Source organism: Rutidosis leptorrhynchoides, chromosome 3 (genome assembly GCF_046630445.1).
Source record: "Rutidosis leptorrhynchoides isolate AG116_Rl617_1_P2 chromosome 3, CSIRO_AGI_Rlap_v1, whole genome shotgun sequence".
NCBI lineage: Eukaryota > Viridiplantae > Streptophyta > Magnoliopsida > Asterales > Asteraceae > Rutidosis > Rutidosis leptorrhynchoides.
In genome coordinates, this window is record NC_092335.1 from 272,118,257 (window position 1) to 272,262,435 (window position 144,179).

Below are 144,179 nucleotides of genomic sequence, written 5' to 3' on the forward strand. Positions count from 1 at the left end.
AAAGATGTAACAAGTTACATGTATCACCTTTTATATCTATATATGTATTAAAGATAATAATATTACTAATACTGATATTAATATTAATAATAGTAATAACAATTATAGATTAACTTGTAATTTAATACATTAATATTACATATTACTAATTATGTAATATCACATAATAAATATAGTGTTTATATCTTTCATATATATATATATATATATATATATATATATTTACAAACATTAGTTCGTGAATTGTCGGTAATGGTCGAGTGATAATTGAATATATGAACATAGTTTCAAAGTTTTCGAGACTCAACATTACAGACTTTGCTTATCGTGTCGAATCATATAAAGATTAAGTTTAAATTTAGTCGAAAATTCCCGGGTCATCACAGATTTAATATCTTTGACACGATAAGCAAAGTCTGTAAAGTTGAGTCTCAAAATTTTTGAACTGTTTCATATATTCAAATGACCTGCGACCATTCTCGACGATTCACGAACTATTATTTGTAAAGAAATGTGTATACATATAAAAATAAATATAAATATATGTATAGAGTATATTAAATATAATTATTTAATGGTTGTAATACTCGTTGGCCATTTCGATTATTATTTAGAGAAGTTTAATTCGAACTTATATGATTTTAAAATAAATGGTGATCCGAAAATGAGTTCTATAAATTTTAGGCTTACTAAAAAAAAGTATTTAGGATCTAGTTATTTAATTTTAACACTTTTTAGATTTTACTCAGAATTGAGAGGGACAGTTGATGTAATTTTTATTTAATAATTAATGACCAATTTTTATACCATAATGACTAAAATAAATAAATATAATTACGGTAAAAATTTGGGAATTTTTTTTAAGACTTTTATTCGCCATTGAGTAAACAACGGGCACGAAATCCAATCCGTGATTGAAATAGTAGATGGCGGCTAACCTATTCCACGTTTCTATTTCCTTAATATTAAAATTATTATTATATATTTTTTTCTGTTGAACTTACACCCGTGAATCAAGTTATGATATTATTGAGTGTGTTGTTTTCCTCACAAATTGACATATATATATATATATATATATATATATATATATATATATATATATATATATATATATATATATATATATATATATATATATATATATATATATATATATATATATATATATATATATATATATATATATATATATATATATATATATATATATATATATATATATATATATATAACATACGTACAACCATCAACACACTCACTAACCACTGCATCTATTTTTCTGTTTCATTCCACTATTAATATCAATATATTTATTCATATCCTTGATCACTACTTTTGACTTCTAATAAATCTAAAACTCTAGATACATATATATTACACGTACTACATGGATATATATCACCCAACACCTTTTTAACTCATAACCCACCACATCCTTTTTCTGTTTTAATTTTGTTTACCAACATAAACATATGAGAATACATTCATCTCCTTCACCTTAATGATCTTCAAACACCACCACTGTCTAATTACCACCTTTCATCACCATACCATCCATCAATATATTTTTTTTTTGTTTCTTCTTCTTTCGTGATTTTTCACACACCCTCACTCCCATCACCTCATCAACAACACCAACTTGAACGACTGTCTGTTTTACTGCATATATACTTCCTGGGTTTCGATCGGATTCAAGATTAACAATCACCATGGTGCTACGTTTTGTTGTTTCTGTTTCTATAAGCCACAACCGCCATCCTTGCAAACACCAACTCCATCGAACCACCATATCATTTCAGGTTTCTATTTTTGATCATCACCACTCGAAACCATACTAAACCCACATGAATTATTCTTTTTTCTGTTAACCAAAGATCACAAAAAATAATTACTATAACCTACTGCTACTCGCTGTTTCTTTTCTGTTTCTTGCTATCTCAACTCGAAACCAACCAAAACCTGCAACTATCTCTCTCTTATTCTCTCTCTCTCTTTCTTCTTCTTTCTTCTTCCGTACGCTACCAACACCATGTCTTGCTGCTATACCTCATTTCTGTTTAAACTGCCAACACTAAAACATGGCTGCCATCCGCCTGTTAACGGTTCATGTCTGCTGTAAGCTTACGTTTCTATTATAATTCAATTCGTAAACAAGCCACACATATCCTTTTGTGCTACTGTTACGCTGCTTGTATTTTTTTCCTGTTAAACTCAATCGATGAAGATGATTGATTAATATTGAAGATGATGTAGTTATGTGATGATTTCGGGTTAATGACGATGATGATGATAAATAAGATGAATGATGATGAACGATGTTAATGATAATCAATAACCTGTTGCTTTTCGGTTACCATCTCCTGTTTTCCTAAAAACCTGTCGATAGGAAAACCCTAGTAACCAGGCTCTAATCGATTAAGTTTTGTAAACGAGGAGAAGAAATGGAAACAGAAAATAGAGGGGTTAAGTATATTAGATTTCGTATAATCTCAGAAAAACAGAATTGGTCGAACGGTTTGGGGTGTTGTCGAGAACGAGAGGTCAAGAGTTTGAAACTAGGCGACTGCATATTCATATATATATATATATATATATATATATATATATATATATATATATATATATATATATATATATATATATATATATATATATATATATATATATATATATATATATATTATTTTTAGAAGATGTCTTGAGCTGTTGGGCTTGGGCCGAGAGGTTCCTAGCATTTTGTGATGGTTGGGCCGAGATCCATTTCCTATGTACTGTTGGGCTGATTGATAAAAGAGTAATGCTTATATAGATATAGGTTCGTAATATTTCAGAAAAATATAAATAGCTCGATGGTTAAGTGAGGTTGCGGTTGAACGAGAGGTCATGGGTTCGCGTCTTGTCTGGTGCAATTCTTTTTAGAAAAACATTTTTGAAAGGGTATACACTTCTACTTTCATTTCCATTATTATTATTATTATTATTATTATTATTATTATTATTATTATTATTATTATTATTATTATTATTATTATTATTATTATTATTATTATTATTATTATTATTATTATTATTATTATTATTATAACTTTTATGACACTAATCATTATTATTATTATCATTATTGATATTATAATTGTTATCATTAATTGATAAAGATATTTTTATTAGTAAAAGTATCATTATTATTATAAATATCAATATTATTATCATTAGGAATGAGATTATTAATATTAAAATTATTATTATCATTATTATTAATAAAATTATTATTATTATTAAAATTATTTTTTTAAAAATATTTTTTTATTCAACATTATCAGTATTATCATTATTTTTATCATTAACATGATTTTTATTATTATTATTATTAACATTAATTATATAAATATTACATATAACAAATTATTGATCTTTGATTTAAAACCAATTATATATATATATATATATATATATATATATATATATATATATATATATATATATATATATATATATATATATATATATATATATATATATATATATATATATATATATATAAAACTATATGTATGAATATTAATCATTTTATCAAATAACTATATATAAAACATAACTGAAGATATAAAATATAAAAAAAGTATATATATTTATATAACTACAACATTTAATATATATAGATATATAAATATTACATAGAAGGAATTATGTGATTATATGTGTTAATTTATATGCTTGAATATAGGTTCGTGAATCCAAGGCCAACCTTGCATTGTTCAGTTCCGTCGTATGAATAGTTTTACTACAAAATATTGGATTGTGAGTTCATTTGCTCCCTTTTTACTCATTACATTTTTGGGCTGAGAATATATGCAAATACTTTATTAAATGTTTTATAATATTTATATGCGTGAGTTCATTTGATTCCCTTTTACTCTTTACATTTTTGGGACTGAGAATACATGCGCTACTTTTACATCTGCTTTATTAAATGCTTTTGAAATACATTTTGAACTGCGAATACATGAAATGCTTTTATAAATGTTTGACGAGATAGACACAAGCAAAACATTCCTCGAATGAATTATTATGTAGACAGAAGTTCTGTGAATTATTATTGAATTATGTGGACGTTATAATTGCCACTAATTATTGTGAATATTTTCCCCTGATTATTATTGCTTGGTAACCAAAGAATTAGAATCGGGTATGGCCCTAATTCACGCGAATCCTAAAGGTAGCTACCGGGTTAAACACCCCACCCAGAATGTTCACTAGACGGAATGGCTAGTAGGCGTGGTGTTTAGTACTTCGAAGTTTATATGATTATTATACAGACGAGATGTTCTGTTTTGGGGATATTGATGTTTTAGCAGAGTAGTATATAAAATAGCTTATATTTTTACAGGAAAAAACTATTAAATACGATACATTTTTACACAAGATATTTATTTATTTATAGAATGGATATACTTAAACCTTGCTACAACACTTATAGGCAGTGTACCTAATCGTACAGTAGTGTAGTTTTTAGTAAGTCTGGTTCGTTCCACAGGGAAATCTTTAAACAAAGCTTAACGCTATATTAGTTTACTTTTATAAAAATACAAATATATATATAAGTAATATTATTATTATAAAGGGGGGTTTTTACCGTTTAATGACCGGTTTGTCGATTTTAAAACTTTAGTCGCAGTTAAAACCAAATGTAAAATATTAAAAATAAATACAAGACTTAAATTAAAGCGTAAAGTAAATAACGATAATGAAATTGCGATTAATAAAAATGCGATAAAATAAACTTGCGATAATTAAAAAGTACGATAATTAAAAGTGCAATTAAATACAATAACAATAAAAATGCGATAATTAGAAGTGCAATTAAATATAAAATAAAGGAAATTAAATATGAAATAAAAGAATTATGCTTATTTAAACTTCCATAATCATGATGTTTGACGTGTTGATTTTAGTTTTATGCACATGGGTTAATTGTCTTTTGTCCTGGATTATTTAATATGTCCATACGGATTTGTCCATAATAGTCCATCAGTCATAAATATAAAGAGCGAAAGCCTTCGTCAAATTATTCTTATTCCCGAAGTCAAATATTCCAACTAATTGGGGATTCGAATTGTAACATGGTTTTAATACTTTGTTTAATGAATACACCAGGTTATCGACTGCGTGTAAACCAAGGTTTTACTACTTTGTTAACAATTACACCAATTACCCTTGAATGTAATTCACCCCTGTTTCAACAAGTCTATTAACTATTAATCCAGTTCCGTGTCTGGTAAAATGAATAATTATTGGTATTTATAGATATCCCGCCCACCGTACCCAGTCAAGCGTATGTGGTTATATATAAATACGTCGAATTATAAGTTTGTATATTAAATTAAAAAGGTATTGTTTAGTTAATTTAAAACCCATTAATAGCCCATAGTCTAATTTCCACAAGTGTCGTTCTTTTATCCAAACCCCAATTATGGTACAAAGCACAATTACCCAATTTTAGTAATTAGCCCAACATCATGATTACTTTGGATTAAATAAGCATAATAATAACTTAGCTACGAGACATTAATATAAAAAGGTTGAACATAACTTACAATGATTAAAAATAGCGTAGCGTTACACGGACAGAATTTCGACTTACACCCTTACAACATTCGCTAACATACCCTTATTATTAGGATTAAAATTAAAATTAAAATTAAAATATAAATATAAATATATACGATATAGATAGAGAGATGAATATATATGTTATATAAAATGATCAGAATTCGGTTGGCTTTATAGGGACTTTCAAAACTTGGGGCTCCGCGACTCGCGGCCAATTTTGCCTTCAAACTCCGCGAGTCGCGGAGTTTGTAAATACAGCTCACACAACTTGGAGTCTTTCTTGCCGACGGTTTTTATTTATTTATATAATATATAAATAATTATAAGAATTATTTAAATATTATATTATATTTATGTGCATAGTTGACTTGTAATTTTTAGTCCGTTGCATCGAGCGCTGAGAGTTGACTCTGGTCCCGGTTCCGGATTTTCGAACGTCCTTGCGTACAATTTAATATCTTGTACTTTGCATTTTGAATCTTGTACTCTTGAAATTTCGAGACTTTTCTTATCAATAATTGGAACCTCTTTGATTGTATTTTGTACTTTTGAGCTTTTTGGTCGTTTGCGTCTTCAATTCGTCGAATCTGTCTTTTGTCTTCACCTTTTATTATTTAAACGAATATCACTTGTAAATAGAACAATTGCAACTAAAAGCTTGTCTTTCTTGAGGAATAATGCTATGAAATATATGTTCGTTTTTAGCATTATCAAATATTCCCACACTTGAGCGTTGCTTGTCCTCAAGCAATATCGTCTTGAAATACTAGAATCACTTCTTTATTCTTCACACTTTGTACATCAGTGATTTCTATACGGCGGTATAAACAATGGTAGTAACGATATGGTTTACAGTCCCACATGACTATAAAAATTTAGATCCATTAAGGTAATTGGATCTTTATGAAAACATTTGATCTTTTGAAAATTAAATCTAGTTCTTACCTTAGATAAGTTTTCCGGAATAACCCTTTACCGGTGTTTGCAAAATATTTTTGTGGGTTTGGTGGGTTTCAGATTTGAAAATTTTAGCTCAAAACTTGCAGTTTTGTGTCACCCACTTGCTAACCTTATATTTGGAAAGCAACACGTCCAGTTTACTTGTCCCGTATATTACCTTTCGGTAAACTACCGTCCGGTTGTAAAGGAAAGCGTTGAACAAGCAACTGTTAAGGCAATGTCCCTTGACATGCTTTTAATTATGGTCTATAACGTGTCGGACGCAATTACTATCCTTGGTAGGAGCAATAGTAAAGCTCACCCTTATGATTTTTCGGTCTGGCACAAGGTCCTGTCTTTGACCACTATGCAACCACCGTTCTTACGGTTGACACCCGATTTGGTTCAGGTGACCTAATGAATTCCAGATGAATTCCTAGGATTTTACGTTCAATGGTAATGAACGCATTGAAAAATAGGGTTTTCAGAAAACAAATCGGTTTGTAATTTTGATCAAAATATTTTCTCGTTCAAGCTCGAGTTTAGATATCATTGAATTCCATGAATTTGTAATTCTCAATCTTTAAGGTCAATCTCAAGGATTGAGTAATATCAGGCTTAAAAGCTGATTTTTAATCTTTAAGGAGATTATCCTTTCTGGGAATCTGATTCATTAGTCTTATCCAGCTAATTTGCACGGTGCCCCCCCATTGTACGAGATAAATCCTTCTCATGGTTAGGATAAATCTGACCACTTGGCGACCCTGTTTTATGCTGAGGTCCGTGGATTTCCTGCTGATTTTAGTGATGACTTTTCTAGATTTTTCGTCAACCTACAGCTGGTCTGGACGACAACTTCTTGACCTAAATCAAGAAGCTCGTTTCTTTTTCGGAAGACTTTACTTCCTTTTAATGATGGAATTGATTCATCGTGTAGATCCATCTCTTATTTTCTTTCATCGGGTAAAACAGTTTAGTTTAGTCCAAAGCAAAAGTATTTTCAGTTATTTGTTACAGATATATGTGACATATGTTTAAGATAACTTGGTAAATTTTCCCACACTTGGCTTTTATTTTCCTTTTTATCGTCCTCTATTCCATTTTAAATGAATTTTAACATTTTAGTTTGTTTCTCAATTTATGTCCTTTCCGAGGTTACAATAATTTCGGTGTTAAAACCTAGTTTTATCGTTCATAAATATGTATAAACATGATTTTGAGTTCATTTAATTAAAATTTTTGAAAATTTTTACTAGAATTGGGTTGTCAGTATATAAGACTAGGGCTGTTCTTTATTATCAGAGAGCACTAGATTCTAATACAACTACTGCTTTTCTAGTATTTTTAATGGAAACCAAGTGTTTAAGATAGAAATTATAAAATCCGAAAGAATTTAACCCCTTCCCACACTTAAGATCTTGCAATGCCCTCATTTGCAAGAAATCAGTAACAATTTAAATTATTGAGGGTGATTTGTGTGAAAATGATTAAATTTTTACCAAAGTTTCCAAATATATTGGCGTTTATTTGCTGAATGATAAATAGTGCACATCATTTGTTCATTCCGTCTTGTTGTTATTTCACATATATTTTGCATCTTATCGTCAAAATTAGTTGCTTTTGCTGAACTTAATGCCAGTCTTTGAAAATGCGTTGTTTTACCCTGTTGTGTACATAAGATAAACTGCAAACATATATACATATTTTTGAAGTTTGGTATATTACCCCACATTCAAAAATTATTAAAATCTAAGAATAAAAGTTAGAAAATTATAAAAACTATTACAATATTAACATAAGTATTAAACGTATCAACATTACAAATTACAAAATAAATAAAACTAAGTAGACTAGGGATGATACTGATACCAATAGGGGTTCCAAGCATAACCATAGGTGCTATAGAATGCTTCGGCAGGGTTATACGTAGGATACGGTGGTTGCATCTCTATAGACCAGGGAGGGAATATGGGTTTTGGTGTAGGAATATAGTTTCTACCTATATGTTGGCAATGAGCTATGATTTGGTTTTGATGAACTTTCCAATCTTCAAATGCTCTCTGTCTAGCATTTTCGTACTCCTGTGAAGCTATAAACCTTTGCATTTCTTGCATTTCATTTCCCCCTCCTACATTACCTTGCTGTTGGTTTCTCTCAACCTATGGATGTCTACCATTGTATTGTACTGCGGCGTTATTTCGCCTCTTCAAAACTTTCGCACCATGGTATACATTTAAACCTATAGTATCGCGGGGTTCTGGTTCTTCGACTAATAATCCCCCCCGACTTATATCCACACCGAGATATTCAGCAATCAAAGTAATAAAAATACCACCTCCTATTATGCTATGCGGTCTCATCCCCCTAACCATAGCTGATAATTAATAACACACACAATAAGGTATACTTACAGCGCTTTGTAGGTCTCGAATACACATATGGTAAAACAAATCCTGTTCATTTACCTTTTCCTTGTTCTTACCTCTTTGTGTAATCGAATTAGCTAAAAACCTATGAATTACTCTTAATTCAGCTCTATCTATATCCAAATAAGAGTAATTTCCCCCTTTGAATCGGTGATGGCTTGTCATTTGACTCCACACACCGTGTGTATCAAAATTTTCATCTATCTTTCTACCATTTAGTATTAACCCTCTACAATCGGCAGATGCTAACTCCTCAGGCGTATATATACGTAAAGCCTGAGCCATGTCTAGTAAAGACATGTGGCGCATCGAACCTCCTAACAAAAATCTAATAAAAGATCGATCGGTTAAACTAGCTACCTGATCATTTAATTCTATACTACAAAACAATTCTTCACACCATACTTTATATACAGGTCTACGCATGGTGAATAAACATACCCAGTCATTAAAAGTAGAATTACCATACCTCTGTACAAGTAATTCCCTAATTGGCCCGACCAATTCTACAGCTTCTAATGGTCCCCATTCTATGACCCTAGGTACCTCAACAACCTTAGAATGAAGAGTATGCAAACCCCTTTGATACTTTGGATAATCTATCCAAAGTCTGTCAAATCTCAGGTTCGGATGCAAATCTTCCAAGTGCATATCAGAAAATGTCATGACTGGATGAGGTATATCTTGCTTGTAGTAGTTATCCACCTCCTGTTGTTCTGCATTCTCAGCAGGAGCATTGCGAGCTTGGGATGAAGATTCACCCCTTTCAGTCTGCAAAACACATCAAACATAATTTTTTTGCATCCAAATATGCATTAGTGTCAGCAAAATCATCAATCAAAATAATTACAATGACATGATCAATTTATATCAAACTTAAGCTTATTTTCACATTTTTATAAAATATACACTATTTCAAATAAGCATATACGAAAATGTTCGCCAAGTTCATAAGCATTCAACTCAAATAACATGTCAAAATAATCATTACTAGCAATTAAACAAGTTTCAAATGGCATTATCTCTCAAAAATCAAGTTCATGAATTTTTAGACTCGAAAAAGTCCACTTTAATTCTCAAAATCATGTTTAGGCTCAAAGTTTGGATCATTTAACTACCTAAACATGTTACACTACTTAATTTAGCTGCAATTCATGACAAAAATCGGCCATAACCTGTTTATATCAAAAAGCCCCAAATTTGCTCAAGAATACAAACCCTAGATTACTCTAAATTTGAAGTTTAAGGCTTCTAATCATGTTAAATAGCATCAATCTAGGTTATACAAGCATAATACATAAACAATTTAAGCATAATTACACTAACAAGCATCAAAAACAAATTGGGGAAAAAATTGCTCAAGAACACTAATTTTCGGATTAAATGGTGTTTAGGTGTAGAAATTTACCGTTTTTCTTGAGTAATTCCTTGATAACATCCTTCTCAACATGATTTTAGTAAAAGATTTGATGATTAACGGTTAAAAATTGTGATTTTAGGGGTGTATTTTTGAGTTTTTTCGGAGTGTTTTCGCAGTGTTTTCTGTTTTTGTGGGTTGGGACTGAGCTGTTCGATCAGTATATTTTTTTCTGGTTTTTTCATCCTCCGCGAGTCGCGGGGTTTAAGGCTTCAAACTCCGCGAGTCGCGGAGTTTTTTTTTTTTTTTTTTATATCTTATACTAATTAAAACAATTATGTAATTAATTTTAAAATTTTGTTTCCCTTGTTATTTAGGACGAGGTCATTTCGGATCGATGTCCTAGTCCGTCCCTCGACAAAATTTTAAAATTTGTCTTTTTTGTAGCGATTGTTTTAAAGGCTAAGATTTTTGGTTTTTTTTAATGTTTTTTTGGAATACTTTAATTCAATAAGATTAAAAATAATAATAATAAAAATTCTCATCCCTCCCTTGGGTAAAGCAATTTCGGTTCAAAGACCTAGTCTTCAACTTACGACGAATTTTAAAAATCATATTTTTAACTTAATGAGATAAAGTAAATTTTTGTTTTTAAATTCACACAATTTAAATATAAAATTCAAAATTAATATTAAAAATTCACACCAAACTTAAAATTTGAAATGCATAAAATAAAATTCATATTTTAAAAATTCAAAATTCACACCAAACTTAATTTAAAAATTCATATTATAAATTCACACCAAACTTATATTAATTTTTCAAATATTTACAATTTTAAATATATTGTTTTTACAAAGTTTACAATATTAATTTAAGATTTATATATTAATTTTAAAAACATGGTAAAAATAAAATTAAAAATCTTTTTTCGCTTTTTATCCCACTTTAATCAATCAAATATTATCAAAAATATGCGCCCCTCTTTTCGGTAAAGTAATTTCGGTTCCAAGACCTAATTTAACTCATGACGAATTTTTGAAATATTTTGGGTTGATTGATTAAAGATATTTATACCTTAAGAATAAACGTTAAATTTCGCAGTGATGTAATAAATTTTTTTGAATGATATCAATAATTTCGGTCGCCAAACCTAATTTTATTCAATACCAATTTAATACTTTATAGCGAACAAATTAGCATTTGTTATCAAAAGGTTAAAAATAATAAAAAAAATTAAAATAAAAACTGTACAAACATACCTATGAAATAGATTTCTTAGTTATATGATCTATCCCATTCATAAGATAGTCGGTTTAATTGGTTTTCCATGGCTATATAGGCGTAACCTCGAGCATTCAGTGTCTTTTCTTCTAAACATATGAACGGTCCGTCTCTGCATAAAGTAACAAATTCGGTGTTTGAATAGGTTTGATTATTTGAACATTTACCTCCATGTGACCATTTTCCGCATTTGTGACATCTTTCTAGGTGTCGTGCTCTTCTTTTCGCTGCGGATTTTGATTTTCCTTTACCAAATTGTAACTTATTATCTTCGCATCTGGATTCTTTTCTAACTCCGTCCATTCTTTCTCTGATTACTGATACTATTTCACTCGGTAGTGTGTCATTATTATGTTTAGTGATCAAAGCGTGTAGCATTAGACCATGGTTTAGTTCACAGGCAGTCTTCATTTTGTAAAAACCTAAAAAAATTAAAATTCAGAATGTGGGGAGAAGACTAGTTCTTTAGGGTCTGCTAGGGAAAGACCATTCGGGTTCCATTTTCGAGAACTACAAGAAAACAGACAATCTAACTCTAACAGAAATACATAAACCCCCTATACTTAGTTGAAATTGTGATTAACATTATTTTCAATTGAATCTTCAACAACTTGTATATCTTTGACTTTTTCTTCAATCCATTTGTTGATTTCCTCCGTAACTTTCACAAATTCAACTAACATTGCCTTTTCTTTTGACGATAAATTGGATATTAATCGGTTATATAACATAAGGTTTCCTTTAATCTTAGCATCGTGAATCCGTTTATAAAGTTTCTTCGTTGAACTGTTAAAAATGGGTTCATCTAATTTCGTATCATCAGCGGCATTCTTTGTGATTGGATCATCATTTAGTGTTTCTTCATCTTCCCCACACTTATGCATTTTTATTGGTCTAACAGTTTTGGTTTGTGGAGATCTAAACTTTCGGTTCACAAAGGTGATCGATGTATCACCATCCCTAAGTGTCATTCTACCTTCTCTTACATCAATGAATGCCTCGGTGGTTGCTAAAAATGGGCGACCTAGAATTAGAGGAATATCAAGGTTTTCCTCCATATTAATCACTATGAAGTTTGCAACAAAGGTCAAACTTCCCACGTTAACAAGTAAATTATTTGCTATTCCAACCGGGTGTTTAATGGTTTGGTCAAATGATTGAACACCTATTTTGGTTGGTTTTAATTTACCCATGCCTAATCTTTTGTATAAGGAAAGAGGCATAATATTTGCACTTGCTCCTAAATCTGCGAGTCCATTATATACATCACCATTATTAAGTAAGCAAGAAATGATAAATTCACCCGGGTCTCCTGCTTTAGTAAGTCGAGTTGGTTTGTAAACTTTTTTCGGGTGTTCTTTCCTTGATTCTTTCATTTCTATTTGAATTTCTTGTTCACATTTTTCTTCGTTTCTTGGAATGGGAGGTTTGTATAGGAATTCTTCTTCATCACTCAAATTTGAATCCTCCCTATATTCCAATTTTGATTTTTCATATGTTGTTGATAACATATTTATGTTTTCATTTTGAAGGTTTCCTTGGGTGGTGAAATTATGATTAACTTCATTGTCAACTTCCATCGGACCATGTATGTAATGTTTAACTCTGTGACCATTAACTTTAAATTCAATCCCATTTGAATTTATCAATTCTACTGTTCCGTATGGGAAAACTCTTTTGACTATGAATGGTCCAGACCATCTTGATTTCAATTTTCCAGGAAATAGCTTGAATCGTGAATTGAAAAGAAGAACTCTGTCTCCTTCTTTAAATTCTTTTAAACTTCTGATTCTTTTATCATGCCATTTCTTCGTTCTTTCCTTATAGATTAATGAATTATCGTATGCTTCATGTCTTAATTCTTCTAATTCGTTTAGTTGACTTAATCGTAGACGTCCAGCTTCATGTAAATCAAGATTACATGTCTTCAAAGCCCAAAATGCTTTGTGTTCAATTTCTACTGGAAGATGACATGCTTTTCTATAAACAAGTCTAAAAAGTGTGGTTCCAATTGGAGTTTTGTAGGCTGTTCTAAAAGCCCAGAGTGCATCCTCCAATTTAATGGACCATTCCTTCGGATTTGATCCTACGGTTTTCTCTAGAATACGTTTTAAAGCTCGGTTGGTATTTTCAGCTTGTCCACTTGTTTGTGGATGATATGCGGTGGAGATTTTATGAGTTACTCCATATCTTTTAAGAACTTTCTCAAGTTGATTATTACAGAAATGAGTACCCCGATCACTTATTAAAGCTTTCGGTGTTCCAAACCTTGCAAAAAGACTTTTTAAAAAGTTGACTACAACTCGTGCATCGTTAGTTGGGAGAGCTTGTGCTTCCGCCCATTTAGATACATAATCAATGGCTACGAGTATATATAGATTATTATGAGATTTTGGAAATGGACCCATAAAGTCAATACCCCAAATGTCAAATACTTCACATACTTGGATGACATTTTGTGGCATTTCATCACGTTGACTTATTTTTCCGGCCCTTTGACAAGCATCACAGGATTTGCAAAGAAGGTGTGCGTCTTTGTAAATTGTAGGCCAATAGAATCCAGCATCATAAACTTTTCTTGCTGTTAGTTGAGGCCCATAATGCCCTCCTGTTGGTCCTGTGTGACAATGGTTTAAAATTTTACTAGCTTCATCTCCAAATACACATCGGCATATTATTCCATCGGGACAACTTTTAAACAAATGTGAATCTTCCCAAAATAGTGTTTTATATCACTGAAGAATTTCTTTCATCTTTGGTACGATAATCCTTTTTCATGGAATCCACATACTAAGTAGTTTGCATAGTCTGCAAACCATGGAATTTCTTTATAATCTATCTTCAATAGATATTCATCAGGAAAGTTGTCTTGTATGGCCGATTCATTTAGAACTTCTAATTCAGGATTTTCAAGACGAGAAAGATGATCAGCGGCGAGATTTTCTGCTCCTCTTTTATCTCGGATTTCAATATCAAACTCTTGTAAGAGTAAGATCCAACGGATTAATCTTGGTTTAGCATCTTGTTTTGAAAATAGGTATCTAAGAGCAGAATGGTCGGTATAGACCACCGTTTTTGCTAGAACGAGATATGATCGAAATTTGTCAAAAGCAAAGACAATAGCAAGGAGTTCTTTTTCAGTAGTTATATAGTTCGTTTGTGCTCCTTGTAACGTCTTACTAGCATAATATATAGGTTGAAATCGTTTTTCAATCCTTTGTCCTAAAACGGCTCCCATTGCAAAATCACTTGCATCGCACATTAGTTCAAATGGTAGATTCCAATTTGGTGTTATCATGATCGGCGCATTAGTTAGTTTCTCTTTAAGAATGTTAAAAGATTTGATACACTCATCTGAAAAGATGAATGGAGCATCCTTTTCTAGGAGTTTATTCATAGGAGTGGCAATTTTAGAAAAATCTTTTATGAAACGTCGGTAAAAACTGGCATGCCCTAGAAAATTCCTAACTCCTCTAACATTGGTGGGATGTGGAAGTTTAGCAATTACATCTACTTTAGCTCTATCCACTTCAATTCCTTCTTTTGAAATTTTATGTCCAAGAATGATGCCTTCTTTAACCATGAAATGGCATTTCTCCCAATTAAGTACTAGATTTGATTGTTCGCATCTAATAAGCATTCATTCCAGATTAACTAGACATGATTCAAATGTATCACCGAAGACTGAAAAGTCATCCATGAAAACTTCCATGCATTCTTCTATCATGTCGTGAAAAATCGCCATCATACACCTTTGAAAGGTTGCAGGGGCGTTGCAAAGTCCAAATGGCATGCGTTTGTAAGAAAAAGTACCATAAGGGCACGTGAATGTGGTTTTCTCTTGATCTTCGGGTGCTATTGGAATTTGAAAATATCCGGAAAATCCATCTAGAAAACAATAATAACTGTTTCCGGCTAATCTTTCCAACATTTGATCTATGAAAGGTAAGGGAAAGTGATCTTTTCTGGTGGCGTAATTTAATTTTCTATAATCAATACACACACGCCATCCTGTTACAGTCCTAGTAGGAATAAGCTCATTTTTCTCATTTGTAATGACAGTCATGCCACCCTTCTTAGGCACGCATTGAACTGGGCTAACCCATGGACTATCAGAGATTGGATAAATTAAACCTGCATCTAGCAGTTTAATAATCTCTTTCTTAACTACATCTTGCATATTAGGATTTAGTCTTCGTTGGCGTTGCACATATGTTTTATGACCTTCTTCCATAAGGATTTTATGTGTGCAATAAGAAGGACTTATTCCTTTAATATCATGAATCTTCCATGCAATGGCTGGTTTATGAGCTTTCAACACAGAAATGAGTTGTGATTTCTCATTTTCAGTAAGAGAAGACGATATTATTACAGGTAATTCAGATTCACCATGTAAATAAGCGTATTCCAAATGGTTTGGAAGTGGCTTTAAATCTAATTTCGGAGGTTCTTCTATCGATGATTTGTATCGATATCTGTCTTCTTCTTTTAGCATTTGAATTTCTTCTGTTGTTGGTTCATATCCATTAGCTATAAGTGTAGCTAACATTTCAGCTTCATCAATTGGTTCATTACCTTCTCCTAAAGAACATTCTCCTGTTCCTTGTAATTCTGGAAATTCTTCTAATAATTATGCATGTGCATCTATGGTTTGAATATAATAACATGTATCATCTGCAGATTGTGGTTGTTGCATTGCTCTATCAACTGAAAAGGTAACACTCTCATCCTCTATACTTAGGGTCAATTTCTTACCGAACACGTCTATCATTGCTTTAGCCGTGTTTAAGAATGGTCTTCCTAATATGAGAGGAACTTGAGAATCTTCTTCCATGTCCAGAACAACAAAATCTACTGGGAATACTAAAGTACCAACTTTAACTAGCATGTTTTCCATTATCCCTCTAGGATATTTTATTGATCTATCGACTAGTTGTATGCTTATTCTGGTTGGTTTCAATTCTCCAAGGTCTAGTTTAGCGTATAGTGAATACGGCATTAAATTTATACTAGCACCTAAGTCTGCCAATGCTTCTATTGAACTAAGACTACCCAGAAAACATGGAATTGTGAAACTTCCTAGATCAGATAGTTTTTCTGGTATCTTATTCAACAGCACTGCTGAACAATTAGGATTCATGGTAACAGCCGAGAGTTCTTCCATTTTCTTTCTATTTGAGATTAGATCTTTCAAGAATTTAGCATATCTAGGCATTCCTGAAATCACATCAACGAAAGGAAGATTTACATTTATCTGTTTAAACATATTCAAGAATTTGGATTTCTCGGCTTCAAGTTTCTCTTTCTTCATTTTACTCGGGTAAGGAAGTGGTGGTTGGTATGGTTTAACATAAGGTTTATCCTTAGCTGTGTTATCTTCATTAACCTTTTCAACTGCTGGTTCTTTTTCCTTATCTTGATCAGGTTGTGGTTCTTGTGGAGTAGGAATAGCTTTATCAGAAGTTACAGGTATTTCAGGTGGTTTAAGTGTTGTACCACTTCTTGTGGTAATGACTTTAGCTGTTTCATTCCGGGGGTTAGCATTTGTATCACTAGGTAAACTTCCCGGTTTTCTTTCACCTATTAACCTTGCTAGGTTACTTACTTCTTGTTCCAGATTTTGAATAGAAGCTTGTTGATTTCTAAATGCTTGAGCATTTTGTTCATTGGTTTGTTTCTGAGATGTGAAAAACTGCGTTTGAGTTTCAACTAGCTTCGTCATCATATCTTCTAAATTCGGCTTTTTATCATCGGTTTGTTGTGGTGGTTTGTTTTAAAAATTAGGTCTTTGCTAATTGTAAGTATTATTGGATACTTGTTGATTGCTAGGACCTTGTTGGTTGTTGTATGGAATATTTCGGTTATAATTCTGGTTTTGATTGTAAATTGGTCTTGGCGGTTGATAATTATTCTGATAATTATTTCCAGGCCTTTGGTTTATGTATGAAATATTCTCTCTTTGTTCCATTGTTAATTCAATACTGAGACAATCTTTTGTCAAATGTGGTCCTCCACACTGCTCACAACTAATTCGTATTGAGTGAATATCTTTAGTCATCTTTTTCGTTCGTCTCTCCACAGCATCTATCTTTGCGAAAATGGAATCTAAGTCATGGCTAGAATCGGCTCTAGCTGCTTTAGATGATCTAACGATATCTTTTTCTTGGTGCCACTCATGTGAGTGGGAAGCAGTGTTATCAATAATTTTGTAAGCATCAGTTTCGGTTTTCTTCATAATAGAACCACCAGCTGCTATATCTATGTCTTTCCTTGTAGTGATGTCGCATCCTTGGTAGAATATTTGTACTATTTGACAGGTGTCTAAACCATGTTGCGGACATCCTCTTAATAACTTTCCAAATCTTGTCCACGCCTCATATAGAGTTTCATTCGGCTTCTGTGTAAACGTAACAATTTCTGCTTGAAGTCTTACGGCTTTAGATGCCGGAAAAAATTGTTTAAGAAATTTGTCAACTAAAACATCCCATGTATCAATCGCCCCTTCAGGTAACGATTCCAACCAATCTTTGGCTTCTCCCTTTAAAGTCCAGGGAAATAACATGAGATATATCTGTTCATCCTCCACTTCTCGGATTTTAAATAGTGTGCAGATCCTATTAAAGGTACGTAGATGTTCATTTGGATCTTCCTTCGGCGCACCACTAAATTGGCATTGATTAGTCACCATGTGTAGAATTTGTCCTTTGATTTCATAATCTGGCGCATTAATGTCTGGATGAGTAATTGCGTGACCTTGGCCAGTGCGTTTAGCTCTCATTCGGTCTTCCATACTTAAAGGTTCCAGATTCTCCATAATTGAATTTGTTGAATCGGAATCACTAGAGGATTCTGATTTAATGGTTCGTTCCTTAACAATCTCTGTTTGAATGACTGGTGGTTCCGGAGGAAAATTTAGTGGTTCAAGATCTACGAACCGTTCCTGAATATTCTCCGGATTCTCAATTGTGAGGTCGGGTTCAAAAAATGGATTATCGGAAATTTGAACTGGAGTACTTGGTCGACTGGATGATGATTCTAAAGAAAAATCAACGGCGGTAATATTTGCTAAATGTCTTGATCTAGTTACAGGTGGTGAACGTACAAAAGGTGGTGAACGTCTTGCTCGGTGCATTCACTGAATATCCTATTAGTTTTAAAAAGGAAAGAAAAATTATAATAAGTTATCCAATCAATAGACTTTTCTGATTTTGCCCACGTTTCGAATAGCCAAAAGATGCAGCAGAGAGGCAGGATTCGTTTGGTCTCAATATAATTGAGGACTGTTTGGCTCCAATAACCCGGTCCACGTACAAATCCAACTATTACTACGAACCAGAAAATTTTGATGTCTATCAATTTAACCACTTAAAATAAATTTTCGTAATTTTAAGAAATTTAGATAAGAAGTAGAATAAAAATCTATGTCCTAAAAACTAGAATGGCGAGAAATAAGAAAGAAAAAGAAGTTCGTCGAAAAAGGTCGAAAAAGAAAAAATGGTTGAAAAATAAAAGGTTGACGGAAAAATAAAAGAAACTTATAAAACTTAAAAACACTTGACTAACCTAACCTTATTACTACAACTAACTTAAAATTATAATCGCAAATTGAGATTACTAATTGGAATGATAATTGATACATTGGTAAAAGTCGTATAAAAATATTAAAGATTACAGGAAAAACTAAATCCCAAATGGAAATAACTTAAAAAGAAACTAAAACTTAAAAAAGCGTCGCAAAATTCTAAAGTACTTAAATTTTAGTCTAAAGAAAAAGCACTTAAGGGATTTTACGGCAAAGCCTAAAAATCTAGAAGTAAAAATAACTATGGCAAAAACTAAGTTTTCAAAAACTAAATATGGGCTAAAAATACAAATATTACGCTAAAACGATTAAAAAGGGATAAAATATAAAAATATACAAAAAGTTGTAAAAAGTATAATTTTTATAAAAATATTATTTTTATATTATTTATTTAATAAAACTACTAATTTTACAAATTAATTAAACTAATTAAACTAAATACATAAATTAATTAAAACTTAAATTAAATACTAAATTAATTAAATATTTAACCCTAATTACAAATTAATTAATAATAATTAATAATACTCCGTATTTAATGCAGATTAGGGTTCTGTGTGGCCCGTGACAGACGGCTCCGCGACTTGCGGTATTCAAAGCATCAAACCCCGTGACTCGCGGGGTTCCAGAATTCAACTGACAGGTTATTTAATATTCGACGCGTTTTTTTTTTGTTTTATATTTTTCTGTTTTAAAATCTAAATATTTATATAATAAAAACTTATATTTAAAAACTAAAATAAAAATAGAACTACTTTATAATTTTAAAAATAAAAATCTTAAAGCTAGATTTATATATATATATATATTTTTTTTTTCGGTTTTATATTTATAAAATATATTTATAAAATAAATTAAATAAAACTTATATTTTTACAAACTAAAGAAACTTTATAAAACTTAAATATTTACCAAAATCTTAAAAATACTTATATTTTTGTTTTTCTTTTTATATTTTCGAATATTTAAAACGTATTTTTATAAAAACGAATTTTAATAAAAGTAAACTAAAAATCTTTTTTTTTTCTTATGTTAGCGTTACGCTTCCGGCTTTTAATTTTTTCCCCGGCAGCGGCGCCAAAAATACTTGATGTTTTAGCAGAGTAGTATATAAAATAGCTTATATTTTTATAGGAAAAAACTATTAAATACGATACATTTTTACACAAGATATTTATTTATTTATAGAATGGATATACTTAAACCTTGCTACAACACTTATAGGTAGTGTACCTAATCGTACAGTAGTGTAGTTTTTAGTAAGTCCGGTTCGTTCCACAGGGAAATCTTTAAACAAAGCTTAATGCTATATTAGTTTACTTTTATAAAAATACAAATATATATATAAGTAATATTATTATTATAAAGGGGGGTTTTTACAGTTTAATGACCGGTTTGTCGATTTTAAAACTTTAGTCGCAGTTAAAACCAAATGTAAAATATTAAAAATAAATACAAGACTTAAATTAAAGCGTAAAGTAAATAACGATAATGAAATTGCGATTAATAAAAATGCGATAAAATAAACTTGCGATAATTAAAAAGTACGATAATTAAAAGTGCAATTAAATACAATAACAATAAAAATGCGATAATTAGAAGTGCAATTAAATATAAAATAAAGGAAATTAAATATGAAATAAAAGAATTATGCTTATTTAAACTTCCGTAATCATGATGTTTGACGTGTTGATTTTAGTTTTATGCCCATGGGTTAATTGTCTTTTGTCCTGGATTATTTAATATGTCCATACGGATTTGTCCATAATAGTCCATCAGTCATAAATATAAAGAGCGAAAGCCTTCGTCAAATTATTCTTATTCCCGAAGTCAAATATTCCAACTAATTGGGGATTCGAATTGTAACAAGGTTTTAATACTTTGTTTAATGAATACACCAGGTTATCGACTGCGTGTAAACCAAGGTTTTACTACTTTGTTAACAATTACACCAATTACCCTTGAATGTAATTCACCCCTGTTTCAACAAGTCTATTAACTATTAATCTAATTCCGTGTCTGGTAAAATGAATAATTATTGGTATTTATAGATATCCCGCCCACCGTACCCAGTCAAGCGTATGTGGTTATATATAAATACGTCGAATTATAAGTTTGTATATTAAATTAACAAGGTATTGTTTAGTTAATATAAAACCCATTAATAGCCCATAGTCTAATTTCCACAAGTGTCGTTCTTTTATCCAAATCCCAATTATGGTACAAAGCCCAATTACCCAATTTTAGTCATTAGCCCAACATCATAATTACTTTGGATTAAATAAGCATAATAATAACTTAGCTACGAGACATTAATATAAAAAGGTTGAACATAACTTACAATGATTAAAAATAGCGTAGCGTTACACGGACAGAATTTCGACTTACACCCTTACAACATTCGCTAACATACCCTTATTATTAGGATTAAAATTAAAATTAAAATTAAAATTAAAATATAAATATAAATATATACGATATAGATAGAGAGATGGATATATATGTTATATAAAATGATCAGAATTCGGTTGGCTTTATAGGGACTTTCAAAACTTGGGGCTCCGCGACTCGCGGCCAATTTTGCCTTCAAACTCCACGAGTCGCGGAGTTTGTAAATACAGCTCACACAACTTGGAGTCTTTCTTGCCGACGGTTTTTATTTATTTATATAATATATAAATAATTATAAGAATTATTTAAATATTATATTATATTTATGTGCATAGTTGACTTGTAATTTTTAGTCCGTTGCGTCGAGCGTTGAGAGTTGACTCTGGTCCCGATTCCGGATTTTCGAACGTCCTTGCGTACAATTTAATATCTTGTACTTTGCGTTTTGAATCTTGTACTCTTGAAATTTTGAGACGTTTCTTATCAATAATTGGAACCTCTTTGATTGTATTTTGTACTTTTGAGCTTTTTGGTCATTTGCGTCTTCAATTCGTCGAATCTGTCTTTTGTCTTCACCTTTTATTATTTAAACGAATATCACTTGTAAATAGAACAATTGCAACTAAAAGCTTGTCTTTCTTGAGGAATAATGCTATGAAATATATGTTCGTTTTTAGCATTATCAGATATTATTATGCACATTATATGTTAAGGTCGGTTACCAAGTCAAGCTATGAAAGCAATGAAAAGTGAAGGTTATGTATCGAGAGAATGATTTTATACATAGATTATGTGTATGTTATTTTTGTGCACAAGATATGTGTACGGTTACTAAGAATTATGAAAAAGGATTTCGTACACGAGAAATGTGTACTGTATTTAAAAGATATCGCATGTACATTACAGGTGAGTATAGGATTCGGGCCCATTTGTACCACGCAGCATTTAAATCTTGTGATCTATCAAAAAGATAAATTTTTTATTGTTTATGATAAACTTATGAACCCACCAACCTTTTGGTTGACACTTTAAAGCATGTTTATTCTCAGGTATTAAAGAAATCTTTCGCTGTACATTAGCTCATTTTAAATACATTATTTGGAGTCGATCATCGCAATGGGACCAGATGTTGGTGACTTCGTCCAAATGGATTAGGATGGGGTATGACAAGATTAGCTGTAATAATATTTGTTAACTATATGTAATCCCTTACTAATGTAAATCGAGTGTAAAGACAGAAAAATCAAATTAAAACTATCTATTTCTTTCTTTCTCGCATCATAAATTGAGTCTTCTTCTTGACTACACTTTCAAACCGCCACCCTACAAATCACCACCACTAAACCACCACCATCGAATTATTACTACTCGATTGTTACACTTGCTCGACTCATCATTGGAACACCATCAATTACATCATCATCATCTTAACCGAACATGCTTCTGTTAACAAGTAAGATCACCAACAAACTCACTTTGAACACTCCCTTGTTAATAATACTGTTTCGATTTTCATGTTTAGTTACAAACCAAATCCAAATCATTCCTTGTCGGGATAATGAAGTCCTAGAACACTAAAGAACCCTCTTAAATACCAGCTGCTGCATTCATGCAATCGTGACACGCCATCACCACTTTCATCATCTTCTGCTTATTCTCGAATCAACTCGATAAACCAACCAACACCTATACTTTTTCTTCTATTTCTGCAGGTGCAAACACATGCACATCATCATGAATTCATGAATATCGTAGCCCTTGCTATAAAATTTGTTCTGTCATATATCGAGTATTATAACGAGATGAAGTGGGTGAACTTTATTAAAGTTGTCAAGTGGATACATAGAATATTAATATGCAAAACCTTTTAAATTACATGAGGAATAAAGTGGGGGATCATTGACCGACAATTTTAATGAATTAGTTGGGATAATCACACATGTATCTACTTTAATGATATCCATTTTCCTTTTTAGAAACCTACTCAAGAAAGCGGGTATTAGATTACAGAGTATTGCTGTAGTTGAGCCCTAACCCTTCTGATGGGCCGTAAATTATGTTTCTGATTGGAATGTGATCCGGCTATCTCCTTTCTTTCTTTTCTGTTGAACTAAATCGATGGCAAGAGAATGATATGAGATACTTGAGGTTAAGATGATCTTAAAGATGATTATAATGATCATATGATGTTTGGTAATTGTTACATGAAATAGTAAACATTAATAATAAATATTGATATTGATAAACGTAATTAAGATGGTGATAATGAGAGACGATAATGGTATTGATGATATGATGAAGAAGTTACGAGATGAAATAATAAAGATAGATGATGAGGTTATGCTTGATAATTATATGATGATCGTGAGGATTGATGATGTAAAATGATGGTGATAATAAAAACTAAGAAGAAGATGAAAAAGAAAACAGGATAAATAAATTATGGTGAATACCAAAGCAGATAAAACTGAAACAGAAGAATGGTAGGGGTTATGTCGGGTTACCGAGAGGTCGCAGGTTCGAGTCCGGTCTGTGTCTTGTTCTTTTTGGAAAAAGCTTTTAAAGGTAGAACACTTATTATTTTTACTACTATTACTATTGTTATTGTTATTTTTATTGATATTGTTATTGTTATTATTATTATTATTAGGTTACAACTATTATTATTATTATTATTATTATTATTATTATTATTATTATTATTATTATTATTTTTTTATTTTTATTAGTACTATTATCAGTAAAAGTATTATTATTATTATTAATGTCATTAACATCTTTATTATTACAAATATTATCATTAATATTAACATATAACATTTTTATTTTTAATATTATCATTATTATTAACAATAAGAATATTTTCATTTTATTAACATTATTATTATTATTAGATTTATCATGACTTTAGTATTATTTTTATCATCATTATTATTAGTATTATTAAGACACCAAGTAAAGATTTTTCTATATAAAAATATATTTATGACATAAAACATGACTATATTAATATTTAGTAATAAATATTAATTACCTAGTTATAGCATATAAAATTAAATATACCTAATGAGATTATTAATGAAACATTTAAATAATAACTATATCACTAATAATATGTAAATTTGTTAGATTGCCATTATATGTGTTAATATTTATATAAATGATATAGGTTCGTGAATCCAAGGCCAACCCTGCATTGTTCAGTTGTTCAATATCGTCATATGTATTTTTACTACAAAATACAGTATTATGAGTTTTATTACTCCCTTTTTAAATGCGTTTGCAATATAAATTTTTGGGACTGAGAATACATGCGCTTTTATAAATGTTTTATGAAATAGACACAAGTAATCGAAACTACATTATATGGTTGAATGATCGAAGCCAAATATGCCCCTTTTACTTGGTAGCCTAAGAATTAGTAAACCGATCTACTAATTGACACGAATCCTAAAGATAGATCTATTGGGCCTAACTAACCCCATCCAAAGTACCGGATGCTTTAGTACTTCGATATTGTTTTATATCATGTCAGAAGGATTTCACGGAATGATAGGGGATATTCTTATATGCATCTTGTTAATGTCGGTTACCAGGTGTTCAATCCATATGAATGATATTTTTGTCTCTATGCATGAGACGTTTATTTATGAGAACTGAAAATGAAAATCTTGTGGTCTATTAAAATGATGGAAATGATTATTTATGTTAAACTAATGAACTCACCAACCTTTTGGTTGACACTTTAAAGCATGTTTATTCTCAGGTATGAAAGAAATCTTCCGCTGTACATTTTCTCATTTTAAAGATATTACTTGAAGTCATTCATGACATATTTCAAAGGACGTTGCATTCGAATCGTTGAGTTCATCAAGATTATTATTAAGTCAATTATAGTTGGATATATTATGAAATGGTATGCATGCCGTCAACGTTCGATGTAAATGAAAATTTGTCTTTTAAAACGAATGAAATGTTTGTAAAATGTATCATATAGAGGTCAAGTACCTCGCGATGTAACCAAATGTAATGTATTCGTCCAGATGGATTAGGACGGGTCCCTTCACTTACATGTTTGATCTGTTTTATGTCATTTTCTCGTGAACTGAATTATGTGTAAAGAATACTGTTTTTGGTTTCATCTCATCGACATCAGCTCATATTATATATTTATATATACATATTTTTGCATAAGTGATCACCACCTACCATCACTACTACTTCTATTTAATTTCCTTTTACTTTCTGCAAATCTTGAATGACCAACCCACCATTTCATTTACAAGAACCCAACACCCATAACCATCTTCATGCTCGATCACCACTTCATCTGAGAACAAACACCACAACCTCAAGTCACTATCACCACCCATAATCACCATAACCGTCACCCTAAAACCACCACAACTCCAACTCGATCACCATTAAACTGTCACTAATTGTGACGACTTGGAAATTTTTGACTAAATTTAAACTTTATCTTTATATTATTCTGACACGATAAGCAATGTTTGTTAAGTTAAATCTCAAGGATTTTAAACTATGTTTATACATTCATTTAAACCTCGACCAAATTCCAATGATTCACGAACCATTAAATGAACATATATGAATATGTATGTATATGTGTATATATTATAAATTGAAAATGTCAACAAAGTATTTAAACGTATAATGCTTTATATGAACGTATTTGTTTCAATATGATTATCGACGAAATTAAAAAAAATATATTAAATGATTGAATTATCAGAAACATTGAATTATGATTACATGTCTCTGTTGAGAGGTCCACTATGATTTGAGAAAATCTATTCCTCTTAACGATATTCGGAATAATTTGTAAATCTATTTATAAATAAAAACAAAAAGTGTCATTTACGAAAGTTAGACAAAAGTTAGTGGAGAATCGGTTTCCATATTATTCTATTAATCTATTTTCAAACGTACAAAGACGTTTTCAGTTTAAAAAGAACTTTATTATTAAAACGTATATAACTTTTATAAATATCTAGAATCACTTTTGACAACTCATTACTTAACCAGTATAATAAATATAACGATATTTATATTTTATTTCATTAAATATATATAACGATTTAAATTAATATTATATATATTTATATGCGTATTATACATACATAGTTTTATACTTTTACTAAACTTTAACTTTACCTTTACTTTACTTTTACTTTACTTTAACTTTAATAATTCATTTTAATAATTCATACTTTAATAATTCACTTTAATAATTCATACTTTAATAATTCATACTTTAATAATTCACTTTAATAATTCATACATTAATAATTCACTTTAATAATTCATACTTTAATAATTCACTTTAATAATTCATACTTTAATAATTCACTTTAATAATTCAAAAATCTATTATAAATAGAATTCAATAGGTTTCATTATTTCATAGAAACTTGAAAATTTATTTCTCTAAAACTCTCTCAATATATATATATATATATATATATATATATATATATATATATATATATATATATATATATATATATATATATATATATATATATATATATATATATGCTCTGTATTATTTCAAGATATTATTAGTATACATAAAATATTACGACGGAGTGATGTCCGAGTGATTTCAAAATAGTTTTTTTTAAATGAGTCGAAGCTAAGGAAATTATGGGTTATAGCTATGGAGGTGATGGGTATGGTTTATGGGTATGCTCGTGAGGTCAATCTAGTGTTTATCATCTCCGTTGCGTCTACGTACTTTCCTGCAATATTGAATCTCAATATTGATACGTGAGCACTCATAACTTAACTTTTATATATCAATAGTGTATCCCTGACTAGTGCTCGAGTATATAGGATTATGCATGCTTGTACATTCGATATTGTCCTTAGATAAGTTTGTTGAATCCTGAATTAGATACATATGCTTCTGAGATAGGGTATATGATATGCATGTCATTGGAAAGCTAGCGAAAAATTAAGAACTTTTAATTTAGATATCGAATGGTTTCGATGAACGGATTAGAAGTTATAGTCAACTGAATTTTAGTATTATTGTTAAAATGATTATTATTACTATCGTCGTTATTATTTTAATAGAAATATCATTGTTATTATAAAATATCATTATTACTATTATGTTAGTATTATCATTTTATCATAATACCATTTTTAGTAAATATAAATATTGTTATTTTTTTTATAGAATAATAATAATTATTATTACAAAATAATACAACTTTTACTTATTATTATTATGATCAATATTATTTTATCAAATAAATAGGGGATACAAAGATATTTTTCACCACGCGTAATATAATTACATTAATAATACTTACCACTATAGTTTACGATATTAAGTGAACTTTATAAATTTTACTACTTAAGATATATAAAAGTATATTTTATCATATATAAACGTTAATATAAATTTTTATTAATAAATGACTTTTATTATTATAAAATCTAATAAATATATTTAAATATATAAAACGACTATAGTTAAGTTATATAATAAACACGTATAAATTTTAGAAGTCATTTTGGGTCAAGTTGACTTTTGTTGACTATTGCATATTAGTCTCGAGCATTAGGATTGTGGTACACTATGACTTGATCAAAAATTGTTAGACAAATATTGACCAACATATAAATATATATAATTAATATAGGTTCGTGAATCCGAGGCCAACCTTGCACTTGTTAAATGACGTTATATGTATTTTTACTACGAAATACAGTATGGTGAGTTTCATTTGCTCCCTTTTTATTTGCTTTTGCAATAAATTTTTGGGCTGAGAATACATGCGCTGTTTTATAAATGTTTTACGAAATAGGCACAAGTACTAAAACTAATTCTACGTGGGTTTAAACCAGAAATATACCCTTAGCTTGGTAACATTAAACTACTTGTCTATGTACGGTAGGCGCGAATCCTAAAGATAGGTCTATTGGGCCTGACAAACCCCATCCTGACTATGGGATGCTTTAGTACTTCGAGGTTATTTTAAACACACCTGATCTGGTGTAGTTTAGAGGGTAAAACATGAACGTTATGGCTTGTTACCGGGTGCCTACAACTTATAGAATACTTTTGTACACTTGCGAGTGTACATATATTTATAAATGGAAATCTTGTGGTCTATTAATATATTGAAATGATTGTTATGATAAACCTATGAACTCACCAACCTTTTGGTTGATACTTTAAAGCATGTTTATTCTCAGGTATTAAAGAAATATTCCGCTGTGCATTAGCTCATTTTAAGGATATTACTTGAAGTCATTCATGGCATATTTTGAAAGACGTTGCATTCGAGTCATTGAGTTCAACAAGATTATTATTATGTCAATTATAGTTGGATGTATTATCAAATGGTGTGCATGCCGTCAACTTTCGTTGTAAAGAAAGTTTGTCTTTTTAAAACGAATGCAATGTTTGTAAAATATATCATATAGAGGTTAAATACCTCGCGATGTAATCAACTATTGTGAATCGTTTATAATGTATATGAACGGGTCCTTTCAGTTGGTATCAGAGCGGTGGTCTTAGCGAACCAGGTCTGCATTAGTGTGTCTAACTGATAGTTGTTAGGATGCATTAGTGAGCCTGGACTTCGACCGTGTCTGCATGTCAAAAGTTTTGCTTATAATTTTTGTCATAAATTGCCTGCTTATCATTCTTAGTCTAGACACGTCTTACTGCATTGATTTCATGAATAGTGTATAGACAAAATTCATATCTTAGCGTATCTGCTAATCCATATCTTAGCGTATCTGTTACTGTAAACTTTGCCTGACATATCCCGTAAATTCCTCCGTAATCTACGAAATCTTTTGCGCTATATATATAGATATTCTATGTAATTAGAATACCACCCGATAGCTAAAAAATCATTTCATATCGAAAAATCCTTTATTCACTCGAACGAAATGGAATTCGTCATTAGTTCAAGTCCCTCGAATTCTGATATAGAATCCCACTCAAGCTCCGAAAGCAGTGTGACCGGAATGGATCAACCAATTAGCCATCATCTATTCTGGATGAATTGGGGATAGGTTCGTAGCCTCTTCAAGAATTGGAGACAAGAAGAAGGTGATCCCTTCCATCCACCACATTGCCCTCTTGGCGATGAACCTGAAGCACTTACCAGCGAATCGGTCCGAAACACCATTTTTTCTCTCATTTACAGAGTATCTCGTCACGATTATATACTACATCAAATTCTAGATTTTATTTATCTGCTCGTTCGAATCGACAATCACCCCGGTGTAATAGAAGAAGTCAACGCGCTTCGTGTTCGAGTAGTGGCTTTAGAGAATATGGTGCAAGGGTTACAAACACCAACAAATAACGAAGTATTAATTCATAATTTCAATTTTATTGAATAAATACTCCGTAAAAGTTATGTAATTTCTAAAGTCTTTAGGGATTATTCAGTTCTAGTTTCAATCGTAAATCAAATGAGTTTAATTTAATATTAACTCATTAAATCTATGTTACATCTGAAGAAAATATGCACATATATATTTTCATAAAGACTGTAATAAAATTCTGTTGTACAAAATATTAATTGTGAAATTTTTTTTAACGGCTAGGTAATACCCGAGAGATATATAAATTCACAATTAATATGTTACATTTTTCGAATCTGATTAAGCAAATCATCAACTATACTCCCAAAATCTCACAACAATATACATTCTTGTATAGTAATCAAAACAACCATTCTCACCCAAATTTGATTACGCATTCTGATTTTAACAAATCAAAATCCAAGTCATGATTTAACAGAAGACATCACTCTTAGATTTCTACATCTTTCAAAGCTATACTTTGACTTCAAAACTGTGTAACATCATATGTATATTAACGATTACAAACTGTGTTCAAACTCTCCGAAGTTTTCGAAGACACTTCAAACAATGAACAATCGAGATGATGATCCAACCACATATTACCCACATTTATGTACCTACAAAGCTCTCGAAGCCAAAGTCATATTTCGACGCGTATCTGTGTCAAACCCTTTGGCATTTATTAGCTAAAATGACTTTTCAATTCCTTTTCAAAGTAGACAGTTTTGTCACAGCTCCAGCAAGTCAACTTTGACTTTTCAGTTGGATTAGTCTTATTATAACCTCGATAGATACGTTGCCCTTTCGTCATTGTTACTGGGGACCTTTCATATCTCGCCACCTTAGCAATAAACTTACCAACAACTTCAATTATCTTTGACTTTTCGAAAAATCATTATATTTATTGAAATCACATCATTTACTCATTCGCATCTTGTAACGAGAATTGTCATACGAATCATCGGAAAACAGTAACCAGTATTTTGAAATCTCGCAGCATGTCTACGCCAACAGTTATATGTGTACGTAAAACGTCTATCTCCTGGACTTACATACTTTGAATGTGAAGTTCTGAAAAATATTTTGAACTGCAAACTAGTTCTTGAAATGCTGACGAAGCATCAAAAACTGTAAACGATCTTTACACTAAAAAGTTTGATGACAAAGAATAGTAAGGTGATAAAGCTGAGAAAAAGAGAAGGTTTGGAACTGAAAAATGGATTGAACAAACTATGAAGGAGGCTGTGGACAAATCACAAAGAATAAATCTGCCTTCAAAGAATCCAAATGATTCAGTGCCTGATAAAGTCATTAACGAATATCTTACTCTTTATTCTAAACCTTTATAGAAAAATCTTCATCATCATCCATCAATATTAAAAATTCTAAGATATTATCATATCTTTCATTATAAATATCCGCGATATTTCTGAAGATATTTTCACAACTAATCTTATCTGAAGTCATTTATCTCTTTGCGCTATCAGTGTTACATCATATAAGAAACTATTAGTTTCTATATTCTATAAACTTTCGAGTTTAAATTATGAATGTTTTGAAGTAGTGTTGGGAACTGAAGCATGAGTTAGTATAACATATTTACACTTGATCAACGTGATTATATTACAGTAAGTCATACTGAGTTTCTAATGGGACATGACGATTCACAGACCATGCCGTCATCATGTTCCATGTTACACGACTCTTGTATTCTATTTAATCTCTAAAAATATCAAGAATATATTTTCTTGATGATTCAGTCTTTTCAGGGAATTCTGTTAAATTAACAAATCAAGATCGTGCCATTACCATTTCCTTCTTAGAACATTAACTATGTTCATTATGAAATTCATATCTGCGAATACTGGACCATTACAAACGTTACTTAATCGCAAGAAGAAGAAACGAAAGGACAAAACTCTAAAATAGAAATTGGAGTATAAATCGCAGCAAATAGAAGGGAGCATTAACTGTGGATGTCAATGATTATAGAAGACAAAAGCAGGGGCTTTGAAATATAAGGGAAAATATAAAACCCAACAACCACCCAAAAATTATAAACCGTATATATCGATGCATATAGCAATATAAAGAAACTGAAGAACTAAAAACACTATAAAACCGAGAGTATAGTAGAAGTAAATAGATTCTTCCGGAGGTAGATGAAAAAGAAGAACGACAGATATGAAAGTGAGGAGTATATCGAGAATCAGTACTGGATGAAGCATATTGACAAATACTTTAAAATATGAGTTGAGGGAGAAAGAATAGAAGGTGTGAGTTGTAAGGAAACGAAGGAGGTGGATTTATAGTGAAATACCCGACAGAGAAATCAAGATGGAATATCTTATTAATTCGAAGAGAATCATAATCTCCTTAATCACCGAAGCATCAAATCCAACATAGATTACCAAGATTTTCTTTAAATTCGGAGATCAATTGTGATGATGTCAAAAGATATGACGAATCACTATAATCTTATTTCCTTCATTTACGATAACTTCCCTCATATGCTTATAGTAATCGAATTATTTTATCCATACTTCTTAGACATGATAAAACTTCATAATCGTTACGTCATAATAACATTCTCATTGTTAGCCATAACCACCTCTATCAAATTTCGGGGACGAAATTTCTTTAACGGGTAGGTACTGTGACGACTCGGAAATTTTCGACTAAATTTAAACTTTATCTTTATATTATTCTGACACGATAAGCAATGTTTGTTAAGTTAAATCTCAAGGATTTTAAACTATGTTTATACATTCATTTAAACCTCGACCAAATTCCAATGATTCACGAACCATTAAATGAACATATATGAATATGTATGTATATGTGTATATATTATAAATTGAAAATGTCAACAAAGTATTTAAATGTATAATGCTTTATATGAAAGTATTTGTTTCAATATGATTATCGACGAAATTAAAAAAAATATATTAAATGATTGAATTATCAGAAATATTGAATTATGATTACAAGTCTCTGTTGAGAGGTCCACTACGATTTGAGAAAATCTATTCCTCTTAACGATATTCGGAATAATTTGTAAAGCTATTTATAAATAAAAACAAAAAGTGTCATTTACAAAAGTTAGACAAAAGTTAGTGGAGAATCGGTTTCCATATTATTCTATTAATCTATTTTCAAACGTACAAAGACGTTTTCAGTTTAAAAAGAACTTTATTATTAAAACGTATATAACTTTTATAAATATCTAGAATCACTTTTGACAACTCATTACTTAACCAGTATAATAAATATAACGATATTTATATTTTATTTCATTAAATATATATAACGATTTAAATTAATATTATATATATTTATATGCGTATTATACATACATAGTTTTATACTTTTACTATACTTTAACTTTACCTTTACTTTACTTTTACTTTACTTTAACTTTAATAATTCATTTTAATAATTCATACTTTAATAATTCAATTTAATAATTCATACTTTAATAATTCACTTTAATAATTCATACTTTAATAATTTACTTTAATAATTCATACTTTAATAATTCATTTTAATAATTCATACTTTAATAATTCACTTTAATAATTCAAAAATCTATTATAAATAGAATTCAATAGGTTTCATTATTTCATAGAAACTTGAAAATATATTTCTCTAAAACTCTCTCAATATATATATATATATATATATATATATATATATATATATATTATTTCAAGATATTATTAGTATACATAAAATATTACGACGGAGTGATGTCCGAGTGATTTCAAAATAGTTTTTGTTAATTGAGTCGAAGCTAAGGAAATTATGGGTTATAGCTATGGAGGTAATGGGTATGGTTTATGGGTATGCTCGTGAGGTCAATCTAGTGTTTATCATCTCCGTTGCGTCTACGTACTTTCCTGCAATATTGAATCTCAATATTGATACGTGAGCATTCATAACTTAACTTTTATATATCAATAGTGTATCCCTGACTAGTGCTCGAGTATATAGGATTATGCATGCTTGTACATTCGATATTGTCCTTAGATAGGTTTGTTGAATCCTGAATTAGATACATATGCTACTGAGATAGGGTATATGATATGCATGTCATTGGAAAGCTAGCGAAAAATTAAGAACTTTTCATTTAGATATCGAATGGTTTCGATGAACGGATTAGAAGTTATAGTCAACTGAATTTTAGTATTATTGTTAAAATGATTATTATTACTATCGTCGTTATTATTTTAATAAAAATATCATTGTTATTATAAAATATCATTATTACTATTATGTTAGTATTATCATTTTATCATAATACCATTTTTAGTAAATATAAATATTGTTATTTTTTTTATAGAATAATAATAATTATTATTACAAAATAATACAACTTTTACTTATTATTATTATGATCAATATTATTTTATCAAATAAATAGGGGATACAAAGATATTTTTCACCACGCGTATTATAATTATATTAATAATACTTAGCACTATAGTTTTACGATATTAAGTGAACTTTATAAATTTTACTACTTAAGATATATAAAAGTATATTTTATCATATATAAACGTTAATATAAATTTTTATTAATAAATGACTTTTATTATTATAAAATCTAATAAATATATTTAAATATATAAAACGACTATAGTTAAGTTATATAATAAACACGTATAAATTTTAGAAGTCATTTTGGGTCAAGTTGACTTTTGTTGACTCTTGCATATTAGTCTCGAGCATTAGGATCGTGGTACACTATGACTTGACCAAAAATTGTTAGACAAATATTGACCAACATATAAATATATATAATTTATATAGGTTCGTGAATCCGAGGCCAACCTTGCACTTGTTAAATGACGTTATATGTATTTTTACTACGAAATATAGTATGGTGAGTTTCATTTGCTCACTTTTTATTTGCTTTTGCAATAAATTTTTGGGCTGAGAATACATGCGCTGTTTTATAAATATTTTACGAAATAGGCACAAGTACTAAAACTAATTCTACGTGGGTTTAAACCACAAATATACCCTTAGCTTGGTAACATTAAACTACTTGTCTATGTACGGTAGGCGCGAATCCTAAAGATAGGTCTATTGGGCCTGACATACCCCATCCTGACTATGGGATGCTTTAGTACTTCGAGGTTATTTTAAACACACCTGATCTGGTGTAGTTTAGAGGGTAAAACATGAACGTTAAGGCTTGTTACCGGGTGCCTACAACTTATAGAATACTTTTATACACTTGCGAGTGTACATATATTTATAAACGGAAATCTTGAGGTCTATTAATATATTGAAATGATTGTTATGATAAACCTGTGAACTCACCAACCTTTTGGTTGATACTTTAAAGCATGTTTATTCTCAGGTATTAAAGAAATCTTCCGCTGTGCATTAGCTCATTTTAAGGATATTACTTGGAGTCATTCATGGCATATTTTGAAAGATGTTGCATTCGAGTCATTGAGTTCATCAAGATTATTATTATGTCAATTATAGTTGGATGTATTATCAAATGGTGTACATGCCGTCAACTTTCGTTGTAAAGAAAGTTTGTCTTTTAAAAACGAATGCAATATTTGTAAAATGTATCATATAGAGGTCAAATACCTCGCGATGTAATCAACTATTGTGAATCGTTTATAATGTATATGAACGGGTCCTTTCACTAATTATTTTTGACAAACTGCTATTTGATCACTCAAGACTTGTGTATTGCTAATCATTCTTTACCTGGAAACAATCGTAAAGTTGCATTGAGATACAGCGGGTTCAGTTTCAGTCTGATACTATACTATGGGTAATCTATCTATCTACCTATTTGTATTTTTTTTTCTCACATTATGATCTAGTTCATCTCATAAACAAACCCATAAATCCAGCCAATCATCCACAAGGCTATCGATACATCTGCTTCAGTTTACTCCTGTCTTCTATTCGACCGACACCCAAGCAACCATCATCGATATACTGTTGTTACTTGTTACAGTTTCAGCTGCAACAAACCCCCTTCTCCGGCCACCATATCCTTTCTCTCTCTACAGATTCGTTTAACCACCATCACTATAATCATCATCGTTGTCTTCTCTTTTAACCTTCGACATACACCACCACGTTATCACCATCACAACAACCAATTTTTCTCTCTCCCTCTCTATCTTTCTGATTACCACCGAAACCCTTCACTAAACCACCATCACGTTATTTTTTTTCTTTGCTGTTGTAATCATGAACCCAACCCACCACCAACCATTTCTCCTGTTCGCTACTTTTCTTTTCTTTCTTTTTAATCTGACCAGCTGCAAAACCATCATCAATTATTATATATTGCCAACTTAATATAATAATATAGCATATAGAACTCAAAGAACCTTAATGGCCGACAAATGAAGAATTTTAAAAATGAAGTGGGGATAGAAATATGTAACACAATACATGGGACAAGGATGTTTAACCACTGCATTTTTTTATATGAATCGGGCTTTAGTTGGGCCGTATTCCATTTGTTTTTGATATGGGGCTTATGGATCAAACTAAACACATACATGGACTGATTTTGTATTGGGTTTCTTTAATGTATATGGGTTAGCAATTTGGGCTATGATAATAGACTAGTAACAAATCATTATGTGATTAACTTGGTTGGTGATTTTATGATGATAATATCGGTTAATTATCGATGATTATGTTAAGAAGATTTAGATAGAAAGATGATAATATGATGATACCGTAAATGTGATACATACGATGACGATGGTAGTATTTATGGAGTGATGATGATAATAAGAAAACTTGATGATGAGGTTAGAAATGATTAGATAATAATGAGTGATGTTAGATGATTATTTGATAACGTTGAGATAGAATGATGATGATTCGTAATTATGAGGATGAGGATGATAAACGATGCATGATGATGAATCAGATGGTATAATTTTTATTTACATTATTATTATTATTATTATTATTATTATTATTATTATTATTATTATTATTATTATTATTATTATTATTATTATTATTATTATTATTATTATTATTATTATTATTATTATTATTATTATTATTATTATTATTATTATCATTAAAATAATTATAAAGATTATTATTGCTATTATTATTATAGTTATTATTATTTGTATTATCACTTAAGTTATTATTAGTAGTATCATTATGATTAAAACCTTTATCATTGGTATTAAAAATTATTATTATAATTATTATTATCAGTAATGTTAGTATTATTATCATTGTCACGATTTTATATAAACATTATTATATTATCATTATTACTACAAATAAAGTGACAAATGTTATTATCCGAAACTATTATTTTCAACATCATTATTAAATCTGATTATTTATTAGCATTATTTTGGTATTATCAGTAACTTAACAAGTAAATGATATTTATAAAAAAAATATATTGAATACACAAAACTTAACTATATTAATAGTTTTATTTAGTAAAAATATATATAAGGGATATAAATAATGAAACGTATAAGTTATTAATATAAAAATGAAATAACTAATAAATTTATATATATATATATATATATATATATATATATATATAAATTTGTTCGATTTCAATTATGTGTGTTAATATATATATAAATGATATAGGTTCGTGAATCCGAGGCCAACCCTGCATTGTTCAGTTCTGTCGTATGCATATTTTTACTACAAAAAATCGTATCGTGAGTTTCATTTTCTCCCTTTTTAAATGCTTTTACAATATATATTTTTGGGACTGAGAATACATGCGCTGCTTTTATAACTCTTTTACGAAAAAGACACAAGTACTTGAAACTACATTCTATGGTTGAATTATTATACCGGATATCACCCTTTTTAGCTTGGTAGCCTAAGAATTTGGGAAGAGACCCCCAAATTGACGTGAATCTTAAAGATAGATCTATCGGGCCTAACAAACCCCATCCAGGTTATGGATGCTTTAGTACTTCAATTTCATATACAGATGAGTGTACCTATATATTTGGGGATATTCTAGATGCATTTGTTAATGTCGGTTACCAGGTGTTCACCATATGAATGATTTTTAATTCGCAGGTTATGCGTACCATTTTGTACTCGGGTTACGTGTACAATTAAATATCTAAAATCTTGTGGTCTATTAAAATATTGAAATGATTGTTATGATAAAACTATGAACTCACCAACCTTTTGGTTGACACTTTAAAGCATGTTTATTCTCAGTTATGAAAGAAATCTTTTGCTGTGCATTCGCTCATTTTAAAGATATTACATGGAGTCGTTCATGGCATATTTAGGACAGTACCTCGCAATGGGACCAAATGTTGATGATTTCGTCCAGATGGATTAGGATGGGTCTCTACAGTTTTTCCGAACCCGAACTCGTTATCCCTCTTGAGGAGCTTACTATCGATGACAAACTACATTTCGTGGAAGAATCGGTTGAAATTGTGGACCACTCCGTCAAGACGGTAAAACAAAGCAAGATCCCGATAGTCAAAGTTCGTTGGAATGCTAAAAGGGGACCCGAGTTTACTTGGGAAAGACAAGATCAAATGCAAAGGAAGTATCCCCACTTATTCGTAGATTTGGAAACGCAAGATCTCGAGGAGAAAACAACAACTACTACGCCTACTTAAATTTCGGGACGAAATTTCTTTTAAGGAGTAGGTAATGTAACATCCCGTCTTTTTCCGTTTACTTTCCGTTAATCTATTTTAAGTCCGTTATTTAATTATAACATCTTCTGTTTACTCTACGTATTGAAGGTAATCTGTTCGGTTAATTCCTGCACCCGATTACAAACTGGAAGGACTAATCATGTCCCTTGGCCAAACTTGGCCAACAAGTCACCACCTCCCACCACCCAATCTTCATTTAATTTCTTTTTCCATTTTCTCTCAACCAAAAACCCCCAACTTAAACTCATCTTCATCTTCTCCACAAATTCGTCATCTACTCAAGATCTAGCAAGCCTCAACTCAAACAAATTGTACTTTTGGAATCCTCTCATCATCTTCTACATTTTGATACTAACTTCATCTCTTTTTCCTAAAAACTCTAGATTTCATATTCTTGATGTTCTTGACTTAAAAGTGTGTTAATTAGTGTCTATGGCTCAAGTTTAACACGAATATGTGTTTGGTTTGTTCGATTTTGTTGTTTTGAGTAACTAGCTTGAATATGAAAAATGGGTTAGTTAACTCTTTAATTTTGAATGATGAAATGTGTTTAGATGTCAATGTTTGTGTGTTCAAAGTGTTAGTTACTTCATTAGCTTCGTTTTGGTATGTTGGATGACATGAAAACCTTACATTAATATGATTACTGATTTTGTGATTCTTGGTTAGGGTTTGATAGATTTTAAAACGAACATTTGATGTATGGAATGCTACGAGATTTTATTTGTGAGTGTTTAGTTGTATTGAATGTATAAATACCTTCGTAACGGCATATCGTATGTGTACATTGAATTCCCGAATCATGAAATGCATTTTATGAACTTGAAACTTTAATGATGAATATTTAACGATCATTCGACGAGGATTTAGTTATTGTAAATGATGAATTTGATTGATGAAATGTGTTTAGTTGTATTCCTCGTTAAAATACCTTTTCAACGATATATGATATGCTTTTTGAGTGTTTATGGTTCATAAATTGTGGTTGAAAGAGTTTTGGTTCGTGCACTTGAAAATTTCAGCACTTCAGGTTACACAAGTGTGCAAGAAATTGCGCATTTGTGCATATTAGTACATGTCGTGCTCAACTAAAACAAGGGGGTTTCTGATTCCAGATTACCCTTATTTGCACAAGTGTGCAAGAAATTGCGCATTTTTGCAGATTAGTGCATTTCGTGCTCAGTATTTTTTTTATTTAACTTTTGTCACACCGTTTAATTCCCGCTATGCTATAGATGTCCAATTAACATGAAACTTGTTTTAACATACTTATATATGATTATAAAGCGTAGAAAAATTGTTCGTTGCTTGACCCGGACCCATCGACTTTTGAGTTGACTTTGACCAAGTTTGACTTTTAGTCAAACTTAACCAAATATTTATGCAAGCGTTCTAACCTTCTTTTTTTCTTGATTCTTGCATGAAGCTTGACAACTTGATTCACATGCGATATTAATCGAGTCGTACCGAGCTATAGGACTAATTGAACAACTTTGACCAACCGTGTTTACTTTTATTGATACGACCTACTTGTTTAGGTCAAGACTAGCATTCGTTCTTGCACACGTTTACCTTGTGAAGTACCTTATTTACTCGTGCACTCAAGGTGAGATCATAGTCCCACTTTTACTCTTTTATACTTACATTTGGGATGAGAAAACATAAACATTTCGTTTTACAAAGTGAACACAAATACGAAAACAAACATTCTACGTACGAGTTAGAACAAAAATGCCTCAATTTGATTATCATTAGTTACACTTGCCGGGTGTAAGCGAGAACTTATGTTGTATGGCCATATGGGTTTGACAAACCCTCATTCGGACGGTTCGCTACCATTATGCAGATGAAATATATTTTCGAGAATAAGTGTAGGTTCTAACACTATGTGTATGGGGTAACGTTAGTTAAGCCTTGATAATTGGGTGCTCGTGATAACAAATTTTAGAATGGTTTACTATTATTTCAACGTTATAAATCTTGTGGTTCAACTTACATACTCACTTACTAAACCTATGATTTCACCAATGTTTTCATTGACAGATTTTCTATGTTCTTCTCATGACCTTGAACGCTAAGTGATACATGCTTCCGCACTCTATTTTGATACTTGCTTGGATGTCGAGTATTGATGTTATGCGAGGTGTATACGAAATAGTTATATTTTTACTACAAAATACTATTAAATACGGTACAATTTTACACAAGTTATTTATTTATTTATAGAGTGGATATACCTAAACCTTGCTACAACACTTATAGGCAGTGTACCTAATCGTAAAGTAGTGTAGTTTTTAGTAAGTCTGGTTCGTTCCGCAGGGAGCTAGCCAAGTTTAACGCTATATTTTTGAACTATACTATATATATATATATATATATATATATATATATATATATATATATATATATATATATATATATATATATAAGTAGTATTATTATTATTATTATAAAAGGGGGGTTTTACCGTTTAATGACCGGTTTGTCGATTTTAAAACTTAAGTCGCAATTAAAACCTAATGTAAAATATTAAAAATAAATATAACTTAATTTAAAGCGTAAAGTAAATTACGATAATTAAAGTGCGATAAATTAAAGTGCGATAAATAAAATGACAGTAAATAAAAGTTGCGATAATTAAAAAGTACGATAATTTAAAGTGCAATAAGATATAAAATAAAGGAATTATGCTTATTTAAACTTCCGTAATCATGATATTCGACGTGTTGAATTTAGTTTGTTACCATGGGTTAATTGTCCTTTGTCCTGGATTATTCAATATGTCCATCTGGTTTTTGTCCATAACAGTCCATCAGTCATAAATATAAAGTGCGAGTATCCTCGTCAAATTCTCCTTATATCCGAAGTCAAATATTCCAACTAATTGGTGACTTAAACTGTACTAAGGTTTAATACATTGTTTAATGATTACACCAGGTTATCGACTGTATGCAATCCAAGGTTTTAATACTTTATTATCAATTACACCAAGTGTCCTTGTATGTAATCCACCCCTGTTTTAATGAGTCCATTGACTATTAATCCATTCCCGTGTCCGGTTAAATGAACGATTATTAGTACTTATAAATATACCGCCCATCGTGTCCGATCGAGTGTATATGGTTATTTATAGATACGTCAAATTGTAAATCTCTATATTAAATTAACGAACTATCATTCAGTTAAACAAACATAAAGTCCATTAATAGTCCATAGTCCAATTTCTACAAGTGTCGGTCTTTTGTTTAAACCCCAATTATGGTACAAAGCCCAATAACCCCGTCTTTAATATTTAGTCCAACATCATGATTACTTCGATTTAAATAAGCATAATAATAACTTCGCTACGAGACATTAATTTAAAAAGGTTGAACATAACTTACAATGAGTATTAATAGCGTAGCGTTACACGGACATAATTTCGACTAACAAACTATAAACATTCGCTAACATAACCTTATTATTATTAATCTTAAATTAAAATTAAAATTATAAATATAAATATATATATATTTGTGAGAGAGAGATTAGAAAAAGATGTGCATCATTCGTCTGAAAAACGCTTCAATTTATAGATGTGGCCATGTACAGTCTTCCATGCAATCGCATGGATATAAAGCATCCAGGCCATGCGATCGCATGGCCTCCTTTTCCTGGTCACATATGATTCCAAAATGTGGGCTGCGCGTATTTATTTAATATATAATATAATATATATAATTTTATATAATTAATTATATATTATATTATATTCTTGTACTCCGTTGACTTGTAATTTTAGCTCCGTTGCGTCGTGCGTTGATAGTTGGTTCATGTCCCGGTTCCAGATTTTCGAACGTCCTTGCGTACAATTTAATATATTGTACTTTGCATTTTGTGGCTCGTACTCTTGTAATTTTTAGACGTTTCTTATCAATAAATTAAACCACTTGAATTGTACTTTGTACTTTTTAGCGTTTTGGTCGTTTGCGTCTTCAAATCATCGAATCTGTCTTTTGTCTTTATCTTTTAATATTTAAACGAATATCACTTGTAAATAGAACAATTGCAACTAAAAGCTTGTCTTTGTTGAGGGATAATGCTATGAAATATATGTTTGTTTTTAGCATTATCAAATATTCCCACACTTGAGCGTTGCTTGTCCTCAAGCAATATAGAACTTGAATATAACTTTACAAGAATCACTTCTTTATTCTTCACACTTTGTACATCAGTGATTTTAATACGACGGTATGAACAATGGTAGTAACGATGTGGTTTACAGTCCCACATGACTATAAAAATTTAGATCCTTTTAGGAAATTGGATCTTTATGAAAACATTTGATCTTTTGAAAATTAAATCTAGCTTTTACCCTAGATAAGTTTTTCGGATTAACCCTTCATCGGTGTTTGCAAAATGTTTTTGTGGGTTTCAGATTTGAAAATTTTAGCTTAACTTATGGTTTTGTGTCACCCACTTACTAACCTTGTATTGGGAAAGCAACACGTCCAGTTTACTTGCTACGTATATTACCTTTCGGTAAACTACCGTCCGGTTGTAAAGGAAAGCATTGAACAAACAACTGTTAAGGCAATGTCCCGTGACATGCTTTTGATTATGGTCTATATCGTGTCGGATGCAATTACTATCCTTTGTAGGAGCAATAGCAAAGATCACCCTATAGTTTTTTGGTCTGGCACAAGGTCCTGTCTTCGACCATGCTATGCAACCACCGTTCTTACGTTTGACACCCGATTTGGTTCAGGTGACCTAATAAATTCTGGTGAATTCTTAGGATTTTACGTTCAATGGTAATGAACGCATTGAAAATAGGTTTTCAGAAAACAAATTGGTTTGTAATTTTGATCAAAATATTTTCTCGTTCAAGCTCGAGTTTAGATATCATCGAATTCCATGAGTTTGTAATTCTCAATCTTTAAAGTCAATCTCAATGATTGAGTAATATCAGTCTTAAAAGCTTATTTTTTGATCTTTAAGGAGATTATCCTTTCTGGGGATCTGATTCATTAGTCTTATAAGCTAATTAGCACGGTGCCCCCCATTGTACGAGATAGATCCTCTCATGGTTAGGATAAGTCTGACCACTTGGTGACCCTGTTTGATTATGAGGTCCGCGGATTTCCAGCTGATTTTAGAGATGACTTTTCTAGATTTTTTGTCAACCTACAGCTGGTCTGGATGACAACTTCCTGACCTAAATCAAGAAGCGCGTGTCTTTTTCTCGGAAGACTTTACTTCCTTTTAAATCAAGTGGCACATTTCTTTAAAATATATTATAAGAAATCGGGTAAAACTGATAAAATTGTCCAAAACAAAAGTATCTTCAATTATTTGTACACAAATATGTGATATATGTTCTAAATAACTTGGTAAATTTTTCCCACACTTGGCTTTTATTTTCCTTTCTTTGCCTTTTAATTTTCCTCTATTCCATTTTAAATGAATTCAAGCATTTTGGGTTGTTTCTCAATTTATGTCCTTTCCGAGGTAACAATAATTTCGGTGTTAACACCTAGTTTTATCGTTCATAAATATGTATAAACATGATTTTGAGTTCATTTATTTGATAATTTTGAAAAATTTTACTAGAATTGGGTAGTCAGTATATAAGACTAGGGTTGTTCATTATTATCAGAGAGCACTAGATTCTAATACAACTATTGCGTTACTAGTATTTTTAATGGTAACCAAGTGTATAAGTAAAAAAAATTTAAAACTGAAAGAATTTAATCCCTTCACACACTTAAGATCTTGCAATGCCCTCATTTGCAAGAAATCAGTAATAATTTAAATTATTGAAGGTGATTAGCGTAGAAAAATGATTAAATTTTACCAAAGTTTCCAATCATATTGTTGTTTATGTTGAATGATAAATGGTGCTCATCATTTGTTCATTCCTGCAGTTGTTATTTCACATATATTTTGCATCTTATCATCAAAATTAGTTGCTTTTGCTGAACTTAATGCCAGTCTTTTGAAAATGCGCTGTTTTACCCTGTTGTGTACATGAGATAAAATACATACAATACAAATATAAACATGCAAGGTAATTTGAAATGGGACTTTTTATCCCACTTTCAAATTACAAAAATGAAATATTAGTATACAATAATAAAAATATTAAACATTACATCAAAGTATCAAAATGTTAAAATAGATAAAAATAATAAAAGAGAAGACATCACCAATGGAACACTATTGATTTGGATAGGGATTCCAATTCATATCGTCGTTCGGGTTCCATGGTTGGTGATAGGTGTTTTGGTATGCTTGATTTGGGTCGTACAGGTCAAAGGGTGGTCGCATATCGGGCTGATGCGGTGGATAGTAAGCAGGCCGAGTCAGGATGTAGTTATTTGGTACCTGATATGATAGATGGCTCATGATTTGGTGCTGATGAACTTGCCAGCTATCGTGTTGGCGTCTCCTACAAGTCTCATACTCATTTGCGGCTTGCCACTGCTCATACCGACGATGCCTTTCCTCATTAGTCATTTCTACCTCATCTATACGCTGGAAAACGTCAGTAAAACTATCCCTAATGACATCCCTAATGTCATCCGCTTCCTCCATCTCCTCATCCGAACCCCTCTCTTCCTGTGGATGACGGCCCTGATATGAAAATGCCTAATTGTGTCTCCTAGTCAATACCTTTGCACCTTGATAGACTTACAAACCTAAAGTCTCGTCTTGTTCCCTACATACCATCATCAGACCCCCTTGATCCCTATCTACACCCAAATACTCTCCAATGAGAGTAACAAAAATACCTCTTCCTAAAATTCCCTCGTCTTGTATTCCTTCCACTATCTTAGACAAATAAAAACCAACACAGTAGGGGATATTAACAAAGCTTCTAGTGTTTCGAATGCACTTAAGGTAAAATAAATCGTGTAGAGTCATTTTCTCCTTGTTGTTACCTCTTTGTGTAATCGAGTTTGCTAAGAATCTATGTATTATACGAAGCTCAGCTTTGTTAATATCTTAATAGGAGTGTCTTCCACTCCGCGTAAACACATTAAAATTTGACATACGCCTCCAGACGGCGTCAGCGTCAAAATTTCTATCTACCCTCTCACCATGATAAATCAAATTTGTACTATCAGGTAGTAGTAATTCAGCGGGAGTGTAAATCTATAAAGCCCTGGCCATGTCCAGCATGGACATTCTGTACATCCTACGGCCAAGTAAAAATCTAAGAAAACTCTTATCGTCTAACCTATCTACATCCATAAGCTCAACACACCACTCTTTATATACAGGCCTACGAGTGGTAAATAAACATTCCCAATCGGGAAAAGAAGAGCTGCCATACCTTTGGATTAGATGATGCCTAACTGGGTTAGCTAGGTGGACCCTTTCCAAAGGCTCCCAATCGATTACCCTTGGTACTTCTACATTTTTTTCCAAAGCTTAAATTTGTTACTTTGGTACGTCGGGTAATCTCTACAACTTCTATCAATCCTTAAATTGGGATGCAACTGTTCTTCATGAATTGTTGGGTATTCTACTATATGGTGAGCGGGAAATACTATGTAGGCAATAAAAAATTGTGTGTCTGGCTCATAGTATGGCACATGTTGATTAGGTTGTTGTTGTTGTTCCTGTTGTTGCTCCGGTTCAGTTTCTGGTTCATATTGCATTTCTGGCTGTGGTTCGTTTTTAGGTTGTCTGGATGATGATGCACCGTCCGTATCGGTATTTCTCTGCAAAACACATTTAACACAAAATTTGTGCATCCAAATATGCATTAGTGTTAGCAAAATAATAAATTAAAACAATTACAATAACATATTTTATCCATATTAAATTTATACTCATTTTCATATTTTTATCAATTCTACACTTTTTCAAATAAGCATATATGAAAATGTTTACAAATTTCATAAGCATTTAACTCAAATAACATGTTAAAATAACCATTACTAGCAATTAAATAAGTTTCAAATGGCATTTACATCAATTTAATCAAGTTCATGAATTTTAGACTTAAAAAGTCCACTTTAATACTCAAAAATCATGTTTAGGATCAAAGTTTGGATCATTTAGCTACCTAAACAAATTACACTACTTAATTTAGCAATAATTCATGACAAAAATTGGCCATAACCTGTTTATATCAAAAAGTCCCAAATTGCTCAAGAACACAAACCCTAGATTTCTAAATTTTTTGAAGTTTTTGACTTCAAATCATGTTAAATAGCATCAATCTAGGTTATACATGCATAATATACTAACAATTTAACTCTAATTACACTAAAAATTAACAAAATTAAATTAGGTAAAATTTAGCTCAAGAACACTAAAATTCAAATTTTAAGAGTTTTTGGGGTGAAATCTTTACCTTTTTGCTTCCCCATCTGAAGAAAGGCATGATTATAGCGGATTATTGTGAGAAATTTGGTTGATTTTGGTTGAAAAATGAAGATTTTTGGGTGATTTTTGGGAGAGTTTCGTGTATGTATGAGTTTTGTTTGTGAGAAGGCAGAAGCAGGTCGACTGCCTTTATGTTTCTGTCCAGGATTTTAGCTCCATGCGATCGCATAGATCCTCCTTTCAAATCCCATGCGATCGAATGAGGGCGTTTCGGTATGTCGACCTAGTTCGTCCCTCGGCAAAATTTTAAAAATTTGTCTTTTTAAAGCGTTGTTTTAAATGCTAAGATTTTTGGATTTTTTTATGTTTTTGGCATACTTTAGATCAATATAATTAAAAATAATGATAAAAAAATTTCTAGTCCCGCCCTCGGGTAAAGCAATTTCGGTTCAACGACCTAGTCTTCAACTCACGACGAATTTTAGGTATAAAATTTTTAACTTAATGAAATAAAGTACATTTTTGTTTTTAAATTCACACCAAACTTAAATTTAAAATGCATAAAATTAAAAATTTATATTAATATTATTAATATTTTTATACATTAATTTTACAAACTTATATTGAAAATATTAATTTTTAAAATATTTAAAAACTTAAATATATTGATTATAAAAATTTACGATATTAATTTAATATTAATATAAAAACAAGGTAAAAATTAAAATTAAAAATCTTTTTGGTCTTTTATCCCACTTTAATCAATCAAATATTATCAAAACTATACGCCCCTTTTTTGGGTAAAGTAATTTCGGCTATATTACCTAGTTTTACTCCTGACGAATTTTTGAAATATTTTGGATTGATTGAATAAAGATATTTATACCTTAAGATTAAACAGTAAATTTCACAGTGATGTAATAAATTTTTGTATGATATCAATAATTTCGGTTTCGCATACCTAATTTTATTAAATATCAATTTAATACTTTATAGTGAACGATTCAGCGTTTATTATAAAAATGTAAAAAGCAATAAAATAAAATAAAAACTGTACATACTTACCTGTGAGAAAGAATTCTCAGAGACCTGCTTTACCCAACTCATAGGAGAGTCGTGCGATATTGTTTTCCATAGCTACATAGGCGTAACCTCGATTCTTCAATAACTTTTCTTCTAAGCATATGAACGGTCCTTCTCTGCATAGAGTAACAAATTCGGTATTTGAATATGTTTGATTGTTCGAACATTTACCATCGTGTGACCATTTTCCACATTTATGACATCTTTCAAGGTGTCGTGCTCTTATTTTTGTTGCGGATTTTGATTTTTCTTTACCAAAATGTCGCTTATGATGATCTTTCCTGAGTTCTTTCCTTACTTCGTCCATTTTTCCTCTTGTGAATGATACCAGTTCACTCGGAAAAGTGTTATTATTACGTTGAGTAATCAAAGCGTGTAGTAGTAGACTATGGTTCAGATCAAAGGAATTCTTCATCTCGTAAAACCTAAAAAAATAAAAATTCAGAATGGAGGGAGAAGACTAGTTCTTTAGGGTCTGCTAGGGAAAGACCATTCAGATTCCATTCTCGGAAACTACACGAAAACATAATATTTAACTCTAACAGAAATACATATTACCCTTAAAAAATTCAAATCTTCCCACACTTAGTTAGCTGCGGTGTCGAAATTGTGATTAACTTCATCTTCAACTTCCATTGGATTATCTTTGTAATGTTTAACTCTGTGACCATTAACCTTAAATTCAATCCCATTTGAATTTATTAATTCTACTGTTCCGTACAGGAAAACTCTTTTAACTATGAATGGTCCAGACCATCTTGATTTCAATTTTCCAGGAAATAGCTTGAATCGTGAAGTGAAAAGAAGAACTCTGTCTCCTTCCTTAAATTCTTTTGAACTTCTGATTCTTTTATCATGCCATTTCTTCGTTCTTTCCGTATAGATTAACGAATTTTCATATGCTTCATGTCTTAATTCTTCTAATTCGTTTAATTGACTTAACCGTAAACGTCCAGCTTCATGCAAATCAAGATTACATGTCTTCAAAGCCCAAAATACTTTGTGCTCAATTTCTACTGGAAGGTGACATGCTTTTCCGTAAACGAGTCTAAAAGGTGTGGTACCAATTGGGGTTTTGTAGGCTGTTCTAAAAGCCCAGAGTGCATCCTCTAATTTTATGGACCATTCCTTCGGATTTGATCCTACGGTATTCTCTAGAATACGTTTTAATGCTCGGTTGGTATTTTAAACTTGTCCACTTGTTTGTGGATGATAAGCGGTTGAGATTTTATGAGTTACTCCATATCTTTTAAGAACTTTCTCAAGTTGATTATTACAAAAATGAGTACCCCGATCACTTATTAAAGCTTTCGTTTTTCGAACCTTGGAAAAAGATGTTTTAAGAAGTTGACTACAACTCGTGCATCGTTAGTTGGGAGAGCTTGTGCTTCCGCCCATTTAGATACATAATCAATGGCAACGAGAATGTAGAGATTATTATGATATTTTGGAAATGGACCCATAAAGTCAATACCCCAAACGTCAAATACTTCACATACTTGAATGACATTTTGTGGCATTTCATCACGTTGACTTATTTTTCTGGCCCTTTGACATGCATCACAGGATTTACAAAGAAGGTGCGAGTCTTTGAAAATTGAAGGCCAATAGAATCCAGCGTCGTAAACTTTTCTTGTTGTGAGTTGAGGCCCATAATACCCTCCTGTTGGTCCTGTGTGATAATGGTTTAAGATTTGACTAGCTTCATCTCCGAATACACATCGGCGTATTATTCCATCGGGACAACTTTTAAACAAATGTGGATCTTCCCAGAAATAGTGTTTTATATCACTAAAGAATTTCTTTCGTTTTTGGTACGGCAACCCTTTTTTAAGGAATCCACATACTAAGTAGTTTGCATAGTCTGCAAACCATGGAATTTCATTATAATTGATCTTCAATAGATATTCATCAGGAAAGTTTCTTGTATGGCTGATTCATTTAGAACTTCTAATTCAGGATTTTCAAGACGAGAAATATGATCAGCGGCGAGATTTTCTGCTCCCTTTTTGTCTCGGATTTCAATATCAAACTCTTGTAAGAGTAAGAATCAACGGATTAATCGTGGTTTAGCATCTTGTTTTGAAAATAGGTGTGAAGACCCGTCCTAATCCATCCGGACGAAGTCCATATCGATTATAAACGATTCACAACAGTTGATTACATCGTGAGGTACTTGACCTCTATATGATACATTTTATAAACATTACATTCGTTTTGAAAAGACAATCTTTCATTACATCTAAAGTTGTCGACATGCATACCATTTAATAACATATCTTACTATAATTGATTTAATAATAATCTTGATGAACTCAACGACTCGAATGAATGACTCCCAGTAATATCTCAAATACGAGCAAATGCACAGCGAAAGATTTCTTTCATACCTGAGAATAAACATGCTTTGAAGTGTCAATAAAAAGGTTGGTGAGTTCATTAGTTTAACATAAATAATCATTTCATAATTTTAATAGACCACAAGATTTCATATATCCGTTTCTCATAAACATACGTCCCATGCATAGAGACAAAAATATCATTCATATGGATTGAACACCTGGTAACCGACATTCATAATATGCATATAAGAATATCCCCATCATTCCGGGATCCTCCTTCGGACATGATATAAATTTCAAAGTACTAAAGCATCTGGTACTTTGGATGGGGCTTGTTGGGCCCGATAGATCTATCTTTAGAGTTCGCGTCAATTAGGGTGTCTGTTCCCTAATTCTTAGATTACCAGACTTAATAAAAAGGGGCATATTCGATTTCGATCATTCACCCATAGAGTGTAGTTTCAATTACTTGTGTCTATTTCGTAAAACAGTTATAAAAGTTGCGCATGTATTCTCAGCCCAAAAATATATATAAAAAGGGAGTAATGAAACTCACGCATATAAATATTGTAAAACAGTTAATTAAGCATTTGCATGTATTCTCAGCCCAAAAACGTAAAGAGTAAAAAGGGCAAATGAAACTCACGCATATAAATATTGTAAAACATTTAATAAAGCATTTGCATGTATTCTCAGCCTAAAATGGTAAAGAGTAAAAAGGGCAAATGAAACTCACCTAATGTATTTTGTAGTAAAAATACATATTACGACATTGAACAATGCAGGGTTGACCTCGGATTCACGAACCTATATCATTTGTATATATATATTAAAACATAATCGTAATCGAACAAGTTTATATATATATATATATATGTATATATATATGTATATATATATATATGTATATATATATGTATATATATATATATATATATATATATATATATATATTTTGTTATATATTTAGATTATTATTTATATAAAATTAAATTAATACTTGTAATATATTATATTACTTATTTGATACATATAAATCAATTAACGTTATATCAATAATAATGATATTATTTTAGTCAAACACAATCTTAAGTAATATTAGTATACTTATGTAATAATTATATTTTTGTACAAATTTCTTTTGTTTGCATTTTAATAGTTTCTAAATTAAGAATAATAATAATAGTTATAATACTAATATTAATGATGATGGTAATAATAATATCTTTAATAAAAATGATAAAATTGATAAGATAAAAATGATAATTTTTATTGAAATACTATTTTTTGACAATAACAATAATTTTAATGATAATAGTTTTAATAGTAATTTTAGTAATCATACTAATACCTATTTTAAATAAAAGTGACATATTTCATATATTGACATCTTTAATACTGATAATACTAATTATACAAATAACACTAATAATAATAATTATAATTTGTGTAATAATAATAATAACTAATAATGACAATCATAACAATAATTCTAAGGTTCACCATACCTATAATAATAATACTAGCAAGTATTAATTATAATACCAAATAATAACAATAACAAAAATAATATTAACAATTAGTAATAATAGTAAATTTTAAAATGAAGAACTACCTCAAAATCTCATTTTAAAAAGAAATCGCCCTGATCCGGGATTGAACCCACGACCCCTCGTTCACACACATCACTCCTTACCATCCTGCCAAGCTTGTTATACTGATTTTTAATATGTTCTAATTATTATAACCTATTTCAAACTCCTATCATCTTCTTCTTCTCACAATACCATTCGATCCAGGGATCAAACCCTTTCAATCACATGTAACTACACTAATTGTTGTATTAAATGTTTAACATAGAAATAAGTATCAGTGATTAATTGTAAAAAAAAATATAAACAAAATCAGACAGGGAACCTGCTGTGTCATCGACGGTTTCAAAATAAAAAAAAATTGATTTTGATTTTTAGACAGTTTTAGACAATTGTTACAACACGAATTATGTTCAAAATCATCTATATAATATACGAAAATCATCAGTTTAATTCAAAGTACCAAAACGAATTCGAATTTAATGATGAATAAATTCTTTGACTTTTTGTAAAAATACTTTGACTTCGAAATTAATCATCAATTTGATGAATTGAGTCTTGAAATTTTTCAGAGTGTTTAAATGAACGAATTATAACATCATTACATTATTAGATTTTGAAAACTTACTCAAACACGAATCATGGTTTAATACCAGACAGAACAGAAGAACATATATATTCTTGGTGTTTTATTTTAAATAAAACTGATAACAGAAAGTGATTAAAATCAATAAAGATAATTGAAAATCGAAGGGATCCTTTTCTTATCAATACAGGAGCTGATCGATTTGTATGTATGGAGGATTGTCGACACAAGGTCACGAGCAAAACAGATATAAGAAAAAATAATAATAATAGAACTGATGTTGATATTGTACTGACCACACTTATTATCTGCTATTTGATATCATGACTCGCGTAATATATTTGTATTTATATTTATAATTTATAATTAGTCCTAATATTTGTATATAACATTATTTACCTGTATTTATATGTACTTATGAATTATATATATTTATATAAAATAACTAAACTTATTAATTAATACATATAACAATAGTAATAATATTCTTAATATCATAACTATTAATAATAAAATTTATGATAATATAATGGTAATAATAATAATATTATTATTAATAATAATGATAAACATAACTATAGAATTTATAACAATAATATTATTTATAATAATACTAATATTATTTAGTATTATTAATGATAATAATAATATTAGTAATAATAATACTATGATAATTTATACAACAGATTTCATATCTATATGTTATGTTTTGAAAATAGTAATATTAATATTACTTATTTTAATATTAATATTAGTATTGATAATACTTAAGAAGGTAATAATAATATCCTTAGTATAACCACCATGTTTTTAGTTTGTAATTAACTTTAATATGTTAACATTTTGTAATATTTAATGAGTATATATATAATAACTTATTTTGAGTATTGAATTTTCATACATTTTAATATATACAACATTATACCTATAGTAGTAATCATGTATAGAAATTGTATACATATACATATATATTTATATACAGATTCTTTTTAATAACAACCTTTTTATCTTGACTATATGTTGTTACATATTTAATTCTGATGATTAAATTCGTATTCAATTGTTATATAATTTATATATATATATATATATATATATATATATATATATATATATATATATATATATATATATATATATATATATATATATATATATATATATATATATATATATATATATATATATATATATATATATAATCATTTACAACACTTGTTCGCGAATCGTCGGAAGTGGTTGAAGGTCAAATGAATTCATCCAAACAGTTCAAAACTTTTTGAGATTCAAATTTACAGACTTTGCTTATCGTGTCGGGAACATATAAAGATTAAAGTTTAAATTTGGTCAGAAATTCCCGGGTCATCACAATAGGTACCTAAGAGCAGAATGGTTGGTATAGACCACCGTTTTAGCTAGAACGAGCAAAAGCAAAGACAATGGCAAGGAATTCTTTTTCAGTAGTTGTGTAATTTGTTTATGCTCCTTGTAATGTCTTACTAGCGTAATAAATAGGTTGAAATCGTTTTTCAATCCTTTGTCCTAAAACGGTTCCCATTGCAAAATCACTTGCATCGCACATAAGTTTAAATGGTAGATTCCAATTTGGAGTTATCATGATCGGCGCATTAGTGAGTTTTTCTTTAAGAATATTAAAAAATTTGATGCATTCATCCGAAAAGATGAATGGAGCACCCTTTTCAAGGAGTTTATTCATAGGAGTGGCAATTTTAGAAAAATCTTTTATGAAACGTCGGTAAAAACCGGCATGCCATAGAAAACTTCAAACTCCTCTAACATTGGTAGGATGTGAAAGTTTAGCAATTACATATACTTTAGCTGTATCCACTTCAATTCCTTCTTTTGAATTTTATGACCAAGAACGATGCCTTCTCTAACCATGAAATGGCATTTCTCCCAACTAAGTACTAGATTTGATTGTTCGCATCTAATAAGCATTCGTTCAAGATTAACTAGATATGATTCAAAAGTATCACCGAAGACTGAAAAGTCATCCATGAAAACTTCCATGCATTCTTCTATCATGTCTTGAAAAATCGCCATCATACACCTTTGAAAGGTTGCAGGGGCGTTGCAAAGTCCAAATGGCATGCGTTTGTAAGCAAAAGTACCATAAGGGCACGTGAACGTGGTTTTCTCTTGGTCCTCGGGTGCGATTGGAATTTGAAAATATCCAGAAAAACCGTCAAGAAAACAATAGTAACTATTCTCGGCTAATCTTTCCAACATTTGATCAATGAAAGGTAAGGGAAAGTGATCTTTTCTGGTGGCGTCATTTAATTTTCTATAATCAATACAAACACACCATCCTGTTACAGTCCTAGTAGGAATAAGCTCATTTTTTTCATTTGTGATGACATTCATGCCTCCCTTCTTAGGTACGCATTGAATTGAGCTTACCCATGGACTATCAGAGATTGGATAAATTAAACCTGCATCTTGCAGTTTAATAATTTGTTTTTTAATAACATCTTGCATATTAGGATTTAGTCTTCGTTGGCGTTGCACATAGGTTTTATGACCTTCTTCCATAAGGATTTTATGTGTGCAATACGAAGGACTTATGCCTTTAATGTCATGAATCTTCCATGCAATAGCTGGTTTATGAGCTTTTAGCACAGAAATGAGTTGAGATTTTACATTTTCCGTAAGAGAAGACGATATTATTACAGGTAATTCAGATTCACCATGTAAATAAGCGTATTCCAAATGGTTTGGAAGTGGCTTTAACTCTAATATCGGTGGTTCTTCTATCGATGATTTGTATCGATATCTGTCTTCCTCTTTTAGCATTTGAAGTTCTTATGTTGTTGGTTCGTATTCAATAGCCATAAGTGTAGCTAACATTTCAGCTTCATCAATTAGTTCAATTCCTTCTCCTAAAGAACATTCTCCTATTCCTTGTAATTCTGGAAATTCTTGTAACAATTCTGCATGTGAATCTATAGTTTGAATGTAATAACATGTATCATCTGCAGATTGCGGTTGTTGCATAGCTCTATCAACAGAAAAGGTAACACTCTCGTCCTCTATACTTAGGGTCAATTTCTTACCAAATACGTCTATTATTGCTTTAGCCGTGTTTAAGAATGGTCTTCCTAATATGAGAAGAACTCGAGAATCTTCTTCCATGTCTAGAATAACAAAATCTACTGGAAATACTAAAGTACCAACTTTAACTAGTATGTTTTTCATTATCCCTCTAGGATATTTTACTGATCGATCTGCTAGTTGTATACTTATTCGTGTTGGTTTCGATTCTCCAAGGTCTAGTTTAGCGTATAGTGAATACGGCATTAAATTTATACTAGCACCTAAGTCTGCCAATGCTTCTATTGAACTAAGACTACACAGAAAACATGGAATTGTGAAACTTCCTGGATCTGAGAGTGTGACGACCCGGAAATTTTCGACCAAATTTAAACTTAACCTTTATATGTTTCCGACACGATAAGCAGAATTTGTAATGTTGAATCTCAAAAAGTTTGGACTACATTCATGTAATCAATTACCCTTTGACCATGTTCGACGATTCACGAACAATTATGAGTATATAGATATGTATATATAATATATAATATTAACTGAAAACATTAATAAAGTATTAGATATATGATACTTTACATGAATGTATTTGTTTCGATATATTTATCGACAGAATTAAGAGATAATATCAAATAATTGAATTATCAGATACATTATGATATGATTACAGACCTATGTTATGAGGTCCACTGTGATTTAAGAAATCTATTCTTTTTGACAACATTCGGAAAATGGTAAAGTGATTTATAAATAAGAACAAATGTGTCAATTAACGGGAACTAGACAAGGGTTAGTGGAAATTCCTGTTTAATTTCCAAGGCATGTTTTATAATATTTTCCTCGTGACCTTGATAAGATAACTATGTTAACTTTCATTTTATTTAATATGAAAATAAGAACGTGGAGTGTAAATAACTTAGATGTTGGATATCGACAAGTTAAGTAACTCGACATTTTTCATTAAGATGATTTCATACGTTTATTTAACCTTTGGAATTTATTCCATGCTTCACCAACAGACTGTAATTTAAAAACTTGAAACCTATTATGAATATATATAATTCTATTTTTCTAAAATGTTTTATGAAATAATGATTTCCATTATTTTAACCTCTTAACAAAATGATTCTTAAATATATTTAGTTTTGGAAAACAAAATTATCATATTTATTTGATTTAGTTTCAAAAGTACAAAAAAACGTTTTCAGTTTAAAAAGAACTTTATTATTAAAACGTATATATCTTTTATAAATATCTAGAACCACTTTTGACAACTCATTACTTAACCAGTATGATAAAGATAACGATATTTATATTTTATTTTATTAAATATATATAACGATTTAAATTAATATTATATATATTTATACATGTATTATACGTATATAGTTTTATACTTTTACTATACTTTAACTTTACCTTTACTTTACTTTTACTTTACTTTAATTTTAATAATTCATACTTTAATAATTTACTTTAATAATTCATACTTTAATAATTCACTTTAATAATTCATACTTTAATAATTCACTTTAATAATTCACTTTAATAATTTATACTTTAATAATTTACTTTAATAATTCACTTTAATAATTCATACTTTAATAATTAACTTTAATAATTCACTTTAATAATTCATACTTTAATAATTCACTTTAATAATTCATACTTTAATAATTCACTTTAATAATTCAAAAATCTATTATAAATAGAATTGAATAGGTTTCACTATTTCATAGAAACTTGAAAATATATTTCTCTAAACTCTCTCAATCCGATTTTCGGATATCCGAATTTTCGGATATCCGATTTTTCGGATATTTTCGGATTCGGATTTCGGATAATTCGGATTCGGATTTCGGATTCGGATATTTTGAACACCCCTAACTGTTGGACCCTTTTTAATGTCATGTGCAATTGCATATTTTACACGTCTTAAAATCTGTCTACGTGTTATAACTTCTTTATGGGTTATATGGCTAAGTAGTGTTGTGTTTAATTCTCTCATATCAAGAAGAATGAATTTTTATTTGTTCCATTAGGCTTATTGGTTAGTTGTCATTTTTCGGATAGGCTTTATGTGCCGGTAGTCTTTTTTTCTTTGATTGTAATCCTAGGTTTTTCATCTTTTTGATGAATTATCCTTTTATTTATAATATATGCTCACTTTTCGCCGAAAAAAATTACTTGGCTTTGGCTTAATAGAAGGTAAAATCTATTAACTGTTACTTGAAATTTTCAGTTTTTAAAGTCTTTGTAATTTTTCTTTTTTAGTTTTTTGTTAATACGTATTTTAATATATATTTATATTTTAATGCTAAAATTATTACATCAAATTAAATATTAAAAATAAATTTAGTGATCTATTATTAAAATTTAGACAAAATTACGCTCGTCGTCCCTGAACTTGTATCCAGCCTTCTCAGGTCATCCTTAAACTTTTTTTTTTGCTGGCGTCGTCCCTGAACTTGTACTTTGTTACTCGGGTCGTCCCTCCGTCTATATTCCATCCAATTTTTCTGTTATCTCATCTCATGTGCTTTGCACATGAGGGTATTTTAGTCTTTATATTAAATTTGTCTAGTTTAGTCAGGGATGACAAGTGTAATTTTATCTAATTTTAATTTTGTTCTTACCTTTTTCATTACTTCTTTTAATTTTGTTTAATTTTAATCTTTGTTATTTTCTTTTCCATTTCCAATGTTCATTGACGTGCAATGTTTGGATCAAAATCGAACTTCATGAATATTTTGCAGAATTAATCACTAAGATTGAACACTAATCCATACGCAGCAATTAAACCTTCTATGAATGATTCAAGATCCAGATCATCATCAATTATTAGAATCAAGTAGGAACATCATCGACCTTGTTCATCTTCTTCATTGAGACCAGTATTTCAGATTTCACAAGTGACAACATTAAGGCTTAAAATCAATTTTACTATAAATATATTTGTATTTATAACTATATATATATGTATTATTTCAAGATATTATTAGTATACATAAAATACTATGATGGAGTTATACTCAGACGATTTCAAAATAAGTTTTCAAACGGGATAGAGCTAAGGAAATTATGGGTTATAGCTATGGAGGTTATGGGTATTGATCGAGGGTATTGCTCGTGAGGTCAACCTAACGTTTATCATTTTTGTTGCGTCTACATACTTTCCTGCAATATTGAATCACAATATTGATACGTTCGTGAATTCGAGACAAACCCTGCACTTGTTCAGTGCTGTTATATACATAATTGCTACGAAATACAGTATTGTGAGTTTCATTTGCTCCCTGTTTAATTGCTTTTGCAATATATATTTTTGGGCTGAGAATACATGCGCTGTTTTATAAATGTTTTACGAAGTAGGCACAAGTACTAAAACTAATTCTATGTGGGTTTAAACCAGAAATATACCCTTAGCTTGGTAACATTAAACTACTTGTCTATGTACGGTAGGCGCGAATCCTAAAGATAGATCTATTGGGCCTGACAAACCCCATCCTGACTATGGGATGCTTTAGTACTCCGAGGTTATTTTAAACACACCTGATCTGGTGTACTTCAGAGGGTAAAACATGAATGTTAAGGCCTGTTACCCGGTGCCTACAACTTATAGAATACTTTTAAACACTTGCGAGTGTACGGATATTTATGGAAACTGAAATCTTGTGGTCTATTACTATTACGGAAATGATAGATTATGATAAACTAATGAACTCACCAACCTTTTGGTTGACACTTTAAAGCATGTTTATTCTCAGGTATTAAAGAAATCTTCCGATGTGCATTAGCTCATTTTAAGGATATTACCTGGAATCATTCATGACATACTTTGAAAGATGTTGCATTCGAGTCGTTGAGTTCATCAAGATTAATATTAAGTCAATTATAGTTGGATGTAATATGAAATGGTATGCATGCCGTCAATTTTTGATGTAAAGAAAGTTTGTCTTTTAAAAACGAATGCAATGTTTGTAAAATGTATCATATAGAGGTCAAATACCTCGCGATGTAATCAACTATTGTGAATCGTTTATAATGTATATGAACGGGTCCTTTCAATTGGTATCAGAGCGGTGGTCTTAGCGAACCAGGTCTTGCATTAGTGTGTCTAACTGATAATTGTTAAGATGCATTAGTGAGTCTGGACTTCGACCGTGTCTGCATGTCAAAAGTTTTGTTTATCATTTTTAGTCGGAAATCATCTTCTTACCATCCTTAGGAAATTACCTGCTTATGATTCTTAGTCTAGACACGTCTTGCTGCATTGATTGCATGAATAGTGTATAGACAAAATTCATATCTTAGCGTATCTGCTAAATCATATCTTATCGTATCTATTACCGTAAACTTTGCCTGACATATTCCGTAAATTCCTCCGTAATCTATGAAATATTTTGATCTATATATATAGATATTGTATGTAGTTAGAATACCACCCGATAGCCAGAAAATTATTTCGTATCGAAAAATCCTTTATCAAATCGTACGAAATGGAATTCGTCATCAGTTCTAGTTCCTCGGATTCCAAAATGGAATCCCACTCAAGCTCCGAAAGCAGTGTGACTGTAATGGATCAACCAATCAGCCATCATCTATTCTGGATGAATTGGGGATGGGTTCGTAGCCTCCTTAATCATTGGAGACAAGAAGAAGGCGATCCTTTCCATCCACCACATTGCCCTCTTGGCAATGAACCTGAAGCACTTACCGGCGAACCTGTCCGAAACACCATTTTCTCTCTCATTTATAGAGTATCTCGTCATGATTATATACTACACCAAATTCTAGATCTTATTTATCCGCTCGTCCGAACCGACAATCACCCCGGTGTAATAGAAGAAGTCAACGAGCTTCGCGCTCGGGTAGTGGCTTTGGAGAATATGGTGCAAAGGTTACAAACACCAGCAGCAGCACCAGCAACATAACCAGTACCACCATCAACAACATCAACAGTACCATTACCACTACCAACAACAACCGCATCACAAACCTCAACTTCACAATCTGTCCCATGAGCATCGACGTCATACACCCTGTAGATGCTAAGGAATACCACAACGATGAAATATTGATTCATAACTTCATTGGGAAAACATTCTACGACGATTATGTAATTTCTAAAGTTTAGAAATTATCTATCCTAGCCTTAACCATAAATCAAGTGAGTTTAATTTAATATTAACTCATTAATTCTATATTAAATCTGAAGAAATATACACATATATTTCCATAAAGACTATAATAAATTTTTTTTGTACAAAATATTAATTGTGACATTTTTTTTAACGGGTAGGTAATGAAATGTCCCGTTCTTAGTGATTAAAAACGTTCCATATTAATTGATTTCGTTGCGAGGTTTTGACCTCTATATGAGACGTTTTTCAAAGACTGCATTCATTTTAAAACAAACCATAACCTTTATTTCATCAATAAAGGTTTAAAAAGCTTTACTTAGATTATCAAATAATGATAATCTAAAATATCCTGTTTACACACGACCATTACATAATGGTTTACAATACAAATATGTTACAACAAAATAAGTTTCTTGAATGCAGTTTTTACACAATATCATACAAGCATGGACTCCAAATCTCGTCCTTATTTAAGTATATGCGACAGCGGAAGCTCTTAATAATCACCTGAGAATAAACATGCTTAAAACGTCAACAAAAATGTTGGTGAGTTATAGGTTTAACCTATATATATCAAATCATAATAATAGACCACAAGATTTCATATTTCAATACACATCCCATACATAGAGATAAAAATCATTCATATAGTGAACACCTGGTAACCGACATTAACAAGATGCATATATAAGAATATCCCCATCATTCCGGGACACCCTTCGGATATGATATAAATTTCGAAGTACTAAAGCATCCGGTACTTTGGATGGGGTTTGTTAGGCCCAATAGATCTATCTTTAGGATTCGCGTCAATTAGGGTGTCTGTTCCCTAATTCTTAGATTACCAGACTTTATAAAAGGGGCATATTCGATTTCGATAATTCAACCATAGAATGTAGTTTCACGTACTTGTGTCTATTTTGTAAATCATTTATAAAACCTGCATGTATTCTCATCCCAAAAATATTAGATTTTAAAAGTGGGACTATAACTCACTTTCACAGATTTTTTACTTCGTCGGGAAGTAAGACTTGGCCACTGGTTGATTCACGAACCTATAACAATATATACATATATATCAAAGTATGTTCAAAATATATTTACAACACTTTTAATATATTTTGATGTTTTAAGTTTATTAAGTCAGCTGTCCTCGTTAGTAACCTACAACTAGTTGTCCACAGTTAGATGTACAGAAATAAATCGATAAATATTATCTTGAATCAATCCACGACCCAGTGTATACGTATCTCAGTATTGATCAGAACTCAAACTATATATATTTTGGAATCAACCTCAACCCTGTATAGCTAACTCCAACATTCACATATAGAGTGTCTATGGTTGTTCCGAAATATATATAGATGTGTCGACATGATAGGTCGAAACATTGTATACGTGTCTATGGTATCTCAAGATTACATAATATACAATACAAGTTGATTAAGTTATGGTTGGAATAGATTTGTTACCAATTTTCACGTAGCTAAAATGAGAAAAATTATCCAATCTTGTTTTACCCATAACTTCTTCATTTTAAATCCGTTTTGAGTGAATCAAATTGCTATGGTTTTATATTGAACTCTATTTTATGAATCTAAACAGAAAAGTATAGGTTTATAGTCGGAAAAATAAGTTACAAGTCATTTTTGTAAAGGTAGTCATTTCAGTCGAAAAAACGGCGTCTAGATGACCATTTTAGAAAACATACTTCCACTTTGAGTTTAACCATAATTTTTGGATATAGTTTCATGTTCATAATAAAAATCATTTTCTCAGAGTAACAACTTTTAAATCAAAGTTTATCATAGTTTTTAATTAACTAACCCAAAACAGCCCGCGGTGTTACTACGACGGCGTAAATCCGGTTTTACGGTGTTTTTCGTGTTTCCAGGTTTTATATCATTAAGTTAGCATATCATATAGATATATAACATGTGTTTAGTTGATTTTAAAAGTCAAGTTAGAAGGATTAACTTTTGTTTGCGAACAAGTTTAGAATTAACTAAACTATGTTCTAGTGATTACAAGTTTAAACCTTCAAATAAGATAGCTTTATATGTATGAATCGAATGATGTTATGAACATCATTACTACCTTAAGTTCCTTGGATAAACCTACTGGAAAAGATAAAAATGGATCTAGCTTCAACGGATCCTTGGATGGCTCGAAGTTCTTGAAGCAGAATCATGACACGAAAACAAGTTCAAGTAAGATCATCACTTGAAATAAGATTGTTATAGTTATAGAAATTGAACCAAAGTTTGAATATGATTATTACCTTGCACTAGAATGATAACCTACTGTAAGAAACAAAGATTTCTTAAGGTTGGATGATCACCTTACAAGATTGGAAGTGAGCTAGCAAACTTGAAAGTATTCTTGATTTTATGTAACTAGAACTTGTAGAATTTATGAAGAACACTTAGAACTTGAAGATAGAACTTGAGAGAGATCAATTAGATGAAGAAAATTGAAGAATGAAAGTGTTTGTAGGTGTTTTTGGTCGTTGGTGTATGGATTAGATATAAAGGATATGTAATTTTGTTTTCATGTAAATAAGTCATGAATGATTACTCATATTTTTGTAATTTTATGAGATATTTCATGCTAGTTGCCAAATGATGGTTCCCACATGTGTTAGGTGACTCACATGGGCTGCTAAGAGCTGATCATTGGAGTGTATATACCAATAGTACATACATCTAAAAGCTGTGTATTGTACGAGTACGAATACGGGTGCATACGAGTAGAATTGTTGATGAAACTGAACGAGGATGTAATTGTAAGCATTTTTGTTAAGTAGAAGTATTTTGATAAGTGTATTGAAGTCTTTCAAAAGTGTATAAATACATATTAAAACACTACATGTATATACATTTTAACTGAGTCGTTAAGTCATCGTTAGTCGTTACATGTAAGTGTTGTTTTGAAACCTTTAGGTTAACGATCTTGTTAAATGTTGTTAACCCAATGTTTATAATATCAAATGAGATTTTAAATTATTATATTATCATGATATTATCATGTATGAATATCTCTTAATATGATATATATACATTAAATGTCTTTACAACGATAATCGTTACATATATGTCTCGTTTAAAAATCATTAAGTTAGTAGTCTTGTTTTTACATATGTAGTTCATTGTTAATATACTTAATGATATGTTTACTTATCATAGTATCATGTTAACTATATATATATCCATATATATGTCATCATATAGTTTTTACAAGTTTTAACGTTCGTGAATCACCGGTCAACTTGGGTGGTCAATTGTCTATATGAAACATATTTCAATTAATCAAGTCTTAACAAGTTTGATTGCTTAACATGTTGGAAACATTTAATCATGTAAATATCAATCTCAATTAATATATATAAACATGGAAAAGTTCGGGTTACTACAGTACCTACCCGTTAAATAAATTTCGTCCCGAAATTTTAAGCTGTTGAAGGTGTTGACGAATCTTCTGGAAATAGATGCGGGTATTTCTTCTTCATCTGATCTTCATGCTCCCAGGTGAACTCGGGTCCTCTACGAGCATTCCATCGAACCTTAACAATTGGTATCTTGTTTTGCTTAAGTCTTTTAACCTCACGATCCATTATTTCGACGGGTTCTTCGATGAATTGAAGTTTTTCGTTGATTTGGATTTCATCTAACGAAATAGTGAGATCTTCTTTAGCAAAACATTTCTTCAAATTCGAGACGTGGAAAGTGTTATGTACAGCCGCGAGTTGTTGAGGTAACTCAAGTCGGTAAGCTACTGGTCCGACACGATCAATAATTTTGAATGGTCCAATATACCTTGGATTTAATTTCCCTCGTTTACCAAATCGAACAACGCCTTTCCAAGGTGCAACTTTAAGCATGACCATCTCTCCAATTTCAAATTCTATATCTTTTCTTTTAATGTCAGCGAAGCTCTTTTGTCGACTTTGGGCGGTTTTCAACCGTTGTTGAATTTGGATGATCTTCTCGGTAGTTTCTTGTATAATCTCCGGACCCGTAATCTGTCTATCCCCCACTTCACTCTAACAAATCGGAGACCTGCACTTTCTACCATAAAGTGCTTTAAACGGCGCCATTTCAATGCTTGAATGGTAGCTGTTGTTGTAGGAAAATTCTACTAACGGTAGATGTCGATCCCAACTGTTTCCGAAATCAATAACACATGCTCGTAGCATGTCTTCAAGCAATTGTATCGTCCTTTCGCTCTGCCCATCAGTTTGTGGATGATATGCAGTACTCATGTCCAGACGAGTTCCTAATGCTTGCTGTAATGTCTGACAGAATCTTGAAATAAATCTGCCATCCCTATCAGAGATAATAGAGATTGGTATTCCATGTCTGGAGACGACTTCCTTCAAATACAGTCGTGCTAACTTCTCCATCTTGTCATCTTCTCTTATTGGCAGGAAATGTGCTGACTTGGTGAGACGATCAACTATTACCCAAATAGTATCATAACCACTTGCAGTCCTTGGCAATTTAGTAATGAAATCCATGGTAATGTTTTCCCATTTCCATTCCGGGATTTCAGGTTGTTGTAGTAGACCTGATGGTTTCTGATGTTCAGCTTTGACCTTAGAACACGTCAAACATTCTCCTACGTATTTAGCAACATTGGCTTTCATACCCGGCCACCAAAAATGTTTCTTGAGATCCTTGTACATCTTCCCCGTTCCAGGATGTATTGAGTATCTGGTTTTATGAGCTTCTCTAAGTACCATTTCTCTCATATCTCCAAATTTTGGTACCCAAATTCTTTCAGCCCTATACCGGGTTCCGTCTTCCCGAATATTAAGATGTTTCTCCGATCCTTTGGGTATTTCATCCTTTAAATTTCCCTCTTTTAAAACTCCTTGTTGCGCCTCCTTTATTTGAGTAGTAAGGTTATTATGAATCATTATATTCATAGATTTTACTCGAATGGGTTCTCTGTCCTTCCTGCTCAAGGCATCGGCTACCACATTTGCCTTCCCCGGGTGGTAACGAATCTCAAAGTCGTAATCATTCAATAATTCAATCCACCTACGCTGCCTCATATTCAGTTGTTTCTGATTAAATATGTGTTGAAGACTTTTGTGGTCGGTATATATAATACTTTTGACCCCATATAAGTAGTGCCTCCAAGTCTTTAATGCAAAAACAACCGCGCCTAATTCCAAATCATGCGTCGTATAATTTTGTTCGTGAATCTTCAATTGTCTAGACGCATAAGCAATCACCTTCGTTCGTTGCATTAATACACAACCAAGACCTTGCTTTGATGCGTCACAATAAATCACAAAATCATCATTCCCTTCAGGCAATGACAATATAGGTGCCGTAGTTAGCTTTTTCTTCAATAACTGAAACGCTTTCTCTTGTTCATCATTCCATTCAAATTTCTTCCCTTTATGGGTTAATGCAGTTAAGGGTTTTGCTATTCTGGAAAAGTCTTGGATGAACCTTCTATAGTAACCAGCTAGTCCTAAAAACTGGCGTATGTGTTTTGGAGTTTTCGGGGTTTCCCACTTTTCAACAGTTTCTATCTTTGCCGGATCCACCTTAATACCTTCTTTGTTCACTATGTGACCGAGGAATTGAACTTCTTCCAACCAAAATGCACACTTTGAAAACTTAGCGTACAATTCTTCCTTCCTCAATACTTCTAACACCATTCTCAAATGTTCACCGTGTTCTTGGTCATTCTTTGAGTAAATAAGTATGTCATCAATGAAAACAATGACAAACTTGTCAAGGTATGGTCCACACACTCGGTTCATAAGGTCCATGAACACAGCTGGTGCATTAGTTAAACCAAATGGCATGACCATAAACTCGTAATGACCGTAACGTGTTCTGAAAGCAGTCTTTGGAATATCATCTTCTTTCACCCGCATTTGATGATACCCGGAACGTAAGTCAATCTTTGAATAAACAGACGAGCCTTGTAGTTGATCAAATAAGTCGTAGATTCTCGGTAGTGGGTAGCGGTTCTTGATGGTAAGTTTGTTCAACTCTCGGTAGTCGATACACAACCTGAATGTACCATCTTTCTCCTTGACAAACAAAATAGGAGCTCCCCACGGTGATGTGCTTGGTCGAATGAAACCACGCTCTAAAAGTTCTTGTAATTGGCTTTGCAGTTCTTTCATCTCGCTGGGTGCGAGTCTGTAAGGAGCACGAGCTATTGGTGCAGCTCCTGGTACAAGATCTATTTGAAATTCAACGGATCGATGTGGGGGTAATCCCGGTAATTCTTTCGGAAATACATCGGGAAATTCTTTTGCAATGGGAACATCATTGATGCTCTTTTCTTCAGTTTGTACTTTCTCGACGTGTGCTAGAACAGCATAGCAACCTTTTCTTATTAGTTTTTGTGCCTTCAAATTACTAATAAGATGTAGCTTCATGTTGCCCTTTTCTCCGTACACCATTAAGGGTTTTCCTTTTTCTCGTATAATGCGAATTGCATTTTTGTAACAAACGATCTCTGCTTTCACTTCTTTCAACCAGTCCATACCGATTATCACATCAAAACTCCCTAACTCTACTGGTATCAAATCAATCTTAAATGTTTTGCTAACCAGTTTAATTTCTCGATTCCGACATATATTATCTGCTGAAATTAATTTACCATTTGCTAATTCGAGTAAAAATTTACTATCCAAAGGCGTCAATGGACAACTTAATTTAGCACAAAAATCTCTACTCATATAGCTTCTATCCGCACCCGAATCAAATAAAACGTAAGCAGATTTATTGTCAATAAGAAACGTACCCGTAACAAGCTTCGGGTCTTCCTATGCCTCTGCCGCATTAATATTGAAAACTCTTCCGCGGCCTTGTCCATTCGTGTTCTCCTGGTTTGGGCAATTTCTAATAATGTGGCCCGGTTTTCCACATTTATAACAAACTACATTGGCATAACTTGCTCCGACACTACTTGCTCTGCCATTACTCGTTCCGACACCATTTGCTCCTTTCGTTCTATTAACCCCTGGTCCGTAGACCTCACACTTCACCGCGCTATGACCATTTCTTTTAAACTTGTTGAAAAATTTGGTGCAGAACCCCGAGTGATACTTTTCACACCTTTGGCATAGCTGCTTCTGATTGTTGTTGTTGTTGCGGTTATTATTGTTGTTGAAATGATTGTTGTAGTTGCTGTTGTTGTTGTTGTTGGGCCGTTTGTTGTAGTTGCGATTGATGTTGTGATTGTTGGGATAATTGTTGCGATTATTGTTGTAATTGCTGTTGTTGTTGTATTGGTGATTCTTATCACCGTTTTCCTCCCACTTTCTTTTGACTTGCTTCACATTGGACTCTTCAGCAGTCTGTTCTTTAATTCTTTCTTCAATCTGGTTCACTAGTTTGTGAGCCATTCTACATGCCTGTTGTATGGAGGCGGGCTCGTGTGAACTTATATCTTCTTGGATTCTTTCCGGTAATCCTTTCACAAACGCGTCGATCTTCTCTTCCTCATCTTCGAATGCTCCCGGACACAATAGGCACAATTCTGTGAATCGTCTTTCATACGTGGTAATATCAAATCCTTGGGTTCGTAACCCTCTAAGTTCTGTCTTGAGCTTATTGACCTCGGTTCTGGGACGGTACTTCTCGTTCATCAAGTGCTTGAATGCTGACCACGGTAGTGCGTACGCATCGTCTTGTCCCACTTGCTCTAGATAGGTATTCCACCATGTTAATGCAGAACCTGTGAAGGTATGCGTAGCGTACTTCACTTTGTCCTCTTCAGTACACTTACTTATGGCAAACACCGATTTGACCTTCTCGGTCCACCGTTTCAATCCGATCGGTCCTTCGGTTCCATCAAATTCCAAAGGTTTGCAGGCAGTGAATTCTTTGTAGGTGCATCCTACACGATTTCCTGTACTGCCAGATCCAATGTTATTGTTGGTATGTAGCGCAGCCTGACTGCGGCTATGTTTGAAGCTAGAAAAGTACGGAATTCCTCTTCATTCATATTCACGGTGTGTCGAGTAGTCGGTGCCATTTCCTTCAAAATAGTCAAGTGGAACAAGTTAATCATACAGAATATTAAGAGTAGTTAATAGTATTTCGTAGCATAATATGAACTCATTTATAAAAGCTTTTTCTTCATATTAGCGTTTTATAAGTTTAAATTCGGGTAGTACCTACCCGTTAAGTTCATACTTAGTAGCTAATATACAATTCAACTACTACAATTCTATATGAAAAACTGATTGTAATAATATTTCGCGTTCAAACTTTTATACAATATTTTACAAACTTACAATACCGCTTATTTTACATAAAGCATGAAATATAGCACATAATAACTTTGATACAAGATAGTTGTGAAGATAATTCTAGCTAGTACACAAGTCGTTCAGCAAAGGCAATAAAGACACGTAATTCATACGTCCAGAAACAAGTCATGCATTCTGGTTTTACTAGGACTACTTCCTATCCTTTGTCTTGTGGAACATAACCGTTATGGCCGTTGATAAGACAGCGTGTTGTAACGTCGTCAAAGGGACGAGGGTTACGTAATGACCAACAGTCTCGTAATAACCTAAAAACCTCATTTCTTACCCCAATTACCGACTCCGTCACTTGTGAGAACGTTTTGTTTAATAGTTGTAGCCCGATGTTCTTGTTCTCACTTTGGTGAGAAGCGAACATTACTAACCCGTAAGCATAACATGCTTCTTTATGTTGCATGTTAGCCGCTTTTTCTAAATCACGAATTCCTATATTCGGATATACTGAGTCAAAATAATTTCTTAACCCATTGCGTAAAATAGCATTTGGGTTCCCCGCAATATATGCGTCAAAGTAAACACATCGTAACTTATGGATTTCCCAATGTGATATCCCCCATCTTCCGAACGAAAGCCTTTTATAAACCAAGGCATTCTTGGAACGTTCTTCGAATGTCTTACAAACTGATCTCGCCTTAAATAGTTGTGCCGAGGAATTCTGACCGACTCTAGACAAGATTTCATCAATCATGTCTCCGGGTAGGTCTCTTAAAATATTGGGTTGTCTATCCATTTTGTGTTTTTATACTGTAAAATAGACAAGAGTTAGATTCATAAAAAAAATACTTATTAATACAAGCAATTTTTACATATATCATAAAGCATAAGCACACTATATTACATATATTACACCACACGAATATAACTATCTTATTCCGACTTGCTCGTTTCTTCTTGTTCGGTTTTGGTTCGTTTTGCCAAGTTTCTAGGGATATATGATGTTCCCCTAATACAAGCCGTCGTTGTCCACATTGGTTTAGAAAAACCTGGTGGTTTAGAGGTTCCCGGGTCATTGTTACAACTTAAGGACTTTGGGGGTTGACGATACATATAAAGTTCATCGGGGTTGGAATTAGATTTCTCTATTTTTATGCCCTTTCCCTTATTATTTTCTTTTGCCTTTTTAAATTCAGTTGGGGTAATTTCTATAACATCATCGGAATTCTCGTCGGAATCCGATTCATCGGAGAATTGGTAATCCTCCCAATATTTTGCTTCCTTGGCGGAAACACCATTGACCATAATTAACCTTGGTCGGTTAGTTGAGGATTCTCTTTTACTTAACCGTTTTATTATTTCTTCCACCGGTTCTATTGCTTCTTCCGGTTCCGATTCTTCTTCCGGTTCCGATTCTTCTTCCGGTTCCGACTCTTCTTCCAGTTCCGACTCTTCTTCCGGTTCCTCTTCGGGAACTTGTGAATCAGTCCACGAATCATTCCAATTTACATTTGACTCTTCGTTATTATTAGGTGAGTCAATGGGACTTGTTCTAGAGGTAGACATCTATCACATAATATCAAACACGTTAAGAGATTAATATATCACATAATATTCATATGTTAAAAATATATAGTTTCCAACAAAAATGTTAAGCAATCATTTTTAAAGAAAACACGGTCGAAGTCCAGACTCACTAATGCATCCTAACAAACTCGATAAGACACACTAATGCAAATTTTCTGGTTCTCTAAGACCAACGCTCGGATACCAACTGAAATGTCCCGTTCTTATTGATTAAAAATGTTCCATATTAATTGATTTCGTTGCGAGGTTTTGACCTCTATATGAGACGTTTTTCAAAGACTGCATTCATTTTAAAACAAACCATAACCTTTATTTCATCAATAAAGGTTTAAAAAGCTTTACTTAGATTATCAAATAATGATAATCTAAAATATCCTGTTTACACACGACCATTACATAATGGTTTACAATACAAATATGTTACAACAAAATAAGTTTCTTGAATGCAGTTTTTACACAATATCATACAAGCATGGACTCCAAATCTCGTCCTTATTTAAGTATATGCGACAGCGGAAGCTCTTAATAATCACCTGAGAATAAACATGCTTAAAACGTCAACAAAAATGTTGGTGAGTTATAGGTTTAACCTATATATATCAAATCATAATAATAGACCACAAGATTTCATATTTCAATACACATCCCATACATAGAGATAAAAATCATTCATATGGTGAACACCTGCTAACCGACATTAACAAGATGAATATATAAGAATATCCCCATCATTCCGGGACACCCTTCGGATATGATATAAATTTCGAAGTACTAAAGCATCCGGTACTTTGGATGGGGTTTGTTAGGCCCAATAGATCTATCTTTAGGATTCGCGTCAATTAGGGTGTCTGTTCCCTAATTCTTAGATTACCAGACTTTATAAAAGGGGCATATTCGATTTCGATAATTCAACCATAGAATGTAGTTTCACGTACTTGTGTCTATTTTGTAAATCATTTATAAAACCTGCATGTATTCTCATCCCAAAAATATTAGATTTTAAAAGTGGGACTATAACTCACTTTCACAGATTTTTTACTTCGTCGGGAAGTAAGACTTGGCCACTGGTTGATTCACGAACCTATAACAATATATACATATATATCAAAGTATGTTCAAAATATATTTACAACACTTTTAATATATTTTGATGTTTTAAGTTTATTAAGTCAGCTGTCCTCGTTAGTAACCTACAACTAGTTGTCCACAGTTAGATGTACAGAAATAAATCGATAAATATTATCTTGAATCAATCCACGACCCAGTGTATATGTATCTCAGTATTGATCACAACTCAAACTATATATATTTTGGAATCAACCTCAACCCTGTATAGCTAACTCCAACATTCACATATAGAGTGTCTATGGTTGTTCCGAAATATATATAGATGTGTCGACATGATAGGTCGAAACATTGTATACATGTCTATGGTATCTCAAGATTACATAATATACAATACAAGTTGATTAAGTTATGGTTGGAATAGATTTGTTACCAATTTTCACGTAGCTAAAATGAGAAAAATTATCCAATCTTGTTTTACCCATAACTTCTTCATTTTAAATCCGTTTTGAGTGAATCAAATTGCTATCGTTTTATATTGAACTCTATTTATGAATCTAAACAGAAAAGTATAGGTTTATAGTCGGAAAAATAAGTTACAAGTCGTTTTTGTAAAGGTAGTCATTTCAGTCGAAAGAACGACGTCTAGATGACCATTTTAGAAAACATACTTCCACTTTGAGTTTAACCATAATTTTTGGATATAGTTTCATGTTCATAATAAAAATCATTTTCTCAGAGTAACAACTTCTAAATCAAAGTTTATCATAGTTTTTAATTAACTAACCCAAAACAGCCCGCGGTGTTACTACGACGGCGTAAATCCGGTTTTGCGGTGTTTTTCGTGTTTCCAGGTTTTAAATCATTAAGTTAGCATATCATATAGATATATAACATGTGTTTAGTTGATTTTAAAAGTCAAGTTAGAAGGATTAACTTTTGTTTGCGAACAAGTTTAGAATTAACTAAACTATGTTCTAGTGATTACAAGTTTAAACCTTCGAATAAGATAGCTTTATATGTATTAATCGAATGATGTTATGAACATCATAACTACCTTAAGTTCCTTGGATAAACCTACTGGAAAATAGAAAAATGGATCTAGCTTCAACGGATCCTTGGATGGCTCGAAGTTCTTGAAGCAGAATCATGACACGAAAACAAGTTCAAGTAAGATCATCACTTGAATTAAGATTGTTATAGTTATAGAAATTGAACCAAAGTTTGAATATGATTATTACCTTGTATTAGAATGATAACCTACTGTAAGAAACAAAGATTTCTTGAGGTTGGATGATCACCTTACAAGATTGGAAGTGAGCTAGCAAACTTGAAAGTATTCTTGATTTTATGTAACTAGAACTTGTAGAATTTATGAAGAACACTTAGAACTTGAAGATAGAACTTGAGAGAGATTATTAGATGAAGAAAATTGAAGAATGAAAGTGTTTGTAGATGTTTTTGGTCGTTGGTGTATGGATTAGATATAAAGGATATGTAATTTTGTTTTGATGTAAATAAGTCATGAATGATTACTCATATTTTTGTAATTTTATGAGATATTTCATGCTAGTTGCCAAATGATGGTTCCCACATGTGTTAGGTGACTCACATGGGCTGCTAAGAGCTGATCATTGGAGTGTATATACCAATAGTACATACATCTAAAAGCTGTGTATTGTACGAGTACGAATACGGGTGCATACGAGTAGAATTGTTGATGAAACTGAACGAGGATGTAATTGTAAGCATTTTTGTTAAGTAGAAGTATTTTGATAAGTGTATTGAAGTCTTTGAAAAGTGTATAAATACATATTAAAACACTACATGTATATACATTTTAACTGAGTCGTTAAGTCATCGTTAGTCGTTACATGTAAGTGTTGTTTTGAAACCTTTAGGTTAACGATCTTGTTAAATGTTGTTAACCCAATGTTTATAATATCAAATGAGATTTTAAATTATTATATTATCATGATATTATCATGTATGAATATCTCTTAATATGATATATATACATTAAATGTCTTTACAACGATAATCGTTACATATATGTCTCGTTTAAAAATCATTAAGTTAGTAGTCTTGTTTTTACATATGTAGTTCATTGTTAATATACTTAATGATATGTTTACTTATCATAGTATCATGTTAACTATATATATATCCATATATATGTCATCATATAGTTTTTACAAGTTTTAACGTTCGTGAATCACCGGTCAACTTGGGTGGTCAATTGTCTATATAAAACATATTTCAATTAATCAAGTCTTAACAAGTTTGATTGCTTAACATGTTGGAAACATTTAATCATGTAAATATCAATCTCAATTAATATATATAAACATGGAAAAGTTCGGGTCACTACAGGTAATACCCGAGAGATATATAAATTCACAATTAATATGTTACATTCTTCGAATCTGATTCCGCAAATCATCCATTATACTCCCTACTTTCACAACAATATACATTCTTTTATAGAAATCAAAACAACCATACTCATTCAAAAATCTAATTACATATTCTGATTTTGAAATCGCCGAATTCAATTCAAGTTATAACCGGTATCATCACTCTTAGATTCTTACATCTTTCAAAACTATACTTTAACTTCAAAACTGTGTTAGCACATCGTATGTATATTAACGATTATAATCTGCGTTCAAGCCCTTCGAAGTACCTGAAGACACTTCAAATAATGAACAATCGAGATGATGATCCAACCACATGTTATCCACAGTTACATACCTAAAAAACTCTTGAAACCAAAGTCATAATTTAACATGTATTCATGTCAGACCTTTTGGCATTTACTAGCTAAAATAACTTTTCAATCCCTTCTAAAAATAGACGGTTTTGTCACAGCTCCAGCAAACCAACTTCAATTGTTCATTCGAATAAGCCTTATTATAATGATTACCGGGGAACCTTTCATATCTCGCCACATTAGCAGTAAACTTATTAACAACTTCATTGATCTTTGACTTTCTGAAGAATCTTTATATTTATCAAAACCCCATCATTTACTCATCTGCATCTTGTAACGAGAATTTCCATACGAATCATCGAAAATTAACAATCAGTATTTTGAAATCTCGCAGCATGTCTACGCCAACAATTATATGTGTCTATCTGGACTTATATACTTTGAATGTGAAGTTTCTGAAAAACACCCTAAACTGCGAACTAGTTCTCGAAATACTGATGAAGCGGCAAAAACTATAAACGACCTTAACAGTAAAAAGTTTGATGATAAAGAGTAGTGTGTTGGCAAAGCTCAGAAAAAGAAAAGATTTGGTACTGAAAAATACGGATTGAGCAAACCATGAAGAAGGCTGTGGATAAATCACAAGGACGAAATCTACCTTCAAAGAATCCAAATGATTCCGTGTCTACTGAAGTCATTATCGAATACCTTGCTCCTGACTCTAAACCCTTAAGGACAATATTCTTCATCATCCTCTAATATTCGAAATTTTAAGATATCATCGTATCTTTCATTATAAATATCCTCCATATTTCTGAAGATATTTCCATAATTATTCTTATCTGAAATCATTTACCTCTTCGTGCAATCTGTATTACATCATAAAAGAAACTATTTTAGTTTCTAAATTCTGAAACTTTCGAATTTAAAATAGGAATATTTTTGAAGTAGTGTTGGGAACTGAAGCATGAACTAGTATAATATAATGACACTTGATCAACGTGATTATATTACAGTAAGTCATGCTGAGTTTCTAAATGGTACGTGATGATTCACAGATCATAACGTCATCATGTGCTATGTTACACGACTCTTGTATTCTCTTTAACCTCTAAAATATCAAGAAAATATTTCTTGATGATTCGGCCTTTTCCGAGGTATTCTAGTAATTTGACAAGTCAAGATCGTGCCATTACAATTTCCTTCTTATAACATTAACAATGTTCATTCCAAAATTCATATATGCGAATTCTGGACCATTACAAGCGGTGCTTAATCGCAAGAAGAAGAAACGAAAGGACAAAACTCCGAAATAGAAATTGGGGTATAAATCGCAGCAAATAAAAGAGAGCATTAATTGGGGATGACAATGATTATAGAAGACAGAAGCAGGGACATCGAAATATAAGGGAAGATATAAAACCCAACAACAACCCAGAAACTATAAAACGTATATATCGATGCATATAGCAATATAAAGACACGGGAGAACTAAAAACACTATAAAACCAAGTGTATAGTAGAAGTAAATAGATTCTTCTAGAGGCAGATGAAAAAGAAGAACGACAGATATGAAAGTGAGGAGTATATCGAGAATCAGCACTGGATGAAGCATATTGACGAATAATTTTAAAGTAAGAATTAAGGGAGAAAGAATAGAAGGTGTGAATTAAAAGGAAACGAAGGAGGTGGATTTATAGTGAAATGTCCGATAGAAAAATCGAGATGAATCATCGCATTAAATCGAAGAGGATCATAATTTCCTTAATCACCGAAGAATCAAATCCTATATAGATTATAAAGATTTTCTTTAATCCGGAGATCAACCGTGATGACTTCAAAAGATAAGATGAATCCCTATTTTCTCATTTCACTCTTTTACGATAGCTTCACTCATACGTTTCGAGTAATCGAATTATTTTATCCATATTTCTCAATCATGATAAAACCTTATGAATCAACTTATATTCGTCATAATAACGTTCTTATTGTTAGCCATGACGACCTCGATCAAATTTCGGGACGAAATTTCTTTAACGGGTAGGTACTGTGACGACCCGGAAATTTCTGACCAAATTTAAACTTAACCTTTATATGTTTCCGACACGATAAGCAGAATTTGTAATGTTGAATCTCAAAAAGTTTGGAACTACATTCATGTAATCAATTACCCTTTGACCGTGTTCGATGATTCACGAATAATTATGAGTATATAGATATGTATATATAATATATAATATTAACTGAAAACATTAAAAAAGTATTAGATATATGATACTTTACTTGAACGTATTTGTTTCGATATATTTATCGACAGAATTAAGAGATAATATCAAATGATTGAATTATCAGATACATTATGATATGATTACGGACCTATGTTATGAGGTCCACTGTGATTTAAGAAATCTATTCTTTTTGACAACATTCGGAAAATGGTAAAGTGATTTATAAATAAGAACAAATGTGTTAATTAACGGGAACTAGACAAGGGTTAGTGGAAATTCCTGTTTAATTTTCAAGGCATGTTTTATAATATTTTCCTCGTGACCTTGATAAGATAACTATGTTAACTTTCATTTTATTTAATATGAAAATAAGAACGTGGAGTGTAAATAACTTAGATGTTGGATATCGACAAGTTAAGTGACTCGACATTTTTCATTAAGATGATTTCATACGTTTATTTAACCTTTGGACTTTATTCCATGCTTCACCAACAGACTGTAATTTAAAAACTTGAAACCTATTATGAATATATATAATTCTACTTTTCTAAAATGTTTTATGATATAACGATTTCCATTATTTTAACCTTTTAACAAAATGATTCTTAAATATATTTACTTTTGGAAAAAAAATTATCATATTTATTTAATTTAGTTTCAAAAGTACAAAAAAACGTTTTCAGTTTAAAAAGAACTTTATTATTAAAACGTATATATCTTTTATAAATATCTAGAACCATTTTGACAACTCATTACTTAACCAGTATGATAAAGATAACGATATTTATATTTTATTTTATTAAAAATATATATCGATTTAAATTAATATTATATATATTTATACAAGTATTATACGTATATAGTTTTATACTTTTACTATACTTTAACTTTACCTTTACTTTACTTTTACTTTACTTTAACTTTAATAATTTATACTTTAATAATTCACTTTAAAAATTCATACTTTAATAATTCACTTTAATAATTCATACTTTAATAATTCACTTTAATAATTCATTTTACTAATTCATACTTAAATAATTTACTTTAATAATTCACTTTAATAATTCATACTTTAATAATTCACTTTAATAATTCACTTTAATAATTCACTTTAATAATTCATACTTTAATAATTCACTTTAATAATTTATACTTTAATAATTCACTTTAATAATTCAAAAATCTATTATAAATAGAATTGAATAGGTTTCATTATTTCATAGAAACTTGAAAATATATTTCTCTAAACTCTCTCAATTGAATTACATATATATATTTTCTTTGTATTATTTCAAGTTATTATTAGTATACATAAAATACTACGATGGAGTTATACTCAGACGATTTCAAAATAAGTTTTCAAATGGGATAGAGCTAAGGAAATTATGGGTTATAGCTATGGAGGTTATGGGTATTGATCGAGGGTATTTCTCGTGAGGTCAACCTAACGTTTATCATTTTCGTTGCGTCTACGTACTTTCCCGCAATATTGAATCACAATATTGATACGTTCGTGAATCCGAGACAAACCCTGCACTTGTTCAGTGCTGTCATATACATAATTGCTACTAAATACAGTATTGTGAGTTTCATTTGCTCATTCTTTAATTTCTTTTGCAATATATATTTTTGGGCTGAGAATACATGCGCTGTTTTATAAATGTTTTACGAAGTAGGCACAAGTACTAAAACTAATTCTATGTGGGTTTAAACCAGAAATATACCCTTAGCTTGGTAACATTAAACTACTTGTCTATGTACGGTAGGCGTGAATCCTAAAGATAGAACTATTGGGCCTGACAAACCCCATCCTGACTATGGGATGCTTTAGTACTTCGATGTTATTTTAAACACACCTGATCTGGTGTACTTCAGAGGGTAAAACATGAATGTTAAGGCTTGTTACTGGGTGCCTACAACTTATAGAATACTTTTAAACACTTGCGAGTGTACGAATATTTATCGAAACTGAAATCTTGTGGTCTATTACTATTATGGAAATGATTGATTATGATAAACTAATGAACTCACCAACCTTTTGGTTGCCACTTTAAAGCATGTTTATTCTCATGTATTAAAGAAATCTTCCGCTGTGCATTAGCTCATTTTAAGGATATTACCTGGAGTCATTCATGACATACTTTGAAAGACGTTGCATTCGAGTCGTTGAGTTCATCAAGATTAATATTAAGTCAATTATAGTTGGATGTAATATGAAATGGTATGCATGCCGTCAATTTTTGATGTAAAGAAAGTTTGTCTTTTAAAAATGAATGCAATATTTGTAAAACGTATCATATAGATGTGACAACCCAGAAATTTCCAACCAAATTTAAACTTTAATCTTTATATGTTTCCGACACGATAAGCAATATTTGTTAAGTTAAATTTCAAGAATTTTAAACTATGTTCATACATTCATTCAACCTCGACCAAGTTCCAACGATTCACGAACCATTAAACGAATATGATTATATATGTATATGTGTATATATATTATAACTTGAAACGTAAATAAAATATTAGATTAAATACTTTATATGATTGTATCTGTTTCAAAATGTTTATTAATGGAATTAGAAGATAAGATCAAATGATTGAATTATCAGATATAGTAAATTATGATTACAAGTCTCTGTTGAAAGGCCCACGTTGATTTGAGAAATCTTTCCATTTTAACAATATTCGGAAAATGGTAAAGTGATTTATAAATAAGAACAAATTGTCAATCATTGAGAACTAGACAAAGGATAGTGGAAGATTGAATCTCATAAAGACTCGATTGATCTATTTAGTTTCAAACGTACAAAAACGTTTTTAGTTTAAAAAGAACTTTATTATTAAAATGTATATAACTTTTATAAATATCTACAACCACTTTTGACAACTCATTACTTAACTAGTATGATAAAGATAACGATATTTATATTTTATTTTATTAAATATATATAACGATTTAAATTAATATTATATATATTTATACGCGTATTATACGTACATAGTTTTATACTTTTACTATACTTAAACTTTACCTTTACTTTATTTTTACTTTACTTTAACTTTAATAATTCACTTTAATAATTCATACTTTAATAATTAACTTTAATAATTCATACTTTAATAATTCACTTTAATAATTCATACTTTAATAATTCACTTTAATAATTCATACTTTAATAATTCATACTTTAATAATTCACTTTAATAATTCATACTTTAATAATTCACTTTAATAATTCAAAAATCTATTATAAATAGAATTCAATAGGTTTCATTATTTCATAGAAACTTGAAAATATTTTTCTCTAAACTCTCTCAATCGATTTACATATATATATTTACTCCATATTATTTCAAGATATTATTAGTATACATAAAATATTACGACGGAGTGCTGTCCGAGTGATTTCGAAATTGTTTTTCGAGTGGGATAAGATTAAGGAAATTATGGGTTATAGCTATGGAGGTGATTGAGTATGGTTCATGGGTATGCTCATGAGGTCAATATAGTGTTTATCATTTCCGTTGCGTCTACGTACCTTCCCTGCAATATTGAATCTCAATATTGATACGTGAGTACTCATAATTTAACTTTTACATACTAATAGTGTATCCCTGACTAGTGCTCGAGTATTTAGGATTATGCATGCTTGTACTTTTGATATTGCCCTTAGACAGGTTAGGTTGAATCTTGAATTAGTTACACTTGCGGTTGAGATAAGGTATAAGATATGCATGTCATTGGAAAGCTAGCGAAAAATTAAGAAATTTTCCTTTAGATATCGAATAGTTTCGAAGAACGGATTAGAAGTTATAATCAATTGAATTTTCGATATTTTTATTAAAAATGATTATTATTATCGTCGTTTTTATCGTCGTTCTAGTTTTATCTTATTATTATCATTATTATTATCTTTATCAATAAAAGGGATTTATCATTAAAAATTGTTATTTTTTTTTATTATTACTATCGTTATTATCGTTAAAGTTATAATTAGTATTATTATTATTATTATCCAATTATTATTATTATTATTATTATTATTATTATTATTATTATACAATTATTATTATTATTATTAGTATTATTATTATTATTATTATTATTATTATCATTATTAATATATATATATCATTATTTAAAAATGGTTATTGTTACTGTTATTATTATTATTACTATATTATCATTAAGATAATTATTAGTATTATCGTTAATAATGTTATAGTAACTATCATTATTAATATTATTGTAATTAAAACAAATATTTGTAACACCTAATTATTTTGATTACTATTATTATCATTATTATGAACACGATATAAAAGACGATTAAAAGCTATTAAACGAAACGATTAGGAAATAATGAGTAAGAGTATCATGATGAAATTTAAATATTATAAGATATTGATTTAGATAAAATTATCGTTCTTATTATTTTTATCATTACTATTATTATTAAAAGTATCGTTAGTATTAAAACTATCATTTTAACAAAAATTATCATTTTAATAGAAATGTCATTGTTACTATAAAATATCATTATTATTATTATTTTAAATAGAATTATTATTTTAAAGATAATATTAAAAATTATCGTAAATATTAAAGTTATCATAATTAAAATTATCGTTTTATCATAATGTCATCTTAGTAATTATAAATATTGATATTTTTATAATAATAATTATTATTACAAAATAATACAACTTTTACTTACTATCATTATAGATATTATTTTATCAAATAAATATGTGATACAAACATATTTTACTACGTGTAATAACATACTTTAATAATACCTATCATATTATCTTTATGATATTAAATGAACCCTATAAATTTTATTACTTAATATATATAAAAGTATATTTTATTATATAAATTTAATATAAAATTTTATTTATTAATAAATAAATTATATTATTTACTCTAATAGATCTTTTAAAAATATTTAAAAATATAAAATGACGATATTTAAACTATATATTAATCATGTATAGATTTTTGGAAATTATTTTGAGTCAAATTTACTTTTGTTGACTTTTGCATATTAGTCTCGAGCATTAGGATTGTGGTACACTATGACTTGACCTAATTTGTTAGACAAATATTGACCAACACATAAATATATAATTAATTTAGGTTCGTGAATCCGAGGCCAACCTTGCACTTGTTCAATGACGTTATATGTATTTTTACTACGAAATACAGTATGGTGAGTTTTCATTACTCCCTTTTCATATATATTTTTGGGACTGAGAATACATGCGCTGCTTTTATAAATGTTTTACGATATAGCCACAAGTAATCAAAATTACATTCTATGGTTGAATTATCAAAATCGAATATGCCCCTTTTTATTAAAGTCTGGTAATCTAAGAATTAGGGAACAGACACCCTAATTGACGCAAATCCTAAAGATAGATCTATTGGGCCTAACATGTGATGACCCGGAGATTTCCGAACAAATTTAAACTTTAACCTTTATATATATCCGACACGATAAGCAAAAATCTGTAATGTTGAGTCCCAAAAGTTTTGAAACTATATTCATTTAATCAAATACCCTTTGACCATGCCTAACGATTCACGAACAATTATTTGTAAATAAATATATATGCATATACATGTGTGCTTATTAAATTGAGATATATCAATAAAACATTGAACGGATTAGTTAATATGAATATAAGCTATGAGATCTATTTTTTTTTAAACTTGGAAATGCTATCAAGGTATTGAATGAATAATATGTTACATAAACATATTTGTTCGGTGTAAGTTTATCGACGAGATTAAAAGATAATATCAAATGATTGAATTATCGGATACATTGAACTATGATTATGAGCCTCTGTTATGAGGTCCACTTTGAATTAGGAAACCCTTACTTTTTAACGGTATTCGGAATAAATGGTAAAGTGATTTACAAGTAAGAACAAAGTATCACTTATTGGGAGTTAGACAGAAGTTAGTGGAGAATCGAATTTCATAATACTCGATTTATCATATAGAAGGAATAATTGGGATAAGATTCGTTGATTAGATAAACCCAATTGATATGTTATATTAAGATATATTATTTAGAAAGATCAAGGTGATTAAATTAAACATGGACGCATATCAAATTAAGTTTTAAATGTAAATGTTACGCGTTATAAGATCTACTAAACGAAATTAACTTGAACTATTATTTGTTCTGATAAACTACATACTATATTAATATTTTCATACGATATGTACAAGGTTATATTTTTTAAATGAAAATATAGTTATATTTTACTAAATGATAAATAATAATACCGAATCAGTCAAAAGACGTTTTGATTTAAACTAATGTCATTAAAAGTGTTTTGATAAATAATGGGACTATGAGTTATAAAAGGAAATGACCAAAACATTCAAAATATTAAGTTACACTTTGAGTGAGTTAGTTTTTAATTAATTTAAGTCTAGTTATTAATAAAGGTACATGTCATAAAACATTTATTTTAAAATAAAATATTTTGACAAACAACGAAACTCTGATTTATAGAAGTAAATGACCACAACACTCAATTACATAAGTCACAATTTTTTATAAAGTAATTTGTTGATGAGAAAGTCAAATTATTAATAAGGGTACGCGTCGCGTAACGTAAAAGGCTAGTTTTCTAAACGTACGAAAGTGCGCATGAAAAACCGAAAGTGGTACATGAGTTGTGAGACCACGTCCGTGTCATTTTTGTAAAAATTATATTTTTACCATGAACATAAATATAATATAATATATAAGTAATTATATAAATTAAATAATATATTATATTAAATATCATATAATCTAAAGCAAACATTCCACGTTTCTTTTAATATAAGATGTAGACTTTAGCCACAAATCACGGAGCACAATTTGATTTTTTATTTTTATTTTTTTTTTTTTATTATTTTTTTTTTAATTCTTATTTGATCTAAAAGTTGAAGACCAATAATCACAGAGGCATAGTAGGGATGGAGTGGTCAAATTTCTATAAAACCCATTAAACTTCAGAAGATATAACACACACATATAATCTATATCTTCCTATCTAATCTATATCTTTCTATCTAAATTACATACTCCGTATATTATTTTTATTTAAATTATTATTATTATTATTATTACTAGTAGTATATTTATTAGTTATACATAAAATATTACGACGAGGTCATGAGCGGGTCATTTCAAGACAAGTTTTATGAGTAGGATAGGGCTAAGGAAATTATGGGTTATAGCTATGGAGGTGATGGGTATGGTCCATGGGTATGCTCATGAGGTCAATTTAGTGTTTGTCATCTCCGTTGCGTCTACGTACCTTTCCTACAATATTGAATCCCAATATTGATACGTGAGTACTCATAATTTAATTTTTATATACTAATAGTGTATCCCTGACTAGTGCTCGAGAAAATAGAATTATGCATGTTTGTACATTTGATATTGCCCTTAGATAGGTTATGTTGAATCTTAAAGGTTGTTATACTAGGGATGAAATAAGGTATAAGATATGCATGTCCTTGGAAAGCTAGCGAAAAATTAAGAACTTTTCATTTAGATATCAAATGGATTCGATGAACGGTTAGAAAGTTATGAAATAAACGAATTGTATAATTAATTTCGTAATTAAAATTGCTGATGATAATTAGTAAACTAATTTTCTGAGTAATAAAAAGTGGTTATTTGGATTCTACTCGTCGAGTAGATGAATTTTCATATAAAGCACGTCTCGTTTCGTTGAACGGTTTTCAAGTTATGGATAAAAGAAGTTTTGTAAATTTTGATGAAACGTCGATACGGAAACTGAAATTCTCGCTGATCTGCGTTGTTTCAGATTAAAACAAAAATACCACTGAATTCTTTGTTGTAAGGTCTAACAAACGACTCTGGCCGTTTGTCAATTCGAGTCTCGACGATTTTTCTAAAAATCGTCAAAGTTGACTGTTTGGTCACATTTTAAAATTCTAAAAAGAGTTGAAACTTTTTTATTAAAAATGTTAGTTTTGTATCAGTTGTCATGGTCGGCCTGATGTGTGTTTACTTTTGCCAAAAATCATGTTATCTCTTTGTGGTAACGAGAATTTGAAGGCTGTGACCGTTTATCAATCGGAGTTCCGATAATTTTTTTCTAAAAATCGCTGAAGTGGCCGTTTAGTCATGTTTGACCGAAAAATCATTTTGTTGTATAAGTTATTGTATTTTTGCATGCGACCTCGTTTTTACTTTAACCTTTGACTTTTGCACATTAGTCTCGAGCATTGGGATTGTGGTACACTATGACTTGGCCTAATTTATTAGACAAATATTGACAAATACATAAATATATATAATTAATATAGGTTCGTGAATCCAAGGCCAACCTTACACTTGTTCAATGATGTTATATGTATTTTTACTACAAAATACAGTATGGTGAGTTTCATTTGATCCCTTTTACTCTTTACATTTTTGGGCTGAGAATACATGCAAATACTTTATTAACTGTTTTATAATATTTACATGCGTGAGTTTCATTTGCCTTTTTACCCTTTATATTTTTGGGCTGAGAATACATGCGCAATTTTTATAAATGATTTACAAAATAGACACAAGTACGTGAAACTACATTCTATGGTTGAATTATCGAAATCGAATATGCCCCTTTTTATTTAGTCTGGTAATCTAAGAATTAGGGAACAGACACCCTAATTGACACGAATCCTAAAGATAGATCTATCGGGCTCAACAAGCCCCATCCAAAGTACCGGATGTTTTAGTACTTCGAAAATTATATCATGTCCGAAGGAGGATCCCGGAATGATGGGGATATTCTTATATATGCATATTGTTAATGTCGGTTACCAGGTGTTCAATCCATATGAATGATATTTTTGTCTCTATGCATGGGACGTATATTTATGAGAAATGGAAATCTGAAATCTTGTGGTCTATTAAAATGATGGAAACGATTGTTTAAGTTAAACTAATGAACTCACCAACCTTTTGGTTGACACTTGAAATCATGTTTATTCTCAGGTTTGAAAGAGATCTTCCGCTGTGCATTAGCTCATTTTAAAGATATTACTTGGAGTCATTCATGACATATTTCAAAAGACGTTGCATTCGAGTCGTTGAAGTTCATTAAAGATTATTATTAAGTAAATGACAGATTAGGTCATTTATAGTTTGGATATTATGAAATGGTATGCATACATGTCAACTTTCGATGTAATGAAAGATTGTCTTTTAAAAATGAATGCAATGTTTGTAAAATGTATCATTTAGAGGTCAAGTACCTCGCGATGTAATCATATGTTATTGTATTCGTCCCTATGGATTGGGTCGGGTCGTCTCATGTGGTATCAGAGCGGTGGTCTTAGCGAACCAGGTCTGCATTAGTGTGTCTAACTGATAAGTCGTTAAGATGCATTAGTGAGTCTGGACTTCGACCGTGTCTGTATGTCAAAATTTTGCTTATCATTTTGTGTCGAAAATCATACTACTTATCATCTGTAGGAAATTACCTGCTTATCATTCCTAAGTCTAGACGCGTTTTCTTGCATTTATTGCATAATAGTGTATAGACAAAATCTTATCCTGGCATATCTGTTACTGTGAACTTTGAATGACATTTTTCAAAGATTCTTCCGTAATTTATGAGTTTTTGGTAATATATATACATATGTAAATTATGTATTGAAGAATACCAAATCTAATTCCTATAATCTATTTCATATCAAAAATTCATTCCCTTGATCATACGAGATGGATCCCTCAACCAGTTCGAATTCCTCAGATTTCGACAGCTATTCCGATATGGAGTCTCATTCGAGCTTTGACAACAGTGTGACCGGAATGGATCAACCAATCAGCCATCATCTATTTTGGATAAAATGGGGATGGGTTCGTAGCCTCCTCAATCATTGGAGACAAGAAGAAGGTGATCCCTTCCATCCACCACATTGCCCTCTTGGCGATGAACCTGAAGCACTTACCGGCGAACCTGTTCGAGGAACCATTTTCTCTCTCATCTCCAGAGTATCTCGTCACGACTATATACTACACCAAATTCTAGATTATATTTATCCGCTCGTCCGAACTACTGATCATCCCGGCGTAATAGAAGAAGTTAATGAACTTCGCGCTCGCGTTACGGCTTTGGAAAATACGGTGCGAAGATTACAAACACCATCAGCAGCACCAGCGGCATAACCAATACCGCCAATAACATCCACATCGCAAGCCTCAATACCATAAGCACCAACAGCATCACCGGAATCAACAGCAACTACCATTATTAACACCAACAGTATCAATACCACCACCAACAATCACATCCGCATCATACGCCTCAATATCACAATCTGTACCTCGGATATCAACATCACATGCACCATAAATACCAAGGAGTACCAACAACAACAAACGATGAAGTATTGATTCCTAACCTCATCGGAGAAACATCCTGCGGTGATTATGTAATCTGTAAAGTCATAGAGACTACCTATCTCAGCCTTAACCATAAATCAGATGAGTGAACCAGAATGATAAAAGAAAGAGTAGAAACCCTAACAAGAATTGTGCGTAAGGTACAAGCTAGACTTGTTTTACCAACAGCATCAACAGTACCCTTAGCCTCACCAACACAGTCAGCGTTGTCAACATCGCTAGAATCGTCAGCACCTCTAACATCACCAACTCCACCAGTTCAAGGAATCACCGTGGACATCATTACGAATCAACGAATATATTGAATCAACGAGTTATGAAGTATTAACTCAGTTCCTTCGAAGAATTTATATGTATATCCTATATATATATAAATTTTTAAACCATGATAAATCTTTCTGTACTAAGCTATTATGTATGGAACTTAACTATCTGGTTAATTTATATTATTAATTTGCTATGATGTACATTCTTCGTTAACAATTTAATCATTGCTAACTACAATCTCTGCTTCAACTCAATAAATTTTATTTCATAATAAATCAAGTGTATCATTCAATAACATGTTTGATTATACACTTTCATCTTCGATATACCCGAAATTTATGAGAAAACAATATTCGTATCTTGCTAAGTTAGCAAGAGTTCTATGAGCATCAGCATGATTCACTAAGGAAATACATATAAATATTGAAGCATTGATTACATTAGTGAAATACTCCGCAAAGATTATGTAATCTCTAATGTTTTAGAGAAAATTCATTTCTAATTCAATCCGAAAATCAAATGAGCTTAGTATGATATTAAGTCATTGAATCTGTACTACATCTGAAGAAAATATACCCACATATATTTTCATAAAGATTGTAATGAGAATTCTTGTTCAAAATATTATTTGTGAAATTTTTTTTAACGGGTAGGTAATACCCGAGAGATATATAAAATCACAATTAATATGTTACATTCTTCAATTCTGATTCAATAATCATCAACTAAACCAATATACATTCTTCTATAGAAATCAAAACAACCATACTCATTCGAATCTAATTACATATACTGATTTTGGGAATTTCAGAATTCAACTCGTGATACAACCAAAATCATCACTCTTAGATCTTTACATTTTTCAAAGCTATACTTTGACTTCAAAACTGTGATAGAACCTCACTTTTAATCGTAACACATAAGATGGATATGAAAAATCATTCGGGATTTAGGACGATTTCATCATTTGGATATTGACTATGACAATCTGCAATTAAAACCCTTCGAAATTCTAGAAGACACTTCAAATAATAAACAACTGAGATGATGATCCAACCACACGTTACCCGAAGTTTTGTACCTGAAAAACTCTCGAAACCAAAGTCATAATCTAACATGTACCTGCGTCGAATTCTTCTAGCAAAAACAACATTTCAATTCCTTTTCAAAGTAGCCAATTTTGTCACAGCTCCAGCAAGTCAACTTCGATTTTTCAGTCGGACCAGTCTTATTATAACCCTGATAGATACGTTGCCCTTTCGTCATTTTTACTGGGGAACCTTTCATAATCCACCATATTACCATCAGCGTTTAATCATCTAAAACACGATTCTTCTGAACCCATCTCGAATTGATAACCAGTGATTCAGATATTATAGCATTAAATGCAGAGGAAACTTAAACATGATAGACGATCTAAACGGTCAAAAGTTTGATGAGAAAAGATAGTGAGTTGGTAAAGCTCAGAAAAAGAAAGGATTTGGTACTGAAAAACGAATTGAGCAATGTATGAACGAAGCAGTGGACAAATCACAGAGACTAAATCTGCCTTCAAGGGATCCAAATGATTCAGTGCCTGCTGAACTCGTTAGTAAATACCTTACTTCTTATTCTAAACCTTCACAGACAGATATTCTTCATCATCATCTCACCTTAAATATTATAAGATATCTTCGTATCTTTCCTTATACATATTCTCCATATTCATGGAGATATTATCACAACGATTTTTATCTGAGATCATTTATCTCTCCGCGATACCTGCAACATAAAAGAAACGGTGTTAGTTTCTAAATTCTGAAAAATTTTAAATATGAATGTTTTGAAGTAATGTTGGGAACTGTTGCATGGGTTAATATAATATAATGACACTTGATCAACGTCATTATATTACAGTAATTCATGCTGAGTTTCTAATGGAACGTGATGATTCACAGAACATACCGTCATCATGTGCCATTTACACGACTCTTACATTCTACCTAATCTCTAAATATATCAAGAAAATTTTTTTCTTGATGATTCGGTCTTTTCCAGGGTATTCTGGTAATTTGACAAGTCAAATCGCGCCATCACCATTTCCTTCTTAGAACATTAGTTATGTTCATTCCGAATTTCATACCTACGAATTCCGGACCATTACTCGCTTGACTCGAGGACGGGAAGAAGAAACGAAAGAATGAAGCTCCAAACTAGAAATTGGAGCATAAACCGCAACAACTAAAAGAGAGTATTAACTATGGGTGACAATGATTATAGAAGACAGAAGCAGGGGCATCAAAATATAAGGGAAGGTGTAAAATCTAACAACAACCCAGAAATTACAACCCGTATATATCGATGCATATAGCAATGTAAAGACATGGGAGAACTAGAAACACTATAAACCCAAGAGTATAGTAGAAGTAAATAGATTCTTCTGGTGGCAGATTAAAAAGAAGAATGACAGATATGCAAGTTAAGAGGATATCAAGGATCAGGATGGGATGGAGCATATTAACGAATACTTTAAAGTAGGAATTGAGAAAGAAAGAATAGAAGGTGTGAGTTGTAAGGAAATGGAGAGGATGGATTTATAGGAAAATTTTCGACAGAGCAATCGAAGCAGATTATCGCATTTAATCAAGGAAGATCTGAATCTCCTTAATTACCGAAGAATCAAATCTTAATATGAAGATTTCTTCTAAATTCCTTAAATTCCGGAAATCAATCTTGACTACGACACCGGTTAAGTCAAACTTACTTTTATTCATTTTCACTCTTAAGTGATAGCTTCATTCGTGCTCTTCACAAAAACAAATCATTTTATCTATATTAATCAATGATGATAAAACCCTAATTATCAGTTCATATACGTCATGAAAACACTCTTACTGTTAGCCATGACAACCTCTATCAAATTTCGGGACGAAATTTCTTTTAACGGGTAGGTACTGTGATGACCCGGAGATTTCCGAACAAATTTAAACTTTAACCTTTATATATATCCGACACGATAAGCAAAAATCTGTAATGTTGAGTCCCAAAAGTTTTGAAACTATATTCATTTAATCAAATACCCTTTGACCATGCCTAACGATTCACGAACAATTATTTGTAAATAAATATATATGCATATACATGTGTGCTTATTAAATTGAGATATATCAATAAAACATTGAACGGATTAGTTAATATGAATATAAGCTATGAGATCTATTTTTTTTTAAACTTGGAAATGCTATCAAGGTATTGAATGAATAATATGTTACATAAACATATTTGTTCGGTGTAAGTTTATCGACGAGATTAAAAGATAATATCAAATGATTGAATTATCGGATACATTGAACTATGATTATGAGCCTCTGTTATGAGGTCCACTTTGAATTAGGAAACCCTTACTTTTTAACGGTATTCGGAATAAATGGTAAAGTGATTTACAAGTAAGAACAAAGTATCACTTATTGGGAGTTAGACAGAAGTTAGTGGAGAATCGAATTTCATAATACTCGATTTATCATATAGAAGGAATAATTGGGATAAGATTCGTTGATTAGATAAACCCAATTGATATGTTATATTAAGATATATTATTTAGAAAGATCAAGGTGATTAAATTAAACATGGACGCATATCAAATTAAGTTTTAAATGTAAATGTTACGCGTTATAAGATCTACTAAACGAAATTAACTTGAACTATTATTTGTTCTGATAAACTACATACTATATTAATATTTTCATACGATATGTACAAGGTTATATTTTTTAAATGAAAATATAGTTATATTTTACTAAATGATAAATAATAATACCGAATCAGTCAAAAGACGTTTTGATTTAAACTAATGTCATTAAAAGTGTTTTGATAAATAATGGGACTATGAGTTATAAAAGGAAATGACCAAAACATTCAAAATATTAAGTTACACTTTGAGTGAGTTAGTTTTTAATTAATTTAAGTCTAGTTATTAATAAAGGTACATGTCATAAAACATTTATTTTAAAATAAAATATTTTGACAAACAACGAAACTCTGATTTATAGAAGTAAATGACCACAACACTCAATTACATAAGTCACAATTTTTTATAAAGTAATTTGTTGATGAGAAAGTCAAATTATTAATAAGGGTACGCGTCGCGTAACGTAAAAGGCTAGTTTTCTAAACGTACGAAAGTGCGCATGAAAAACCGAAAGTGGTACATGAGTTGTGAGACCACGTCCGTGTCATTTTTGTAAAAATTATATTTTTACCATGAACATAAATATAATATAATATATAAGTAATTATATAAATTAAATAATATATTATATTAAATATCATATAATCTAAAGCAAACATTCCACGTTTCTTTTAATATAAGATGTAGACTTTAGCCACAAATCACGGAGCACAATTTGATTTTTTTTTTTTTTTTTTTTTTATTATTTTTTTTTTAATTCTTATTTGATCTAAAAGTTGAAGACCAATAATCACAGAGGCATAGTAGGGATGGAGTGGTCAAATTTCTATAAAACCCATTAAACTTCAGAAGATATAACACACACATATAATCTATATCTTCCTATCTAATCTATATCTTTCTATCTAAATTACATACTCCGTATATTATTTTTATTTAAATTATTATTATTATTATTATTACTAGTAGTATATTTATTAGTTATACATAAAATATTACGACGAGGTCATGAGCGGGTCATTTCAAGACAAGTTTTATGAGTAGGATAGGGCTAAGGAAATTATGGGTTATAGCTATGGAGGTGATGGGTATGGTCCATGGGTATGCTCATGAGGTCAATTTAGTGTTTGTCATCTCCGTTGCGTCTACGTACCTTTCCTACAATATTGAATCCCAATATTGATACGTGAGTACTCATAATTTAATTTTTATATACTAATAGTGTATCCCTGACTAGTGCTCGAGAAAATAGAATTATGCATGTTTGTACATTTGATATTGCCCTTAGATAGGTTATGTTGAATCTTAAAGGTTGTTATACTAGGGATGAAATAAGGTATAAGATATGCATGTCCTTGGAAAGCTAGCGAAAAATTAAGAACTTTTCATTTAGATATCAAATGGATTCGATGAACGGTTAGAAAGTTATGAAATAAACGAATTGTATAATTAATTTCGTAATTAAAATTGCTGATGATAATTAGTAAACTAATTTTCTGAGTAATAAAAAGTGGTTATTTGGATTCTACTCGTCGAGTAGATGAATTTTCATATAAAGCACGTCTCGTTTCGTTGAACGGTTTTCAAGTTATGGATAAAAGAAGTTTTGTAAATTTTGATGAAACGTCGATACGGAAACTGAAATTCTCGCTGATCTGCGTTGTTTCAGATTAAAACAAAAATACCACTGAATTCTTTGTTGTAAGGTCTAACAAACGACTCTGGCCGTTTGTCAATTCGAGTCTCGACGATTTTTCTAAAAATCGTCAAAGTTGACTGTTTGGTCACATTTTAAAATTCTAAAAAGAGTTGAAACTTTTTTATTAAAAATGTTAGTTTTGTATCAGTTGTCATGGTCGGCCTGATGTGTGTTTACTTTTGCCAAAAATCATGTTATCTCTTTGTGGTAACGAGAATTTGAAGGCTGTGACCGTTTATCAATCGGAGTTCCGATAATTTTTTTCTAAAAATCGCTGAAGTGGCCGTTTAGTCTTGTTTGACCGAAAAATCATTTTGTTGTATAAGTTATTGTATTTTTGCATGCGACCTCGTTTTTACTTTAACCTTTGACTTTTGCACATTAGTCTCGAGCATTGGGATTGTGGTACACTATGACTTGGCCTAATTTATTAGACAAATATTGACAAATACATAAATATATATAATTAATATAGGTTCGTGAATCCAAGGCCAACCTTACACTTGTTCAATGATGTTATATGTATTTTTACTACAAAATACAGTATGGTGAGTTTCATTTGATCCCTTTTACTCTTTACATTTTTGGGCTGAGAATACATGCAAATACTTTATTAACTGTTTTATAATATTTACATGCGTGAGTTTCATTTGCCTTTTTACCCTTTATATTTTTGGGCTGAGAATACATGCGCAATTTTTATAAATGATTTACAAAATAGACACAAGTACGTGAAACTACATTCTATGGTTGAATTATCGAAATCGAATATGCCCCTTTTTATTTAGTCTGGTAATCTAAGAATTAGGGAACAGACACCCTAATTGACGCGAATCCTAAAGATAGATCTATCGGGCTCAACAAGCCCCATCCAAAGTACCGGATGTTTTAGTACTTCGAAAATTATATCATGTCCGAAGGAGGATCCCGGAATGATGGGGATATTCTTATATATGCATATTGTTAATGTCGGTTACCAGGTGTTCAATCCATATGAATGATATTTTTGTCTCTATGCATGGGATGTATATTTATGAGAAATGGAAATCTGAAATCTTGTGGTCTATTAAAATGATGGAAACGATTGTTTAAGTTAAACTAATGAACTCACCAACCTTTTGGTTGACACTTGAAAGCATGTTTATTCTCAGGTTTGAAAGAGATCTTCCGCTGTGCATTAGCTCATTTTAAAGATATTACTTGGAGTCATTCATGACATATTTCAAAAGACGTTGCATTCGAGTCGTTGAAGTTCATTAAAGATTATTATTAAGTAAATGACAGATTAGGTCATTTATAGTTTGGATATTATGAAATGGTATGCATACATGTCAACTTTCGATGTAATGAAAGATTGTCTTTTAAAAATGAATGCAATGTTTGTAAAATGTATCATTTAGAGGTCAAGTACCTCGCGATGTAATCATATGTTATTGTATTCGTCCCTATGGATTGGGTCGGGTCGTCTCATAACAAACCCCATCCAAAGTACCGGATGCTTTAGTACTTCGAAATTTATATCATGTCCGAAGGAGGATCCCGGAATGATAGGGGATATTCTTATATGTATCTAGTTAATGTCGGTTACCAGGTGTTCACCATATGAATGATTATTTTTGTCTCTATGCATGGGACGTATATTTATGAGAACTGGAAATGAAATTCTTGTGGTCTATTAAAATGATGGAAATAAATGATTATGATAAACTAATGAACTCACCAACCTTTTGGTTGACACTTTAAAGCATGTTTATTCTCAGGTGTTAAAGAAATCTTCCGCTGTGTATTTGCTCATTTTAAAGATATTACTTGGAGTCTTTCATCGTATATTTCGAAGAACGTTGCATTCGAGTCATTGAGTTCATCAAAGATTATTATTAAATCAATTTATAGTTGGATAGTGGATATTATGAAATGGTATGCATGCCTGTCAATTTTCGATGTAAAGAAAGTTTGTCTTTTAAAAATGAATGCAATGTTTGTAAAATGTATCATATAGAGGTCAATTACCTCGCAATGTAATCAACTATTGTGAATCGTTTATAATGTATATGAACGGGTCCTTTCAGTTGGTATCAGAGCGGTGGTCTTAGCGAACCAGGTCTGCATTAGTGTGTCTAACAGATAAGTCGATAGGATGCATTAGTGAGTCTGGACTTCGACCGTGTCTGCATGTCAATAGTTTTGCTTATCATTTTGTGTCAAAAATTAACTACTTATCATCCTCAGGAAATTACCTGCTTATCATTTTTAGTCTAAGACACGTCTTGCTGCATTGATTGCATGAATAGTGTATAGACAAAAATTCATATCTTAGCGTATCTGCTAAATCATATCTTATCGTATCTATTACTGTAAACGTTGCCTGATATATCCCGTAAATTCCTCCGTAATTTACGAAATCTTTTGTTCTATATATATGGATATTCTATGTAATTAGAATACCATCCGATAACCGAAAATCATTTCATATCGAAAAAAAAAAATCCTTATTCAATCGTACGAAATGGAATTCATCATTAATTCAAGTTCCTCGGATTTCGAAATGGAATCCCACTCCAGCTCCGAAAGCAGTGTGACCGGAATAGATCAACCAATCAGTCATCACCTATTCTGGATGAATTGGGGATGGGTTCGTAGCCTCCTCAATCATTGGAGACAAGAAGAAGGTGATCCCTTCCATCCACCACATTGCCCTCTTGATGAAGAACCTGAAGCACTTACCGGTGAACCTGTCCGAAACACCATTTTCTCGCTCATTTCCAGAGTATCTCGTCACGATTATATATTACATCAAATTTTAGATTTTATTTATCCGCTCGTCCGAACCGACAATCACCCCGGTGTAATAGAAGAAGTCAACGAGCTTCGCGCTCGGGTAGTGGCTTTGGAGAATATGGTGCAGAGATTACAAACACCAGCAGCAGCATCAGCAGCATAACCAGTAACACCATCATCAACGCCAATAGTACCATTACCACCCCAACCACAACCACGTCGTAAACCTCAACTTTACACTCTGTCCCACGAGCACCAATGTCATACGCCCTGTAGATACCAAGGAATACCAACAACAATAACCGACGAAGTATTAATTCATAACTTCATTGGAGAAACATTCCGCGCAGATTATGTAATCTCTAAAGTCTTAGAGATTATCTAATCTAGCCCTAACCATAAATCAGTTAAGCGAACCAAAATGATAGAAGGAAGAGTAGAAACCCTGACAAAAATGGTGTGTGATTAACAAGCTAAACTTGTTTTACCAACAACATCAACAGTACCGTCAGCGTCACCAGCATCATCAGTACAGTCAACATCAGAATCAACAACACATATAACATCACAAACTCCGTCAGCTCAAGAATCACTATGGACATCATTACGAATCAATAACCCGTATATTGTATCAACGAGTTATGAAGAATTAACTCATTCCCTTTGAAGAAATTATATGTATATTTTATATATTTTGAAATAAAAATAAATCTTTCCGTGCTAAGCTATTGTGTGTGAATCTTAACTACTCGGTTAATTCATATTACAAATATGCAATAATGTACGTCCTTCGGCCGCAACTTAACCAGCGTTAACTACAATCTCTGTCGCAATTCAACAAATTCCAATTCATAATAAATCAAGTATATATTTGATTTTACACTTTCATCATCGATGTACCCGAAACTTTTCAGATAACATCATTCGTACTTTGCGAAATTCACAAGAATTCCACGAACCGAACATCATACATCAACAAATAACGAAGTATTGATTCATAATTTCAATGTCATTAAAGAAATACTGCGTAAAAGTTATGTACTTTTTAAAGCCTTTAGGGATTATTCAATTCTAGTTTCAACCGTAAATCAAATGAGTTTAATTTAACATTAACTCATTAAATCTATGTTACATCTGAAGAAAATATACACATATATATTTTCATAAAGACTGTAATAAAATTCTTTTGTACAAAATATTAATTGTGAATTTTTTTTAACGGGTAGGTAATACCCGAGAGATATATAAATTCACAATTAATATATTACATTCTTCGAATCTGATTCAGCAAATCATCCATTATACTCCCTACTTTCACAACAATATACATTCTTTTATAGAAATCAAAACAACCATACTCATTCAAAATTTAATTACATATTCTGATTTTGAAATCTCAAAATTCAACTTGAGATATGACCAAAATCATCACTCTTAGATCCTTACATCTTTCACAAGCTATATTTTGACTTCAAAACTGTGTTAGAACATCAAATGTATGTTAACGATTACAATTTGTGTTCAAACCCTTTGAAAATTTCTGAAGACACTTCGAATGATGAGCAATCGAGATGATGATCCAACCACATGTTACCCACAGTTATGTACCTGAAAAAAAACTCTTGAAACCAAAGTAAAAGTTTAAACAACGTATCCGCGTCAGATTCTTTAGCATTTATTAGCAAAAAATAACTTTGCGACTCCTATTCAAAGTAGCCAGTTTTGTCACAGCTCCAGCAAGTCAACTTCGACTTTTCAGTCAGACTAACCTTATTATAACCTTGAGATATACACCATCGTTACCAGGGAACCTTTTACATTCCACCACATTATTAACAGATGTATCAACAACTTCATTACCCTTTGACTTTAGCCTCTCCAAAAAGTCATTATAATTATTCATTGAAACCCCATCATTTACTCATTCGCATCTTGTAATGAGAATTTCCATACGAATCATTGGGAATTAGCAATCAGTATTTTTAAATCTCGCAGCATGTCTACGCCAACAGTTATATGTGTATATATAACGTCTATCTTCTGGACTTAATTTGAATGTGAAGATTCTGAAAAACACTTCGAACTACGAATTGGTTCTCCGAAAATGGAAAAATACTGATGAAGCAGCGAAAAAACTATAAACGACCTTAACAGTAAAAGTTTGATGATAATGAATAGGTGTGCTGGCAAAGCGCAGAAAAAGAGAAGTCTTGGAACTGGAAAACGGATTGAGCAAAGTAGGAAGGAGGCTGTGGACAAATTACAAAGACTGAACCTGACTTCAAAGGATCCAAATAATTCAGTATCTGCTGAAGTCATTAACGAATACCTTGCTCCTGACTTTAAACCCCTGCGGACAATATTCTTCATCATCCTCTGATATTAGAAATTCTAAAATATCATCATATCTTTCATTATAAATATCCTCCATGTTTCTGAAGATATTTTCTTAAAATTTTCTTAATTAAAATCATTTACCTCTTCGGGCTATCTGTATTACATCATAAAAGAAACTATTTTAGTTTCTAAATTCTGAAACATTCAAGTTTAAAATAGGAATATTTTGAAGTAGTGTTGGGAACTGAAGCATGAATTAGTATAATATAATGACACTTGATCAATGTGATTATATTACAGTAAGTCATGCTGAGTTTCTAAATGGAACGTGATGATTCACAGATCATAACATCATCATGTGCCATGTTATACGACTCTTGTATTCTATTTAACCTCTAAAATATAAAGAAAATATTTCTTGATGATTCGGCCTTTTCCAAGGTATTCTAGTAATTTGATAAGTCAAGATCGTGCCATCACAATTTCCTTCCTAGAACATTAACAATGTTCATTCTGAAATTCATATCTGTGAATTCTGGACCATTACAAGCAGTGCTTAATCGCAAGAAGAAGAAACGAAAGGACAAAACTCCGAAATAGAAATTGGGGTATAAATTGCAGCAAATAAAAGAGAGCATTAACTGTGAATGATAATGATTATAGAAGACAGAAGCAGAGACTTCGAAATATAAGGGAACATATAAAGCCCAACGACAAACCAGAAATTATAAACCATATATATCGATGCATATAACAATATAAAGACACGGGAGAACTAAAAACACTATAAATCCAAGAGTATAGTAGAAGTAAATAGCTTCTTCCGGTGGTAGATGAAAAAGAAGAATGACCGATGAAATGTCCCGTTCTTATTGATTAAAAACGTTCCATATTAATTGATTTCGTTGCGAGGTTTTGACCTCTATATGAGACGTTTTTCAAAGACTGCATTCATTTTAAAACAAACCATAACCTTTATTTCATCAATAAAGGTTTAAAAAGCTTTACGTAGATTATCAAATAATGATAATCTAAAATATCCTGTTTACACACGACCATTACATAATGGTTTACAATACAAATATGTTACAACAAAATAAGTTTCTTGAATGCAGTTTTTACACAATATCATACAAGCATGGACTCCAAATCTCGTCCTTATTTAAGTATGCGACAGCGGAAGCTCTTAATAATCACCTGAGAATAAACATGCTTAAAACGTCAACAAAAATGTTGGTGAGTTATAGGTTTAACCTATATATATCAAATCGTAACAATAGACCACAAGATTTCATATTTCAATACACATCCCATACATAGAGATAAAAATCATTCATATGGTGAACACCTGGTAACCGACATTAACAAGATGCATATATAAGAATATCCCCATCATTCCGGGACACCCTTCGGATATGATATAAATTTCGAAGTACTAAAGCATCCGGTACTTTGGATGGGGTTTGTTAGGCCCAATAGATCTATCTTTAGGATTCGCGTCAATTAGGGTGTCTGTTCCCTAATTCTTAGATTACCAGACTTAATAAAAAGGGGCATATTCGATTTTGATAATTCAACCATAGAATGTAGTTTCACGTACTTGTGTCTATTTTGTAAATCATTTATAAAACCTGCATGTATTCTCATCCCAAAAATATTAGATTTTAAAAGTGGGACTATAACTCACTTTCACAGATTTTTTACTTCGTCGAGAAGTAAGACTTGGCCACTGTTGATTCACGAACCTATAACAATATATACATATATATTAAAGTATGTTCAAAATATATTTACAACACTTTTAATATATTTTGATGTTTTAAGTTTATTAAGTCAGCTGTCCTCGTTAGTAACCTACAACTAGTTGTCCACAGTTAGATGTACAGAAATAAATTGATAAATATTATCTTGAATCAATCCACGACCCAGTGTATACGTATCTCAGTATTGATCACAACTCAAACTATATATATTTTGGAATCAACCTCAACCCTGTATAGCTAACTCCGACATTCACATATAGAGTGTCTATGGTTGTTTCGAAATATATATAGATGTGTCGACATGATAGGTCGAAACATTGTATACGTGTCTATGGTATCTCAAGATTACATAATATACAATACAAGTTGATTAAGTTATGGTTGGAATAGATTTGTTACCAATTTTTCACGTAGCTAAAATGAGAAAAATTATCCAATCTTGTTTTACCCATAACTTCTTCATTTTAAATCCGTTTTGAGTGAATCAAATTGCTATGGTTTCATATTGAACTTTATTTTATGAATCTAAACAGAAAAAGTATAGGTTTATAGTCGGAAAAATAAGTTACAAGTCGTTTTTGTAAAGGTAGTCATTTCAGTCGAAAGAACGACGTCTAGATGACCATTTTAGAAAACATACTTCCACTTTGAGTTTAACCATAATTTTTGGATATAGTTTCATGTTCATAATAAAAATCATGTTCTCAGTATAACAACTTTTAAATCAAAGTTTATCATAGTTTTTAATTAACTAACCCAAAACAGCCCGCGGTGTTACTACGACGGCGTAAATCCGGTTTTACGGTGTTTTTCGTGTTTCCAGGTTTTAAATCATTAAGTTAGCATATCATATAGATATAGAACATGTGTTTAGTTAATTTTAAAAGTCAAGTTAGAAGGATTAACTTTTGTTTGCGAACAAGTTTAGAATTAACTAAACTATGTTCTAGTGATTACGAGTTTAAACCTTCGAATAAGATAGTTTTATATATATGAATCGAATGATGTTATGAACATCATTACTACCTCAAGTTTAGTAGGTAAACCTACTGGAAGTGACAAGAAATGATCTATCTTGAAAGGATCTTGGATGGCTTGAAAGTTCTTGAAGTAGGATCATGACACAAAAACAAGTTCAAGTAAGATTTTTACTCGAATTAAGATAGTTTATAGTTATAGAAATTGAATCAAAGTTTGAATATGAATATTACCTTGAATAAGAAAGATAACCTACTGTATATAACAAAGGTTTCTTGATCTTAGATGATTACTTGGAATGGATTAGAAAGCTTGGAAGTAAATTAGTAAACTTGAAGGGATTTTTGAAGTGTTCTTGAAGTGTTCTTCCTATGATGATTATAGCTTGATTCTTGAAGTGATTTTTGATGAAGATGATGATTAACTACTGGAAAAATACGTTCATAATAGTGTGGGTGTGTTGAGAGAGAATTAGAAAGAGAATTGGAAGTGAAATGGAGTGAATGATGAGTGGTAATTGGTGAGTGGTGAGTGGGGTTAAAAGGAGTTCTAGTTAGTTGACTAGCTCATGGTAGAAGTTAAAATTGATTAGTCATACATGACATAATCAAGAGTGGAATCCCATGCTAGTTCATATTGGTATATACCCATAGTAAGTACGTTTTGAAGCTGTGTATAATACGGGTAAGAATACGACTAGAATTCTTGATGAAAGAAAAGAATGGGAAAGTAACTGTAACCATTTTCATTAAGTATGAGTGTTTCGATATATGTCTTGAAGTCTTCCAAAAGTATTTTAATACATCTAAATACACTACATGTATATACATTTTAACGGAGTCGTTAAGTCATCGTTAGTCGTTACATGTAAGTGTTGTTTTGAAACCTTTAAGTTAACGATCTCAATTAATGTTGTTAACCCATTGTTTATTATATCTAATGAGATGTTAAATTATGATATTATCATGATATTATGATATATTAATATATCTTAATATGATATATATACATTTAAATGTCGTTACAACGATAATCGTTACATATATGTCTCGTTTAAAAATCATTAAGTTAGTAGTCTTGTTTTTACATATGTAGTTCATTGTTAATATACTTAATGATATGTTTACTTATCATAATATCATGTTAACTATATATATAACCATATATATGTCATCATATAGTTTTTACAAGTTTTAACGTTCGTGAATCACCGGTCAACTTGGGTAGTCAATTGTCTATATGAAACCTATTTCAATTAATCAAGTCTTAACAAGTTTGATTGCTTAACATGTTGGAAACGTTTAATCATGTAAATATCAATCTCAATTAATATATATAAACATGGAAAAGTTCAGGTCACTACAGTACCTACCCGTTAAATAAATTTCGTCCCGAAATTTTAAGCTGTTGAAGGTGTTGACGAATCTTCTGGAAATAGATGCGGGTATTTCTTCTTCATCTGATCTTCACGCTCCCAGGTGAACTCGGGTCCTCTACGAGCATTCCATCGAACCTTAACAATTGGTATCTTGTTTTGCTTAAGTCTTTTAACCTCACGATCCATTATTTCGACGGGTTCTTCGATGAATTGAAGTTTTTCGTTGATTTGGATTTCATCTAACGGAATAGTGAGATCTTCTTTAGCAAAACATTTCTTCAAATTCGAGACGTGGAAAGTGTTATGTACAGCCGCGAGTTGTTGAGGTAACTCAAGTCGGTAAGCTACTGGTCCGACACGATCAATAATCTTGAATGGTCCAATATACCTTGGATTTAATTTCCCTCGTTTACCAAATCGAACAACGCCTTTCCAAGGTGCAACTTTAAGCATGACCATCTCTCCAATTTCAAATTCTATATCTTTTCTTTTAATGTCAGCGTAGCTCTTTTGTCGACTTTGGGCGGTTTTCAACCGTTGTTGAATTTGGATGATCTTCTCGGTAGTTTCTTGTATAATCTCCGGACCTGTAATCTGTCTATCCCCCACTTCACTCCAACAAATCGGAGACCTGCACTTTCTACCATAAAGTGCTTCAAACGGCGCCATCTCAATGCTTGAATGGTAGCTGTTGTTGTAGGAAAATTCTGCTAACGGTAGATGTCGATCCCAACTGTTTCCGAAATCAATAACACATGCTCGTAGCATGTCTTCAAGCGTTTGTATCGTCCTTTCGCTCTGCCCATCGGTTTGTGGATGATAGGCAGTACTCATGTCTAGACGAGTTCCTAATGCTTGCTGTAATGTCTGCCAGAATCTTGAAATAAATCTGCCATCCCTATCAGAGATAATAGAGATTGGTATTCCATGTCTGGAGACGACTTCCTTCAAATACAGTCGTGCTAACTTCTCCATCTTGTCATCTTCTCTTATTGGCAGGAAGTGTGCTGATTTGGTGAGACGATCAACTATTACCCAAATAGTATCAAAACCACTTGCAGTCCTTGGCAATTTAGTGATGAAATCCATGGTAACGTTTTCCCATTTCCATTCCGGGATTTCGGGTTGTTGAAGTAGACCTGATGGTTTCTGATGCTCAGCTTTGACCTTAGAACACGTCAAACATTCTCCTACATATTTAGCAACATCGGCTTTCATACCCGGCCACCAAAAATGTTTCTTGAGATCCTTGTACATCTTCCCCGTTCCAGGATGTATTGAGTATCTGGTTTTATGAGCTTCTCTAAGTACCATTTCTCTCATATCTCCAAATTTTGGTACCCAAATCCTTTCAGCCCTATACCGGGTTCCGTCTTCTCGAATATTAAGATGCTTCTCCGATCCTTTGGGTATTTCATCCTTTAAATTTCCTTCTTTTAAAACTCCTTGTTGCGCCTCCTTTATTTGAGTAGTAAGGTTATTATGAATCGTTATATTCATAGATTTTACTCGAATGGGTTCTCTGTCCTTCCTGCTCAAGGCATCGGCTACCACATTTGCCTTTCCCGGGTGGTAACGAATCTCAAAGTCGTAATCATTCAATAATTCAATCCACCTACGCTGCCTCATATTCAGTTGTTTCTGATTAAATATGTGTTGAAGACTTTTGTGGTCGGTATATATAATACTTTTGACCCCATATAAGTAGTGCCTCCAAGTCTTTAATGCAAAAACAACCGCACCTAATTCCAAATCATGCGTCGTATAATTTTGTTCGTGAATCTTCAATTGTCTAGACGCATAAGCAATCACCTTCGTTCGTTGCATTAATACACAACCGAGACCTTGCTTTGATGCGTCACAATAAATCACAAAATCATCATTCCCTTCAGACAATGACAATATAGGTGCCGTAGTTAGCTTTTTCTTCAATAACTGAAACGCTTTCTCTTGTTCATCATTCCATTCAAATTTCTTCCCTTTATGCGTTAATGCAGTCAAGGGTTTTGCTATTCTGGAAAAGTCTTGGATGAACCTTCTGTAGTAACCAGCTAGTCCTAAAAACTGGCGTACGTGTTTCGGAGTTTTCGGTGTTTCCCACTTTTCAACAGTTTCTATCTTTGCTGGATCCACCTTAATACCTTCTTTGTTCACTATGTGACCGAGGAATTGAACTTCTTCCAACCAAAATGCACACTTTGAAAACTTAGCGTACAATTCTTCCTTCCTCAATACTTCTAACACCTTTCTCAAATGTTCACCGTGTTCTTGGTCATTCTTTGAGTAAATAAGTATGTCATCAATGAAAACGATGACAAACTTGTCAAGGTATGGTCCACACACTCGGTTCATAAGGTCCATGAACACAGCTGGTGCATTAGTTAAACCAAACGGCATGACCATAAACTCGTAATGACCGTAACGCGTTCTGAAAGCAGTCTTTGGAATATCATCTTCTTTCACCCGCATTTGATGATACCCGGAACGTAAGTCAATCTTTGAATAAACAGACGAGCCTTGTAGTTGATCAAATAAGTCGTCGATTCTCGGTAGTGGGTAGCGGTTCTTGATGGTAAGTTTGTTCAACTCTCGGTAGTCGATACACAACCTGAATGTACCATCTTTCTTCTTGACAAACAAAACAGGAGCTCCCCACGGTGATGTGCTTGGTCGAATGAAACCACGCTCTAAAAGTTCTTGTAATTGGCTTTGCAGTTCTTTCATCTCGCTGGGTGCAAGTCTGTAAGGAGCACGAGCTATTGGTGCAGCTCCTGGTACAAGATCTATTTGAAATTCAACGGATCGATGTGGGGGTAATCCCGGTAATTCTTTCGGAAATACATCGGGAAATTCTTTTGCAATGGGAACATCATTGATGCTCTTTTCTTCAGTTTGTACTTTCTCGACGTGTGCTAGAACAGCATAGCAACCTTTTCTTATTAGTTTTTGTGCCTTCAAATTACTAATAAGATGTAGCTTCGTGTTGCCCTTTTCTCCGTACACCATTAAGGGTTTTCCTTTTTCTCGTATAATGCGAATTGCATTTTTGTAACAAACGATCTCTGCTTTCACTTCTTTCAACCAGTCCATACCGATTATCACATCAAAACTCCCTAACTCTACTGGTATCAAATCAATCTTAAATGTTTCGCTAACCAGTTTAATTTCTCGATTCTGACATATATTATCTGCTGAAATTAATTTACCATTTGCTAATTCGAGTAAAAATTTACTATCCAAAGGCGTCAATGGACAACTTAATTTAGCACAAAAATCTCTACTCATATAGCTTCTATCCGCACCCGAATCAAATAAAACGTAAGCAGATTTATTGTCAATAAGAAACGTACCCGTAAGAAGCTCCGGGTCTTCCTGTGCCTCTGCCGCATTAATATTGAAAACTCTTCCGCGGCCTTGTCCATTCGTGTTCTCCTGGTTCGGGCAATTTCTAATAATGTGGCCCGGTTTTCCACATTTATAACAAACTACATTGGCATAACTTGCTCCGACACTACTTGCTCTGCCATTACTCGTTCCGACACCATTTGTTCCTTTTGTTCTATTAACCCCTGGTCCGTAGACCTCACACTTCGCCGCGCTATGACCATTTCTTTTACACTTGTTGCAAAATTTGGTGCAGAACCCCGAGTGATTCTTTTCACACCTTTGGCATAGCTGCTTCTGATTGTTGTTGTTGTTGCGGTTATTATTGTTGTTAGGATGATTGTTGTAGTTGCTGTTGTTGTTGTTGTTGTTGTTGTTGGGCCGTTTGTTGTAGTTGCGATTGTTGGGATAATTGTTGCGATTATTGTTGTAATTGCTGTTGTTGCTGTATTGGCGATTCTTATCGCCGTTTTCCTCCCACTTTCTTTTGACTTGCTTCACATTGGCCTCTTCAGCAGTCTGTTCTTTAATTCTTTCTTCAATCTGGTTCACTAGTTTGTGAGCCATTCTACATGCCTGTTGTATGGAGGCGGGCTCGTGTGAACTTATATCTTCTTGGATTCTTTCCGGTAATCCTTTCACAAACGCGTCGATCTTCTCTTCCTCATCTTCGAACGCTCCCGGACACAATAGGCACAATTCTGTGAATCGTCTTTCATACGTGGTAATATCAAATCCTTGGGTTCGTAACCCTCTAAGTTCTGTCTTGAGCTTATTGACCTCGGTTCTGGGACGGTACTTCTCGTTCATCAAGTGCTTGAATGCTGACCACGGTAGTGCGTACACATCGTCTTGTCCCACTTGCTCTAGATAGGTATTCCACCATGTTAACGCAGAACCTGTGAAGGTATGCGTAGCGTACTTCACTTTGTCCTCTTCAGTACACTTACTTATGGCAAACACCGATTCGACCTTCTCGGTCCACCGTTTCAATCCGATCGGTCCTTCGGTTCCATCAAATTCCAAAGGTTTGCAGGCAGTGAATTCTTTGTAGGTGCATCCTACACGATTTCCTGTACTGCCAGATCCAAGGTTATTGTTGGTATATAGCGCAGCCTGTACTGCGGCTATGTTTGAAGCTAGAAAAGTACGGAATTCCTCTTCATTCATATTCACGGTGTGTCGAGTAGTCGGTGCCATTTCCTTCAAAATAGTCAAATGGAACAAGTTAATCATACAGAATATTAAGAGTAGTTAATAGTATTTCGTAGCATAATATGAACTCATTTATAAAAGCTTTTTCTTCATATTAGCGTTTTATAAGTTTAAATTCGGGTAGTACCTACCCGTTAAGTTCATACTTAGTAGCTAATATACAATTCAACTACTACAATTCTATATGAAAAACTGATTATAATAATATTTCGCGTTCAAACTTTTATACAATATTTTACAAACTTACAATACCGCTTATTTTACATAAAGCATGAAATATAGCACACAATAACTTTGATACAAGATAGTTGTGAAGATAATTCTAGCTAGTACACAAGTCGTTCAGCAAAGGCAATAAAGACACGTAATTCATACGTCCAGAAACAAGTCATGCATTCTGGTTTTACTAGGACTACTTCCCATCCTTGGTCTTGTGCAACATAACCGTTATGGCCGTTGATAAGACAGCGTGTTGCAACGTCGTCAAAGGGACGAGGGTTACGTAATGTCCAACAGTCCCGTAATAATCTAAAAACCTCATTTCTTACCCCAATTACCGACTCCGTCACTTGTGGAAACGTTTTGTTTAATAGTTGTAGCCCGATGTTCTTGTTCTCACTTTGGTGAGAAGCGAACATTACTAATCCGTAAGCATAACATGCTTCTTTATGTTGCATGTTAGCCGCTTTTTCTAAATCACGAAGTCCAATATTCGGATATATTGAGTCAAAATAATTTCTTAACCCGTTGCGTAAAATAGCATTTGGGTTCCCCGCAATATATGCTTCAAAGTAAACACATCGTAACTTATGGGTTTCCCAATGTGATATCCCCCATCTTTCAAACGAAAGTCTCTTATAAACCAAGACATTCTTGGAACGTTCTTCGAATGTCTTACAAACTGATCTCGCCTTAAATAGTTGTGCCGAGGAATTCTGGCCGACTCTAGACAAGATTTCATCAATCATGTCTCCGGGTAGGTCTCTTAAAATATTGGGTTGTCTATCCATTTTGTGTTTTTAAACTGTAAAATAGACAAGAGTTAGATTCATAAAAAAATACTTATTAATACAAGCAATTTTTACATATATCATAAAGCATAAGCACACTATATTACATATATTACACCACACGAATACAACTATCTTATTCCGACTCGCTTGTTTCTTCTTCTTTGGTTTTGGTTCGTTTTCCCAAGTTTCTAGGGATATATGATGTTCCCCTAATACGAGCCGTTATTTTCCACATTGGTTTAGAAAAACCTGGTGGTTTAGAGGTTCCCGGGTCATTGTTACAACTTAAGGACTTCGGGGGTTGACGATACATATAAAGTTCATCGGGGTTGGAATTAGATTTCTCTATTTTTATGCCCTTTCCCTTATTATTTTCTTTTGCCTTTTTAAATTCAGTTGGGGTAATTTCTATAACATCATCGGAATTCTCGTCGGAATCCGATTCATCGGAGAATTGGTAATCCTCCCAATATTTTGCTTCCTTAGCGGAAACACCATTGACCATAATTAACCTTGGTCGGTTGGTTGAGGATTTTCTTTTACTTAACCGTTTTATTATTTCCCCCACCGGTTCTATTTCTTCATCCGGTTCCGATTCTTCTTCCGATTCCGATTCTTCTTCTGGTTCCGACTCTTCTTCCGGTTCCTCTTCGGGAACTTGTGAATCAGTCCACGAATCATTCCAATTTACATTTGACTCTTCATTATTATTAGGTGAGTCAATGGGACTTGTTCTAGAGGTAGACATCTATCACATAATATCAAACGCGTTAAGAGATTAATATATCACATAATATTCACATGTTAAAAATATATAGTTTCCAACAAAATTTGTTAAGCAATCATTTTTCAAGTAAACACGGTCGAAGTCCAGACTCACTAATGCATCCTAACAAACTACATAAGACACACTAATGCAAAATTCTGGTTCTCTAAGACCAACGCTCTGATACCAACTGAAATGTCCCGTTCTTATTGATTAAAAACGTTCCATATTAATTGATTTCGTTGCGAGGTTTTGACCTCTATATGAGACGTTTTTCAAAGACTGCATTCATTTTAAAACAAACCATAACCTTTATTTCATCAATAAAGGTTTAAAAAGCTTTACGTAGATTATCAAATAATGATAATCTAAAATATCCTGTTTACACACGACCATTACATAATGGTTTACAATACAAATATGTTACAACAAAATAAGTTTCTTGAATGCAGTTTTTACACAATATCATACAAGCATGGACTCCAAATCTCGTCCTTATTTAAGTATGCGACAGCGGAAGCTCTTAATAATCACCTGAGAATAAACATGCTTAAAACGTCAACAAAAATGTTGGTGAGTTATAGGTTTAACCTATATATATCAAATCGTAACAATAGACCACAAGATTTCATATTTCAATACACATCCCATACATAGAGATAAAAATCATTCATATGGTGAACACCTGGTAACCGACATTAACAAGATGCATATATAAGAATATCCCCATCATTCCGGGACACCCTTCGGATATGATATAAATTTCGAAGTACTAAAGCATCCGGTACTTTGGATGGGGTTTGTTAGGCCCAATAGATCTATCTTTAGGATTCGCGTCAATTAGGGTGTCTGTTCCCTAATTCTTAGATTACCAGACTTAATAAAAAGGGGCATATTCGATTTTGATAATTCAACCATAGAATGTAGTTTCACGTACTTGTGTCTATTTTGTAAATCATTTATAAAACCTGCATGTATTCTCATTCCAAAAATATTAGATTTTAAAAGTGGGACTATAACTCACTTTCACAGATTTTTTACTTCGTCGAGAAGTAAGACTTGGCCACTGTTGATTCACGAACCTATAACAATATATACATATATATTAAAGTATGTTCAAAATATATTTACAACACTTTTAATATATTTTGATGTTTTAAGTTTATTAAGTCAGCTGTCCTCGTTAGTAACCTACAACTAGTTGTCCACAGTTAGATGTACAGAAATAAATTGATAAATATTATCTTGAATCAATCCACGACCCAGTGTATACGTATCTCAGTATTGATCACAACTCAAACTATATATATTTTGGAATCAACCTCAACCCTGTATAGCTAACTCCGACATTCACATATAGAGTGTCTATGGTTGTTTCGAAATATATATAGATGTGTCGACATGATAGGTCGAAACATTGTATACGTGTCTATGGTATCTCAAGATTACATAATATACAATACAAGTTGATTAAGTTATGGTTGGAATAGATTTGTTACCAATTTTTCACGTAGCTAAAATGAGAAAAATTATCCAATCTTGTTTTACCCATAACTTCTTCATTTTAAATCCGTTTTGAGTGAATCAAATTGCTATGGTTTCATATTGAACTTTATTTTATGAATCTAAACAGAAAAAGTATAGGTTTATAGTCGGAAAAATAAGTTACAAGTCGTTTTTGTAAAGGTAGTCATTTCAGTCGAAAGAACGACGTCTAGATGACCATTTTAGAAAACATACTTCCACTTTGAGTTTAACCATAATTTTTGGATATAGTTTCATGTTCATAATAAAAATCATGTTCTCAGAATAACAACTTTTAAATCAAATTTTATCATAGTTTTTAATTAACTAACCCAAAACAGCCCGCGGTGTTACTACGACGGCGTAAATCCGGTTTTACGGTGTTTTTCGTGTTTCCAGGTTTTAAATCATTAAGTTAGCATATCATATAGATATAGAACATGTGTTTAGTTAATTTTAAAAGTCAAGTTAGAAGGATTAACTTTTGTTTGCGAACAAGTTTAGAATTAACTAAACTATGTTCTAGTGATTACGAGTTTAAACCTTCGAATAAGATAGTTTTATATATATGAATCGAATGATGTTATGAACATCATTACTACCTCAAGTTTAGTAGGTAAACCTACTGGAAGTGACAAGAAATGATCTATCTTGAAAGGATCTTGGATGGCTTGAAAGTTCTTGAAGTAGGATCATGACACAAAAACAAGTTCAAGTAAGATTTTTACTCGAATTAAGATAGTTTATAGTTATAGAAATTGAATCAAAGTTTGAATATGAATATTACCTTGAATAAGAAAGATAACCTACTGTATATAACAAAGGTTTCTTGATCTTAGATGATTACTTGGAATGGATTAGAAAGCTTGGAAGTAAATTAGTAAACTTGAAGGGATTTTTGAAGTGTTCTTGAAGTGTTCTTCCTATGATGATTATAGCTTGATTCTTGAAGTGATTTTTGATGAAGATGATGATTAACTACTGGAAAAATACGTTCATAATAGTGTGGGTGTGTTGAGAGAGAATTAGAAAGAGAATTGGAAGTGAAATGGAGTGAATGATGAGTGGTAATTGGTGAGTGGTGAGTGGGGTTAAAAGGAGTTCTAGTTAGTTGACTAGCTCATGGTAGAAGTTAAAATTGATTAGTCATACATGACATAATCAAGAGTGGAATCCCATGCTAGTTCCTATTGGTATATACCCATAGTAAGTACGTTTTGAAGCTGTGTATAATACGGGTAAGAATACGACTAGAATTCTTGATGAAAGAAAAGAATGGGAAAGTAACTGTAACCATTTTCATTAAGTATGAGTGTTTCGATATATGTCTTGAAGTCTTCCAAAAGTATTTTAATACATCTAAATACACTACATGTATATACATTTTAACGGAGTCGTTAAGTCATCGTTAGTCGTTACATGTAAGTGTTGTTTTGAAACCTTTAAGTTAACGATCTCAATTAATGTTGTTAACCCATTGTTTATTATATCTAATGAGATGTTAAATTATGATATTATCATGATATTATGATATATTAATATATCTTAATATGATATATATACATTTAAATGTCGTTACAACGATAATCGTTACATATATGTCTCGTTTAAAAATCATTAAGTTAGTAGTCTTGTTTTTACATATGTAGTTCATTGTTAATATACTTAATGATATGTTTACTTATCATAATATCATGTTAACTATATATATAACCATATATATGTCATCATATAGTTTTTACAAGTTTTAACGTTCGTGAATCACCGGTCAACTTGGGTAGTCAATTGTCTATATGAAACCTATTTCAATTAATCAAGTCTTAACAAGTTTGATTGCTTAACATGTTGGAAACATTTAATCATGTAAATATCAATCTCAATTAATATATATAAACATGGAAAAGTTCGGGTCACTACAACCGATATGAAAGTTAGAAGTATATCGAGAATCAGAACTGGATGGAGCATATTGATGAATACTTTAAAATATGAGTTGAGGGAGAAAGAATAGAAGGTGATGAAACATGACTAGGAACTTAGAAATCAACAGATTTAACTCACATAATGGCGAAATAAGTGAATCAAACCCTCTAGTGAATAGGTTAAGTTTTTTTTTATTATTAATTTAGTCAAACCACAACAAAATCAAGTGTGATTAGATCAACACCTAGAGCTATTATTCACCACCTGGGTGATTTGGACAGGGAGAGAATCAGAGGAGCTCACTAGATCTGAGTGTGTATAACAAATGAGAGGCTTAACCTAAAATGAAGAACATAAGACTTTATATACCCCTGCTGTTGACTCACCCATACGATTCATTCATCACACGTACGAGTTGGCTTCATCAGCCGTACGGGTGATCACTCACTAGTGTCTTCTCATTTAGGTTGTAATTGTGACTTAGCTCAGCATCAACCGTGCGTATGAGCCTGTCAGCCGTACTAGTGAGGCTTCACTCGTACGTCTGACTAAGTCTAACATAGTCAAACATCTAAATCTCGTTCCTGCAGTTCCTGTAACCACATACAAACACGGATAGGATAATAATGAGCAATCATGGTGGCCTGTAAACTGTTGTACCTGCAATGGACGTGGGTAGATGTCTAGGGACTTGCATAAAATGCATCAACAGAAGGTGTGAGTTGTAAGGAAACGAAGGAGGTGAATTTATAAGAAAATCTCCGACAGAACAATTAAAATGGACGATCGCATTTAAAGCGGATCCTAATTCCATTGATTATCGGAGAGTCAAATCTTATTAAGAAGATTTTCTTCAAATCCCTTGAAATATGGGAATCAATCATATCTACGTCAAATGATAAGATGAATCTACACTTACTCATTTCACTCTTCTCTGTTAACTTCATTCGTACTCTTCATATAAATGGATTGTTTATCCAAATTATTCGCTGATGATAAAACTCTAATTTTCAGCCCGTATGCATCATGAAAACATACTTATTATCATTCACGACCTTTCCACTCAAATTTCGGGACGAAATTTCTTTAACGGGTAGGTACTGTGACAACTCGGAAATTTCCAACCAAATTTAAACTTTAATCTTTATATGTTTCCGACACGATAAGCAATATTTGTTAAGTTAAATTTCAAGAATTTTAAACTATGTTCATACATTCATTCAACCTCGACCAAGTTCCAACGATTCACGAACCATTAAACGAATATGATTATATATGTATATGTGTATATATATTATAACTTGAAACGTAAATAAAATATTAGATTAAATACTTTATATGATTGTATCTGTTTCAAAATGTTTATTAATGGAATTAGAAGATAAGATCAAATGATTGAATTATCAGATATAGTAAATTATGATTACAAGTCTCTGTTGAAAGGCCCACGTTGATTTGAGAAATCTTTCCATTTTAACAATATTCGGAAAATGGTAAAGTGATTTATAAATAAGAACAAATTGTCAATCATTGAGAACTAGACAAAGGATAGTGGAAGATTGAATCTCATAAAGACTCGATTGATCTATTTAGTTTCAAACGTACAAAAACGTTTTCAGTTTAAAAAGAACTTTATTATTAAAATGTATATAACTTTTATAAATATCTACAACCACTTTTGACAACTCATTACTTAACTAGTATGATAAAGATAACGATATTTATATTTTATTTTATTAAATATATATAACGATTTAAATTAATATTATATATATTTATACGCGTATTATACGTACATAGTTTTATACTTTTACTATACTTAAACTTTACCTTTACTTTATTTTTACTTTACTTTAACTTTAATAATTCACTTTAATAATTCATACTTTAATAATTAACTTTAATAATTCATACTTTAATAATTCACTTTAATAATTCATACTTTAATAATTCACTTTAATAATTCATACTTTAATAATTCACTTTAATAATTCATACTTTAATAATTCACTTTAATAATTCAAAAATCTATTATAAATAGAATTCAATAGGTTTCATTATTTCATAGAAACTTGAAAATATTTTTCTCTAAACTCTCTCAATCGATTTACATATATATATTTACTCCATATTATTTCAAGATATTATTAGTATACATAAAAAATTACGACGGAGTGCTGTCCGAGTGATTTCGAAATTGTTTTTCGAGTGGGATAAGATTAAGGAAATTATGGGTTATAGCTATGGAGGTGATTGAGTATGGTTCATGGGTATGCTCATGAGGTCAATATAGTGTTTATCATTTCCGTTGCGTCTACGTACCTTCCCTGCAATATTGAATCTCAATATTGATACGTGAGTACTCATAATTTAACTTTTACATACTAATAGTGTATCCCTGACTAGTGCTCGAGTATTTAGGATTATGCATGCTTGTACTTTTGATATTGCCCTTAGACAGGTTAGGTTGAATCTTGAATTAGTTACACTTGCGGTTGAGATAAGGTATAAGATATGCATGTCATTGGAAAGCTAGCGAAAAATTAAGAACTTTTCCTTTAGATATCGAATAGTTTCGAAGAACGGATTAGAAGTTATAATCAATTGAATTTTCGATATTTTTATTAAAAATGATTATTATTATCGTCGTTTTTATCGTCGTTCTAGTTTTATCTTATTATTATCATTATTATTATCTTTATCAATAAAAGGGATTTATCATTAAAAATTGTTTTTTTTTTATTATTACTATCGTTATTATCGTTAAAGTTATAATTAGTATTATTATTATTATTATCCAATTATTATTATTATTATTATTATTATTATTATTATTATTATTATTATTATACAATTATTATTATTATTATTATTAGTATTATTATTATTATTATTATTATTATTATCATTATTAATATATATATATCATTATTTAAAAATGGTTATTGTTACTGTTATTATTATTATTACTATATTATCATTAAGATAATTATTAGTATTATCGTTAATAATGTTATAGTAACTATCATTATTAATATTAGTGTAATTAAAACAAATATTTGTAACACCTAATTATTTTGATTACTATTATTATCATTATTATGAACACGATATAAAAGACGATTAAAAGCTATTAAACGAAACGATTAGGAAATAATGAGTAAGAGTATCATGATGAAATTTAAATATTATAAGATATTGATTTAGATAAAATTATCGTTCTTATTATTTTTATCATTACTATTATTATTAAAAGTATCGTTAGTATTAAAACTATCATTTTAACAAAAATTATCATTTTAATAGAAATGTTATTGTTACTATAAAATATCATTATTATTATTATTTTAAATAGAATTATTATTTTAAAGATAATATTAAAAATTATCGTAAATATTAAAGTTATCATAATTAGAATTATCGTTTTATCATAATGTCATCTTAGTAATTATAAATATTGATATTTTTATAATAATAATTATTATTACAAAATAATACAACTTTTACTTACTATCATTATAGATATTATTTTATCAAATAAATATGTGATACAAACATATTTTACTACGTGTAATAACATACTTTAATAATACCTATCATATTATCTTTATCATATTAAATGAACCCTATAAATTTTATTACTTAATATATATAAAAGTATATTTTATTATATAAATTTAATATAAAATTGTATTTATTAATAAATAAATTATATTATTTACTCTAATAGATCTTTTAAAAATATTTAAAAATATAAAATGACGATATTTAAACTATATATTAATCATGTATAGATTTTTGGAAATTATTTTGAGTCAAATTTACTTTTGTTGACTTTTGCATATTAGTCTCGAGCATTAGGATTGTGGTACACTATGACTTGACCTAATTTGTTAGACAAATATTGACCAACACATAAATATATAATTAATTTAGGTTCGTGAATCCGAGGCCAACCTTGCACTTGTTCAATGACGTTATATGTATTTTTACTACGAAATACAGTATGGTGAGTTTTCATTACTCCCTTTTCATATATATTTTTGGGACTGAGAATACATGCGCTGCTTTTATAAATGTTTTACGATATAGCCACAAGTAATCAAAATTACATTCTATGGTTGAATTATCGAAATCGAATATGCCCCTTTTTATTAAAGTCTGGTAATCTAAGAATTAGGGAACAGACACCCTAATTGACGCGAATCCTAAAGATAGATCTATTGGGCCTAACAAACCCCATCCAAAGTACCGGATGCTTTAGTACTTCGAAATTTATATCATGTCCGAAGGAGGATCCCGGAATGATAGGGGATATTCTTATATGTATCTAGTTAATGTCGGTTACCAGGTGTTCACCATATGAATAATTATTTTTGTCTCTATGCATGGGACGTATATTTATGAGAACTGGAAATGAAATTCTTGTGGTCTATTAAAATGATGGAAATAAATGATTATGATAAACTAATGAACTCACCAACCTTTTGGTTGACACTTTAAAGCATGTTTATTCTCAGGTGTTAAAGAAATCTTCCGCTGTGTATTTGCTCATTTTAAAGATATTACTTGGAGTCTTTCATCGTATATTTCGAAGAACGTTGCATTCGAGTCATTGAGTTCATCAAAGATTATTATTAAATCAATTTATAGTTGGATAGTGGATATTATGAAATGGTATGCATGCCTGTCAATTTTCGATGTAAAGAAAGTTTGTCTTTTAAAAATGAATGCAATGTTTGTAAAATGTATCATATAGAGGTCAATTACCTCGCAATGTAATCAACTATTGTGAATCGTTTATAATGTATATGAACGGGTCCTTTCAATAGAGGTCAAATACCTCGCGATGTAATCAACTATTGTGAATCGTTTATAATGTATATGAACGGGTCCTTTCAGAGAGTTTTCTGGTATCTTATTCAACAGTACTGCAGAACAATTAGCATTCATAGTAACAGCCAAAAGTTATTCCATTTTCTTTCTATTTGTGATTAGATCTTTTAGAAATTTAGCATATCTAGGCATTCCTGAAATCACATCAATGAAAGGAAGATTGACATTGATTTGTTTAAACATATCCAAGAATTTGGATTGCTCGGCTTCAAGTCTTTCTTTTCTCATTTTACTTGGGTAAGGAAGTGGTGGTTAGTATGGTTTAACATAAGGCTTGGCCTTAGCTATGTTATTTTCATTAACCTTTTCAACTACCGGTTCTGTTTCCTTATCTTTTTCAGATTGTGGTTCTTGTGGAGTGGGAGTAGAGTCATCAGAAATTACAGGTATTTCAGGTAGTTTAAGTGTAATATCACTTCTTGTGGTAATGGCTTTTGCTGTTTCATTCTGGGGGTTAGCATTTGTATCGCTAGGTAGACTTTCCGGTTTTCTTTCACAAATCAACCTTGCTAGGTTGCTCACTTCTTATTCCAGATTTTGAATTGAAGCTTGTTGATTTCTAAATGCTTGAGCATTTTGTTCATTAGTTTGTTTCTGAGATGTGAAAAATTGAGTTTGAGATTCAACTAGCTCCGACATCATATCTTCTAAATTTGTCTTTTTATCATCGGTTTGTGGTGGTTTAATTGGAAAAATAGGTCTTTGCTGATTGTAAGTATTATTAGATACTTGTTGATTGCTAGGACCTTGTTGGTTGTTGTATGGAACATTTAAGTTATAATTCTGGTTTTGATTGTAGATTGGTCTTAGCGGTTGATAATTATTCTGATAATTATTTCCAGGCCTTTGGTTTATATATGAAACAATCTCTCTTTGTTCTATTGTTTGTTCAATACTGAGACAATCTTTTGTAAAATGTGGTCCTCCACACTACTCAAAACTAATTCGTATAGCATGAATATCTTTAGTCATCTTTTCCATTCGTCTTTCGACAGCATTTAACTTTACGAAAATGGAATCAAAGTCATGGCTAGAATCGGCTCTAGCCGCTTTAGATGATCTAACGATGTCTTTTTCTTGATGCCACTCATGTGAGTGGGAAGCAGTGTTATCAATAATTTTGTAAGCTTCAGTTGCGGTTTTCTTCATAATGGAACCACCAGCTGCTATGTCGATGTCTTTTCGGGTAGTAATGTCGCATCCTTGGTAGAATATTTGTACTATTTGATAAGTGTCTAAACCATGCTGCGGACATCCTCTTAACAACTTTTCAAATCTTGTCCACATCTCATATAGAGTTTCATTTGGCTTTTGTGTGAACGTAACAATTTCTCCTTGAAGTCTCACGGCTTTAGATGCTTGAAAGAATTGTTTAAGAAAATTTTCAACTAAGACATCCCATGTATCAATCGCCCCTTCAGGTAACGATCCTAAGTAATATTTGGCTTCCCCCTTTAATGTCCAGGGAAATAACATGAGATAGATCTGTTCATCCTCAACTTCTCTGATTTTGAATAAAGTACAAATCCTATTAAAGGTTCGAAGATGTTCGTTTGGATCTTCTTTCGGTGCACCACTAAATTGGCATTGGTTAGTTACCATATGTAGGATTTGTCCTTTGATTTCATAATCTGGCGCATTAATGTCTGGTTGAGTAATTGCGTGACCTTGGCCAGTGCGTTTAGCTCTCATTCGGTCTTCCATACTTAGAGGTTCCAGATTTTCCATGATTGAATTTGTTGAATCTGAATCACTAGAGGATTCTGATTTTATGATTTCTTCCTCTACAATCTCTGGATGAGTGATTTGTGGTTCAGGAGGAATGATTAGTAGTTCAAGATCTCTGAATTGTCCTTGATTATCCTCCGGATTCTCAATTGTGAGGTCGGGTTCAAAAAATGGATTATCGGAAATTTGAATTGGAGTACTTGGTCGACTAGATGACGATTCTAAAGAAAAATCAATAGCGACAATATTGGCTAGATGTCTTGATCGAGTTACAGGTGGTGAACGTATGAAAGGTGGTGAACGTTTTGCTCGGTGCATTCACTGAATATCCTATTAGTTATAAAAGATAAAAATTATATAAGTTATCAAATTAATAGACTTTTCTGATTTTGCCCACGTTTCGAATAGCCAATAGATGCAGCAGGTAGCCAGGACCCTTTAAATTTGAAGCCCACAACTCGCCACTAGAAAATCCAACTATTACTACGAACCAGAAAATTTTGGATGTCTATCAATTTAACCGCTTAAAATAATGTTTCGTTTTGAAATTTTAGAGAAGAAATAGAAACTAAAAAGTCTAAAAACTAAAAATTAAAACTTACGTCAAAATGTATTAAAGCTTAAAGGAATTCTATATCCAAAACGGCAATAACTTAAAAAGTACTAAAATCTTAAAACGGCGTCGCAAAATTTTAAAGCACCTAAATCTTAGTTTAAAGAAAAAGCACTTAAGGGATTTTACAGCAGAGCTTAAAAATCTAGAAATAAAAATAAACTATGGCAAAAACTATATCTTAAAACTAGTTACAAACGATAAATATTATAAAAGTTACGAATTAAATGATTAAAATATACAATTTATAAAAAGATACAAAAAATGATAAAATTACTAATTTTTATAAAAATATTATTTTTATATTATTTATTTTATAAAAGTATTAATTTTATAGTTAATATAACCAAATAAAACTTAATATTACAAATTAAATAAAACTAAAACTAAATATTATTAAATCAAAACCCTAATTAACTAATTAATTAATAATAATTATTATTAAACAAAAACCCTAATCGTACAGACTAGGATACCAGACCAGTCAAATCACCTCATACGATCGCATGAGCTGTTAGTTGTTTTTCCATGCGGTCGCATTGCAGTGGATACCAGGCCAAATGTTTGGGCTGCTACAGTGTTCGGCCCGTTTACAATTTTAATTATTTTTTTTGTTTTTAATAAAATAAAAATAAAATAACTTAAATAAAACTTATAAATAAAAAAAATAATTTACTTATTAGTTTTTATAACGTTTAACAATAAAAATATAAACTTTTTAATTTAAACACTTAAAAGTATAGAAATATATTTTTCTTTTTATGTTTTTAAATTTTTATATTTAAAACTTTTTATATTTTTACAAAAATAGTTTAAAAACTTAATAAAATTTTTTTATAGCGTTTCGCTTTCGGCGTTGATGAAGTTCCCCGGCAGCGGCCCCAAAAATACTTGATGTTATGCGAGGTGTATACGAAATAGTTATATTTTTACTACAAAATACTATTAAATACGATACAATTTTACACAAGTTATTTATTTATTTATAGAGTGGATATACCTAAACCTTGCTACAACACTTATAGGCAGTGTACCTAATCGTAAAGTAGTGTAGTTTTTAGTAAGTCCGGTTCGTTCCGCAGGGAGCTAGCCAAGTTTAACGCTATATTTTTGAACTATACTATATTTGTGTGTGTATATATATATATATATATATATATATATATATATATATATATATATATATATATATATAAGTAGTATTATTATTATTATAAAAGGGGGGTTTTACCGTTTAATGACTGGTTTGTCGATTTTAAAACTTAAGTCGCAATTAAAACCTAATGTAAAATATTAAAAATAAATATAACTTAATTTAAAGCGTAAAGTAAATGACGATAATTAAAGTGCGATAAATTAAAGTGCGATAAATAAAATGACAGTAAATAAAAGTTGCGATAATTAAAAAGTACGATAATTTAAAGTGCGATAAGATATAAAATAAAGGAATTATGCTTATTTAAACTTCCGTAATCATGATGTTCGACGTGTTGATTTTAGTTTGTTACCATGGGTTAATTGTCCTTTGTCCTGGATTATTCAATATGTCCATCTGGTTTTGTCCATAACAGTCCATCAGTCATAAATATAAAGTGCGAGTGTCCTCGTCAAATTCTCCTTATATCCGAAGTCAAATATTCCAACTAATTGGGGACTTAAATTGTAATAAGGTTTAATACATTGTTTAATGATTACACCAGGTTATCGATTATATGCAATCCAAGGTTTTAATACTTTATTATCAATTACACCAAGTGTCCTTGTATGTAATCCACCCCTGTTTTAATGAGTCCATTGACTATTAATCCATTCCCGTGTCCGGTTAAATGAACGATTATTAGTACTTATAAATATCCTGCCCATCGTGTCCGATCGAGTGTATATGGTTATTTATAGATACGTCAAATTGTAAATCTCTATATTAAATTACGGAACTATCATTCAGTTAAACAAATATAAATCCCATTAATAGTCTATAGTCCAATTTCTACAAGTGTCGGTCTTTTGTTTAAACCCCAATTATGGTACAAAGCCCAATAACCCTGTCTTTAATATTTAGTCCAACATTACGATTACTTCGATTTAAATAAGCATAATAATAACTTAGATATGAGACATTAATTTATAAAGGTTGAACATAACTTACAATGAGTATTAATAGCGTAGCGTTACACGGACAGAATTTCGACTTACAAACTTAAAGCATTCGCTAACATAACCTTATTATTATTAATCTTAAATTAAAATTAAAGTTATATATATATATATATATATATATATATATATATATATATATATATATATATATATATATATATATATATATATATATATATTTGTGAGAGAGAGATTAGAAAAAGATGTGCATCATTCGTCCAAATAACGCTTCAATTTATAGATGTGGCCATGTACAGTCTTCTATGCGATCGCATGGATTTAAAGCATCCAGGCTATGCGATTGTATGGCCTCCTTTTCCTGGTCACATATGATTCCAAAACGTGGGCTGCGCCTATTTATTTAATATATAATATAATATATATAATTTTATATAATTAATTATATATTATATTATATTCTTGTACTCCGTTGACTTGTAATTTTAGCTCCGTTGTGTCGCACGTTGATAGTTGGTTCATGTCCCAGTTCTGGATTTTCGAACGTCCTTGCGTATATTTTAATATCTTGTACTTTGCATTTGGCGGCTCGTACTCTTATAATTTTTAGACGTTTCTTATCAATAAATTGAACCACTTGAATTGTACTTTGTACTTTTTAGCGTTTTGGTCGTTTACGTCTTCAAATCGTCGAATCTGTATTTTGTCTTCACCTTTTAATATTTAAACGAATATCACTTGTAAATAGAACAATTGCAACTAAAAGCTTGTCTTTCTTGAGGGATAATGCTATGAAATATATGTTTGTTTTTAGCATTATCAAGTATACATGCATATTTGGAGCGTCTTTTGACTTGCTTTTAAATTGTGTCACATAGGTTTCATTTGTACTTTAAACGTTGTAATGTAAATAGTCGTTGAACTACTTTTAGCTCCGTTGTGTCGCACGTTGATAGTTGGTTCATGTCTCGGTTCTGGATTTTCGAACGTCCTTGCGTATATTTTAATATCTTGTACTTTGCATTTGGCGGCTCGTACTCTTATAATTTTTAGACGTTTCTTATCAATAAATTGAACCACTTGAATTGTACTTTGTACTTTTTAGCGTTTTGGTCGTTTACGTCTTCAAATCGTCGAATCTGTATTTTTTCTTCACCTTTTAATATTTAAACGAATATCACTTGTAAATAGAACAATTGCAACTAAAAGCTTGTCTTTCTTGAGGGATAATGCTATGAAATATATGTTTGTTTTTAGCATTATCAAGTATACATGCATATTTGGAGCGTCTTTTGACTTGCTTTTAAATTGTGTCACATAGGTTTCATTTGTACTTTAAACGTTGTAATGTAAATAGTCGTTGAACTACTTTTGTAAACCTTGAAACATCCTTACATTTGAAATGAATGAGACATATTTTGGCCAAACATTGTTTTAAAGACTTATGACCACGCAACGGGACCTAAGTAGACGGCACCGTCAATGACGATTTTGTCGGGTCGCTACATGTACAATATTAGTCATACTCTCAAGACCTTCGACTCTGTGTGGGAAACCTAGTACCCGGAGAAGAACGTCGAAGATTGTATTAGTTGCGGCCTGGAGTCTTGAAGTTGTCACTTTTGTATTCAGGAACTAGTTTAATCTACTGGTACTTCTATCCCTTATCTTTATATAATGTTTTCTATCATTATGTTCTGTGATATTGTTGCCATCATTAGCGAGTAGTTATCTTTAGTGTATGCTATGATGTAAGCAGTTATAATGACGAAATAATGTTATGGTTTGTGTATGCTGTTGAAATGCTTTCCGATTATGCTTTAAACTCAATCGCTTTTCCAACTAATAGAACGTAGTTATTTTCTCTGTTATTGGGAAGTCGCGAACCCTGATTCAGAGTACACTATCTATGTCACCCCTTGGTAAGAGAAGTCTATCGGATACAACGTAAGATCGACTGAGGCACACCGGTTGTAGTAAGTCTATCAAGCTTTGGATTCTGACTGAGAACTCTTTCGTAGTGAAACATCTGACTAGACCCTTAGTACATTGTCAGTCCCAGACCATGATAATGTAGTCACCAAGCATATAAACTCACGCTGAAGCACAGCGGTTGTTATAAGCTGTACCACTGCTAAGTAAGGCCATGGAACCCGGTCAGTGTTGATTAGTACACTGCACCATAACGCGGTCTCAAGCATTGCACCCCGCTTGAGGAATTCTTAGTTAATTAAGAAACTATTTGTTTAGACACATAAAGGATTGGACCATTAGGATAACCGAAAGTGTTCATGGAAGTCAGCTTGACTTGGCCATGGTGTTCTTTATGGTTGAACTCTTTTTAAGGGCCTAACTATCTTTTAAAACCAATCAATAACGAAAGCATTGAAACACATCATGTCTCTCGGATATGGTAAACCATGTTTTCTATTATGCTTAAGAAAGTTTAGACCTTTGTGGAATGTTAATACGTCACCCAACCGAGTCGCTCAATTGGATGAGCCGTCTGAATGTGTATGCATGTAGTCAGACTGCACGTGCATCGGGGGTAAGGGACGTTGCTGTCTGTTCAGAATCTTTAAGCCTAGCACAGTACCCAGTGACATGTCTTATGACAGGGGCATTTAGGACCATTGTAATGAATACAAGGCTTCTGCCTATTCATGAGCCAGCATTCCATAATCTCGGCAGAATAACTGATGAAGTCATAATATGCACTCACTTTAACCTTATCTGAATTACGAATTTTATCGCATTTACTTTATCTGTCTTATAATTTAGAAAATCCCAAAAATAAGTAACCACTACTCCTTCCTAACTATCTTAGGCTTAAAAATAGGTTCGATTCTACTGATATCTCAAAAATACGACTCTAGGTCATACTTCCCTTACTCATACTATGGAGTAGTATGATTTAGCCCCCGCTAAATATAAATTTAAAACAGTACCCACCCCCTTGGTGGTTGATTCTGGGGCGTTGCGGCCTGACGACACCGCACAAACAAAACTGTCAGTTTCGGCCGTATCACGGTGCTTTTTCTCCACAGGAGCGGCGCTCTTAGTTGAGGAGCGGCGCTTTCTGAGCTGATTCTACACTTTCCAATTCCTTAGCCAATTTTGCCCAAGATTTGGTCAATTTTACGCCAAATCAAGTCCTTAGCCCTCAAATTACCATTCAGCTCAATAGCACACAAAATAGGCTCCAAGATAGTCATAAACCGAACAAAGTGAAGTAGATATCGTGAGATAAAACATATATAAATAGAACGATATCAAGCTCCTATGACAAATGAGTAGAAGATCCTCAACACGGGAATTATGATTGTATCTGCTTCTTGGGAGTCATCAAGAAACACCTGTTGACGATAGAATACATAACACTCAATCTGATGTGGATGTGCTTCTTCTTAAAGCTTCGGATTGTGACAACCCGGAAATTTCTGACCAAATTTAAAATTTATCTTTATATTACTCCGACACGATAAGCAAAGTTTGTTAAGTTGACTTTTAAAAATTTTAAACTGTGTTCATACATTCATTTGACCTTGACCAAATTCTGACGATTTACGAACCATTATAAAAATGAATATGATTATATATGTATATACCTATATGTATATATATTATAACTTGAAAACGTTAACAACGTATTAGATGTATAATACTTTACATGAACGTATTTGTTTCAATATATTTATCGACGGAATTAGAAGATAATGTCAAATGATTCAGTTATCCGTTACATTATGATATTATTATAAGTCTTTGGGGTAAGGTTCACGTTGATTTGAGAAAATATGTTCTTTTTAACGGTATTCGGAATAATTGGTAAAGTGATCTACACATGAAAACAAAGTGTCAAATAACGAGAATTAGACAAAAGTTAGTGGAAGACTAAATTACATAATAATCGATTGATTTAGTTTCAAATGTACGAAAACGTTTTTCGATATAATAGAACTAGATTGTTAATGTCTTTGTTTAAATAACGAGAGTTGGAATATTAGTTGTTAGATATATGAATAACTTTCAACGTATATTAAAAAGTGTTTATGAGATATATGATTTTAAATTAATAATAACACCCGTTTATTGATTCGATTGATATTTGAACATGTCAATTAGTACGTTAAGAAGTTAAAGTAAACGCTAGTATACAAATGAACTATATCTATTTAAGTTTTAGAATGAAAACGTTATATGGTACAATATTTTCTATTATATAAACGATTTTAAATTATACTTTAAAATATAAATATCTTTTGAAAGACTAAATAATATATTACTAAATAAATATTTTTAAAAATGGATAAATTACATTTCTAAATAAAAATATATTTAAATTTTACAAAGTGATAGAATATAATATTAACTTACTCATAAAACGTTTTGATTTAAAATAATAATATTAAATATACTTTGATAAATAATGAGACATTGATTTGTAGAAGCAAATGACAACAACACTTGATTGCCTAAGTTACACTTCAAGTGATATAGTTTATTTGAAATTTAAGTCAATTTATTGATAAAGGTTCACGTTGCGTATCGTTTAATACAAGTTTTCTCAACGTACGAAAATGAGTTCGAGAAACCGAAACTAGAACATAAGTCGAGAGATAGCGTACGAGTCTTCGAAATGAAAATTCCAATTTAACTATGCTCGTGAATATTATATTATATATATAATTATATAAATTAAATATATTATATATAAAATATTATATAAACTCCGCAGTCCACGTTTTAAACGAATTTGAGTACGAGCCAGCTAGGCCATGCGATCGCATGGCAAGAAGCCTTTGAGCCCATGCGATCGCATGGGGACAAGTTTCAGCAACCATCTATAAAGCTCGTTCATTTAGTTTGACACAAACACACACATACATAATCACTCCCTCTGTTATTTATATTTATATTATATATTATTTATATTATTAAGATTAATAATATTATTAACATTATTAATATTAGTATTAGTAATATTAGTTTTATTATTATTTATACATAAAATACTATGACGGAGTGCTGTTCGAGGAATTTAAAAATGGGTTTTTCGAGCGGGATAAAGCTGAGGAAATTATGGGTTATAACTAAGGAGGTTATGGGTATGGTTCGGGGATATAGCTCGTGAGGTCAACCTAGTGTTTATCATCTCCGTTGCATCTACGTACTTTCCTGCAATATTGAATCTCAATATTGATACGTGAGCACTCATAACTTAACTTTTATATATTAATAGTGTATCCCTGACTAGTGCTCGAGTATATTTGATTATGCATGCTTGTATATTTAATTTCGTGGTTATATAGTTTATGTTGAATCATGAATTTAATACATATAATACTGATATAAGGTATATGATATGCATGTTGTTGGAAATCTGTCAAAAAATTATTAACTTTTCATTTAGAGGTCATGTGATTTCGATGAACGGATTTAAAGATATAGTCAACTGAATTATCATTAATCTTAGTATTATTATTAAAAATGATTATTATTATTACGTCGTTGTTATTATCGTCGTTATTATTATCTGATTATTATTATTATTACCATTATCGTTATCAATATAGGTATTATCATTAAAATTGTTATTGTTATTATTATTACTATAGTTATTATTAAAATATAACATTTTTAGAAAAACTATTATTTTATTATTTTTATCATTATTATTATTAAAAGTATCATTAATATTAAAATTATCATGTTTGTTAAAATTATCAATTCTAATAAAAATATCATTTTTATTATCAATATCATATTAGGGTTATTATTAAAATTATTATTTTTGATAGGATTCTATTTATAAAACATTATTATTACTATTCTTATTATAATAATTATATATGTAATAAATATTATTAAGATAAGATATTATTATTATTATTATAACATTTGTATTACTATAAAAGATTATTATTTATTATCAAGATTATTATTATCATTAGTAAATATAAATATTGCTATTATTATTATTATTATTATTATTATTATTATTATTATTATTATTATTATTATTATTATTATTATTATTATTATTATTATTATTATTATTATTATTATAATTATTATTATTATTATTATTATTATTATATTATTAATATTAAAAATAATTAATATTATTATAAAATAATACAACTTTTACTTATTATTATTATTATCAATATTATTTTATCAAATAATTATGTGACACAAAGATATTTTTACCACACGTAATATAATTACATTAATTATACATACTACTATATTTTTATAATATTAAGTGAACTTTATAAATTTTATTACTTAAGATATAAAAGTATATTTTTATCAGATATAAATTTTAACATAAATTTTTATTAATAAATGACTTGTATTATTTACTCTAATAAAATCTGTTAAATATATTTCAATATATAAAATGACCATATTTAAGTTATATAATAAACACATATAGATTTTAGAAAGTCATTTTGGATCAAACTGATTTTTGTTGACTTTTGCATATCGATCTTGAGAATTAGGATTGTGATATACTATGACTTGACCTAAATTGTTAGACAGATATTGACCATTATATAAATATATATATATATATATACTTAATATAGGTTCGTGAATCCGAGATCAACCCTGCACTTGTTCAGTACCGTCATTGCATTATTGCTATTAAATACAGTATTGTGAGTTTCATTACTCCCTTTTTATATAAATTTTTGGGACTGAGAATACATGCGCTGTTTTATGAAATAGACACAAGTAATCGAAACTACATTCTATGGTTGGATTATCGAAATCGAATATCACCCTTTTTAGTCTGGTAATCTAAGAATTAGGGAACATACACCCTAATTGACGCGAATCCTAAAGATAGATCTATTGGGCCTAACAAACCCCATCCGGGTTACGGATGCTTTAGTACTTCGATTTTTATCATGTCCGATGAGAGTCCCGGAATGATAGGGATATTATAGACGCGTTCTGTTAATGTCGGTTACCAGGTGTTCAATCTATATGAATGATTTTTAATTCGCAGGTTATGCGTACTATTTTGTACTCGGGTTACGTGTACAATTAAATATCTAAAATCTTGTGGTCTATTAAAATGATGGAAATGAATGTTTATAATTGATCAATCATATATCAAGTTATTACTTAATTAAGGATTGAGTGCAATAATAAGATGGAGAATGGGATGTTTGATGATTATTTTGGGCCCCGATGATCGTCTTTCACTTTATCAATCAAGTGATCAACCACCCCGACCCGGTCTTGATTATCAATTAGCATGATTCACCTTAGCGCAATGTTGAAATTCCTTGCGCAAGATCACAAGTGAAAATCACAAAGGCTAGAACAAATGGCAGAGAATCAACAACCTTTAAATGAGAGGCTATGCTCTCTATTTATAGTATTCAAAATATACGCGGTCTGCGGTTTGCTAAACCATCCGCGGAAACTTAGCGGAATAAACCGCAGACTTTATTAACGCGGAAACAGATCCGCTATCCTTATTTCCGGCGAATGTTCCAATCTTATTGACTATGCTTCGTGTTACTTCTACTTTTAGCCTTTAGTAAGTAAAATATACATATACAATGCTATGTATATGATCAAGTCCCCCCAGTTTATTATGATACATTTCGCGAAGCAAATGCATCATGATAAACTCTAAAAAATTAACCATGTTACCTTAAAATATATATACATCAAGTGTTAATAATTTTTTGCCACTAAATTATTACCGTTAATTGTAGCAATTAGAACTCGTAATTACAACTGTAACTTTACAAAGCTGTCCAATCAGAAACGTTGTAACGGCTAGAAAATTACCGTTTACATGTTGTGGTAATTTTAGCCGTTTAAGAGTAATCATTACCCTGTCGACTTCCTCGCCCTAATTTCAATTATAAATAGCTGGTAAACTCGCATAAAAAACTTTACACTTTCTCCCTCAATTGCTTATTTTAATCAAACTCTTGTATCGAAACTTTGTACGCATTCGTTGCAATTAAGCAATTCAACCCTTAACACTTTTCAATTCATTACCAGATCTTCCTATTATTACAAATGGCATCCTCATCTTCTACCAACACTCCCAGCACCTTCGTGTCATACATGACAGAGGCTAAAATCCAAACCTTGCAACAGTATTATCCACTGCTTGCACAGTTTTCGCCTACCACTCCATCAGCGGCGGATAGAGCGAATGCCCCTCCCAAGGGAATGATTACCATCTAGGAGGCCGCCATTTCACATGGAAACCTACGCCTTCCACTTACTCCCTTTTTTCGCAATGTATGCGAATACTTCAAGGTTGCAGTTGCACAACTGCACCCAAACGTGATTAATAAAATTGTGCTATTCGAGATGTACTGCAAGGCACTTAATGAGTAGCCACTACTTAACACCTTTCACTCTTTTAATAGTTTTACACCTTAGGATAAGGGGTAGTATTCCTTCCGCGGTCGTCATGGCGTGATGACTTCCCCCAAGGATTCCATTGGGAACTGGCGCAGTTCCTTCTTTTTTATTAATAACACCGCCCACGTTGATAGCAACATACCCAAAGCATGGTGCACCAAAATGGATGCAATGGTAAATGACAAGGTCACCCCGGATGACCTTGAACAAGATTTACTGAAAACAATCAAGAACGCGGGCTTGGTTATGCGGGCCTACTCCAACGTGCCGCTTTATATTGGTGGAGTATCCATGTACTGGCTATGGGGCGATTGCAACGCACTTTTAGTCGACGCCGCCAACAACGGTATATTGCTTATACTTTTTATTTTATACAAATATGCATGATATATTACCCTTATAATTGCATAACGTGTTGCGGTACGATGTTGCAGAGGTTGACCTTGAGCTGGTAATGAGGTCAGCGGACATCAATGGGATTAAACCAGTACGTCGCTTAAAAGTCGGCGACGGCGAGATTATTCCCATTGATGAGCCTATTATCAATACGCTTACTATTCCTGGTGAAGACTGCGAAAAGCGAAAAGTAACAGAGGGAGCTACGACTCCTCGCAAAAGAAGTAGTCATTCTTTTGCTGAATAAGAAAAGATTAAGTAAATTTCAAACCGCGTTATTATCTATACTGCATTTTTATTTTTAACGCACTAATTTATTATATTCGCTTATCTCTTTTTGGTTGTGTTTTCAGACTCTATAGGTGAGCCTGGATCGCTATACAACATCACCGGGAATATCCCCGAGGACATTCTGGAAGAGCCCGGTAATGAAGACTTAAGCCTTCCTTCTGACGCTGAAACATCCAATCAAGAAGAAGAGAATGCGGATGAAGCCGCAGAAGCAGAACAAGCCAATCGGTTATACCGCAAACTCTTCAAATTCATCCCCAAAAATACTCAAGATGAATTTCACAAACTGACTTATCCTCAAGCCGAAAGACAGCCACTCCATAATTGCTATAACGCAATTTGCCTGGCCATCGACAAAAGATGCAGAAACAAAGAAAAGCGCAGAAACTTGAGGATCAACTCAAAAAGGGTGCGGAAGAAAATGCCAAACTCAAAAAGAGAGCAGAAAATGCTGAGGAACAATTCGATCAACTCATCAAATAACTTCCCGAGCTCGGAGACAAAATCATGGATTCAAAAGGAGTAACCGAGAAGTTTCAAGCATACGCCCAGGCATCCAAACTCATTACTCATTGCGAGTGGTATGAACTGCTTTGCAAACTTGGTGATCTTTCCTAACCACTTCCCTCAGACATGGCAAATGAGATATGTGCAAGCGATGATGCCCGCGAAGCACTAGCTACAACGAAGAAGGGGGTTAAGAAAGTCACCATACCAGCTTTAGTAGAGCTTAGCCAACGCAAGTGAAATGTCCCGTTCTTATTGATTAAAAACGTTCCATATTAATTGATTTCGTTGCGAGGTTTTGACCTCTATATGAGACGTTTTTCAAAGACTGCATTCATTTTAAAACAAACCATAACCTTTATTTCATAAATAAAGGTTTAAAAAGCTTTACGTAGATTATCAAATAATGATAATCTAAAATATCCTGTTTACACACGACCATTACATAATGGTTTACAATACAAATATGTTACATCGAAATCAGTTTCTTGAATGCAGTTTTTACACAATATCATTCAAACATGGACTCCAAATCTTGTCCTTATTTTAGTATGCAACAGGGGAAGCTCTTAGTATTCACCTGAGAATAAACATGCTTTAAACGTCAAAAAAAATGTTGGTGAGTTATAGGTTTAACCTATATATATCAAATCGTAACAATAGACCACAAGATTTCATATTTCAATACACATCCCATACATAGAGATAAAAATCATTCATATGGTGAACACCTGGTAACCGACATTAACAAGATGCATATATAAGAATATCCCCATCATTCCGGGACACCCTTCGGATATGATATAAATTTCGAAGTACTAAAGCATCCGGTACTTTGGATGGGGCTTGTTGGGCCCGATAGATCTATCTTTAGGATTCGGGTCAATTAGGGTGTCTGTTCCCTAATTCTTAGATTACCAGACTTAATAAAAAGGGGCATATTCGATTTCGATAATTCAACCATAGAATATAGTTTCACGTACTTGTGTCTATTTTGTAAATCATTTATAAAACCTGCATGTATTCTCATCCCAAAAATATTAGATTTTAAAAGTGGAACTATAACTCACTTTCACAGATTTTTACTTCGTCGGGAAGTAAGACTTGGCCACTGGTTGATTCATGAACCTATAACAATATATACATATATATCAAAGTATGTTCAAAATATATTTACAACACTTTTAATATATTTTGATGTTTTAAGTTTATTAAGTCAGCTGTCCTCGTTAGTAACCTACAACTAGTTGTCCACAGTTAGATGTACAGAAATAAATCGATAAATATTATCTTGAATCAATCCACGACCCAGTGTATACGTATTTCAGTATTGATCACAACTCAAACTATATATATTTTGGAATCAACCTCAACCCTGTATAGCTAACTCCAACATTCACATATAGAGTGTCTATGGTTGTTCCGAAATATATATAGATGTGTCGACATGATAGGTCGAAACATTGTATACGTGTCTATGGTATCTCAAGATTACATAATATACAATACAAGTTGATTAAGTTATGGTTGGAATAGATTTGTTACCAATTTTCACGTAGCTAAAATGAGAAAAATTATCCAATCTTGTTTTACCCATAACTTCTTCATTTTAAATCCGTTTTGAGTGAATCTAATTGCTATGGTTTCATATTGAACCCTATTTTATGAATCTAAACAGAAAAATTATAGGTTTATAGTCAGAAAAATAAGTTACAAGTCGTTTTTGTAAAGGTAGTCATTTCAGTCGAAAGAACGACGTCTAGATGACCATTTTAGAAAACATACTTCCACTTTGAGTTTAACCATAATTTTTGGATATAGTTTCATGTTCATAATAAAAATCATTTTCTCAGAATAACAACTTTTAAATCAAAGTTTATCATAGTTTTTAATTAACTAACCCAAAACAGCCCGCGGTGTTACTACGACGGCGTAAATCCGGTTTTACGGTGTTTTTCGTGTTTCCAGGTTTTAAATCATTAAGTTAGAATATCATATAGATATAGAACATGTGTTTAGTTGATTTTAAAAGTCAAGTTAGAAGGATTAACTTTTGTTTGCGAACAAGTTTAGAATTAACTAAACTATGTTCTAGTGATTACAAGTTTAAACCTTCGAATAAGATAGCTTTATATGTATGAATCGAATGATGTTATGAACATCATTACTACCTTAAGTTCCTTGGATAAACCTACTGGAAAAGAGAAAAATGGATCTAGCTTCAATGGATCCTTGGATGGCTCGAAGTTCTTGAAGCAGAATCATGACACGAAAACAAGTTCAAGTAAGATCATCACTTGAAATAAGATTGTTATAGTTATAGAAATTGAACCAAAGTTTGAATATGATTATTACCTTGTATTAGAATGATAACCTACTGTAAGAAACAAAGATTTCTTGAGGTTGGATGATCACCTTACAAGATTGGAAGTGAACTAGCAAACTTGAAAGTATTCTTGATTTATTAAACTAGAACTTTTGGAATTTATGAAGAACACTTAGAACTTGAAGATAGAACTTGAGAGAGATCAATTAGATGAAAAAAATTGAAGAATGAAAGTGTTTTTAGGTGTTTTTGGTCGTTGGTGTATGGATTAGATATAAAGGATATGTAATTTTGTTTTCATGTAAATAAGTCATGAATGATTACTCATATTTTTGTAATTTTATGAGATATTTCATGCTAGTTGCCAAATGATGGTTCCCACATGTGTTAGGTGACTCACATGGGCTGCTAAGAGCTGATCATTGGAGTGTATATACCAATAGTACATACATCTAAAAGCTGTGTATTGTACGAGTACGAATACGGGTGCATACGAGTACAATTGTTGATGAAACTGAACGAGGATGTAATTGTAAGCATTTTTGTTAAGTAGAAGTATTTTGATAAGTGTATTGAAGTCTTTCAAAAGTGTATAAATACATATTAAAACACTACATGTATATACATTTTAACTGAGTCGTTTAGTCATCGTTAGTCGTTACATGTAAGTGTTGTTTTGAAACCTTTAGGTTAACGATCTTGTTAAATTTTGTTAACCCAATGTTTATAATATCAAATGAGATTTTAAATTATTATATTATCATGATATTATCAGGTATGAATATCTCTTAATATGATATATATACATTAAATGTCTTGTTTAAATATCATTAAGTTAGTAGTCTTGTTTTTACATATGTAGTTCATTGTTAATATACTTAATGATATATTTACTTATCATAGTATCATGTTAACTATATATATATCCATATATATGTCATCATATAGTTTTTACAAGTTTTAACGTTCGTGAATCACCGGTCAACTTGGGTGGTCAATTGTCTATATGAAACATATTTCAATTAATCAAGTCTTAACAAGTTTGATTGCTTAACATGTTGGAAACATTTAATCATGTAAATATCAATCTCATTTAATATATATAAACATGGAAAAGTTCGGGTCACTACAGTACCTACCCGTTAAATAAATTTCGTCCCGAAATTTTAAGCTGTTGAAGGTGTTGACGAATCTTCTGGAAATAGATGTGGGTATTTCTTCTTCATCTGATGTTCATGCTCCCAGGTGAACTCGGGTCCTCTACGAGCATTCCATCGAACCTTAACAATTGGTATCTTGTTTTGCTTAAGTCTTTTAACCTCACGATCCATTATTTCGACGGGTTCTTCGATGAATTGAAGTTTTTCGTTGATTTGGATTTCATCTAACGGAATAGTGAGATCTTCTTTAGCAAAACATTTCTTTAAATTCGAGACGTGGAAAGTGTTATGTACAGCCGCGAGTTGTTGAGGTAACTCAAGTCGGTAAGCTACTGGTCCGACACGATCAATAATCTTGAATGGTCCAATAAACCTTGGATTTAATTTCCCTCGTTTACCAAATCGAACAACGCCTTTCCTTGGTGCAACTTTAAGCATGACCATCTCTCCAATTTCAAATTCTATATCTTTTCTTTTAATGTCAGCGTAGCTCTTTTGTCGACTTTGGGCGGTTTTCAACCGTTGTTGAATTTGGATGATCTTCTCGGTAGTTTCTTGTATAATCTCCGGACCCGTAATCTGTCTATCCCCTACTTCACTCCAACAAATCGGAGACCTGCACTTTCTACCATAAAGTGCTTCAAACGGCGCCATCTCAATGCTTGAATGGTAGCTGTTGTTGTAGGAAAATTCTGCTAACGGTAGATGTCGATCCCAACTGTTTCCGAAATCAATAACACATGCTCGTAGCATGTCTTCAAGCGTTTGTATCGTCCTTTCGCTCTGCCCATCAATTTGTGGATGATAGGCAGTACTCATGTCTAGACGAGTTCCTAATGCTTGCTGTAATGTCTGCCAGAATCTTGAAATAAATCTGCCATCCCTATCAGAGATAATAGAGATTGGTATTCCATGTCTGGAGACGACTTCCTTCAAATACAGTCGTGCTAACTTCTCCATCTTGTCATCTTCTCTTATTGGCAGGAAGTGTGCTGATTTGGTGAGACGATCAACTATTACCCAAATAGTATCAAAACCACTAGCAGTCCTTGGCAATTTAGTGATGAAATCCATGGTAATATTTTCCCATTTCCATTCTGGGATTTCGGGTTGTTGAAGTAGACCTGATGGTTTCTGATGCTCAGCTTTGACCTTAGAACACGTCAAACATTCTCCTACGTATTTAGCAACATCGGCTTTCATACCCGGCCACCAAAAATGTTTCTTGAGATCCTTGTACATCTTCCCCGTTCCAGGATGTATTGAGTATCTGGTTTTATGAGCTTCTCTAAGTACCATTTCTCTCATATCTCCAAATTTTGGTACCCAAATCCTTTCAGCCCTATACCGGGTTCCGTCTTCCCGAATATTAAGATGCTTCTCCGATCCTTTGGGTATTTCATCCTTTAAATTTCCCTCTTTTAAAACTCCTTGTTGCGCCTCCTTTATTTGAGTAGTAAGGTTATTATGAATCATTATATTCATAGATTTTACTCGAATGGGTTCTCTGTCCTTCCTGCTCAAGGCATCGGCTACCACATTTGCCTTCCCCGGGTGGTAACGAATCTCAAAGTCGTAATTATTTAATAAATCAATCCACCTACGCTGCCTCATATTCAGTTGTTTCTGATTAAATATGTGTTGAAGACTTTTGTGGTCGGTATATATAATACTTTTAACCCCATATAAGTAGTGCCTCCAAGTCTTTAATGCAAAAACAACCGCGCCTAATTCCAAATCATGCGTCGTATAATTTTGTTCGTGAATCTTCAATTGTCTAGACGCATAAGCAATCACCTTCGTTCGTTGCATTAATACACAACCGAGACCTTGCTTTGATGCGTAACAATAAATCACAAAATCATCATTCCCTTCAAGCAATGACAATATAGGTGCCGTAGTTAGCTTTTTCTTCAATAACTGAAACGCTTTCTCTTGTTCATCATTCCATTCAAATTTCTTCCCTTTATGCGTTAATGCAGTCAAGGGTTTTGCTATTCTGGAAAAGTCTTGGATGAACCTTCTGTAGTAACCAGCTAGTCCTAAAAACTGGCGTATGTGTTTCGGAGTTTTCGGGGTTTCCCACTTTTCAACAGTTTCTATCTTTGCCGGATCCACCTTAATACCTTCTTTGTTCACTATGTGACCGAGGAATTGAACTTCTTCCAGCCAAAATGCACACTTTGAAAACTTAGCGTACAATTCTTCCTTCCTCAATACTTCTAACACCTTTCTCAAATGTTCACCGTGTTCTTGGTCATTCTTTGAGTAAATAAGTATGTCATCAATGAAAACAATGACAAACTTGTCAAGGTATGGTCCACACACTCGGTTCATAAGGTCCATGAACACAGCTGGTGCATTAGTTAAACCAAATGGCATGACCATAAACTTGTAATGACCGTAACGTGTTCTAAAAGCAGTCTTTGGAATATCATCTTCTTTCACCCGCATTTGATGATACCCGGAACGTAAGTCAATATTTGAATAAACAGACGAGCCTTGTAGTTGATCAAATAAGTCGTCGATTCTCGGTAGTGGGTAGCGGTTCTTGATGGTAAGTTTGTTCAACTCATTGTAGTCGATACACAACCTGAATGTACCATCTTTCTTCTTGACAAACAAAACAGGAGCTCCCCACGGTGATGTGCTTGGTCGAATGAAACCACGCTCTAAAAGTTCTTGTAATTGGCTTTGCAGTTCTTTCATCTCGCTGGGTGCGAGACTGTAAGGAGCACGAGCTATTGGTGCAGCTCCTGGTACAAGATCTATTTGAAATTCAACGGATCGATGTGGGGGTAATCCCGGTAATTCTTTCGGAAATACATCGGGAAATTCTTTTGCAATGGGAACATCATTGATGCTCTTTTCTTCAGTTTGTACTTTCTCGATGTGTGCTAGAACAGCATAGCAACCTTTTCTTATTAGTTTTTGTGCCTTCAAATTACTAATAAGATGTAGCTTCGTGTTGCCCTTTTCTCCGTACACCATTAAGGGTTTTCCTTTTTCTTGTATAATGCGAATTGCATTTTTGTAACAAACGATCTCTGCTTTCACTTCTTTCAACCAGTCCATACCGATTATCACATCAAAACTCCCTAACTCTACTGGTATCAAATCAATCTTAAATGTTTCGCTAACCAGTTTAATTTCTCGATTCCGACATATATTATCTGCTGAAATTAATTTACCATTTGCTAATTCGAGTAAAAATTTACTATCCAAAGGCGTCAATGGACAACTTAATTTAGCACAAAAATCTCTACTCATATAGCTTCTATCCGCACCCGAATCAAATAAAACGTAAGCAGATTTATTGTCAATAAGAAATGTACCCGTAACAAGCTCCGGGTCTTCCTGTGCCTCTGCCGCATTAATATTGAAAACTCTTCCGCGGCCTTGTCCATTCGTGTTCTCCTGGTTCAGGCAATTTCAAATAATGTGGCCCGGTTTTCCACATTTATAACAAACTACATTGGCATAACTTGCTCCGACACTACTTGCTCTGCCATTACTCGTTCCGACACCATTTGTTCCTTTCGTTCTATTAACCCCTGGTCCGTAGACCTCACACTTCGCCGCGCTATGACCATTTCTTTTACACTTGTTGAAAAATTTGGTGCAGAACCCCGAGGGACTCTGCACCAAATTTTGTAACAAGTGTAAAAGAAATGGTCATAGCGCGGCAAAGTGTGAGGTCTACGGACCAGGGGTTAATAGAACGAAAGGAACAAATGGTGTCAGAACGAGTAATGGCGGAGCAAGTAGTGTCGGAGCAAGTTATGCCAATGTAGTTTGTTATAAATGTGGAAAACCGGGCCACATTATTAGAAATTGCCCGAACCAGGAGAACACGAATGGACAAGGCCGCGGAAGAGTTTTCAATATTAATGCGGCAGAGGCACAGGAAGACCCGGAGCTTGTTACGGGTACGTTTCTTATTGACAATAAATCTTCTTACGTTTTATTTGATTCGGGTGCGGATAGAAGCTATATGAGTAGAGATTTTTGTGCTAAATTAAGTTGTCCATTGACGCCTTTGGATAGTAAATTTTTACTCGAATTAGCAAATGGTAAATTAATTTCAGCAGATAATATATGTCGGAATCGAGAAATTAAACTGGTTAGCGAAACATTTAAGATTGATTTGATACCAGTAGAGTTAGGGAGTTTTGATGTGATAATCGGTATGGACTGGTTGAAAGAAGTGAAAGCAGAGATCGTTTGTTACAAAAATGCAATTCGCATTATACGAGAAAAAGGAAAACCCTTAATGGTGTACGGAGAAAAGGGCAACACGAAGCTACATATTATTAGTAATTTGAAGGCACAAAAACTAATAAGAAAAGGTTGCTATGCTGTTCTAGCACACGTCGAGAAAGTACAAACTGAAGAAAAGAGCATCAATGATGTTCCCATTGCAAAAGAATTTCCCGATGTATTTCCGAAAGAATTACCGGGATTACCCCCACATCGACCCGTTGAATTTCAAATAGATCTTGTACCAGGAGCTGCACCAATAGCTCGTGCTCCTTACAGACTCGCACCCAGCGAGATGACAGAACTGCAAAGCCAATTACAAGAACTTTTAGAGCGTGGTTTCATTCGACCAAGCACATCACCGTGGGGAGCTCCTGTTTTGTTTGTCAAGAAGAAAGATGGTACATTCAGGTTGTGTATCGACTACCGAGAGTTGAATAAACTTACCGTCAAGAACCGGTACCCACTACCGAGAATCGACGACTTATTTGATCAACTACAAGGCTCGTCTGTTTATTCAAAGATTGACTTACGTTCCGGGTATCATCAAATGCGGGTGAAAGAAGATGATATTCCAAAGACTGCTTTCAGAACACGTTACGGTCATTACGAGTTTATGGTCATGCCGTTTGGTTTAACTAATGCACCAGCTGTGTTCATGGACCTTATGAACCGAGTGTGTGGACCATACCTTGACAAGTTTGTCATTGTTTTCATTGATGACATACTTATTTACTCAAAGAATGACCAAGAACACGGTGAACATTTGAGAAAGGTGTTAGAAGTATTGAGGAAGGAAGAATTGTACGCTAAGTTTTCAAAGTGTGTATTTTGGTTGGAAGAAGTTCAATTCCTCGGTCACATAGTGAACAAAGAAGGTATTAAGGTGGATCCGGCAAAGATAGAAACTGTTGAAAAGTGGGAAACCCCGAAAACTCCGAAACACATACGCCAGTTTTTAGGACTAGCCGGTTACTACAGAAGGTTCATCCAAGACTTTTCCAGAATAGCAAAACCCTTGACTGCATTAACGCATAAAGGGAAGAAATTTGAATGGAATGATGAACAAGAGAAAGCGTTTCAGTTATTGAAGAAAAAGCTAACTACGGCACCTATATTGTCATTGCCTGAAGGGAATGATGATTTTGTGATTTATTGTGACGCATCAAAGCAAGGTCTCGGTTGTGTATTAATGCAACGAACGAAGGTGATTGCTTATGCGTCTAGACAATTGAAGATTCACGAACAAAATTATACGACGCATGATTTGGAATTAGGCGCGGTTGTTTTTGTATTAAAGACTTGGAGGCACTACTTATATGGGGTCAAAAGTATTATATATACCGACCACAAAAGTCTTCAACACATATTTAATCAGAAACAACTGAATATGAGACAGCGTAGGTGGATTGAATTATTGAATGATTATGACTTTGAGATTCGTTACCACCCGGGGAAGGCAAATGTGGTAGCCGATGCCTTGAGCAGGAAGGACAGAGAACCCATTCGAGTAAAATCTATGAATATAATGATTCATAATAACCTTACTACTCAAATAAAGGAGGCGCAACAAGGAGTTTTAAAAGAGGGAAATTTAAAGGATGAAATACCCAAAGGATCGGAGAAGCATCTTAATATTCGGGAAGACGGAACCCGGTATAGGGCTGAAAGGATTTGGGTACCAAAATTTGGAGATATGAGAGAAATGGTACTTAGAGAAGCTCATAAAACCAGATACTCAATACATCCTGGAACGGGGAAGATGTACAAGGATCTCAAGAAACATTTTTGGTGGCCGGGTATGAAAGCCGATGTTGCTAAATACGTAGGAGAATGTTTGACGTGTTCTAAGGTCAAAGCTGAGCATCAGAAACCATCAGGTCTACTTCAACAACCCGAAATCCCGAAATGGAAATGGGAAAACATTACCATGGATTTCATCACTAAATTGCCAAGGACTGCAAGTGGTTTTGATACTATTTGGGTAATAGTTGATCGTCTCACCAAATCAGCACACTTCCTACCAATAAGAGAAGATGACAAGATGGAGAAGTTAGCACGAATGTATTTGAAGGAAGTCGTCTCCAGACATGGAATACCAATCTCTATTATCTCTGATAGGGATGGCAGATTTATTTCAAGATTCTGGCAGACATTACAGCGAGCATTAGGAACTCATCTAGACATGAGTACTGCCTATCATCCATAAACTGATGGGCAGAGCAAAAGGACGATACAAACACTTGAAGACATGCTACGAGCATGTGTTATTGATTTCGTAAACAGTTGGGATCGACATCTACCGTAAGCAGAATTTTCCTACAACAACAGCTACCATTCAAGCATTGAGATGGCACCGTTTGAAGCACTTTATGGTAGAAAGTGCAGGTCTCTGATTTGTTGGAGTGAAGTGGGGGATAGACAGATTACGGGTCCAGAGATTATACAAGAAACTACTGAGAAGATCATCCAAATTCAACAACGGTTGAAAACCGCCCAAAGTCGACAAAAGAGCTACGCTGACATTAAAAGAAAAGATATAGAATTTGAAATTGGAGAGATGGTCATGCTTAAAGTTGCACCTTGGAAAGGCGTTGTTCGATTTGGTAAACGAGGGAAATTAAATCCAAGGTATATTGGACCATTCAAGATTATTGATCGTGTCGGACCAGTAGCTTACCGACTTGAGTTACCTCAACAACTCGCGGCTGTACATAACACTTTCCACGTCTCGAATTTGAAGAAATGTTTTGCTAAAGAAGATCTCACTATTCCGTTAGATGAAATCCAAATCAACGAAAAACTTCAATTCATCGAAGAACCCGTCGAAATAATGGATCGTGAGGTTAAAAGACTTAAGCAAAACAAGATACCAATTGTTAAGGTTTGATGGAATGCTCGTAGAGGACCCGAGTTCACCTGGGAGCGTGAAGATCAGATGAAGAAGAAATACCTGCATCAATTTCCAGATGATTCGTCAACACCTTCAACAGCTTAAAATTTCGGGACGAAATTTATTTAACGGGTAGGTACTGTAGTGACCCGAACTTTTTCATGTTTATATATATTAATTGAGATTGATATTTACATGATTAAATGTTTCCAACATGTTAAGCAATCAAACTTGTTAAGACTTGATTAATTGAAATATGTTTCATATAGACAATTGACCACCCAAGTTGACCGGCGATTCACGAACGTTAAAACTTGTAAAAACGACATGACGATATATATATGGGTATACATATGGTTAACATGAGATTATGATAAGTAAGTATCTCCATAAGTATATTAACAATGAGTTATATACATATAAACAAGACTACTAACTTAAGAATTTCGAAACGAGACATATATGTAACGATTATCGTTGTAACGACATTTAAATGTATATATATCATATTAAGATATATTAATATATCATAATATCATGATAATATAATAATTTAACATCTCATTAGATATAATAAACAATGGGTTAACAACATTAATTGAGATCGTTAACTTAAAGGTTTCAAAACAACACTTACATGTAACGACTAACGATGACTTAACGACTCAGTTAAAATGTATATACATGTAGTGTATTTAGATGTATTAAAATACTTTTGGAAGACTTCAAGACACTTATCAAAATACTTCTACTTAACAAAAATGCTTACAATTACATCCTCGTTCAGTTTCATCAACAATTCTACTCGTATGCACCCGTATTCGTACTCGTACAATACACAGCTTTTAGATGTATGTACTATTGGTATATACACTCCAATGATCAGCTCTTAGCAGCCCATGTGAGTCACCTAACACATGTGGGAACCATCATTTGGCAACTAGCATGAAATATCTCATAAAATTACAAAAATATGAGTAATCATTCATGACTTATTTACATGAAAACAAAATTACATATCCTTTATATCTAATCCATACACCAACGACCAAAAACACCTACAAACACTTTCATTCTTCAATTTTCTTCATCTAATTGATCTCTCTTAAGTTCTATCTTCAAGTTCTAAGTGTTCTTCATAAATTCCAAAAGTTCTAGTTTCATAAAATCAAGAATACTTCCAAGATTGCAAGTTTACTTCCAAGTTTTCTAAATCCATTCCAAGTAATCATCCAAGATCAAGAAACCTTTGTTACTTACAGTAGGTTATCTTTCTAATACAAGGTAATAATCATATTCAAACTTTAATTCAATTTCTATAACTATAACAATCTTATTTTGAGTGGAAATCTTACTTGAAATTGTTTTCGTGTCATGATTCTGCTTCAAGAACTTTCAAGCCATCCAAGGATCCTTTGAAGCTAGATCTATTTTTCTTATTTCCAGTAGGTTTATCCAAGGAACTTGAGATAGTAATGATGTTCATAACATCATTCGATTCATACATATAAAGCTATCTTATTCGAAGGTTTAAACTTGTAATCACTAGAACATAGTTTAGTTAATTCTAAACTTGTTCGCAAATAAAAGTGAATCCTTCTAACTTGACTTTTAAAATCAACTAAACACATGTTCTATATCTATATGATATTCTAACTTAATGATTTAAAACCTGGAAACACGAAAAACACCGTAAAACCAGATTTACGCCGTCGTAGTAACACCGCGGGCTGTTTTGGGTTAGATAATTAAAAACTATGATAAACTTTGATTTAAAAGTTGTTATTCTGGGAAAATGATTTTTATTATGAACATGAAACTATATCCAAAAATTATGGTTAAACTCAAAGTGGAAGTATGTTTTCTAAAATGGTCATCTAGACGTCGTTCTTTCGACTGAAATGACTACCTTTACAAAAACGACTTGTAACTTATTTTTCTTACTATAAACCTATACATTTTCTGTTTAGATTCATAAAATAGAGTTCAATATGAAACCATAGCAATTTGATTCACTCAAAACGGATTTAAAATGAAGAAGTTATGGGTAAAACAAGATTGGATAATTTTTCTCATTTTAGCTACGTGAAAATTGGTAACAAATCTATTCCAACCATAACTTAATCAACTTGTATTGTATATTATGTAATCTTGAGATACCATAGACACGTATACAATGTTTCGACCTATCATGTCGACACATCTATATATATTTCGGAACAACCATAGACACTCTATATGTGAATGTTGGAGTTAGCTATACAGGGTTGAGGTTGATTCCAAAATATATATAGTTTGAGTTGTGATCAATACTGAGATACGTATACACTGGGTCGTGGATTGATTCAAGATAATATTTATCGATTTATTTCTGTACATCTAACTGTGGACAACTAGTTGTAGGTTACTAACGAGGACAGCTGACTTAATAAACTTAAAACATCAAAATATATTAAAAGTGTTGTAAATATATTTTGAACATACTTTGATATATATGTATATATTGTTATAGGTTCGTGAATCAACCAGTGGCCAAGTCTTACTTCCCGACGAAGTAAAAATCTGTGAAAGTGAGTTATAGTCCCACTTTTAAAATCTAATATTTTTGGGATGAGAATACATGCAGGTTTTATAAATGATTTACAAAATATACACAAGTACGTGAAACTACATTCTATGGTTGAATTATCGAAATCGAATATGCCCCTTTTTATACAAAATAGACACAAGTAGTCGGTGCCATTTCCTTCAAAATAGTCAAATGGAACAAGTTAATCATACAGAATATTAAGAGTAGTTAATAGTATTTCGTAGCATAATATGAACTCATTTATAAAAGCTTTTTCT